At 44.9% G+C, this 124,503-nt stretch overlaps 3 protein-coding genes across 9 annotated transcripts; 2 read left to right on the forward strand and 1 right to left on the reverse strand.

Moving 5' to 3' along the window:
• Window positions 1-56,542: 56,542 nt before the first annotated feature.
• On the reverse strand, window positions 56,543-97,287 carry CMC2 (C-X9-C motif containing 2). 4 transcript variants are annotated; one of them, XM_062177743.1, is made up of 5 exons: window positions 97,140-97,229; window positions 83,322-85,428; window positions 78,207-78,323; window positions 61,158-61,229; window positions 56,543-57,160 (listed from the first exon to the last, which is right to left on the reverse strand). In XM_062177743.1, exons 2-5 carry the CDS (start codon window positions 83,346-83,348, stop codon window positions 57,074-57,076), a joined length of 303 nt encoding a protein of 100 aa, XP_062033727.1. In that variant the 5' UTR covers window positions 83,349-85,428; window positions 97,140-97,229; the 3' UTR covers window positions 56,543-57,073. The 4 variants fall into 4 exon arrangements, 3 of the variants coding, with proteins under 3 accessions (XP_062033727.1, XP_062033729.1, XP_062033728.1); XM_062177745.1 differs by lacking the exon at window positions 83,322-85,428 and having other exon boundaries at window positions 97,140-97,287; XM_062177744.1 differs by lacking the exons at window positions 83,322-85,428; window positions 97,140-97,229 and adding an exon at window positions 81,431-81,484.
• A 261-nt stretch (window positions 97,288-97,548) lies between these two features.
• On the forward strand, window positions 97,549-121,603 carry CENPN (centromere protein N). Of its 4 annotated transcripts, none has more exons than XM_062177747.1 (11): window positions 97,549-97,655; window positions 99,424-99,604; window positions 106,842-106,887; window positions 110,160-110,219; window positions 110,871-110,947; window positions 113,374-113,550; window positions 115,028-115,129; window positions 117,557-117,620; window positions 119,004-119,116; window positions 120,486-120,612; window positions 120,871-121,603. In XM_062177747.1, the coding sequence occupies exons 2-11, from the start codon at window positions 99,434-99,436 to the stop codon at window positions 120,951-120,953; spliced, it is 1,020 nt and encodes a 339-aa protein (XP_062033731.1). In that variant the 5' UTR covers window positions 97,549-97,655; window positions 99,424-99,433; the 3' UTR covers window positions 120,954-121,603. The 4 variants fall into 4 exon arrangements, with proteins under 4 accessions (XP_062033731.1, XP_062033734.1, XP_062033732.1 ...); XM_062177750.1 differs by lacking the exon at window positions 97,549-97,655 and adding an exon at window positions 98,052-98,333; XM_062177748.1 differs by lacking the exon at window positions 97,549-97,655 and adding an exon at window positions 99,229-99,312.
• LOC133747743 (uncharacterized) lies at window positions 97,938-99,157 on the forward strand. The gene is made up of 3 exons (XM_062176040.1): window positions 97,938-98,234; window positions 98,334-98,929; window positions 99,037-99,157. The coding sequence occupies exons 1-3, from the start codon at window positions 97,938-97,940 to the stop codon at window positions 99,155-99,157; spliced, it is 1,014 nt and encodes a 337-aa protein (XP_062032024.1).
• Window positions 121,604-124,503: the final 2,900 nt, after the last annotated feature.

A 124,503-nucleotide genomic window follows, 5' to 3' on the forward strand; every position in this document is an offset into this window, starting at 1 on the left:
TTTCCCTGCCCTAGGTTCAAGTCCAGAAAAAAAAAGTGGGGGGAAGAGGGAGAGAGAGGGAGAGACCGGGAGAGAGAGGGAGAGAGACCAGGAGAGAGAGACGGGGGGAGAGAGACGGGGGGAGAGAGGGAGAGGGAGAGGGAGAGGGAGAGAGAGAGAGAGAGAGAGAGAGAGAGAGACGGGGAGAGAGAGAGAGACGGGGAGAGAGAGAGACGGGGAGAGAGAGAGACGGGGAGAGAGAGAGAGAGAGAGAGAGAAAGATTCTCTCCTGGGAAAATCCTGGGTTCTACCCTTATCGGGAACCAGCTTGGGTCACATTGCTAACCTTCAGCCAATCAAGTGGCCGGAGGCTAGAGCTATGCTGACTGGCAGCAGGTCTAGACCTCACACCTGCCAGAGAGAGATGAGCCCTACTCAAACACCTGGCCTAGGGATGCAGGAAAGAGATGAAGCGGAACAATGCTTCACCCTCCTCTGTCCCATTGTGGCCGGAAGCTGCCCCATGGACTGCACCATTCCTCACAGAATCTATGTCCTGTGGCTGCATTCCTCCAGGACCACAGCTCCTCTCAGTCTACTCCAAAGCTCCAGCCTGCATGGGTGCCAGTACCCAGTTCCTGCTCCCACCCTACCAGACCCACCCATAGGAACAGCTTCCAGCTGGCACTAGTTCTGGGTGCCTCAACATCCCTGGCACAATCTCTTACCCCAACTGCAAATCTAAGAAGATTCCCTTTATTAAAATGCCCTAACCCATTTGAACTAGATTATTTCCCACTAGAGTCCTTATTTAAATCACCTTAAAAACACCACCCCCCAATTATTTTTTTGAAGATTTATTTGTTTGAAAGACAGAGTTAAAGAGAGAAGTAGAGACAGACAGAGAGGTCTTCCATCTGCTGGTTCACTCCACAGATGGCCACAATGGCCAGAGCTGCACCGATCCAAAGCCAGAAGCTTCTTCCAGGTCTCCCACATGGGTACAGGGGCCCATGAACTTGGGCCATCTTCTACTGCTTTCCCAGGCCATAGCAGAGAGCTGGATCGGAAGGAGCAGCTGGGACTAGAGCCGGCGCCCATATGGGATGCCAGCACTTCAGGCCAGGGCTTTAATCCACTGTGCCACAGCGCCCCTGCCCCAATTATTTTCTCTCTTCTACATCTATGATATCCCCCTCTCTTTCCCCACTATAAACCAGCTCAGTATTTTACAACCCTAGAGCAACCTCTTTCAACCCCCTCACAATGCCATGCAATTGCCTCTTCCCGTACCCTGAACAGTGATCTGTGTGCACAGCCAGATCACTGTGAATCTCTCTTTCAGACTGCATTCTTCTCTCTGAGAGCTTTTGAAGCTTCCCTTTGAAGAGCATTCAGGATTCCTGTCTCAGCCTCTGTGTCTCCATCTCTTCTTGTGATTTACCTTCTACCTCTTGAGTCCAAGATGTGTGATTTCACCTGCCTGTCTCCCTTGGTTCCTTACACAGTCAGGCCCCTGATGGGCTGACACCATTCAGCCTCTCACAGCATCTGTGAGTTCAAGACTCCCAAAGCTCCAGATTCCTGTTCCTGCCTGCCCATGCGCCATCTCTACCCGGACCATCTGCAAGCCACCTGACACCTCCCAGAGGGAGCTTGCATGAGGTAAGGTTTCCAGGAGGAACCAACCCAATAGGACATATAGAGAAACAGAAACAGAAATTCACTGTGGGAACTAGCTCAGATGATTATGGGGGCCAAGAAGTCCCCACAATCTGCCATCTGCCTCCAAAGGCCTGACAACCAGGGCAGCCAATGGTGTGACCGTCACCCTGGGGATGAAGGCCTGGGAACGGAGGGGGTCATGCAGGGGGTACCAGTGTAAGTCTCAGTGCCTGGGGGTTTGAGAACTGGGAGCTCTGGTATCTAAGAGCAGATGGACATCTCAGCTCAAGAAGAAGGAGTCGGGGATGGCGCTATGGCATAGTAGCCTGTCTCCACCTGTGGATCGGCATCCCATATGGGCACCGGTTCATGTCCCAGCTGCTGTCTTCCACTCTCTCCCTCTCTGCTATAGCCTAGGAAAACAGTAGAAGATGGCCCGCGTGGAAGACTTAGAAGAAGCTCCTGGCTCTCAGCTTCATTTGGGCTTAGCTCTGACCATTGTGGCCTACTGGGGAGTAAACCAGCAGATGGAAGACCTTTCTCTCTGTCTCTCCCTCTCTCTATCTGTAACTTTACCTCTCGAATAAATAAATAATCTTAAAAAAAAAATAGAGGAGAGAGGGATAGCAGTTATGGCACAGTGGGTTAAGCCACCACTTGGCAAGCCCTCATCCCACCTCAGAGTGCCTGGTTCAAGTCCAAACTCCACACTTCTGATTCAGCTTCCTCCGACTGCACATGGGAGGCAGCCTATGATGGCCCAAATAGTTGTCACTACCACACACATGTGAGATCCACATGGAGTTCCTGCTCCTGGCTTTGGCCTGGCCCAGCGCTGGCTGTTGGGGACATTCGGGGGAGGAAATTAGCAAATGACAGATTTCTCTCTCTAATTCTGACTTTCAGATATATCAAGCTTTTGAGAGAGAGAGAGAAAGAATTTGCCTTCCTCTGCCTGTCGGTTCTAGTCAAGCCACAGAAGGATTGCTTGACACCTCCCACCTTGGTGAGGATGGCTCCTCTTCTGTACCTGCCACTCATACACTAAGCCCTTCTGGGGATGCCCCCAGACACCCCCAGAACCACTGCACTGCATGCCGCAGCCCTGTTACCATCACAGAATCCCTCCCAACTACCTGCTTCCTTTCCCGTGCTGCTGGTCTCCATCTGGAACATCCCTACATCTTGCAGATACGGCCTCAGGGCTGGAGTCCAGGATGCTGTGGGCTCTCCTGATCCTCCTGCAGCACTGCTGTGCCACCTGGACACTGTTAACAATGTAAGCCTGTAGTTCCCAAACCCAGCAGGCACACAGAGCCCTGGGCCTCACCCAGGTGCCACTAAATTAGAATTTCCAGGGGTAAAAACCAGACATCTGGGGGCCAGTGCTGTGGCGTAGCGGGTAAAGCTGCCACCTGCAGTGCTGGCATCCTATATGGGTGCCAGTTTAAGTCCCCGGCTGCTCCACTTCCAATCCAGCTCTCTGCTATGGCCTAGGAAAGCAGTAGAAGATGGCCCAAGTCCTTGGGCCCCTGCACCCAAGTGGGAGACTCAGAAGAAGCTCCTGACTCCTGGCTGGCTTCAGAGTGGCCCAGCTCCAGCCACTGAGGCCATTTGGGGAATGAGCTAGTGGATGGAAGACCTCTCTCTCTCTCTCTCTCTCTCTCTCTCTTCTCTCTGCCTCTATGTAACTCTGCCTTTCAAATAAATAAATAAATCTTGTTAAAAAAAAAAAAAAAGCCAAACATCTGTATTTTTATTAAGCTCCCAGATGACTTGTACTCATATGAATCAATCAGGAAATCTTAGTTAACTATAGAGATAAGCTTTTTAAATGTTTATTTATTCATTTTTATTTATGAGAGAGAAAGAAATATCTTGCATCTCTGATACACTCCCCAAATGTCTACAACAGCCAGGGTAGGCCAGGCTGAAGCCAGTAGCTCCATCCGTGCCAGGTGACTGGAACCCAAGCACTTGAGCCATCATCGGCTACCTCCCAGGTGCACTTGTAGGAGGTCAGACCAGAAGACAGGGATGACTCAGTTCCAGTTATGGGATACAGATGTCCGAAGCAGCGGCTGAGCTCGCTGTGTCACAGGCCTGCTCTGACAGAGACAGTTCTAATTTACCTTTACACTCAGTTTTCTATTCTGCTAAATTATTTTATTCCATTAAATAATAAAAAGTAAACTTAATCTTTATTTATTTATTTACTTATTTGAAAGGCAGGCCACGGAGAGGCAGACGGAGAGAGAGAGAGAGAGACGGAGAGAGAGAGGTCTTCCAGCTACTAGGTTCACTCCCCAAATGGCCACAATGGCTGGCGCTGGGCCAATCTGAAGCCAGAAGCCAGGAACTTCTTCTGGGTCTCCCATGTGTGCGCAGGGGCCCAAGGAGTTGGGCCATCTTGCACTGCTTTCCCAGGCCACAGCAGAGAGCTGGGTTGGAAGTAGAGCAGCTGGGACAAAAACCTATGCCCACATGGGATGCTGGTGCCACAGGCCAGGGTCTTAACCCACTGAGCCATAGTGCCGGCCCCTAAAGCTAACCTTTTACAGCACAACCACCACCTTTATTTGGGGTGATATTTGCTTAGGAAAGCAAAGCCTCACACACTAAGTGGACACACATTCAAGAAAGCTGCTGTAGCCTTCTTTTTGTGAAATTTTTATTTATTTACTTGGAAGACGGAGAGACAGACAACAGAGAGTTCCCATCTGCAGAATCACTCCTCAGATGCCATAACGGTGAGTGTTAGGCCAGGCCAAAGCTTGGAGCTGGGAAATCAATCCAGGTTTCCCACATGAGTGGCAGCAGCCATCACTGCTGCCTCCCAAGATCTGCATTATTGGGAAGCTGGATTCAGGAGCCAGAGTCCAATACCGGTACTCCCATATGGAACAAGGGCATCTTAACCACTCGGCTAAACGCCCACCCTTCTGTGGCCTTCTTGCCACACCCATTTTGAAGTAATAGGCAGCTCACAGGTCACAGCAAATAGAGAAAGGGGTGTGTTGGAGTGAAAGGAAGAAGTGAAACAGAAAGGTACCAGTTAGATATAATACCAAGCTCTTCATTTTTTATCAAAACAAACCGAAGTCATCCTAAGATAAACGAGATTTCAAAACATGTGAAAAAGCATCACGTCTAATGCCATCAGCCACCTTTCTAACTAGCCCTACACGGCTCTCAACCTTTGAGGCTTGTTTTCGTTTCTGTTTTTCCCAGAGTTTTCTAGGTATGAGGTTCAGAACACTCTCGGATTGCACACAATGTGTTCATCTTGAAGATGACGTTCTCCCAACCATGTTCTTAAGCGTTCTAGCCAAATGGTTTTTCTATAAATAACCCAAGTGGACTGTGGTAATGGCTTTCAGCTTCTCTGAAAGAAATATTTCATTTTTTCCTTCTATTTCCCATGGTTATTATTCTCCCCAGGGTTTAGACTAAAGGGTGGGGCGATCCTAATGTAGCTGTGCTCACGTACATGCCCCCTATCCTGCAGACCACTCACCAGCTCCACACACCAGAAATGGGAGCTGGGCTTGTACTAGCCTGGTGAGCATGCATGCCAGTCCTTCTGCAGCCAGGCTCCGGACCACCAAGGTCATTGTCCACCATGATCCGAACCCACAGTGCAGCTGCATCTCTACATCAGAGCAGTCACATGAGCCCAGGGGTCTCAGATGCCAGCGTGGGCAAGTAAAGTTCAAGACACAGAGCTGCACAGGGCTCAGAGGCTGCCTCTCCCTGCTTGGGTGCAGATCAGACCAGAAAAGGATTCTAGGGAAGCTGCAACATCCACTTCCCCTGCGTGACCTCGGCCAATGGTCAGCGCTGGGCTTCCAGCCAGTTTCATGTCATCTCATTTGCTTTTGTATGCAATGGATAAAAGGTGCTGCTCTGAAGGATTAGGGCCCAGCTCCCTCTGTTGTGATGGGTAAGAAATGCCTCCAACTGAAAAGGGCCCAGTGCCCCACGTGGAAAGCCACACTCTACTCTCACGCTGGCTCCTCCCTTTCCAGTGGTTCCTCTGTGACACCACAAGAGAGAAGCTGAAGAATCCTAGAACACCAGCACCAGACACAGCCTTCAAACCATGCCCAGCAGTGGATGGAAGCCGGGCTGGGCTCCTGCTGTCAGGCCAATGCTCTGTGCAGGTAGGTGGCACTCGGGTTTCCCCAGAGAAAGATACAACACATAGAATTCATCTTGCCAGAGGGAAGTCTGCCCCCTTCCACCTGGGAATCAGAAGTCTCTTCATTCAAAGCAGCTTCAAGGAGGGGCTGGCATTGTGGCTCAGTGGGTTAAGCTGCCACCTGCAATGCCAGCATCCCATATGGGTGCCAATGTGAGTCTCAGCTGCTCTACTTCTAATTCAGCTCTCTGCTAACATGCCTGGGAAAGCACCAGAAGATGCTCCAAGTACTTGGGATCCTGCACCCACATGAGAGACAAGGATGAAGCTCCTGGCTCTTGGCTTCAGCCTGGCCCAGCCCAGACTGTGTGGCCATTTGGGGAGTGAACCAGTAGATGGAAGATCTCTGTCTCTCCTTCTCTCTCTGTAACTGCTTCAAAAAATAATAAAATTTAAAAAATAAAATAAAAAAGCTTCCTTAATGGGGCACAACAGAGTCCTCTTCAGTATCAACGGATGCTTATGAGGGCTGCTCAGACCACCACGATTACAGGAAGTGGACACATGCTCTTCCTGCCTGCCCACCCACCATTTCCTGGGGAAACAGTTCTGCCGCCCCCCCAAGAGGGGTTTATAGATTTGTCCATCATGGAATACCTGCCCAATGTCCCCACTTAGGGTACCACCAATTATACTTTCTACCTGTGGGAACAGAAGAATGGCCTCCCAGAGATACCTATGTCCTAGTCTCCAGGACCCGTCAGTATGTTCCCTTCCATGGCCAGGAGGAATGAAGGTTGCTGGTCAGAACCTTACCATCCTGTACTGTCCAGGTGGACTGTTTGTTAGGAGGTCTTCAAAATGCAAGAGGGGGGCAGCCAGTTAAGACTCAGATTCCACGTCAGAGTGCCTGGGTTTGAGTCCAGGCTCTGCTCTGATGCCAGCTTCCAGCTCATGCACACGCTGGGGAGCAGCAGCAGTAGCTCCAGTAATTGGGTCCCCGCTTCCCATGTGGGAGACTTGTGGTTCTACCTCCTGCTTTGGCCTGGCCCAGTCCTAGCCATTGTGGGGATTTGGAGAGTGAATCAGTAGATGAGAGTGTGTTCTCTCTCCCTCTTCCTCTCCTTCTCAAATAAATAAATATATTTTGTTTTAGATGGAAGAGAGAAGCAATCAGAGAAAGAGGCGTGGAGTCAGAGATGCTTTGTTGACAACAAAAGGAAGGAATATGGCAGCCTCCATGAGCCAGAAAAAGTAACAGCTTCTCCCCATGAGCTGCTGGGGCGGCAGCCCTGCCCTGTGGCTCACAGCCCACCAGAGGGCCCGGCTGATAGCTGGGATACTCCATGGGCTTTCCTTCTTCCTGGACAAGGTTCTGCTTTCAGACCCCAAGACAAGTGCCACAGCTTCTGTTCCAGCCCACACACTGTTTGTGTCCCTGGACTGCCATTTGCTAGATTCCTCAAACAAACAACTTGGGGTTAAAAACTTGTGACTTGGGACTAGAGCTGTGGCATGGTGGGTTAAGCCGCCACCTGCAATGCCTGTATCCCTTTTGAACACCAGTTGGAGTTCTGGATGCTCCAATTCTGGTCCAGCTCCCTGCTAATGCACCTGAGAAAGCAGTGAAAGATGGCCCGAGTACCTGGACCCCTGCTACCCACATAGGAGACCAGGATGGAGTTCCTGGCTCCTGCATTCAGCTTGGCCCAGCTCAGGCCACTGAGGCCATTTTGGGGAGTAAACTAGCAGATGGAGGATCTCTCTCTCTCTCTCTCTCTCACTCTCACTCTAACTCTAACTCTAACTCTAACTCTTCCTTTCATATAAATAAATAAATAAATCTTTAAGGAAAACCAAAAACTTACGACTTGGGGCCAGCATTGTGGTGCAGTGGTTTAAGCTTCTGCCTGTGATGCCAGCATCCCCTGCTGTGAGCGCCAGTTTGAGGCCTGGCTGATACACTTTCGATCCAGTTCCCTGCTAATGTGCCTGGGAAAGCAGCAGAAGATGGCTCAAGTGTTTGGAGCCCTGCCACCCATGTGGAAGAATTCAGATGGAGTTCCAGGCTCCCAGCTTCAGCCTGTCTTAGCCTGGGCTGTTACTAAATCTTGGGAAAAAGAAAACCTTGCGACCTGGTTTTCCCAGCACCGAAGTAACAGCAACCCCAACTTTCCTTCAAAAGGACATCTCCTTCTGAGTCTCCATCCAGAGGCTTAAGAGATGGCAACGCATAGCCCACTGCCCATGTCCACGTGGGAGCACGTGAGGTGAGCCTGACCAACCACTGCGCTTCCTGTCCCAAGCCTTGACGATCTAGTCAAGGGTGAGTGTGAGCCCAGTTCAGTCAACGGAAAGTCACCCCAGGACCTTCCTGGAAGCACTGGACAGGAGTCTCTTTCTGCTCTGCTTACTGATGGATAGTAGATGGCCATGCCGAGTCCTTGCCTCTCTCCTGCTTGTCACCTTGCAGTGCGCAAAAGTGGCAGGCAGCACTGATGTCACCTGGGGGTGACATGTTTGGGCCACTGGGGTGTGGTCAGCAGTGACACTGTGTCAATTCCAAGTGCAGTTTCCTGTCGGGCTCCCTCCACACGCCAGCAGATGATTGTGTGGGCAGATGCCGATCCAGAGACTATGGGAATGTGTGACACAGACTTGACTCCCCACCGAAGCCAAGAACCGAGTCCAGCCAAGCCCCGGCCCGGAGCAGAGCAGCCTCAGCCATCAGTGGCTGTGAGCTAGAAAACCGCATACCTCTTCTGTCACCGAGTTTGGAGGTGTTTTGTTCTGCAACATTTCTGGGCAAGCATTGATTAAGATTCTTATCAAGCTGGAAGACGTGAACCTAGAGCAGCTGGTAAGAGAAACCCAAAGTAAGAGAAGCCGGGGGGGAATAAAAGGAAAGACAGAAGACAAAAAATGAACAGTGTTTGAACTTAAACATAAATTATATAATTGGGAGCAATCATTTGGGCTAGCGGCTAAGATGTCAGTTGGGAGACCCACGTCCCACATCACAGAGCCTCGGTTCAATCCTAGCTCCAGCCCCCGACTCCAGCTTCCTGCTAATTCAGACCTGGGAGGTGGTGGGGAGGGAATCAGAGGATGAGATCTCTCCCCCCACCCCACCCCACCCCACCATGAACTCTGCCTTTCAAACAAAGAAAGAAAGGAATGTCATTTCTTCATGAAATGTGTCAGCTGGCAGCACGGTTACTCCCAGCTTTTGCCAGGCTGCCTCAGGTAAAAGGATCCCGAAACCCATGTCAGTTTCTTCTCGTTTGCAGCCTCTGGGAACAACACATCGGTGCCTCCCCAGAGTGACATGGGCACCTGCAGAGCAGTCCACACGCCGGTGAGCTCTCTGCCCAGACACCATTTTCCAATCTTAGAATAAGATTTCTGCTTCTCCCTGACCCTGCGTGTCCTCCCCCAGGCTGTGAAGTGGGGCTGGGTCCCTTTGGGGTGTTTGCCTCAGTAGGAAGAGAATGCAGGACAGAGGATCTCACTTGGATTCTACCTCAAACTCAGCCAGGAGGAGCTGCGCAACCCTGGCTAGGATGCTTGAGCTCTCTGAGCCTCGGTTTCTGTTCTATAAAACAGACAGGAAGAAATAGCTCAGCGGCTGCTGGTACCAATATTTTTTAGTGGAACTGTGCGTTCATTCAAGTAATAAGGATGTACTGAGTCCCCATCATCATCCAGGCACTATTGTAGGAGCTAGGAGTCCACAGTGAAGGGGGCACAAAATCCTTCCCTCCTAGGGTGTAGGGTCTGGTGGGAGAAGTCAGACAATTAGCAAAAAGCATATATATCGTATGACTATTACTACATGTTAAAGCAATCTAAGTTGTTAGGAGGGAGGACAGGCCTGCCATAGGAAGCTGCAATTTTAAGTAGATTCTTCAAAGACCAAAGGAGTTGAAGGGGTGCCTTGGGCGCAGGGGAAGAGTAAATGTAAAGGCCCTGGGGTAGGAACATTCTGCGGAGCTTTGAAAATCGGCCAAGAGGCCAAAGGGGCCAGAGCAGAGTGAGTGAAGGGGAGATAATTAGCAAGAAGATCAGGGCATAATTATATGGTTTTAATTAACAACAGTTATAAAACAAAGCCAAGTCACAGTTGCCCTCAGTCAGTCCACCTGCTGGCAGCTACCTGAAAGTCACATTAACATCTGAAGCATTCTCACCTGACAATGACAGGTCTTTGTAAGCACCTGTGTGTGGCGGGTTCTTTCCCTGCATTGCCGACTGCATTAACATGCGGTCTTCACTAACTCCAATAAAACCCAGGCTCCCCCAGGGTGGAAATGCCAGCAAATCGCAATGCATCCCCACATGGGGAAAGGCAGCCTGGTCTTCCTTTGGGATCTGTCCTGGCCACTGGCATGCTGGCTTCGAGGGGGCATCACTTCCCACTCCACACCCTCCTGGCCTCCTCTCCTTTCTAAGGCCCCTTAGCCCAGCTGGTTCTAGCTGGAACATGAAGTCCAGGTTTATGAACCCTCAAAGGGAGCAAAGGGAACTAAACACAGGGGCTCATTGGAAATGTCCTCAGATGGGGCTGGCGGTCAGCCCTGGGATCCACTCTCTTCCAGTCTCTCCGTGGGAGCTCCTTGGTGCACCTGTTGCACATAATATGCTTCTGTTGGGTTAATGGCATATGCCATGCACTGCACCAGTCAACGGGGTATGGTTTGAATAAAACGGGCATAGGTCTTACACTCAGTACATAATCCCAGAGTGTAGAGCATAATAAAGAGAATGAAGACAATGCGGTGATAGAAAATATCCAAGTTGATGTAGAGTGGGCAGGGAAGGCCCTTTAATTTCAGACTTCCAGAGGAGGAGCTGGCCTTGCAAAGATGGAGGAAGATGGCACCAGGCAAGGGGATCTTGTGTGAAGGCCTTGAGTGGAGGACCTGCGTGTGTGTTAGAGTCTTGGGGAGTAGGCCAGAGGGTAGGGGAGAGGGTTGCCCAGGCCACGTGACACAGAGCTGGGGTTTTATCCCGAGCGTGTAATGAAATGTCAGTACAGGCCTCTGAGCAGGGGAGTTCCTGAATGGCCACAATGCCTTCCAGCCCACATGCTGGACCCGCTTCTCCCACGGAGAGGAGGGCTCTCGTGGCCAGCCACCTGGATCATGGCAGTGCCTGCCATCAGTCTTCCCAGTGGAAGGGCTGCTCTGCAACTCCCAGGGACTCCCAGGGACTGGTCATCCAGAGGACACTGGTCCCTTCTGGGATGCTGGCTCTGGAGAAAACAGCCGCCACGAGGAAAGGAAGCCTGGATGAACTCACATGGAGAGGAGCTGAGCCCCCGCCTCTAAGCAACAGGAGACACCCACCACCAGACAACGGTCAAGAAGCCTGTGGATGACTCCAGCCCCTAAGCTGTGCAGCCCCACACACTGGGGGACAGGGACAAGCTGACCTGCTGTCTCCAGAACCATAAACATTAAAAAAAAAAAAAAAATGCGTGCAACACCACCAAGTTCAGGGAATGTGTTATGCAGCATTAGGGAACCAGAGCAAACGGCTGTGTAGAAAATGAATTTGCTACAGGAGGAAGCAGGGTGAAACCCATTTCCTGGAAGTCTCAACCCAAAAGAACAGGACCTAGAGATCAATCAGGTGCTCCTTCTGGCCTCCCTGAATCAGCACCCAGCCTGCTCTTCTCAAAAGCCCACCCCATGCCCAGAAAACTGACTTGGAGAAGAGCTCCACCTGCAGGCAGGAGGCCCCTTGTGCCTGGGCAGCGGCAGCCCACTGGAAAGGACCCTGCAGAACTAAGAGAACACAGCACACTCGCCCCACTGCCCAGCACAGCACACAAGGGGAGAGGCACATCCCAAATTCCAGTCTTGAGCATGTCTGGCTTACTCATCCAAGGACACGTCCACCTTAGTTTCATATCTGTAACAAGCATTTGTCAAAATTCATTCACTCTCCCATGAAGTGTAGCATTTAGTCCCTTCAGAGTGCTCCTGCTTCCTTTTAAATGTTGTTTGCCATTTTGCCTACTTTCAGCCCTCCAGAGACTTGTTTTTGGCCATTTCATTTCCATACATCTGTCTTAATTGGCTAAAAACGCCTGCAATGCTGGAACGCAGCAAAAGCAAAACAAGGCCAGGATGAAGGACTGCCACTGGCCTTCAGGAAACAGAACTGGGCTCAGCATCTCACCCTTGTGAGGCCAAATTCAAAATCCAGGATGCAAAATTCATTCTTTGTGGCAATAAAACAAACAAGCTGTTTTTCTCATATGGTTATAAAGTAAATAGACACTGATCGTAGAAATCTTAGGTAATGCACAAACCAAAAGCAGGAAGAGAGAAAGGTAAGAGCATAGAGGAGGAAATTAAAATGACTCACCGCATTATCCAGAAAGTAATAATTTCTCCTTACTACATCCTGGTAACCTATCAGATCTTTTTTTTTTTTTAAGATTCTTTTATTTATTTGAAAGGCAGTTACAGAGAGAGAGAGGGAGACACAGAGAGACACAAAGAGAGACACAGAGAGAATCTTCCATCTGCTGGTTCACTCCTCAAATGGCCATAATGGCCAGGGTCAGGCCAAGCCAACGCCAGAACCAGGAGCTTCATCCAGGTCTCCCATATGGGTGCAGGGGCCCAAGCACTTGGGGCATCTTCTGCTGCTTTCCCAGGCCATTAGCACGGAGCTGGATTGGAAGTGGAGGAGGCAGGACATGAACTGGCGCCCATATGGGATGCCAGCGCTGCAAGTGGAGGCTTAACGAACTGCACCACAGCACTGGCCCCTCCATCAGATCTTAATACACCTCTTTTGTGCCACGCCAATCTCTCTCTTGTTTTTGTTTATTCCTTCACTGTGCAAGCATTTACTAAGTACCTCCCATATGTGCCAGGCCCAGCACTCGACAATGAAGCTGCAACAATAAAGAGGCGATTCCAACACAAATGGACACCTGCCCTCTGACTCACCATGGGACATACGGGAAGTTCCCAGCCCAGCCAGCTTTGAGGACCTAAGAGTGATTCCTAACTAGACCTAACGGAAGGGTAGGGATTTGCCAAGTAATGAGAACAAGGGGCAGGGGACTGGTTTGGACGGGAAGTGCAGAGAGTGGCCCACACTTGGGAGGCACTGAAGGAGCCTAGATCGCTAAAAAGGGAAAGCCAAGAGATAGAGCTGGGCTAACACACAAAGGTGAGACGGTGCAGGGCTTGTATTGAAGAGACTGCAGAACATCCGTGGCCTGTGGTACGATGGGATTTGAGAAGCAGCCAACATGCAGGCAGGCAGACCAGTATGGAGAACTCTGGACTCACTGTGCCTGGCCTGAGACGCTGGAAGATAAGAGAGGAATGAGGGACAGAGCCCAGCGACACTAGGGAGGTAGAATCAGCAGATCTCGCTGACTCATCACATGTGTGAGGAAGAGGAAGTCGAAGGTGACTCATGATTTTCCAACACAAATAAGTGAGGTGTCAGCCACTAAGAAAGGGGACACCAGGGAATGTGGTGAGCTCATTCTTTGACACATGGAGGTCCTGGCTCCTAGGGGCTGTCCATCTGGACCTGAGCAGTAGGAGGTAAATGCAGACTGTGCTTCTGTCCTTTGTGGCTGGTTTCCAGGTTGCTTGCAAGGTTTTTGTCCCTATCAAACTACTCCACGTTACTAATTAGCTGTTTTTCTGCTTAGATAGAGGGTTTTGGATTCTGGGTCTTAATTCTGAAGCAAATGATTACAAAGCGAGAAAGTTAAACAATTAGCTGTCTTGTCTACATCATACCAACATCCAAAAACATTAAACTGAAGTTGTGGCTTCACACAGGTGTTGGGTTTCTGTATTCTCTGGCATCTGCCAACACAAGCACATTCCCACTGCTTTTATCCCAGGTACCCAGGTCCCAAGGTCCCTGAGGCTTCAATCCAGGGGGCTCAGAAAGCACTGCTCCAAGCCAATGTTGCTCAGGTTAGGATGAAACTAACCAACCACAAAAACAAGCCCCAAACTCCACAGCTGGCTATAGACCCATCTGCTGATGCCACCAGGCATGTGACAAGGAAACAAGAAAGGCCAAAGGTGTGACGAGCTGTCAGAGCTCACGAGGTACACCCAGCAGATTCGCCCGTGTGTCGCTCAGACAGCAGCCCGGTTAGTGACAGCTTCTTGTAGCAAGGACTTTTCTCACGTCTGTTTCCATGAATCTCTCCCGCCTCTCCCACCCACTCTGATCTTGGGAGAGGACCCCCAGTAGGGTGAACCCAGCTTTCCCAGCCTTGACTGGCTAAGGGAACCAAAGGCAGACCCTCCAGAATCTGCTAACTCCACACAGAGCACCTGGTCATTTCCGCAGCCACAGCTCAGGCCTGGGGTTACTTTTCATTCCGATCTTCGGCATCCTGAACACTGTAGCCAGAAGCTTTCAGGTGGCTCTGTTGCCCCAACTCACTACCTGCCTTCCTGAGAGGAACATGGTTGGCTTCCAGAATGTGTCTGTGTGATACACGCCTTACAGCATCGGAAAACTGACCACACATTTGTCAGTTCATTAGTTCATTACCCATCTACCATCCATGTACTCATCCTTCTTTCTGTCCATCTATCCTTCCATCCACTTGTCCATCTATGCATTCATCCATCCATGCATTTAATAAATATTTATTAGGGTACTATGTTAACAAAAACAGACATGGCTTCCACTCTCGTGGAAGTTATACTCACAGTCTAATGGTGACAACAGGAATTAATCAAAACACCATGCAAGCGAACACGTAACTATACACTGAGATAGGTGGCTGGAATAAAAGGACTTTGTTTTAGCAGGCCACAAACATAAAGATTATGACACGGACCAGGAGTTCACAGAAAGCTTCGCTTAAGAAATGTCTGATCGAAGGTTAAGAGCTGCCTTGGAGCCCAATGTTCCATGCAGGACCATCCTCTCCAGAGGAAATCTAAGGTGATGCATCACACTCAGAAGTTCTGTAGCCGGATGGAAACTAAACCAAGTAAAGCAGTCTCCAGTTTTCATAGGTTAGTGATGCAGTCACACATTTCTTAGCCCTCCCTAGGAAGTGCCCGGGTAAAGCCAGTTAACACCACCTTCCCCCACGGCCAGGAAAGAAACCTATGAAGGATTAAGAAAAAACCCAGAGGAATCTGCTTGCTCCCAAGGCCCTATGTTTTAATGATGTGGAGATCTGATAATGATAAGATGAATTTTTAATGTCTATTATTTGAAGTTGGCATTCGGTACAACAGTCAAAATGCCCCTTGGGATGTCCACATCTTGTATTGCAGTGCCCGGGTCTGAGTCCTGGCTCTGCTTTTGATTTCAGCTTCCTCCTAATATGCATCTTCAGATGTAGAAGAGAGGCTCAGTCCCTGGGTCTCTGCCTCCCATGCGGGAGACCTGGATTGAGCTCCTGCCTTGTGAGCTCCTTAAGCCTGGCCTAGCCCCAGCTGTTGTGGGCATCTGAGGAGTGAACCAGAGAATCAAAGACCGATCTTTCTCTCTCTGTCTCTCTCTCTGTGTCACTTTCTCCCTCCCTCTCTCCTCCCCCCTCTGCCTTTCAAACAAAATGGAAACAAGTATTATTCAGGCAGCACGGGCATGAACTCTGGTGAAGAAAACACAATCTATATTCTCCACCAGCTGTCTGTCCTAATCTCACGGAAGAGGACTGTGAACAGCCCTACATTTACATGAAGACGTCTTGACTACCAACAGCTAGTTGCTTCAGGATGTCTTTGCTCATCTTAGAGCCCACATCCCTCTCATTAGAATCCTAGTCGAACTGATATGGAGAAGGCAAGTGTTAGGAGTCATGTGGAAGTCGATACCTAGGGTTTGGGAAAAGATTGCAAATTGTATTCAGTTACTTACCCATTCAATATTCACAAGTGCCAACTAGGGGCTAGGCACTCTGCCAAGTACAATGGGTACAAGCAACAAGCAGATAGTAAGTGCAGGGGTTGCTGAGTGCTACAAAGAAAAACCAGTGAGGGTAAGGAGTAGAGGGAGTGACAGATCAAATAAGATCTCTGCTTGTTTTCTTCCTTGTCCCAGTTTAAACGTCACCTTCTGATCTGGAGGAAGTCTTCCTTGACCGTCTATCTACAGCAGCTGCCTAGAACTCCAGCATTTCAATCTTGCTTAAATTCTCTGAATACCTTTTGTTACTGGTATCTTAGTTGTTCGTTGTTGGGTGCTGCTGTGTCTCCACCACAAGACTACAAACTCTGAGAGCAAGGACCTTGGCTATCACTGCTGAAAGCACGGCGAGCACAACTGCTCCTCTTACAGAGATGATATTAAAGAAATTCTACTTGAATGAAGAATCAAAGACCGAGTCAAGGCCCCCATAGACACTGGAAACAGAATTCTCCACCTTGTGTCTTTCCTTAATGCACTGTCAAGGTGATGGAGATGGCAAGGGAAGGTACTGGGGGGAAGCCAGGGCAGCTGTTACAATATGGGGACTCAGAAAGCTTTGGTGGGTGGGCTCAGAGGCGTGCTGGATCCAACACATGCTCAGCTAGTGAACCGGAGCTGACTCCAACTCTGTGTTTAGTGATGCTGTGCTAGTAGCCTGAAATTGACCATGGTGAAAAAGCTACACCATGGAAAAGGCAAATGCTTCAAACCAAGGTGAATCACCAGGATCTGGAAACCCCTCCCCAGACTCTTTGTCACATGTTCCCTTCCTGGAGGGTAAAATCCCCATGCACATCGGGTCTCAGGAGCACTCTGGTTCTCCCAAAGGTCTCCAAGGACGCTATGCAAGCTCTGCTCTAATAGTGGACTGGGGTTGAAATTATTCTCTCAGCCACATTAAGAAGTTGCCAAGGGCACAGGTGTTTGGCTCACTGGTTAAGAGGCTGCATGAGACACATTCTACACGGCAGTGCCTGGGTTCAAGGCCTAGTTCTGTTTCTGAGCCCAGCTTCCTGCTAATGTACACCCTGGGAATCAGCAGGTGATGGTTCAAGTAGTTAGATCCCTGCCACCCACGTGGGAGACCTGTACTGAGCTCTCGGCTCCTGGCTCTGGCCTGGCCCAGCCCCAGTTATTGCAGGCATTTGAGGAGTTGACAGAAGATCACTGTCTGTTTCTCTTTTTTCTCTCTGCCTTTCAAATAAATAAGAATACTTTTTTTATTTGAAAGATAGAGATACAGAGGGAGGGAGGCAGAGACAGAGAGAAAAATCTCCTATCTGCTGGTTCACTCCTCAAATTGCTGCAACAGTCGGAGCTGGGCAAGGCCAAAGCCAGGAACCATTAGCTTCATCCAGGTCTCCCATGTGAGTGCAGGGGCCCAAGCACTTGGGCCACCTTCTGCTGCTTTCCCAGGCACATCAGCAAGGTGCTGGATCAGAAGTGGAGCAGCCGGGACACAAACCAGAGCTCACATGGGATATCAGCATCAAAGGTGGTGGCTTAACCTGCTACACCTCAACACTAATCCCCAAAATACTTTTTTTTTTAAAGAAGTTGCCAAGGAGAATGTCTGAACAATGGAGCATTCATTAATGTGAGTGTCAAGACAAACTACTTACTTGAATGTAAGGCACTGTTTACTGCAGCCTCCCAGCCCCCCTGAGATGCCACCTTGCTGCTTCCCCTCTCAGCAGCCCTGCACCCCTGCCGTACCTGGCATTCATCTTTGCCTCTGGGACAACACATTTATTTTCAGCATCTTCATTTCTGCCACTACCAATTAAAGTTCCATTAAGATCAGAGCTCACAGCAAGGGAGCCCTCAAGATCTTGCCACTTTACAGAGGGTGTCCAGAAGGTGGCCCACAGGGGCAGGGGATGAGGTGTTCGCAAACTGCAGGCATCTGTGACGGACAACAGACAAACGTGTGGAATGGGCTTCTGGGAACTCTCCGATTTGCAACAGGAATTGCCTATGTAAAATATTCTCAGAAGTGACTGCAAAGGAAAATATTGGCTGGCAAACATACATATTTAAAATTTAAAAAGTAGAAATGGAGATATCACAACACCAAAAATAGAAAGGTTGAGGCAGAGAAGGGGATAAATGCTGTGTGTTGTGGCCACGCAATGAACGACAACTCAGCAACAAGAAATAACCAGGCAGACGGGACAGAGCACACAGCCAGCGTAGGGAAAGCAGCGGGCCTCAAAGGACACTCGGGGAGAGGGAAGACCATGAGGCAGAAAAACAGGCCAGTGGCCCTAGGGTGTGGGGCTCAGGGATGAAGGGAAGGAGGGAACTGGGGGACACGCAGTAGTCCTGACTGTATGCATTTGTCAAAACCCCTCAAAGGGAGAATTTTTGTTATATGCTAATTGTACTTCCATCTTTAAAAGCCTTAAGTGTGAAAGAGACAGAAGGAAGCATTTAGATTAAATATTTCAAATCTTGAGGTATTTTAGATTTATAGGGACATTTCAAGACTCAATCAATACATAGGGAAGGATATAAACAGACAATTTATACGGGTCAATAAAAATGACAAAAGAAAAAAGGAATAGGGAAAAGTCCCTGCTATTGAATTTTAATGCAGGCTAAAGCAACCTTGACAGATCATTTCAAACTTGCCCAATTTGGCAAAATTTCCCCAAATAAACAATAGCTAATGTGGGCCAAGCTGGAGTAAAATAAGGATCTCAGATACCATTATAAATTAAGATGACCTCCTTGGAAAGCAATATTAAAAAACATTTCCAGTAATGTCACTCCTGGAAACATATCCTAAGGAAATGATTCCAGTATGTAAGAAGTAGGCCATGGCATTGTCAGCTATTACAGAAAAATAACAACCAGAAACTAAACGTTCAACATGAGGAGTATTGCATTATAAATCATGACATATCCATGAAAAATAATATCTGAAAGACTGAGATTGTTGTTAAAAATGCTATTGACATATTACTCAGTAAAAACAATTCTAAGTACAATTTCTATCATGATCAAGAGCTAAACTTGATTCTCTGTAAATAAAATATCTCCTGGATTTCAAGATAGCAGAAGCTTCTACCATTTGGCAAACAAGTCAAGGGGTTGTATAGAATTCCTTGGGGCTGGAAGCTGGGGGCAAACACCCAAGGACAATATAAGGTAAGCACAGCCAGATGATCTGGTCCTGCCAAGGCAACCGCAGGCGGGACTCTGAAGTCCAGGACAGCTATAGCATGTGAATTTTAAGCTGATAATTTTGTGAGACTCATGAATAATGTTATAAATATCCAAAAGGCCCTTGACAGAAAAATGGTTCCCTACTCCTATAAAAGTCACACGCTCTAAGCCTAGTTTCTTCATTTGTAAACTGAGGTAAATAAGGGGAAAAAAAGAAATACCTCTTATTTATTATATTATCTATTACTTATTCATTTGAAAGACAGAGCAACAGATTGGGGGGAGGGGGACAGAGAGAAAGAGAATCTCCTATCTGTTGTTTTACTCCCCAGTGGCCACAACAGCCGGGTCTGGGCCATGCAGAAGCCAGGAGCCAGGAACCCCACCCTGGTCTCCTACATGGGTATCAGGGGCCCAAGCACTTAAGCCATCATCTGCTGCTTTCCCAGGAGCAGTAGCAAGAAAGCTGGATCAGAAGCGGAGCAGTCGGAACTCGGACCTGCACTCTGGTAGGGGATGCTGGCATCACAGGTGGCAGTCTAACCCTCTGCACCAGATGCTGCCCCAGGGAGACACCTTCTAAACCATAAGGTGCCAAACAAGCAAAAGGTTGCCGTTACCATGAAGTAGCAAACACTTACAGGAAGAACTCAAAAGGAAGCTTGAATGCTAGTAGCAGGGCTGATGACAAAGTTTTAAACAACTTCTGGGGTTTTCCAGAATGGGGGGGGGGGGGAGGGAAACAGAGAGAGAGAGAGAGAGAAAGAGACAGAGAGAGAGAGAGAGAGAGACAAAGAGAGACAGAGACAAAGAGAGACAGAGAGACAGAGACAGAGAGACAGAGAGAGAGAGAGATTAATTGGTTCTAAAGTAACCTTGATAGAAGACTTTTTAATTGAAAGAATATATTTGCAATTTAATTTATTTCCTGGGCTACCTTTTAACAACTTAAACTTTTTTCTTAATTTATCTGGTTTTTTTGGTAGTTCCTACATGATGTGACAGTATTCTCAATTCCACTTAACAATTTAATATGGGGATACACAGTCTATGCAATTTGGAAGCAAATGATCACAGGGTCTTTAATATGAATGTTGAATGAATGAATGAATAAATGATGCATGATAATTATGAACAAGGGTCAGAAGGATTTTTTAAACCAAAGTGTGGGCCTTAGGCAATGGGGGCTTCATGGAAAGTGGGTAACTTCAGAAATACCAGGTTAAGAGGTTAAGATGGTGAGTGAAATCACATCCCAAGATTTCCCAGCCTCAACACCTAACACAAAAAGAGAAACAGTTAAATCAGCAAAACAAAAGTTGTCAGTAGTGATAAAAAAAAAAAAAAAAACAAAGGTGTAAACTAATGGAAAAGCCACCGAGGAAAGAGGGAGGCAGGGACTCTGGAGGAAAGTGGGAAGTACAACACAGCCTGGCTCCCAGCCTACCCTCTGCCCCGAGAAGTCCTACCCACAAACCAACAGAAGGCAGAGCGGTCTCCTATCTCCTCAATTACTGTCCTTTCCTCTAGAGGAAACTGCTGATGGGAAGGCGGGAGAAGGCAGGACACGATAGATAAAGATGAACAGACATAAACGAAGGCTCTAAACCTAGATGCCAATGGAAAGCAAAACAGGAAGCTACCGCCCCCATATACCCAGTAGGTGTCTATCCCACCCACCCCCAGCTGAGTAGTGTGCACCTTGCCCTAAGACAGCACTATAGATCACTCTCCCTTCACCCACTGTTCCCCCAGGCTGCAGACAACAGGATGGAATACAACAGACCTACTCACAACACAGCTTGTGGAGGAAACGATGTGGTTTTAGACAGAGTGGGAAGAGTCAAGAAGTCATCACACCATGTAATTACAAAGAGAATGTCTGGTCAGAGTCCGCCAAAGCATAAGCAAGAGGATGAGAAATGGAAAATCCACAGGACCAGCGCTGTGGCATTGTAAGCTAAGCCTCTGCCTACGGTGCTGGCATCCCGTGTGGGCGCTGCTTTGTGTCTCAGCTGCTCCTCTTCTGATCCAGCTCTCTGCTATGGCCTGGGAAAGATGGCCCCCGCTTGGGCCCCCGCACCCTCATGGGAGACACATAAGAAGATCCTGGCTCCTGGTTTCAAACCCACCCAGCTTCAGCCTTTGCAGCCATTTGGGGAGAACCAGCTGATGCAAGATCTTTCTCTCTGTCTCTTCCTCTCTTTCGGTATGTAATTCTGCCTCTCAAATACAGCCTTGGCCATGGTGGCCACTTGGGGGGTGAGCCAGTGGCTGCAAGATCTCTGTCTCTCTTACTCTGGATCTCCCCCTCTCTGTTGAACTCTGCCTACCAAACAAATAAATATTTTTTAAAAAGTAAGTGACAGATATTAAAAACTATTAGAAGAAGTTAATAGAGATATTAGACAAAAGGGGGCCGGTGCTGTGGCTTAGTGGGTAAAAGCTGCTGCCTACAGTGCCAGCATCCCATACAGGCACCAGTTCAAGAGCCAGCTGCTTCACTTCCAGTCCAGCTCTCTGCTATGGCCTGGGAAAGCAGCAGAAGATGGCCCAAGTCCCACGTGGGAGACCCAGAAGAAGCTCCTGGCTCCTGATTTCAGATCAGCGCAGCTCTGGCCTTTGCGGCCAGTTGGGGAGTGAACCAGCAGATGGATATACTCTCTCTTTCTCTCTCTCTCTCTCTCTCTCTGTAACTCTGACTTTCAAGTAAAATAAATGAAACTTTAAAAAAAAAGACAAAAGTTTCCGATGTATAGATATTTGATTTCTTAAATAGATAATCCAACAAAGGAACAGAAGGTATACTTACAGGCATACTACAAATAATTTTCCAGAAACAGAGAAAGAAATGACAATAGACTAATGTCCACCACCACTATTAGACAATAGACTAATGTCCACTATATTAAAGAAAGTGTATCTTGAGGTGATTATATGGAATCCATGATGCTGTCCAAGGAATACAGAGCTCCCAATTCATTCATTCATTTATTCATTTGAAAGGTAGAGTAGCAGAGAGAAAGAATCCGCTGGTTCACTCCCCAAATGTCCACATCAGCCAGGGCTGGGCCATGCCAAAACCAGGAGACAGGAACTCCATCCAGGTCTCCCACGTGGGTGGCAGGAACCCAAGTAGCCGAGTCCTCACCTGCTGTGTCCTGGGATGCAGCAGCAGAGAGCTGGATCAGGAGCGGAGGAGCAGCCTGGACTCAACGCAGCAGCTTAACCCACTGTGACCCAACCACGGCCCCTCCTCAGCTGTTCCTGAAACAGTGACTTCAAAATGAAATCCAGACAATTGAGATGACCCAGTCTAAACAGCTCAGGAATGCGAAAGACTTGCAGAAAGGAGTGGTGATGAGCACTGAGTCTAAGTACAGAGCCACCAGTGAAGAACCATGGGAGCTGGGTTTCTATAACTGATGAATATGGATGTGGTAAACCTGAAAAACTAAGACCATCGTAGTACCACCTTTAAAAATCAGAAAACAAAAGGAGAAGTGATGGGGGAAATGTGCAAGTGTTAATGCTCTCACTTTTCATAGTAGGAATTAATTAGACTGGTGCACTTCAGCTCTCCCTCTCCCTCTCCTCTCCCTCTGTCCTCTCTCCCTCACCCCCCTTCTTCCCTCCTTTCTTAAAGAAATCTTTTATTAAATCTCTTGTAGTAAAAACACCTTTAAAATTCAATAATTCTTTCCATTTCACTATAGTTTCTTTTATTGATTTCAAATAAAATCAGATTATGAAAATGAACACTTTTAAGTTAAAAAAAAAAAAGCCTTCTATTTTAAAGCCTCATTTTTCTGAAAGGCTTGCCTCTACCTCACTGCATCTGCACCTGAAAACGTATCTGAACATCTGAGCAGTGTTTGTCCAGCGCTAAATCTGAAGGGCGGGATTTTTTTTTTTTTTTTTTTTTTTTGGTCTTTTCACATGGGAACTTTTCCGCCTGTTTTGACTTCTTTAAAACAAGCACTTACCTCTTTAAAAAGCCAACAGATGGGCTGTACTATTAGCTTCCGAGAGGAGGACTGTGCCAGGACGTTAACAGAGAGGGGTCGAGCGAGGAAGGTGGAGTGGAGGGGGCGAGGCGCCGGGCAGCAGAGGCTGCGCCGGGCAGGGAGACCCCGAGGCGGCCGGGAGCAGCAGGAAGCGCCGCCTCGCGGGAGCCTGACCTACTTTTTGCAGGGCCCTCTGGTTTGCGCCGGAGCCGCGGCGCGGCCAAGCCTCGGGACGCCAGCCGGGCTCCCTGCCACCCTGGCCCAGGGCGCGCCCGGAGCCGCCAGCTTCCTCCGTGAAAGGAAAGGGGCCAACCCTCCGCAGACGCTGGGCTGGACCGACCTGCGAGTTGTGCGGCACAGCAGCGGAGCCGGCGGCCCTACCTCCGGCATCCCCCTCCTTCCCGGGGTGCCGGGGGCGGATCCGGGAGAGGCGCCCTTGCAGAGGCGCAGGGACCGACCGGCGGCCGCGGGGTGCTGCAGTGCCTGGTGCGCGCTCGGGCTCCCTGTCCTCCCGGACACGTGGCAAGGCGGAAAGAGGCCCCAGCCAGCCGTGTAGACAGGGCCTGCCTCGTGCCACGCCGTGCCCTTGGGTGAGAGCCCCGTTTTTCTCATTTTTAAGATGGAGAAAATGCCATCTACGCCCCAGCGTTGTACATAAATCCACGCCTGTGAGAGGGCCGGGCCCGGCAGGTAGCACACCGGTGTGCTCAGTGAGAAGCGTGGAGTATCCACGTGAGTGCACAGCGTTGAAGGGGCAGCAAGGATGGCTCCGCACAGCAGCCAACCCCCTGTATCCAACCCCCAGCCCCGACATCAGCAATTTATGGCATCGTGGTCGCTGACGCCCAGGAGACCTCTGTGGGGAAAAGCCACCTTTCTGGCATATTTCCTACGAAATAGCTTGGCCCTCTGCCCACTGCCTGAAGAACCGTGCTGTGGATTGTTGGTATAAATAAAAATAATAGGTACTTAAAAAAGCAATTGCCATGATGCGGGTGGAGCTTTATGCACAGGCAGGTCAGGAATTGCTAATGTAGCGGCTAAGTGTCTCAGGCATCCTAGCTGAGAAATCCTGTTTAAAGCCACCAGTTACACTCCAGGACACCAGCCCCCGACGGCCTGGGCTATCACGGTGAGCTACTGATGGGGGCACCTGGATGCACGTGAGAGCTGTATTGGTCTTTGCAAAGCAATCAGGGAAGGGGAGGAACATAGGACATCCAGGCATCCCCACGCTTGGCAGTACTCGGGGAACAGTAACAAGTATCGGTCAGGCATCAGGTCTGGGTGCTTCCGTGTGATCTCATCATCATAACCAAACTGTGAGGGAGAAATAGCTGTCTCCATTTTTATGTCAGGAAATCAAGGTTCAGTAACGCGAAGACGTCTCAGGGTCACACAGCTGCCTCCTTCTAAGACCTTGTGTTTGTCATGCTGTCCCCAAGTACCTTAAACCCTATCTAAGCTACCTGCCGGCCTTCGTTGTCACTTTGGGTATTGTGCTGCTGTCCTGGTCCCCCCCCCCCCCAACATGTCTCCAGCATCCCACTGTATCTGTATCCCTGGCTGCTGAGGATAGCTGCCTGGGCTGTCCCCCTGGATGGAGAGACTGATTTAGGAATGGAAATTTGACCCTAGTCGGGCCAGCAGAGCTCTTCCCTGGATTGCTTTAATGCAGGCAGTGTGGAAGGCCCTCTGCCTCGACTTCACTTACACGACAGAGGAACAGAGTAAGTCAGAACACCAGAGATGACACGTGGGCAGCAGGAGCCCCAGTGCCTCTGGACCCCCAGTTCCGGTTCCAGAGGGTCTTCCTTCCATTTTGCAAATGTCCCTCATCACCTCCCGGACAGGGAGGGTCGTGAGCAGGTGGGAGCAGAATAAATGTCATAGCAACTTTGGATTGCATTTACTCCTCACACGAACACCCTGAGATGAAATCCATCCTTCTTACCAGAATGAAGGAAACAGAGAACAAAACAGTAAGGTACACTGCCCAAGTCACACAGACGTGAGTGGCAGAGAACAGGAGGCAGGGCTCCACCTCAGCCGCCACGGTGTGTGCATGACGTTCTGTCAACATGACGAAAGCCTGTGTCAGTATGTGGACCCTGTCGGTGCAAGTGGTTAGCTTATGTCTCAGTTTAGGGAGGGAAGCAGTTCAGATACCCGAGAGAGGGATGCATTTGCCCAAAAGATACAGGGACTCCTCCTAGTTTACCTAGAGAACCGAGGTATCAGCCAGTATATTGTTTTTTAAAATTTTTTTTAAATTTTTTTTTAATTTGACAAATAGATTTAGACAGTGAGAGAGACAGAGAGAAAGCTCTTCCTTCCGTTGGTTCACCACCGAAATGGCCACCACGGCTGGCGCTGAACCAATCCAAAGCCAGGAGCCAAGTACTTTCTCCTGGTCTCCCTTACAGGTGCAGGGCCCAAGCACTTGGGCCATCCTCCACTGCCTTCCCAGGCCACAGCAGAGAGCTGGACTGGAAGAGGAGCAACCGGGACTAGAACCCGGCGCCCATATGGGATGCCCGCGCCACAGGCGGAGGATTAACCAAGTGAGCCATGGCACCGGCCCCAGTCAGTATATTGTAACAAACAACCCTCAAACCTCTGTGCTTGACAACAACAAAGGTTTCCGAGGGTTTCTTGCACCTGGGTTTGCATCTGTGCTCAGTTCTGCTCCACGTGTCTTCTTACTCCAGGACTGGGGCTGAAAGAACAGCCACCATCTGGGACAAGTGGCTCTCACGGCACGAGGCAGGACGGCAAGGGGCCAGGCAAACTGTGCAAGCTCATTGAACACGTCTGCTCAGGGGAGCATAAATCAAGTCCACTCACACTCCATTGGCCACAGTGAGTCACATGGCCACGGCTGCCAATACATTCCACCTACTGGAATAACTCCTGGAAGAAATAGATCTCGCTTGCTGGAATCACTCCTGGAAGTCACATGGCAAAGGGCGTGGATGTACAAAGCCCTCAGAGGGAGGGAGAAGACAGTTGCAAACAATAACACATCAGTCATACAGGAAACAAACAAGCGCTGGGACAAGGGCACATAGGACAAGTCCGCCTTTCATCCCAGGAAGCCCTCCAGCAGGGCTGATGTGAGGAGGACAGAAAGCTCCCAGACTTTTGAACTGGACAAAGACGGGCCAGGTTCCAGTGGCAGAAACAGTCCCAAGAACTAGAGCTTTCAATGTCTAGATCCCAGAGACCTAACCAAAGATCAGAATACAATGACCCCATCAGATACACCTGACGAGCATATGGTAAGAACTGTTGCTGTCTCAGGGCACGGCGTTATGAGTAATTTCCCCTTCTGCTTCCTATTATGTTACTGTGCCACTTTCATCATTATGAAAATAAGCATTTCTTAAAAAGACTTGTGCCCTTCCTGAAACCCGAGACAGCAGCAGAGGCAACAGCTTCTCAGTGCCAGACCTCCTCCTGTGTGCATGTTTGATGACGCGCCCAAGTGTCTGATCTCAATCCTGTAGAGCAAATGGTCCTGCCGTCTACAGCAACAATGGACAGATAAGAATGCAATAATTGGGACAATCATTTCCTTGGTTGATTTTATTTTCTGGCTTTTTTTTTTTTTTTTTTTTTTTGGTAGGAAAATTAGACTTCACTTCTCCAAGACCCAGGCAGTTTTGGAATCTTCCAGTTGTAGATTGTGTCTGAAATTGGAGAAGAGGAAAGGCCACCATGAGCTCAGGATTCAGAAGATCCTGGCTTTCTTTCTGGCCCAAGAGGGAAGATGAGGCAACATGGGCTTTGACGTGTCTCAGCTAGCATTGAGTCTTTAAGAAGTCAGGCCTGTGGAGCTGTAAGAGGTGAACATGAGTTGGAGCCAGTTTGAGGCCAATCTGATGCAGTCTGCTTAGGGAGCGAAGCTGCCCGGCTTTGGAGTTGCATGGGTCTCTGAGCCTGGGCCCTGAATTTGACGACACTGTGGTGTAGCAGGTAAAGCCGCAGCCTGCAGTGCCGGCATCCTATATGGGCACCGATTGGAGACCTGGCTGCTCCACTTCCCATCCAGCTCTCTACTATGGCGTGGGAAAGCAATAGAAGATGGCCCAAGTCCTTGTGCCCCTGTACCTACATGAGAGACCTAGAGGAAGCTCCTGGCTTTGGATCGACACAGCTCTGGACCTTGCGGCCAACTGGGGAGTGAACCAGCAGATGGAAGATCTCTCTCTCTGCCTCTCCTTCTCTCTCATGTGTAACTCTGACTTTCAAATAAATAAATCTTAAAAAAAGAAAGAAAGCTCTACAACTGTGGGCAAGTAATTTAATTTCTCAATGCTTCAATTTTTTTCTTGAAAATGAGATAATAATAACATCTACCTCATTGGGATGAGACACATCCAAAGGTTGAGTGCAAGGTTTGGTATATAGTGAGCCAATAATAGCAATGTAAGTTATAAAGCATTAAGGCAACAGAGTGAAAAAAGGATGGATACACATGTGTTGTGGCTTTTCCCTCTTCTCTGTGGTCTTTCTTGGTCTGCATCTCGTCCTCCTGCCCCTTCTCCCACACTGTCTTCCACTTTTGGGTCTTATTAGAGGAAATACAGCTGACCAGTGTGGGAAGAACCAGAGAAACAGGAATGGAGATTTGCAATGGAACATACTGAACAGACAAAAAACAAGAACAAATAAAAAAATAATGAAGTAAAGAGAGAGAGAGGCAGAAAGGGGGGAGGCAGGGGTATTTGTAAATTCGTATAAACAGCGGAGAATAAACAACAGGCTGAGAGATTTTTGGAGCTGTTGAGAGAGGTGGTGACTAAAACAAATTAGGGAAGGAGATTGAATGAACTGTGCATAAACCATGACTCCCCCCCTCTCCGAATTTTGTAGCTTAAAACCTCACACATTTATGACCTCACTGTTCCAGTGGAGACCTTGCTGGTGCTACAGTCAGAGCATCCCCTCACCCCAAATTCACCTGTCAAAATTTCATCGCTGCTGTGAGATAATAAGAGGGGGGTTTACAAGTAGGGCCTATGTGAGATGATTAGGGTTAGATAGGGCCACAGAGGGGCCCTGAATCGCTCATGACTGAATACGAGCAGCTTTAGAAAAGACAGAAACCACAGCACACCACCACACACGCTCCCTGCGTCTTCCGTATGATGCTCTGAGCCACTTTGGGACTCTGCCATCAAGCAAGCTACCACCAATGCAGGCTCTTGTACCTCCAGAACAGTGAGCTAACTAAACCTGTCTTCTTTACAAATCTGCTGAGCCTCAGGAACGTTGTGATCATGATGCAGAGCCGACTGACACAGCTGGATTATTCTGGCTCAAGTTCTCTCGTGAGGCTCCAGGTGAGATGCCAGCCAGGACCGAAGTCCTCTGGAACCGGATGGGCTGGAAGGTCTCTCAAGATGGCTCACGCACATGGCTCCCAGCAGGAGGCCTCCCTTCCTCCCCGTCAGCACTCTCCGTGGGGCCAAGTAGGTAACTTCAATGGCAGGATGGGCAGCTTCCTCAGAGCAAATGAGCAAGAGAGCTAGGGGGATGCTGAAGGCCATCAGTGACCGAGCCTTGGAAACCATGCACGGTCACTCCCGCTGTGCTCTGCTCATTAGAGGGGGAAGGGAAACAGTGTGCCCCCTTGGAGGTGGAGTGTGTGGACATATTTTTAAACCACCACAGGGATTTCAAGGAGTGGCAGCTATGGGTTGTGAATTTCATTTTCTTTATCATTATTAGAGGACTATATATATGAGGCTTGGAATTATTTTTGCTTCTAGCTACACAATTGTGTTTTGCTGTTGCTGTTGCTGCTGTAATATGACACGGTCTGTATTATGCCCTTGGATTTACCTGAGTAATGTTAACAGTAAATCTATGTATTAGTATAGACTGATGTACAGGAGGAAAGATTTCAGGTTATTAATTCAGCATCTCGTGATAACCACTAGAAACTTGGAATGAAGGAAACATGGCTGGCTCTTCTCTCTTGTTAGCAAAGGCCGCCAAGATTTTCTGGTCGAACGCATCTGAGAATACAGCAGGACAAACAATGGAGAAAAGATTTCCCTAATGGAGCTGAGAACGGGGCCTGTGACCTTCATCCTGCTCATCCCTTCCCAGGCTCAGGGTTTCCTGTTCCTCAAAAACACCAGCCTCACCTTTGCCACACGTACTTGCCTCTCCCTAGAATCCTTTCCAATGTGATGACTTCTTATCACTCAGACCTCTGCACCACCACACTTCCTCCCAGAGGCTTTCCCTAGATAAACACCCACTCCCTCACAGGTGCACCACTGACTTCACCACCGGAAACGACTTCACTGGCTCACCAGGTCCCTTACTGTTGGCCGCCTCCTCTCCAGAGTTAAATCCTGTAGAGGAAGGGTCTACTTGCCTTGCTCAATGCTACACTTGCCTGGGAAGGGTGACTGGCATTTCACAGGCTCATTAAGTACTTAATGAATGAGAAAGCTCTGCATTCCCAATGTCCTGGAATTCACCTTTCCTATAGGCAAATGTCTTTTTGGTCCCCTTGTCATTCATTTGGACAGTCTGCTCAGTCTGGGCAGTTTCCTCGGCTCTGCAAAACTCTTGCCTGTGATTCTGTGACAAATTCCTCCCCTCTTTTTTCTCTATTTTTTTTTCTGTTTAACTCTCATGTGAGTGAGATGATGCACCCTGTGTATTACTTCTCTATATCGCTTGTGTTTTTTCTCATGATATCCATTTGTTGATCTTTATATTATTCTTTCTCATAGATGACCTACAGTTTACCTTCCAATATTCTGAATTTCTAATTTCAGCTATCACAGGCACAATTTCCAAGAGCTCTTTGTTCTCTGATCGTCCCTTTTCATAGCTGCTTCCGGTTTCACAGGTCAGAATCTTCATTAATCGCCTTTGGCACAATACTTAAGGTGGTTTTTTAAACATCCTCCTGTTTCTTATTTTGCTTTTCACTAGGAATAAAGGGCCTCTGCCTATTTAATTTTTGTCTTTTTCATTTAAAATTCTTTTTGTTATCAACCTATCCATGTTTTAAAATTTTTATTTAGTTATTTAAAAGGCAGAAAGATAAAGCTAGAGAGTGAGAGATGGATAGATAGAGCTCTCATGTGTGGCTCACCCCACAATGCCTGAAACAGCAGGGCTGGGTTGGGACTAAAGCTGGGAGCCAGGAACTCAATCCAATTCTCCTAAATGGGAGGCAAGAACTTGATTATTTATTCTGTCAGTGCTGCCTCCCAGGTCCACATTAGCAGGAAACTGCAGTGAGGAGCCGGAGTGGGGTATAGAACCCACGCGCTCTGATATGGGATGCATTCATCTCAACTAGCATCTCCACTATTGGCTAAATGCTCACTCCATGTCAATATTTTTTAAAAGATTTTTATTTATTTATTTCAAAGGCAAGTTAAAGAGAGGAAGAGGCAGAGAGAGAGAGAGAGAGAGAGAGAGAGAGAGAGAGTTCTTCCATCTACTAGTTCACTCCGCAAATGGCTGCAAAGGCAGGAGTTGTGCTGATCTAAATCCAGAAGCCAGGAGCTTCTTCCAGGTCTTCCACATAGATGCAGGAGCCATCTTCTACTACTTTCCCAGGCCATAGCAGAGAGCTGGATCAGAAGTGGAGCAGCTGGAATTCAAACCAGCACCCAGATGGAATGCTGGCACTGCAGGTGGCTGCTTTACCCACTATGCCACAGCACTGGCCCTCCATGTCAATATTTAAAATGCGCCTTTTGTACATGTAGTTGGGTCCTAAAATAGTCTCTTATTTTTAAATTAGGATATTTAATCCATTTATATTTATTATAATTACTGATATGAATGAGTTGAAGCATATCAACTCGATACCTGTTTACCCTTTTGTTCTTCTGTTTTCTTTCCTCTGTTGCTCCATGCCTGACTTCTTTTATGTTAATTGAATGTTTTTAAGTATTGCATTTTATTGTCTCTATTAGCTTCTTACCTATACCTCTCTGGGGCCTGCTCATTTGTTTTTTATCATTTAGTGATTGATCCAGAGCTTGCAAAATGAACTTAAACTTATCAAATACTAATCATAATTACTGCTGTACATTTTGCACTTCAAACATATACAACAATATACTCCAGTTTATTTGCTCTCCTTCATCCTTTGTACAATTGCTGAAATATCACTTCTACACAGAGAATAAACCTCATCTTGTACTGTTTTTTAAAAAAACTCTTTTAGAAAAAAATGAGAACAATGTTTTATATATATTAATAACAAAAAGAATGAGCACAAAGTATCTTACAATTATCCACCTATTAAGCATTTCAGCTGCTCTTCATTTCTTCCTGAAGATCTAAATGACCAGCAAGTATCATTTTCCTATGTCTTTAGCATTTCTTAGAATTCAGGTCTACTGATTATGAATTCTCTAAGCCTCCTTTTCAGAGGATGTTTTCACAGGATATAAAATTCTCAGTTGATTCCATCAAATTACTACAGAATATTGCAGAATCTCTGTAAGACATTGGCATAGGCAAAGACTTCTTGGAAAAGACCCCAGAAACACAGACAATCAAAGCCAAAATTGACAAATGGGATTACATCAAACTGAGAAGCTTTTGCACTGCAGAAGAAACACTCAGCAAAGTGAAGAGGCAACAAACAGAATGAAAGAAAATATTTGCAAACTATGCAACTGATAAAGGGTAACATCCAGAATCTATGAAGAGTTCAAGATATTCAACAACAACGAAACAAACAATCCAGGTAAGAAATGGGCAAAGGACTTGAACAGGCATTTTTCAAGAGAGAAAATTGAAATGGCCAACAGACACTTTAAAAAATGCTCAGGCTCATTAGCTATCAAGGAAATGTAAATCAAAATCACAATGAAGTTTTACCTCACACCAGTTAGAATGCTCTCATACAGAAATCACCAAACAACAAATGCTGGCAAGGATGTGGGGGAAAAGGTACCGTAAAGAACTCTGGTGGGAATGTAAACCAGTCCAGCCACTGTGGAAGATAGTATGGAGATACCAAATCTGAATACAGACCCCTATATGATCCAGCTATCCCAATCCTGGAAATTTACCCAAACCAAAAGAAATCAGCATCTGAGAAAGTTGTCTGGACCCCCATGTTCATTGCAGCACAATTCACAATAGCTGAGATATGGAATCAACCCAGATGTCCATCAACTGTTGACTAGATAAAGAAATCATGGTATACATAATCTATGGAGTACTAATCAGCTGTAAAAAAGAAAAAAATACTCTTTTGCAACAAGATGGATGCAACTGGAAACCATTATACTTAGTGAAATAAGCCAGTCCCAAAAAGACAGATACCATATGTTTTCCCTGATCCCACATATCTAATAGAGTACTTAAAATGTATTGGAGTGAAATGGACATTTTGAGATTTGATGATTGTTTTCAGCCTTTGTCTCTTCTGTTGAGGAACAGTGTTTTTTTTTTTTCCATACTATTTGTTGAACTATTTTACTTGGTGTAGAGTTAACTATATGATCATTAAGTAAACTGAAAAGAGGTTTTTGCAAAAATTAATAGTGGAAATGTGAGAGGGAAGGGAAGAAAAGTTGGAGCATGGATGGGCAGGAAGGAGGGTAGGGAGGAAATTATCGCTACGTTCTTAAATATATATATATATATATGTATATATATATATATATGAAATACATGAAACTTGTATAACAAATAAAATTTTTAAAAGCTTAAAAATTCTTAGTTGAGAATTACTTTCCTTAAGTAATCTAAAGATGTTATGAGGGTACTTCATGTTCACAGGAAATGGAATTGAAAAGTAAGTTTATTTGGGTACAAAATTTTTGAAATCCATGCATATTTTTTTCACAACATGAGTTCTTCATGAAGTTTTTGAAGACTTCTCATATGCATGGATTTAAAAACTTTTGGACAAAAGTAAACTCATCTTTTATTCCAGTTTTTCCATGAACTTTTTGAAGTACCTATGTAATCAGTTGTCTTCTGATCTAATGGTTTCTGATGAAAAGTCAGCTGTCATTCAATCCTTGTTCCTCAGTATATAATGCATCTTTTTTGTTGTAGCAGGTTTAAGGTCTTTCTCTTTATTTCTTTATTTTATTTATTTTCAGTTGTTTGACTAGGATGACCTAAATGCAGTTCTCCTTACATTTATCCTCCTTGGGTTCAACTACTTCTTATACCTGTAAATTGATATTTTTCATCAAATTGGGAGGTTTTAGGCTAATATTTATTCAAATATCTTATATGCACCATCTCATTTATTTTTCCTTCTGGGAGTCTACACACACACACACACACACACAAACTATTTGATACTTTCCCAAATGTCCTTAGGCTATGTTCATTTTTCTAGATCTTTTCTCTATGTTCTTCAGATTAGGTAATTTTACTGATGTGCCTGTGGGTTCCCTGGCCCTGTCTCCTGCCATCTCAAATCAACTATTAAATATCTCCAGCTATTTATTTTTATTTTTACTTTTCACTTCTAGAATTTGCATTTGATTTTTTTTTAGTTTCTATTTCTTTGTCAAGACAACCTCTTTGTTTATTCCTTTAATTCACTGATGGATTATAATAGCTGCCTTAAGGTTTAAATTTTGTAAGTCCAATTTCTAGAACATCTTGGGTTTAGTTTCCACTGTCTGTTATTTTCTCAACTAAAGAGTATACTTTTCTGTTTCCTTGTTATGTCTAGTGTTTCTTGATAGAAAACTTGGCTTTGTGTGGTTCATGTCCTGGCTGCTCCACTTCCAGTCCAGCTCCTTGCAAGTGACCTGGGAAAAGCAGTGGAAGATGCTCCAAGCATTTGGGCCCCTGTACCCATGAGAGAGACATGGGAGAAGCTCCTGGCTACTGGTATTGGACTGGCCCAGTGCTGGGCTTGTGGCCATCTGGGGAGTAAGTCAGGGGATGGAAGAAGATATTTCTCTGTGTGTGTGTGTGCCTTTGTCTCTCCCTCTAACTCTGACTTTCAAAATAAATAAATAAATCTTTAAAAAGGAAAAAGAAAATTTTGTTTTGTGATGAGTACATGGTAGGGTACAACAGTACAATTATAGTATACGTGTCTGGATTTTGTTGTTTTTCTCCTGAAAGGTACTGATTCTCTGTAGTTACTGGCGAATCATTCTGAACTTGTGTAGGTGTAGTCCCATGATTTGTTAGTAAGGGTTTCTGGGAGGCCCAGTATGTTTCCCAAGCCCTTCTAATTTGTGAAGACGTAGCTTCTGAATTCTGCCCTCATGCACACCTTTTCATGCCTTTACGTGGGGCTTGTTTGCCAAGGTACAAAGTAAGCCTTGGCAGTGGTTGTCATCCGAGGCAATTCTGCCCACAGGGCACATCTGGCAATGTCTGGAGTCCAGTGCATGCAAGCCAGAATCGCTCCTGAATTTCAAAGTGCACAGGACACCCTCATGCAACCAAGAACTCTCTTCTCCAAATCCCAGTAGTACCAAGGCTGAGAAGCCCTGCTTGAGGGCACGGTTCTTAGTCCCAAGATGTGGACTTTCTGGCTTCTCAGTTGCACACCAGGAATATTAACAAACCAATCATGAGCTCTCTCTCCTCTCACAGGGCTGAAAATCCAGTGTGCCCAGCACTGCCCACCCTCAGGAACCTAAGTGCACCCTGCTCTCAACCCTAGAGCAGCAACTCCCTGGTCAGCCTCAGGTTATCCTGTGGGCACAAGCATCTCTCAATCACACTTGGAGGGGTCCTCCGCACACAGCTCTGTACATGGCCCCCCTCTCCTGCCCCACAGAGCCTAGCTTCTTCAGTTGTTCCGACCTCTCATCTCTGCCTTTTCTGTCAGTGGAACCACCATCCTCTCCTCAGATTACAGCTCTGGCTGCAGCTAGAACATTGTACCTTGGCGGGCGCTGTGGCTTAACAGGCTAATCCGCCGCCTTGCAGCACTGGCACACCAGGTTCTAGTCCCGGTTGGGGTGCCAGATTCTGTCCCAGTTGCCCCTCTTCCAGGCCAGCTCTCTGCTGTGGCCCGAGAAGGCAGTGAAGGATGGCCCAAGTCCTTGGGCCCTGCACTGCATGGGAGACCAGGAGAAGCACCTGGCTCCTGCCTTCGGATCAGCATGATGCGCAGGCCGCAGCGGCCATTGGAGGGTGAACCAACGGCAAAAGGAAAACCTTTCTCTCTGTCTCTCTCTCTATCTACTCTGCCTATCCAAAAAAAAAAAAAAAAAAAAATTGTACCTGGCCCAGGAGAACAACTAGGGGCATCACCTCCTGCCTGCACTTAGCTTTCCCCAGGGAACATAGCCCTGCAATATCTGTTTTCAACTGTCTTTAAAAAGGGTCACCCTCAGCCAGCATTGCCGTGACACCGGCATCCCATGTGGATATTGGTTTGAGCCCCAGCTGCTCCACGTTCAATCCAGCTCCCTGCTAAAGTGCCTAGAAAAGCAGTCGAAGATGGACCAATCCTCAGACCCTACACCCATGTGAAAGACCTGGAAGAAGCTCCTAGCTCCTGGCTGCAGTTTGGCCCAGTCCCAGCCATTGTAGCCATTTGGGGAGTGAACCAGTGGATGAGGTCTCTCTCTCTCTCTCTCTCTCTCTCTCACTGTTCCTTTCAAATAAAATAAATAAGTCTTTAAAAACAAAACAGTTTGTCCATGTTTCTAGTTATTTGCATTGGGAGACATGATCCACGTTGGTTATTCTACGGTTGGAAAATAATCCCATTTGGGCCAGTGCTGTGGCGTAGGAGGTTCGGCCACCACCTGCAGTGCCAGAATCCCATATGGGTGCTGGTTCAAGTCCTGGTTGCTCCACTTCCAATACAGCTCCCTGCTATTGCACCTCGGAAAGCAGCAGAGGATGGCCCGAGTCCTTGAGCTCCTGCTACCACATGGGAGACCCAGAAGAAGCTCCTGGCTCTTAGCTTTGAATCAGCCCACTTTGTCCATTGCAGCCATTTCAGGAATGAACCAGCGGATGCAAGATTTCTCTCTGACTCTTTATCCATAACTCTGCCTTTCAAATAAATTAATTTTTTTAAAAAAATCCAGTTTACATATCTTGATCTTTCTATTTCAAGTTGGAGCCATAGAGAGACGGATGACTGAAAGAACTGTGGTAACACAGCCTAACTGTAGGTTTTTCAATCTGTCAGTCCCTGAAGATGTTTCTAGTTCATACTCTCACTCCACAGAAATTCTCTGAGCCCCAACCTGGAAAAGCCCAATGTGTTTGCCAAGTCCCTGTAACTTGGCAGGACTCAACTTCCAAACTCTACCCCTACTGCACACCTTGTTACAACTTTCTTTTGGGCTTGTTGGGTAAGGTACAAATCTGGATGCACTCGGCTGATAAGGTACGCTGACAAAAAAATAAATCAATTCATCCCTGGAGCAATCCTGAGAGATATGTATCATCACCCCCATTTTTATGAGCTAACCCTGTGTCAGGATGTACAGATTTCCTATCATGTAGAGGAAATTCAAGGAGAGCAACATTATATCCCCCAAGATCACAGGGAAATACGTCAGAAGCATCAACTGGGTTACCTGATTCCAAGTCCAGTGTCCTTTCTCTCTCAGTGTCCACAGCTCCAAAACCTTTCTCCCACTTCTCAGGAAATTAAGTGACCTCACCTCTCACACTCATCTGCTCTGTGCTAACTGTATGCTTATGTTTTCTTTTCTGGCACCCACGCAGCTCATGCAGGGCCTTTGTCAACCTTCATTCTGGGACACCCCTGAGGCTGAACACTGCCTCTCTCCCAGGGACCTAGGAACTTCCATCGTCGAGGGCATGCCGCCCAACAGTCACGTCATGCACTCCATTTCCTCTCTGAAAATCTTTTTTTAAAAAATGTCCTCTCAAGTGTTAACTAAGCAGTTACCCAAACTGGGTAAGAGAAGGCCTAATGCTTTCTGCAGGGCCCTGGTAAACACTGATGTACTTACTCCTATTTTTTTATTGCCAGGGGACCACTTCTTAGTTTTAAAATAGAACCATGTTATCTGTTTGCGCTGTAAAATCATAACAAATGGGCGTGAACAGGCATTTTTCAAAGGATGAAATATAAATGGCCAACAGACACATGAAAAATTGCTCGGGATCACTAGCCATCAGTGAAATGCAATGAAATTTCACCTCACCCCAGTTAGAATGGCTACCACCTAAAAATCAAAAAAATAATAAATCCTGGCAAGGATATATGGAAAAGAGTACCCTAACATATTGCTGGTGGGAATGTCAAGTAGTGCAGCCATTATGGAAGACAGTATGGAGATCCCTCCAAAACCTGAAAACAGATCTACCCTATGACCCAGCCATCCCACGCCTGGAAACTTACCCAAATGAAATGAAATCGGCATGGTTATTAGCACCCCCATGTTTATTGCAGCTCAATTCACAACAGACATAGAATGAACCCAGATGACCATCAACTGATGACTGGGTAAAGAAAATGTGATTATACACACACACACACACACACATACATACTATGGAATATTACTTGGCCATAAAAAGGAATGAAATCCTGTCTTTTGCAGCAAAGTGATTCAACTGGAAACTATTGTGCTTAGTGAAATAAGCCAGTCCCCAAAAGATAAATATCATATACTTCCTCCAATATCTGGTAGTTAATATAGCACACAAAAAAATGTATAGGAATGAAAACAGACATCTTGTGATTTGGTTGTTGTTTTTAGCCTCTGTTTATACTCCTGTAGAACTATGGTCTTTTTACTATTTGCTTGTTGAAATTATGATTAGTGGTGCATTAAGCCTGTGACTATAGAGTTGAGTGAAGTTACATTTTTGCAAAAATTAAAGGAAAAGAAGGAAGGAAGGACAGATGGATGGAGGGAGGGAGGGGAGGAGGGAGGAATGTATTCTCATCTTCTTAGAATTGTACCAATGAAATACATGAAGTCTATACTGTTTATATTAACGAAAAAAAAGAAAAAAATCACAACAAAGAGTAACTGTGGTGGTGTGAGACCTGAGCCTGGATCAAGGTGTAACTATTTTAAATTAGGCCTCCATCTTGTTACTTGGGCCTGACCAGGCCCTGAACCCTAAGCCAGAAGCTCCTAAAAGTAAATAAATGAACTCCCCTTGTGATAAACTCTCCTAGCAACAGCCGATTAGCAGATAACAGACAAATACCTAGAGTTCCTGGTGTCTTCTCAGGGCAGATAAGGTCATTAATAGCTACCCGAGACCTGCAGTTCGGCACATACACCCCAGCAGCTCGGACCCTATGCTTCGGCCAATCAATTCAAAAGGCATCAACCCCAAAGCCATCCAACCACCTTTAGTAGGTCCGTTCCCACCACTGGGTGCACTAATCAATTCTAAGAGATGTCCTTTGAATTTCCCGTGGGATGAGATGATTTGCTAAATGGTACCATGATGTATAGAATGTCTCTGAAAACCCTACAAAAACCCTGTTAACTGAAGGGTCGGGGCTCTCAATTCAGACCCGCTGCGTCGGTGTTGATTAAGAGTCCAGGCCTGGACCTGGAATAAAACTCTGGTGTGCTTTACAGCGGCATTGGCTCCTTGGTGGTCTTTGGGGACAACTGAACTGGGCATAACAGTGGTTGACTGGATGGTGACTGCTGTGTTAGATTTTCGCCACTGTAGTGAATACTTGAGAGGAGCTATCTATGAAGCAAGCAGATTTATTTCAACTGATAGTTTTGGAGGGTCGCAATCCAAGGTCTGGCAGCCCCATCAGTTGAGTGTCTCAAAGTCCAAGAAAGGAGAGCTTCACCAGAAACGCTGGGTTCTGGGAGGCCAGACTTGTCCACACAGGTTCCCCTGACAGTAGTGCTGGCCCTGGCACACTGGGAGCGAATACTTACTGAGCTTGGCAAATACTTGTTGACTGGTCTCTGCACCAGTTCATAGAACTCAAGTGGAAGCCACAAGCACATTTTGAAAACAAAGTGTCAACTCATCAGTCAAAAGCAAAACAGGATTCCAATGGAAAAACATCCCCTGTGAGAAAGCCAGGGAGATCTTTCTCTAGATGTGGGGCACCTTATTTGGTCTCTTCCTGGAAAGCTATCGAACCCTGCCTCATCTCCCATTCAGAAAAATGAGGGGGTTGCAGGAGACAGAATCACAGTTTAAAAATTACATTAAAGCTCAGATGCTGCAAACCAGCCAAAGCCTAATGCAAAATTCACCAGAGCAGTTAGTGACACGGGCTTTCAAGAAAGAAGAGGACAGTGCGCTCAGCCTTATTCAGAGGGGAGGGCCAATGACCAAGGGCTGGGCTCTGGGGCCAAACCTCAGTCCTGACATCTACAGCTAAGAGACTCTGGGCAAGCGGTGAAACTTCTCCAAACCTCAGCTTGCCCATCTACCAAATGGGGATAATGGTACTTAACCCTAGAAGGTAACATCAGGATTAACAGATAATGAAGTAAAGCACAGGTACAGTGCCTGGCACTTAGTGCACTCGTATTTTTATCATTATTAATTCTTTGAGAAGTAACCCCAGACAAACGGCCTGAAATAAAGCCACTGGCCACCTTGGGGAACAGACCAGATGTTCAGCCTTTCAAGCAAGGACAGGCGCAGATGGAAAGAACATCATGTTCTTAAGAGACACAAATGAAGTCATTGTATTCTGCCTCTAAGTCATCCGGTCCCCTGGTTGAGTAAGACAATATTGTGACTCACACTGTAAATTACAATCGTGTTTCTCTCTGTCTGATGATAAACGTCTCATTTTTAGACCTCTTCTGCAAAAATGAAGGTCTTCCAGGTAACACACCCCTCATTCAAATCAAATTCAAAAGTGGGGGATGCTTTCCCCCGCTGCTCTCTCGCCAGCCCCACAACATTGCAATAACTTGAACATCGATATTGATGAAAACACTTGGCATCCGTTTTCTGCTGCAATGTGGAAGCTTCTAGCAACGTTTACCACACCTGCTGCCCCACCGCTGCTCTCAGGCATGGCGAGGCAACAGCACCACATGACACACAGTCAGTCACAGCTGCTCCTGGGCTGCATCAGGCCCAAGCCTCTCTATTTTCAAATTTCTGAGTGCCCAACTGGAGAAACCTCACTCACCCAGCTGATCAAAGGAATGCTTCCTCCTCTCACTCAGCTATAATAGAGTTGGGGTTCTGCTGACTTCAATCGCACGTGCAACACACATGGAAACACATGTTGGAGACTGGGGAAAGGTGGGGAATACTTCAGGTCTGGTAGACAAGGTTTTGGGGCACATTCTCAAGTTAATCTACCTTTTAGTGAAGATGAATGGACGTAAACAAATCAAAGTAATTCTTGTTGGAATAGGGAAGGGAGTGGTCTCCCCAACACCCAAACTCAGGTCCCATTTAGAACACAGAGGAAATTCTTCCTGGGAAAGCCTGGTGGGCAGACAGCAACTCCCACACACCTAATGACATAGCCACAGCATTTGAACTAAAGCAATTCCACTATAAATAAATCCTCTGTGATGTAGCAGGTTGAATCATGAACTCAAAGACATCAGGTCTTAACTCTAGGATTTTCTCATATTGCCATATATGGGAAAAAGATCTTGCAGGTGTCAATAAATCAAAAGTTCTGAGATGGGCAGATTATCATGGATTATCCAGAGGGGCTCCAAATGCCATCACAAGTGTCCTTATGAGAGAGAGGCAGAGAGAGATCAAACAAAGACAAGCCCACATGGCCACAGAGGCAGACAGGTGAGGGATGGGGCCACAAGCCAAGGCACCCGGAAGCCCCCAGAAGCTGGGATAGGTGAAGAACAGATTCTTCCCTAGAGGATCCACAGGGCGCACTGCCTGGCTGACACCATGATTTCAGCCCAAGAAAACAGTTTCACATTTCTGACTCTCAAAACTGAAAGACACATTTTTTTGGGGGGTTTGTTTTCCACCAACCACATTTGTGGTACTCTGTTACAGTAGTCACAGGAAACTAATAATCTCTCAAATAAAAAGCAAATCACAATAGAGTCAAGAATTTAGTAGTGAAAAGAATTTAATGCAAGCCTCCCTTTGTTCCCGTGTTACAGGTCAATCAAGAAATTAAACAGAGGGGAGGTCAAGTGTTGTAGTGAGTGCACAGAGGGGCAGGCACGTTGGTCTAGCGATTAAGGTGCCCGTGTGCCACATCAGAGTACTTAGGTTCGATACTCAGCCTCAGCTCCTGACTCCAGCTTCCTGCTAATGTGGACCCTGGGAGGCAGCAGTGATGGCTCAAGTTAACTGTGGTCCTGCCAACCCTGTGGAAGACCTGGGCTGAGTTCCCAGCTCCATTCCTGGTTGTCATGAGCATCTGAGAAATGAACCAGAGGTGGGAGCTCTTTATCTCTCTCTCTGTCTCTAATGAGAAAAAAAAAAAAATTAAAGGGGCCAGTGCTGTGGCATTGTAGGCTAAGCTTCCACCTGTGGCGTCAGCATCCCATATGGGTGCTGGTTAGGGTCCCAGATGTTCCTTTTCAGCATCTCATATGGGTGCTGGTTAGGGTCCCAGATGTTCCTTTTCCAACCCAGCTCTCTGCTGTGGCCTGGGAAAGCAGCAGAGGATGGCCCAAGTGCTTGGGTCCCTGCACCCATGTAGGAGTCCAGGAAGAAGCTCCTGGCTCCGGATCTGCCCAGCTCTCGCCGTTGTGGCCATCTGGAGAGTGAACCAGCAGATGGAAGACCTTTTTCTCTCTGCCTGTAACTCTACCTCTCAAATAAATAAATAAATCTATAAAAAAATTCAAAGTCCACACACAGTGAGAGACAGAGCTGGGACAGATCTTCAGAGCCTCAGAGCTCTTTCTCAAGGAGAAGGTCAAGCCTCTGGCCTGCTAGGTGACCCTCTGACCTTCTCAGAATGTTTCCAGCACTGTCCAATACCATCCAATATGGTGGCTACCAGTTGCATATAGCTATTTACACTTAATTAAAATTAAATAAAATTAAAAATGCAGTCCCTCACCTGGCATCGGGACGATGCAAAGGGAGCCCTTACTCAGCAGTATGCATGGCTGCTAAGCACTGCACGGGCCAGGCACGCAAACACCGCCATGGCCGATGAGGTTCCAGAGACCTTGGCTGGACCCAACACAGGCAATGCCTAGGGGACTTCCTCCCTGCTTACCAACTCCATGACTGGTTTGTTCATAACATATCCAAATGCCAGGAACACTGGCTGGCATGACTTGGGATCCCAGTAAGGACTTTTATGAAGGCGCCAGGGCCATGACCCTCTCGGCTTCTCCGTGCTGACTAGGGCTTTCCTGCCTTCCTTGAGGGATACTGCAGTGTGGACCTGTGACACTTGGTTGGCTGGGCCCAGGAGTAGCACAGAGAGGGTAAGAACAAGACATAGTGGTGAGGGACCAATGTTGTGGCATGGCAGGTTAAGTACTCCCTGTGATGCTGGCATCCTGGATCTGCACCACTTAGAGTCCCAACTATTCCACTTCTGATCCAGCTCCCTGATAATGTGCCTGGAAATGCAGCAGAAGGTGGCTCTGAGGACTTGGGCCCCTGCACCCACATGGGAGACCCAAGTGGAGTTCCAGACTCCCAGCTTCAGTCTTGCCCAGCCCTGGCTGTTGCAGCCATTTGGGGAATGAACCATCAGATAGAAGATATCTTCCCCCCGACTCTGCCTTTCAAATTAATTAATTAATTAAAAGGAAAACAAAGGTACAGGGGCAAGTGCCTCCTAGACCCAGCTCATGCCTCAGGAGAGCCTACAGAGCTCCCAAAGCCACTCAGCATCCAGAGCCCATCAGGGGCCACTCCCAGCTTGTTCTGACAGGAGGGCTTCTTGGGATGCCTACAGGAGTCTGACGCACTCTCTCCAGAAAACATCAGCCAAGACTTGTGTGCCCTTCCATAGCTCAAACACAACACCATGGTCTCCTCTGACCCACACAACTGGGAAAGCAGAGATTTCCACATCACAGATGAGAACACTGAGGATCCACGAAGTGAGGTGACTTTCCAAAGACATGTGCGAAGCCAACCTCCAGTGAAAGGGTCTGACCCAGAAGTGTGCCTTCTACACCTCCACCTCCTCTTTTTTTTTTTTAACACCTCCTTGCTTATGGCACACTAAGGTACATTCAGGCTCCCTCTCAAGCACACGGCAGAAACCTACTCACCTGTGTGGCCCAGATGGCATCTGGAGTGCCTTCCCCACTCAGTGAAAAGACCTGTAGCCTGGTTTCCACATCTCACTGTCTTCCCTTGGTGGGAGGATGAGCAGAGCAATGAAGTCCGAAGGGAAAAGAGACAAATATTTGGAACTGCACCTCTGGGCAGGCACCTGCAGGAAACAGGAATGTTGTACAAATTCACTGCAGGGGAATGAGCCCTCAAACAGAAGGCTGCGTATCACTGTGGAGTGGAGTGTTCAAGGCAGACAAGAGGCACCGTCTTCATGTGGCACTGTGCGTGGGTTTCTGGATTTCCCATGCACTCACCACCTAGGATGTAATGGACACTCAGTCTGCCAAGTAAACGACCACTTAAACCTGGCCACATGCAAAACGGGGTCACTTCCTCCTCCCACAACTCATCAAGTGGGTAATTAACTATGCCCTTTACACAGCTGAAGAAATCAAGGTTCCAAAAGTTTAAGTAAATTTCCCCCCATCACTGCAGCTTATGGGTGACAGGTCTGTCCAATTCCGAACCACTAACCATGGCAGGATTTTGCCTTTGAAAGAAGTGTAAAGTACACAGTGAACATTCGTGAGAATTTGTCACAGAAATGGAAGCCTGGGGAGAAAAAACCTTACAGCACACATCTGTAGGTGGGCATGCATGCTTCATCTTTTGATTGCGTTCCAGCTCCACTCCTGGTGTTTCCATGTGGGCACACGTGTTTCATGTTCTGATCCTATTCCTGCTCCACTCCTGGCAGTTCCATGTGGGCACACATGTTTCATGTTCTGATCCTATTCCTGCTCCACTCCTGGCAGTTCCATGTGGGCACACGTGTTTCATGTTCTGATCCCATTCCTGCTCCACTCCTGGCAGTTCCATGTGGGCACACATGTTTCATGTTCTGATCCTATTCCTGCTCCACTCCTGGCAGTTCCATGTGGGCACACATGTTTCATGTTCTGATCCTATTCCTGCTCCACTCCTGGCGTTTCCCTGTGGGCACACGTGTTTCATGTTCTGATCCCATTCCTGCTCCACTCCTGGCAGTTCCATGTGGGCACACATGTTTCATGTTCTGATCCTATTCTCACTCCACTCCTGGCATTTCCATGTGGGCACACATGTTTCATGTTCTGATCCTATTCCTGCTCCACTCCTGGCAGTTCCATGTGGGCACACATGTTTCATGTTCTGATCCTATTCCTGCTCCACTCCTGGCAGTTCCATGTGGGCACACATGTTTCATGTTCTGATCCTATTCCTGCTCCACTCCTGGCAGTTCCATGTGGGCACACGTGTTTCATGTTCTGATCCTATTCCTGCTCCACTCCTGGCAGTTCCATGTGGGCACACATGTTTCATGTTCTGATCCTATTCTCACTCCACTCCTGGCAGTTCCATGTGGGCACACATGTTTCATGTTCTGATCCTATTCCTGCTCCACTCCTGGCAGTTCCATGTGGGCACACGTGTTTCATGTTCTGATCCTATTCCTGCTCCACTCCTGGCAGTTCCATGTGGGCACACACGTTTCATTTCTGATCCTATTCCTGCTCCATTCCTGGCAGTTCCATGTGGGCACACATGTTTCATGTTCTGATCCTATTCCTGCTCCACTCCTGGCAGTTCCATGTGGGCACACATGTTTCATGTTCTGATCCTATTCCTGCTCCACTCCTGGCAGTTCCATGTGGGCACACATGTTTCATTTCTGATCCTATTCCTGCTCCACTCCTGGCATTTCTATGTGGGCACACATGTTTCATGTTCTGATCCTATTCTCACTCTACTCCTGGCAGTTCCATGTGGGCACACATGTTTCATGTTCTGATCCCATTCCTGCTCCACTCCTGGCAGTTCCATGTGGGCACACGTTTCATGTTCTGATCCTATTCCTGCTCCACTCCTGGCAGTTCCATGTGGGCACACATGTTTCATTTCTGATCCTATTCTTGCTTCATTCCTGGCATTTCTATTGCCAACACTTGCCTTCTTTTCAAAGTCTTCCCTTTGTCTTTAGTAGAAAATTCTAGAACTCATCAATCAACAAGCCCACCATACATCTTCCACACTTGAGAAAAGAAGAATCATCAGTCCGAGTCTTTTTCTGGCAAAGTACACATTTCTGACAAATTGTATCTCTGAGAAATTTCTTTGTGACTCTAAGGACCTAAGACTCTTTTTAAAAAAATTGGAAAATTTCAAGCATTCACTAAAGAGGAGATGAACCTAACAACCAGTTTCAACAGCTGTCAACTTGTGGCCAATCTTATTTCATTGAATTCTCCCTACACCCAATTTGTTTGCTGGTACTTTAAAGTGAATCCCACACAGCTATCATCTCCCCTGTAAATACTTCAGTGCGTCTTTAACTGATAAGAATGTTCTTGGAAACATAATCATAATGCCATTATCCCACTTAACAAAATTACAGTCATTTCTTAACATCATCTGAAACTCAATCATCCTCAAATTTCTCCAACTGTCTCAACTACGTCTTTTCTTTAGTCTGTTTGTTCTGATCAGAATCCACGGAAGATTCATACACTGCATTTGGTGAAGTTTCTCATGTCTTTTAACCTAAAGCAGTTCCCCTCCCTCTTTTCTGTGTCCTTTCTTTGCTAAGGCCATTGGGTCATTTGTCCTATAGACGGTCACATGTTTGGATTTCCGTGGTGGCTGTGTAACCTGTTCCTCTGACTCTTGGGTTCCTGTCAACTGGAAGTTAACTCGAGGTTTGATTAGATTCTGGAAAATATAAAAGTCTTTCATAGGATTTTTTTTTTAGAGGGCCCATAGTACACAGTAGTCTCACTTTCAATGATTTAAGAATTTCAAGATGGATCAGTGGGCTCAAGGTTCAATGGTCTGATTCATCCACTTTATAGCTTCCCCATCAACATTCTCTCCCACCTAATGCTTTCAAACACCCACTGGTAATTGTAAACATCACCGATCTATTGTTGTGTTAGGGGCTGCAAAATGCTGCTTTACTGACTCTACCTGTTTTCTTGCATTTGTTAGCTCAGCTCCTTCAAGGAAGAATTTTCCCTATTATTCAGCAATAAATGGGAGTGAAGTGCTGATTCATGCTGCAATGCAAATGAACCTCACACACATTACACTCAGCCAGAGAGTTAAACATAAAACATCACCTAGTTTTGTTATAAACATTGTCCATAGGTTTTTTTTGTTTTTTTTTTTTTGGGGGGGGTGGGTGTTATCTAGTTTCTCTGTGTTTATGTGGGGATTAGTAAAGGCCCCAAAACTGTGCTTCCACGGTCACACTCTTCTTTCCCACCACTTTCTGACATACACACTTGACTAAGGGCACATCGTGTGTTTCCATGCACACACAATGTCCACAACAGGCAAATCCATACAGGCAGAATATAAATCAGTGGTTGTGAGGGCTGAATAGGTGGAGGAGAATGGGGAGTGACTTGTAATCATGATAAAATATCCTACACCCAGGCTATGGCGATCAGACTACAGAGTGCTTAAGCCAGAGAGACCCACAAAGTAACCACAGAAAGGGCAGGTTGCCTTCAAATAATTAGAGGCAGTAGTTAGACTGACAACAGACTTTCCGAAACACCAGAAGACAGTAAGAATTTCTTGCAAATGATGAGAGAAAATGGCAGTCTATACTTTCATACAGACAGCTAAAATAACACACCAGGGGAGGACAGAATTAAACATTTTCAGACAAATCCTGAAAGTTTACAACTATTCGACCTTGACTAAAATAACTGCTAAATTGTTTTTGTTTTTTCCAGAAACAGAGTAATTAAACCTAGAAGAGACCCTAAAAATACTGAATTTACGGACAAAACAATCACCATGTTGAGAGATTAAAAAGGAGATGTCTCTGAAACAGGAAATAGCAAGGATTGGAAAGGAAGTCAAAGTACTCGGCGGGCCGGCACTGTGGCCCAGTGGCTTAAAGTCCTGGCCCGTAGCACCAGTTCAAGTCCTGGCTGCTCCACTTCCATTTCCAGCTCTCTGCTACGGCCCGGGAAAGCAGTAGAAAATGGCCCAGGTCCTTGGGCACCTGCACCCACTTGGGAGACCCGGAAGAAGCTCCTGGCTTCGCATCAGCTCAGCTCTGGCCATTGCAGTCATTTGGGGAGTGAACCAGCAGATGCAAGACCTTTCTGTCTCCGGCTCCACTTTTCTCTGTAACTCTTTCAAATAAATAAAAATAAATCTTTAAAAAATAAATAAATAAAGTATTCAGGAGGAGCAAGGAGAGACATGCACCCCAACCTTTAACTCAAGGGTATATGTCAAAGTTAATGGTGGGAAATTCTAAAAAGATGAGTGTGGCTGTGGAAGCATAGGCTTTGGGTATTTCCGAAGCCCCACAATAAAAACAGAGGGAAAAAACACAAAAACAAATAAAGAGAGAAACTGGATAGCAAAACCAAAAACGCCACTGACTTGTAACAAAACCAGGTGAGATCCACAAATCCCAAAACACAAGTATGTGAGGAGAAGCCAAGAGCCATGAGACATGCAAGGTATCAGCCTCCCTGTGGAAAGCAGCTCAGGGAAGCACCAGGCACCTGACACCCCCAGTGCCTGGCGCACCCCACACAGCCCACAGACACTCACTGCAGAGCCTGGTGCACGTCTGAGAAGAGCAGTGCAGACTGGAAAGAGATAGCCCACGTCAACAGCAGGTGAGTAACGGGGGCCCCCGCAGGAAGGTCTGAAGGGACTGGAGCCCCAGGAGCTCTCAAAACCCATGCTTTAGGGTTCCCGTAGAGGACAAGCCCCCACACTGAGGAACTGTAAGGAGCAGGATAGGGACAGCACCGGCGGAGAAAAATGAAGGTGGGAAGGAAAAATAAATCCACAACTATCTCAGAAAGGACCAAAGCCACAGAATGGAGGGACCTCTGAGGGGTGGGAGTGTCCCCATCGAGACTCCTCCTCCAAGTGCAAAAACTGCACGGCACAAACTGTTACCAACATGCAAATCCCAGGGCATATTGTCCCCGGTACCTTCCGGAGTTACCTGCTGGAGAACAGCAGCCACAGCAGCCAGAGAAGGACCAACAGCAGACCCCTGCGAAGTAGTAAGCAGGTGCTTACTGGTTGTGTAAATAATGAAGGTGGAAGGGGGAGCGGAGTGGGCAGGGGCAGAACGCTACTTCCTGCAGCATTAAATCATTTACCCTAACTACCACGAGGGGTGAGGAAACTTGAGGAATGATTCCCAAAGCCACGCGGCAATTGGGAAGCTCCCTGCAGGACACGTGGAAACTGCAGCTGCCCGGGCTGGCCCTATAGCTGCCCGGTCTCCACCATGATCGCACCAGCAGAGTGGATGTTTCCCGGCCTGCCTCTCCCTCAACTTAGGTCAGCTCCTAACTCAAACCTCCCTGTCTAGTGGACACCAACTTGTGTCTGTGAAGGGAGCTGAGAAACACGGGGTTTAGCTGTCCAGCTGCTGCTCACTCGGAGGAAGTAGAACTGAGGTTTACCTACAAGGTCGACCAGGGAAAGGAGCGTCCTCAACCAGGCACAGGTGTCTTCCAAAAACCTACTGCACCCTCGCTCCTTATCAGTGAAATGTTAGGACTTCATGTCCATAACAAGAGAAATCTGAGGCTTCTCTTAAACACTGTGCTGGTGTCCTAATCAGACACAATTTTAGATCAGGAAGCATAAGCATTGGAAAGGAAGAGTAATCCAATACTGTTCCTACACAGTAGTGGCATGACTGCCTACACAGGAAAAAAACCTAAGATAATATAGACCATCAGAATTAACAAGAAAGTTCAGCAAGCTTCCTGGATAGCACATCAATACACAGAGATTATGTTTCTATATAACTGTAATAAGAAATTAGAACATGTAATTTTAAAAACAGCACTTATGAATGAATCTAGCAAAAGAGGTATAAGATCATTATTTTAAGATCATGAAATTTTATTTAAAAACATGAAAGACCTGAATAAGCTGGAAGATAAATTATGTTTACAGACAGAAAAGCTTAACATCATTAAGAAGTATTAATAATCTAAATCATGAGGTGTGACTTTGCAACTTCCAGTAAGCTTGAGATGCATACCTTACAATCCATAATTAAAACGCTAGGCTAAGCTGGTGTCGCGGCTCACTAGGCTATTGCTCCACCTGCGGCACCTGCACCCCAGGTTCTAGTCCCGGTTGGGGCGCCGGATTCTCTCCAGGTTGCTCCTTTTCCAGTCCAGCTCTCTGCTGTGGCCTGGGAGTGCAGTGGAGGATGGCCTAAGTCCTTGGGCCCTGCACCCACATGGGAGACCAAGAGGAAGCAAATGGCTCCTGGCTTCGGATCGGCGCGGCCTGCCGGCCATGGCAGCCATTTGGGGGGTGAACCAATGGAAAAAGGAAGACCTTTCTCTCTGTCTCTCTCTCACTGTCCACTCTGCCTGTCCCAATTTGCACAAGATGTGCAAAAACACTCACCGAAGCAGTTTACAACAGCAGAAACTACATATCCAGGGCCAGTATTGTGGCACAGTGGGTTAAGCCACCACTTACGATGCCGACATCCCAGAGCAGAGCAACAGTTCAAGTCCTGGCTGCTCCACTTCTGATCCAGCTTCTTGCTAATGTGTCTGGAGGGCAGCAGATGATGGCTCAAGACCTTGGGCCCCTACCACCTTTGTGCGAGACCGGATGGAGTTCCTGGCTCCTGACTTTAGCTTGACTCAGACGTGCTTGTTGCAGCCATTTGGGGAGTGAACGGCGGATAGAAGCTATCTCTACCTCTCTATCTCCCTCCCTCTCTCTCTCTCTCCTCTCTCTACCCACCCTGCCTCGTGGCTCTGCCTCTCAAATAAATACATAAATCTTTTTTAAAATACTAGATTTCTAAGTGATCACCAATAGGAAAATGCATAAAGAAACCGTGGTACTGTCATGCAATGGAATACTATACCGCAGTCGAAACGAATAAACAAATGTTTCCTTCATCAACTTAATTTTTATGGAAAAAAGTAAGCTACAGGTGTGTGTAACATATGATGCCTCTCAGAAAGATGTTTAGACACGTAAAATAACACACAGCTCATGGACACTGACGTACAAATGAGAAGCATGAAATCGCACTTGAGAACGAAATGCATCCCAGTCAGCGTCATAGTTAGCTATGTAAAAGCAGAAAAGAAAATGGGCTAGGGCGAGAGACAGGAGGTCTCACCTACATTTGTAGCGTGTTCGTTCCTAACAGGCTTGAGACAAGCGTGACAATGTTAATGAAGCCGGACAGCAGGTATGCAGGTGTTCACATTCGTCTGTACACCTGTCTACAAAACCTGAAACAGGGTGGTGATTTTAGCACAAAAGTAGTTCCCTCCCAGGGCGCTGTCTCCGAGGTGTACACATGGAGCCAGCTTCTACCCCATCGGTGGGAGCCACTCAGTCCCCTTGCTCCCTGCTCTCCCCTCCCTGTTGTCAACCTTATTGTCAGTCTCCTGTCTTCTGCTGGGAGATCAGACTTGAGCTCAGAGGAAGGGATGCCCTGCAGGCCCGCAGCCGGGCCACCTGCTCCATCGCTGATGGCATTGAGGCAGGAAGCCACTCCCATACAGCGCCCTTTATCTCCCTTGCTACTCTTCGCGGTGTACGGACCTCCTCAATCGATCTCCTTAAGATCACGGATTACTGTAGGATGTGCGCACACCACGACCCCGTGATGTACTACCATCTAAAGGTCGCCAGCTTCGATTTCAGGATGTGGTAGACAGAGCAACTCCCTGGGTACTGTGGGTCGTGTGGTTTTGCTAAGCAGAGTGATCTCTGCTGTGTCCATTAGGCAAGTCGGTGGCATGATTTCTTATTTGGTTCAACCCAAGCTCTTTCTCAGGAAAACTGACTCGCTGCTTTGGGCTTAAAACTCCATGGAGATTAACCTGTTTTTAAACTCCATTTATGAAAGGTCAGAAATAGCTCAACTTTCTATCCTCACTCTTAAATAAAATCATGTAGTGCTTCTTGCAATAAAGCATTAATGAATTTTCTGTGACCAGAGCATCAGGGCTGACAGCGTTTTACAAAATTAGATTTCCCAGAAAAGCCTTGGCCAGAGCTCTTCAACTTCCAAAAGACGGTCCCTTATGATCCAAAGGGACAGCAGTGGACAAGTGAAGTAAATCTAGTCCCTACCCTGCATCCTGCCGGATGCCTTCAGAGGCGAGCTCAACTCTCTACGGGCCTCAGGCCTTCCTTCTCTCACCTGCACCACATCCATCCCTCTCACCACTATCACCAGCACCCAGCATGGCACCAGGTGCTTGATAAAGGCCACGAGGCAGCCAGTTTCCCTCCAGCCTCTGAGGCTTCTGCAAGCTGGAACCCCTCAGGAAGAAACTGTGCTTGCTCTAGAGAGGAGAAACACTGGTCCACAGCAGAGCAGGCAAAGTCGGTGAGACGAGATGCGATACAAGCCAGAGGTGTTCTAACAAGAGAAGCAGCTACAGCCACCCCCAGGACAGACTTCCTTTATGGAAAGGCAGGCTGTTCAGGGAGCCAGGGAAGGGGATGAGGTTGGAATGAGTTCCAGGGGCCACAGCAGCCTGGCCTTTCCTTCAGCCTCATACCAAGCCCCTCATCCCCTGCCACTCCCCTCTCAGCTGGGATCCTGTCTGAAAGGGACCATCCCCAAGTGACCCAGGGCATTCTACCAAAGGGCAGGGGAATGCTTTTAACAGTCCACTTTGGGTAGAATAAAAATGTGGACAGGCCCTTCCTTTGTGTCAGATAACTTGCTGTTCCATACAACTCAACAAATCCTCACTGTAACCCTATGTGACAGGTACTGTCACTGGGTTCAATCAGTTTAACCATAACCATTCTTCACCCAGGAACCAGAGAGATCTTTATACAACATAAATGAGATCATAACCAATCCCTTAAAACTTAATGGCTTTCTACTACTTGCTACAGGTCCCACCTGTCTCTCCTTATCTCACTCCTCTCTCACCTTTGCTCTCTGTGGCCAGCTCCACAACTTTTTCTCTTTCTCACACTCCCTTCCTAGAGGGAATGGGAATGTGTATGTTATCTCGTAAGGATCAGGAACAGCTGAAGACTCAGCTAAGATCTTACATTAAAGGCAGCATGGGGCCAGCGCGTGGCTCACTTGGCTAATCCTCTGCCTGTGGCGCCGGCATCCCATAGGGGCGCTGGATTCTAGTCCCGGCTGCTCCTCTTTCAGGCCAGCTCTCTGCTGTGGCCCGGGAGGGCAGTGGAGGATGGCCCAAGTGCTTGGGCGCCTGCACCCGCATGGGAGACCAGGAGGAAGCACCTGGCTCCTGGCTTCGGATAGGCGTAGCTCTGGCCATAGCGGCCATTTGGGGGTGAACCAACTGAAGGAAGACCTTTCTCTCTCTCTCTCTCTCTCTAACTCTAGCTGTCAAAAAAAAAATATATATATATAAAATGTTAAAAAAAAAAAAAAAGGCAGCATGTTGGGAGGTGGGGCAGGGCTTCCTGGCAGCTGAGCGTTATTTGGGGCGGGTTCTCAGACTACAGCGAGAAGAGCAGTTGCTGCTCTTGGACCCTTGATTGAACCTCAACACTCCTGATACTCAATAGTCAATTTAATATATTCTTGTTAGTGAAGCTGGCTCCTTACAACCGGGACTAGGAGATCTGAGGACAGGAAGCTATGACCCAAATGGGATGGAAAACAACACAAAACAAAAACCCCAAGCCAAACTGCTCTCATAGTCACAGAATTTTATACAGCAAAGCACTGGCTCCCACTAATTTAGTGCTCAAGCCTGATGTCTTATGGACACAAGGGTAAGCAAGTAATTGAACCCAACCTCCTCATATTAGAAGTAAAGAGCTCAAGTCTAGAGAGGCTGAGCACCATGGCAGAAGTCACACAGCTAGATAACAACTTACAGACAACCCACGCCTGTCTTTGCAATTTCAAACAGTCCCTGGACTAACAAGGTAAGGTGACTGCAGAGCACAGTGCTGGGGACAAGAAGCATCTGAACTCCCATGCCCTGCTCCAGGCTTCAAATCCAACCATCACGTCAGAGGCTTCATTTGCTTCCTACACCCTCACGGCGGCACAGTTATTCACTCTTGGACAAAGTGAACTGCCCAGGAGCCTGTTAGAATTCCAGTGGCCGGGACCCGAGCTGCTGTCACAGAAGTCTCACTGTAGCATGACTGCAGGTCCCAGGTACTTTCTTTTCTTTTTTTTAATTTTTTTTTTTATTTTGGCAGGCAGAGTGGATAGTGAGAGAGAGAGAGAGAAAGGTCTTCCTTTTTTGCCGTTGGTTCACCCTCCAATGGCCGGCCCATAAGGCTGATCCGAAGCCAGGAGCCAGGTGCTTCTCCTGGTCTCCCATGCGGGTGCAGGGCCCAAGCACTTGGGCCATCCTCCACTGCCTTCCCGGGCCATAGCAGAGAGCTGGCCTGGAAGGGGGGCAACCAGGATAGAATCCGGCGCCCCAACCGGGACTAGAACCCGGTGTGCCGGCGCCGCAAGGCAGAGGATTAGCCCCCAGGTACTTTCAACTGACAAAGGGCTGCAGCTGGGAAAGGTGGCTCAGTGCGAAACCCACTGATACAAAGTTCCTCCCAGCCCGGTGCACACATCTCTTCCCAAGTCCACCCGCAGTGACGTCTGTCACCCTGAGAGTGTTTACAACACGGAAGATGGCAAACACTATAAATTAGTGCCTTCTTGGTGTGTGTGTGTTCTGAGAGCCAATCCAGTTATTAGATCCACCAAAGTATCTCTGGCCGTAGGTGACCAGATTAGTGTGTCTGATAGTTTGGTCCCCAGAAAGCAAGAAACAGACACGGTGCTGTCGCTCCGTTGTGGAACAAACAGCATTGCATCCTGCACAAGCATTTGCTGCTCTCTGAAAAGAAGACTACATCTTCCATGGTGCTTCAAATCTTCAATTTCTGATTTGCTGAGTAAAATAAATCACAGTCAGCATGGGCAGTGGATCTCATCACCTTGTGCATCTTTAGCTATAAATTAACCCCTCTCTCTTTTCTGGCACTTCTTTGGATACACACCCATTCCCACATATCACCAACATTTCTGACTTCTGACTTAGCAAGAAGACCCTCCTCACTTACACTGCCCTTCCCTACAGAGACAAGCTTTCCAAATGAGCCAACACCCTCCAGCTCCACTTCAGCTTCCCTTCCCACATCACCCAGACGACAGATGACAGAGGAACCGAATCAACTTGCACCTCGGGCTTTACTTTGATCCATGACACCACTGCCTCTGTGACATTTGTGGCACAATGCTCTGTAACGGTTCCCCTTCTACTTCTTGGCCTGCTCCTTCCCCCCTATATAACCAGGTGCCTTCTCCTACCCCTAAATATTTCATGTAACTACATAGAAGACCCACGTAACTACCAGTTGTAGATACTTCTGAAGGGTCAAGTGGTACAACGATTGAAGGATGATACTTATCTTTTGTTCTGTAAAACCTGTAAATCATTTGAGTGTCCCATAAGAGAGGTACTCACATATGACTTATATAATTCTTAGAAAATGAAGTGATTGGGACCAGCACTGTGGCATAGCAGGTAAAGCTACCATCTGCAGAGCCAGCATCCCATATGGGCACCAGTTCAAGTCCCAGCTGCTCCAATTCTGAGCCAGCTCTCTGCTAACATGCTTGGGAAAAGCACTGGAAGATGCCCCAAGTTCTTGGACCCTACACCCACATGGGAGACCCAGATGAAGGGCCTGGCACAGCCCCGGCTGTTGCGGCCATTTGGTGAGTAAACCAGCAGATGGAAGATACCTCTCTCTCTCTCTGCCTCTCCTTCCCTGTAACTGAGTTTCAAATAAATAATCTTTTTTTTTTTTTAAGATTTATTTTATTTATTTGAAAGAGTTATGGAGGTAGAGACAGAGAAAGGTCTTCTGCCCACTGCTTCACTCCTCAGATGGCCGCAATGGCTGGAGTTGAGCCAATCTGAAGTCAGGAGCCAGGAGCTTCTTCCAGGTCTCCCACGTGGGTGCAAGGGCCCAAGGACTTGGGTCGTCCTCTGCTGCTTTCCCAGGTGCATTTAGCAGGGAGCTGGATCAGAAGTGGAGCAGCCAGGACTCAAACTGGCATACATATGGCATGCCAGCACTGAAGGCAGGGCTTTAACCCACTACACCACAGCGCTGGCCACATAAGTAAATCTTTAAGTAAAAGAAAATGAAGTGTTCCCCAAAGTCTTTGCTATATAAAACAACTCCCATGTGGGCTGTCAACCTTGGCCTGCCGTCTGCATGCTGACACCTCCAATTTCATTCCAGCCTATGCAACTCTCATGAGTTCCAGATCACAGCAGCCTGTAACTGACATCCACCTGAATCTTGTGCACACAAGTCACCTCGCCAGTACTCCTTGCCCCTCGTGGGCACATCAAATGTCTGAGACACCCTAGATTCCTCCCGAAACCCTACTCTGTCATGTTGATTCTACCTTCGAATTGCCTCCAAATTTAGTCAGTCCTTTTGACCCCCAAAGCTACTTCTTTAACTCAGGCCCTCATTTGTCGCCTAAGTTAGGACAAAAATCTAAAAACCTAAAATCGGTCTCCCTGGGGTGTAATCTTCCTTCCCCTCCAATTTGTCCCTCAACCTACAGCCAGAAAAATCTTACTAAAATACGAATTGAAATATCATCACCCTTCCAACTCAGCCCTTACCCTAAGTCCCTAATTGTCACTTTAAAATCTACAACAGCTTACCCCAGCATCTGAGATACACTTCTAATGGAATTCAAAGCTGTTTCCTTCCATCAGCTCCCATATTCCAGCCACACTAAATGAACTGAAGGTTCCAGAATGCATCCCATTTCACTTGTTTGTCCAAGGTCACCTTTGCTAACTAAGCTGCTTCCTTGGAAGGGCTCCTTCTTTCGAAGGGCTGGGCATGGATGACCTGTTTCCCATGACCTCTTCCTAATCCTGCCACTTCCGTGATTATGGTTGTCTATGTAACACTCAACTTGTCAGTCTGCAACAAGATTCTAAACCTAAAATGTCTCATTTGTGTACCTACACAGTGTGACCCTCAAGGAGACTGAGTAAATACTCCACAACCTATCTCATAGCAACCTCTCAAATAGATAGGGTTCTCCCTATCCCTCCGTGTCTGGTCTTGTCTGTTGTAACTGACATGCTAAGCAAATGTCCAGCTTCTGTGTTCAACGAGGAGATCCCTTGTGAAACACCAACACCAACGAGGCCTCAGGCTGGACATTACATACAGAAGAAGCCCACCATTCAGCCTGACCTTTGACACCTTGACACCTTATGTGACAAGACCAAGTTCTGAACTGCTGGTCACAGGTCTTGGAAGCATCTGACAGAAAGAATCCTGGAAAGATGACTGCTGGAGCTGCTAACGGGAGGAGGAGCCTTTGCAGGCCTTCGCTTGATGCCCAGGAATTAACTGGCACCCAGGGTGGGCGCACTCAACCCAACAGGGAAGCAAAATCGTCCAAGACTTAAATTCTAACCAGATGCAGTTTTATTAATGTTAATCATAAACATTCGATATTTTAGAAAACAGCTCTTTAAAAACAGTAACATGGAGCATTTTCATATAGTCAGTGTGGCAAGGATTACCACCAAAATTCTTGTTGCTCCAGCTTGTGTCTTCAATGTTTATGCTTCGTAATTGCCACATTGTGAAAATGGGAAGGCAAACAGCTCCATTTTGCCCTAATTCCAGGAGAGTCCAAGACAAAGGAGAAACAATGATTCAAAGAAAATATTTTATTGAAGGAGATAAGTTACTCAAATATTAACTGGCTGTAGACAAAGGAAAGAAACATGGTGGAAGCTGGGTTTGTCAACAGAAGCGAGATGGTACTGAAGACTCTGCCCGACAGATATTCAGAATCCAGGTTTTCGTGTTTCTCCATGGTTCTGTTTCTCACAGGGCACTTTCCAGTCAGAGGATTCTTGAGACCAAATGAGAGAGGACTGTTTTGGCTCTCAAACTGGAGTCTCAGGTCTTCTCTCTGCCAGGCATTCAGTGAAAACATGATTTATTTTTCAGATTCCTCTGGAGCATTAGAAAGTCTCTTTCTCATCGCATTGCCATGCTCCCTGCTCTTCATCCTCTTCTGCATATACTGGAAGGAAGAAGGGGGAGAGAAGAGTCAGCAGATTACATCACCATTACATCAGTTAAGTTAAATAATAAACGTTTTCATGGACAAAATTCTTGTCTTGTATTTCACTGAACCTAAGGTAGCCAACAGTGACCTTAGCGGACAGATACCTAGTACCACTTCATTCATTCAGCATAATACAGCATCTACATCCTCATAGGCAGATAAATATTTGTCAAATCAATTTCCTCCCAAAACACGAATTCAATCACTGTCTAAAACGGATGAGCTGCCCCCCAGCCTCTGCTGAGCACTTCTAGTGACAAGGGCCCACTACCATGACAGATGGCCTGTTCTTGTTCCAACATTTACATGTAAATCTCCTATTGTCTTCTACAAGTGTGTCTTCTTGCCTGCTTGGATCTTAAACTATCTTACTATAGAGAATCCACTCACTCTCTGTTTTTCAGGCTGAACACTGCTGGTTTCTATGACTGTTCCACAGAGCACAGCTTTTGTCTTCTGACAGTTTATCTATAAAAAGACTTTTATTTTAGAAAGCACTTTGATGTTCCGTATAAAAAATCACAAACAGCATCAAACACAGTGCTCTAAATGTAGTCTAATAGACATGGATTACAGTGGGCTAGTTCTCATGACCTGGCCACATCATATTTCTGTATTTATGAGAGTAAAAGGCTCTTAGCAACCATATAATCCTCAGCTCTTATGGAAATTTACAGTCAGTTGAACCAGGATTGTTTCATCAAGAACAGACCTCACACCTGGTTCTGCCTCAACTCTTAGGTTTCTATATCCACTGGCTCTAAATGCAGGTTAGCACAGAGTCTAGCACTTAAAAAAAGCACTCGGATTTCCTCAAACTGCTACTAATCTATGTCTGAAACAGAGAAATTTGAATGTGTTTATACATGCACACATTTATATGCTGACAGTATGCACACCAATACAAATTTTAAGGTGGATGAGTTTTCCCCTGGATAGAAGAGGAAAAGATGAAGAGTAGATTCTAACAGAGGGGCAAGCAGGGTAAAGCCGCTGCCTACAAAACCGGCATCGCAAAACTGGGCACCGGTTTGAGTTCTGGCTGCTCCACTTCCAATTCAGCTCCCTGCTAATGTGCCTGGGAAAGCAGCAGAGGATGGCCCAAGTTCTTGGATCCCTGCACCCATGTAGGAGATCTGGAAAAACTTCCTGGCTCCTGGCTTCAGCCTTGGCTGGCCAGCCCTAACCTTTGTGGCCAGTTGGGGACTGAGCCAACAAATGGAAGATCTCTCTGTCTCTGTAACTATGCCTTTCAAGTAAATAAATAAATCTTCAAAAAAAATTCAACTAGAAGAAGCCAAGAGTATGTGAACATTTGACCATCAGTGTCTTTTAGGAGCTGGAAAAACAGAAGCCACAGAGAAGAAAGATTAGTGGCAGGAACTTGACTGGAGTATCTTCCCCTACTCCTGAGGCTGACCTGTGTGGAGATTCGAGACTGAGTTTTCTTTACTCTTCTGGGCCAGTAACTTCATATGAAGACGGGCTGGTTAATCTTTAAGAAGTTTTTCTAGGTCAAAAGTTGAGGATGCTACAGATCTTTAGGAATGATAGTTATCAAACTTTTTTTTTCTCATCAAAAAGCTACTTTCAATTACAGATGAGTCATCAGGTCCCTTCAACTCAAATCATTCTTAGTATCTGTCATACATTAAATTTCCTAAGACTGTTGGCATGAATAGACACAAAACACTACCCTAGAACACGGAAAGACACATGAGACCATCAGGGCTCTATCTTTAATCACGTATCCTGATGGCTCCCAGCACTCAGGCTGGGAGGAGGATCATAAAGGTAAGTTTTCTGAAGATAATACCTTGCAGCAGGCCAACAAAATATATGTGAAGCCATCTCCAAAGGAATTCAAGAAGGTCCCTGAATTTTAAAAGAAAAAAAAAAAAAAAGGCTGAACATAAAGTTACTAACAAAACGCCACCCAACAATACAGATGGAATGGAAAGTCAACTAACCAAAAACAAACCAACTAAGAGGACAAAAACAAGGATGCTGCAGAAGTAATACTAATGATTATTTCAATATGAAGAACAAAAGAAGGGATATGGCTCACAGAGAGGCTTGGAAAAAAGGGGACAAACCCTCATGGAATGAAGGATTCTGATGAGAAAGGAAGGAAGGAACAGGAGGAAATTTTCTGAACCAAGTATTTAGGTGTGGAAGGGAAATAAATGAGCACAGGCTCAGAGGATTTAGAGTGAAAGAACAGAAAGAAAAACATTTATGGAGTCCGGAGCCGTGGTGCTGTAGGTTAATCCCCTGCCTGCGGTGCCGGCATCCCATAAGGACACTGGTTCGAGTCCCGGCTGCTCCTCTTCCAATCCAGCTCTCTGCTATGGCCTGGGAAAGCAGCAGAAGACAGTCCAAGTCCTTGGGCCCCTGCACCCACGTAGAGACCTGGAAAAAGCTCCTGGCTTCTGGCTTCAGTTCAGCTCAGCTCTGGCCATTGTGGCCATTTAGGGAGTGAACCAGTGGATGGAAAACGTTTCCCTCTGTCTCCCCCTCTCACTGTCTGTAAATCTACCTCTCCCAAATAATAGAAAAGAAAAAAAATTTATGAAAGAGATAATGAAGCAATAAAAAAACTACAAAGAGGACCTAGAAAATAAGTCATGGAGAAAACAAGCAAATCTGTATGAAAACAAAAACAAACTCAGACAAAATTAAAATATCTACAACATTGTACCAAATAGTCACTAACGGAGCTTGGGACCAGCTAGAGAGAAAATCTCCTATGAAAATCTAATCACCAAAGCAATAGCAAAATTACTGAACTACATGAGGGGAAAAATGTCAATACAGGAGAAAAGCTATCTTACACAACCAAAGCATGTGGCAAACCAATAAACAAACAGCTATATCAAATAAAACAGTATGGGTTTTATTTTGTCATAAGCTTACTTTCCTTACTAACAGGAATACGGCCCTGGGTTTAGTTTCTAGTCTTCTTATGTGAAGAAAAACTGTTTTTCAAAAATCATACTAATGCAGGCACACATTTCACAGAACTCCAGAGTCCTTCAAACAGTAAAGATAAGCATCACACTAGAAAGGGATTCCAGAGAGAAAAAGAAAGCCCCACAGTGGAAAACACACAAAATACAGGAAGATTCTGGACAACGTCAAATTCCATACTTAAGCCTTTCAATCCAAGACTAACAAAAAAAAAAAATCCAAAATGCAGAAGAAGAAAAACTGAATTCAGCCTTTTAGACATGATATATTTTAAGTGCTTTTCTCTCTTCTTGGTCTTCACATATTTTTAAAAGGCTCTGGACACAGAGTAAACTGATGCAAAGAAACAGAAATGAAATTACATTTCCATTCAAAAGTTTAATATGCGTTCTGCTTGGTTAGCAGTACCTGGTAAAAAAGAACCAGGCACCTGGCCATTTGCCAAAGTCCAAGCCATAGCCTACAGCCACATTCAGGAGCTGACAGTCTTCCCAAACAAATCAAACCCTACCAAGTGCACACAGCAAATTTAAACTATTAAACCACAACCACATTCACACCATGAAAGCTGGGAAGAGCCTAAGTCTAGCCTCCCTATTTTACACAAGGAAACTGAGGCCCAGAGAGATTGTCACCTGCTAATGAGCTTGCAACTCATTCACATAGGTCTGCTGACCAGAGATTCAATTTTCCAAAGCTTAAAGTTCATCAGGATGAGTTACCATGACTATAACAAGGAAGTTTTCATCATTTGTGTACACAGCAAAAGAACAGTGATGTTCTCAAACTGGCCCCAGAAAAGGCTTTCATTCCTCTTCATTTTAGAGGGAGATTAGATGGAGATGGAGATAGATGAGAGGGGAGGCGTCAATTCTCTGTTATACTAAAATTGGGGGGAGTAGATTTTTAATAATGGCTACAATATATATAACATTCAAAAATGTTCTGTTCAGCCATTTCCATCCTTCAACATTTTTCTTACCTCATTCTTCAAACATTTTCTCATTTCCCGATCAAGATCGTTGCAATGGCCAAAAAATTTCAGAATGTTGTGCTAGAAGGAAGAAAAAGGGTAAAATATTTCATCCCAAAATATGTCAAGGCCCCTGGCACACAGAATTTAAGTACCTATTCCTATGAGAATGAGTTCACTGTGGCACTTTGTTAGTAAGTAAATAACAATTAAATCATAACATAAAAATAAAATCAAAACATAAAAATAAACAGCCTTATCCTGGTCCTTCCTATAAATGAGGATTAAATGGTCTATAGGTAGAAACAGAAAACAAGACCTTTTCCTGGATAAAAAGAGAGGCTTACTAAACCATTAACACGTCACAGAGACACAGCAGAAAGAAGCATGTTAAAAGCACAGTACATCTGCAATTATGGCTAGCTGTAGCAATCTGCAACGTGGCCCCATTGACATGTAGAAAGACAAATTCACATCACTAGCAAAAATTTGATCCTGTAAACAAGGCTGTTTAATAAGATGCTTGGTACCACAGTTATTTTCTCATTTGCGCCCACTCAAAGCATCAGCAGACACACAGCACTACCAACAGACGGTCTGTCCGGGTCATAGATGTAAGCCACTAGCTCACAATACAGAAAATCTGTTTCCGAAGTTAAAGTCAGCTTTGTGGAAAAAACAAAAGTAAGTCTCCCAGTGATTCCAAGTGCAATGACTATCTTACCACCACAGCAAAAAGAATGAGGGCTTTAAAGCAGGTTAAGATGAAGCCAGAAGCTAGAACCTGAATTTTAGTAGGAACATAATTAGTGCATTTGCCCTTCATGATTTTTAAGGGCAAGCAGGAGAGCATGGTGATCTGTTATAATGACATGCCACAAATGCTGAAGTCATAGTTCTAATAGACATATTTTCCTTTCCTTCCTAATTATGGATTTCATGGAAACCACAAAACACATAACCAGTAACCTATGCCTCGTGCTATTTCTTTTTTTTGCACTTCACTGCTACCTTAGAAAAGCATTTTTCAGGTTCACATTAAATAAATGGTTAGAGTCTTCCTGACATGCATTTAAGATAAAGATCTATTTCTTACCTAGTGGTCGTTTCAAGAATAAATGTTTTTTATGTATTTTTCCTAAACTACTTCTTTTAAAACAAACAGGGACAATGCATTTTTGACTCCTAGTCAAGCAGAGATAACAGAAGAATCAGATTTTTAGGATGCAGGACAGTATCTCACATATAATCCCACATCCATATATCTAAAATAAATTATATTTCCTTTACCCTCAACATTAATGGATCTCAAATGAGAATTACACTTTTGTGGGGCCTGCCCTGTGGTGTAGTAGGTTATACATCTGTGGTGCTGGCATCCCATATGGGCGCCAGTTCGAGTCCCGGCTGCTCCACTTTTGATCCAGCTCCCTGCTGATGGCCTGGGAAAGAAGTAGTAGATAGTGCTTGGGTCCCTGCACTCATATGGGAGACCCAGAGTAAGATCTGGCTCCTGGCTCTGGATTGGCTCAGCTCCAGCTGTTGTGTCCACTTGTGGAGTGAACCAGTAAATGGAAGACTGCTCTTCTCTGCCTCTCCCTTTCTCTCCCTGTAACTATGCCTCTTAGGTAAATAAATAAATCTTTAAAAAAAAAAGATTTATGCATTTGTGCCATTATGTAAGATATGTTTAACCCAAAGTACCCCAGTGAAACAAACTGGAACAAGAAATGCCTGTGGGTTGCAATTCTCTTATGCACACTAGGCAGAAATTTCTACTGCCTGCTGCCTGGGGAACCAAACCAACTGAGCATCTGATCACTGGATACCAGCATCTGAGCCCTTCCCATGGAGAACAATGTCCCAGCTGCTAGGAACACAACGTGAGCAAGGTGGACCTGGACCTTCTCTCACAGCACAGTCAGGGAAACATTAGTGAAACAATTGCCATAAAGCAGTGGCATAGATCAAAGACCCTTACAGGTTCCTAAGACCTTTTCAGGGATGCACACAGTGAAAACTATTTTCCCGCTAAGTCAGAGGCCTTATTTGTTGAGCTTCATTTCTTCTTCTCAGATGAGTCCAGCAGACTTTTCCAGAGGCTACCTGAAGTGTAATATCACAACAGATTGAAAGGAGAGGCAGCTATGAGATCACAGCTGTCTTCTATTTATTTGGACATATGAGACAATTGCCAAGATGCAAAAGCTAGGCCATTCTTTTCACTGTTTTTCCATTTTGAGAAATAAAATATTTATGAAAAATGTCAACATTAATTAAAAGATTCACTTTTAAAATTTCTCAGCTTTCATTTATATTCACCCAGTATTAGTAGCTATCACCCACATAAACAAAAGCTCTTTGGGGTCCTTAACAATGCTTAAGAGGGTAAAGGAGTCCCAAGACCAAAAAGAGTGAGAATAGCTGCCATGCAGTAGGAAATGTATCAGGCATGGCGCTGTGAAGGACGGAGCGATTGTGCCAAAAGAAGCCAGGCCAGGAAAGAGAGACGAAATGGCCAATCAGGCTGAGGAAGACCAAAGGAAAAGGTACGGCCTGGTTTAGCAAATCTAAGTGGAGACAGTGAGAAATGTTCTAGGTTCTGCAAAGGAAAAAGCAAGTACAGTGGGAGAAACGACGTTCTCCAGGGTGGCTGCAGGAAAAGCACACAGGAATGACAGGGAGGGAGTAGTGGGAGAGTGGCGAAGCCTAAGGAGCTCTGAGGGGACCAGTTTTGTGAAGACTTTGAAACACAAAGCAAGGAATTTAAATTTCTGTCTGGGGTGGGTGTTGTGGCGAAGCATGTTAAGCTACCATTTGGAATACCCACGTCCCTTATAGGAGTGCCTGGGATGCAGTCCAGCCTCTGCTTCCAATCCAGCTTCCTGCTCATGCATCTGGGAGGCAGTAGATAAAGGTCCAAGTACTTGGGTTCCTGCCATATTGGTAGAAGACCTAGATCGAGTTTCTTTTTTTCTTTTATTTTGATAGAGTTATAGACAGTGAGAGAGAGACAGAGATAAAGGTCTTCCTTCCACTGGTTCACCCCCAAAATGGCCGCTATGGCCAGCGCGCTGTGCTGATCCAAAGCCAGGAGCCACATGCTTCCTCCTGGTCTCCCATGCGGGTACAGGGGCCGAGCACTTGGGCCATCCTCCACTGCCTTCCCAGGCCTCAGCAGAGAGCTGGACTGGAAGAGGAGCAACCAGAACTAGAACCCGGTGCCCACATGGGATGCCGGCACCGCAGGTGGAGGATTAACCAAGTGAGCCACGGCACCAGCCCCTAGATGGAGTTTCTGACTCCTGCTTTCTGCCCAGCTCAGTCCAGCTGTTGCAGGGGCCTGGGAAGTGAACCAGTAGATAGAAGATATATCTCTTTGTCACTCTGCCTTTCAAACAAATAAGTCTTTAGATTTTTTTTTCCTATGGGCCCAAGAAGGCCATTTAAGAGGAGCAATGATTGATTAAACTTACTTTTCAAAGATCACTCTAGACGCAGTGTGGAGAGCAGATCTGGACAAAGAGGACAAAATGCTCAGGAAACCAGATGGAAGTCATTTACAGGTGGCCTGAGATGGATACCCTTGGCTTGGACTACATTAGAGGCACTGGCAATGGAGTGAAGAACAGAGCAAGGAGGGCCCTTGGTGAGTGCTCACACATGACAGGAATTAAAGATGACCCTGGTCTCTGGCTCACACAAGTACATTTCATCCACTAAAATAGAAAGACGAGGTTTTTTAAAAAGACATAACGGATGGGAATTTGCCCTATCAGTTAGGATGCCTGCATTCCACGTTGTAGCCTCTGGGTTGGATGCCAGCGCCTGACTCCAGATTCCTACTTTGTAGACCCTAGGGTAGCTGTGATGGCTCAAGTAGCTGGGTTCCTGCTTAAGGCCTGGATTGAGCAGAAACCCAGGAATAAGTTCTTGTTCCAGGATTCAGCCTGGTTTGCAGGCATTTGGGAAGTAAGCCAGATGAGACCTTACACAAACACACACACACACACACACTCACTCACTCTCACTCTCTCTCTCTCTCAAACAGAAAGATATGATAGACAGAAGTTGTGCCAGAACATGTTGAGTTTATTTGTAGAACTATGTAATTGAGATAAACAGACTTGGAACTCAGAAATCTGAGCCAGAGATAAGGAGATCTGAATTACGGAAACCACCATAGGAACAAACGAATTTTTCCAGGAAGGTGTAGCCTGAAAAACAGGCTTAGAAAGGATCCTTCCAAGGAAGCTGAAGAGTGGCCAAAGGAACACAGAGAAAACCAGGGAAAAGAAGGCTACAGGAGAAGATTGTGGAAGCCTGTCTTGAGAAGGAATCAAACACTGTCTGGGAGAAAAGTGAGCTAACAACTGAAAATGCCCACTCATTTGAGCAACAATACCGTCAGACTGATGTCATCTGTTAGTTATCTGAGACTGAAAGGCAGGGAGGAAGGGAGGGAGACACACACATAGGGAGCTCCCATCTGCTGGTTCACTCTCCAAATATCTGCAACAACTAGAGCTGAACCAGGCCAAAGCCAGGACCCGGAAACCCAATTCTGGGGCAGCAGGGACACCTGCTGCTTTGCAGGATGAGCATTAGCTGGAAGCTGGAATCAGGAACAGAGCTGGGACTCGAACCCACACACTCCAATATGCAATGGCGGCATCTCAAGTGGCATCTAAACTGCTATGCCAATTGGCCATTTTAGGAACCCAGTAAAGGTAGAAGCCAAACTTGAAAAGAGGAGGAAAACAAGTACTCTTTCAATAGTTTTTTCTGAAAGGGAAGCAAACAATTTTAGAAGGCTGGGAACATGGGAAGGGATTTATGTATTAATTTTCTCAGGGCAGAAAAGATGTGGGCATTTTAAAATGCTACTAATAGGAAGAAGACAAAGGAAAAAGTGAAGATATGGGGTTGGCGCCGCAGTGCAGCAGGTTAACACCCTGGCCTGAAGCGCTGGCATCCCATATGGACGCCAGTTCAACACCCAGCTGCTCCACTTCCGATCCGGCTCTCTGCTATGGCCTAGGAAAGCAGAAGATGTCCCAAGTCCTTGGGTCCCAGCACGCACGTCAGAGACCCAGAAGAAGCTCCTGGCCCCTGGCTTCGGATTGGCGCAGCTCCAGCCATTGTGGCCAATTGGGGAGTGAACCGTCAGATGGAAGACCTCTCTCTCTCTCTCTCTGCCTCTCCTCTCTCTGTGTAACTCTTTCAAATAAAATAAGAATTAAAATAATAATAATAATAATAATCTTAAAAAATTAACAAAAAAGTGAAGATATAAAAAAAATGCTGGAGGGTGCTGGTGCTGTGGCACAGGTTAAAGCCCCCACCTGTTAACACCAGCATCCCATATGGGTGCTGGTTTGAGTCCCGGCTACTCCTTTTCTGATCCAGCTCTCTGCTATGGCCTGGAAAAGCAGTGGAAGATAGCCCAAATGCTTGGATCCCTGCACCTATATGGGAGACGTGGAAGAAGCTTCTGGCTCCTGGCTCCTGAACGGCTCAGCTCCAGCCACTGCGGCCTCTGGGTGAATCAACCAGCAGATGGAAGACCTCTCTTTCTTTCTCTCCCTATCTCTACCTCTCAAAATAAGTAAGGGGCCGCCACCTGCACTGCCAGCATCCCATGTAGGCACCGGTTGAGTCCTGGTTGCTTCTCTCCTATCCAGTCTCTGCTTTGGCCTGGGAAAGCAGTGGAAGATGGTCCAAGTCCTTGGGCCCCTGCACCAATGTGGGAGACCCGGAAGAAGCTCCTGGCTCCTGGCTTTGGATCGGCTCAGCTCTGGCCGTTGCAGCCATTTGGGGAGTGAAGCAGCGGATAGAAGACTCTTTCTCTGTGTCCCTGCCTCTCTGTAACTCTTTCAAATAAGGTAACATAAATCTTAAAAATATTTTTTTAAAAAATGCTGGATAAACTCAACTGATCTCTGGGAGACAGAATAAAAGGTATTTTTTATTTGTATTACACTTGCCCAGGTTTTTATACTATCTACAATGATATATATTACTTTATAAATCTGAAAAAAATACATAAGAAGTTTCAATAGCTTTGAAAAAAAACAGCTGTTCTAAATTCTGTATTCTAACTTAAATAATCTGAGGTTTTCTGACAAATGTAGGCAAAACAGGCCAGTAGATCAGAAGAAGCACATGGATAGTGATGGCCACAGAGCTGGCCTCTTGGCTACAAAGGCCACAGAAGAACAATCAAAGCACAGCCAGCTGGAGCTATGTGGAGGTAAAGTGGTCATGTACTTCAAGAAGACCAGAGAGCAGGGCAGCATTCCAGCAAAGAGGGGCATTCACAGTGAAAGCCCAATCAACAAAAAAGATTAAAAGCAGAATCACACAAAAATTCAGACTAAGGTAATTTAATCCATTCATTTTACCCATTAAACAAGTGAGGTCTTAAGTTTGTGTTATTTACCATGCTCAGAGAATTCAAGAAAATAGGTTGAAAGTCTGAACTTTTATCAAAAATTTTTACAGACATGTGCATATGCTACATTTCCATTTGTGTCAAAGACAAAATCAGGTGAAACTAAACCCTCGGGGCCGGAATTCTGGTGCAGCATGTTAAGCTGCCACCAGTGTCCTGAAACAGGGCGCCAGTTCAAGTCCTGGCTGCTCTGCTTCTCATCCAGCTGCCTGCTAGAGCATCTGGGAAGACAACAGAAGATGGTCCAAGTACTTGGGCACCTGCCACCCACTTAGCATACCAGGATGGAATTCTGGCTCCTGGCTTCGGTCTGGTCCAGCCCTGGCTTTTGTGGCCACCTGGGGAGGGAACCAGTGAATTGAAAATCTCTCCCCCTTCCACCCTCACCCCCTATCCCGTTTCTCTGCCTTTCAAGAAAACAAACAAATGAACCCACAGTGCTGTGGCGCCATGGATTAACGCCCTGGCCTGAAGCACTGGCATCCCATATGGGTGCCGGACTCGGCTGCTCCACTTCTGATCCAGCTCTCTGCTGTGGCCTGGGAGAGCAGCGGAGGATGCCCAAGTCCTTGGGACCCTACACCCGCATGGGAGACCCAGAAGAAGCTCCTGGCTCCTGGCTTCGGATCAACATAGTTCCGGCCGTTGGGGCCAATTGGGAAGTGAACCATCGGATGGAAGACCTCTCTCTCTCTCTGCCTCTCCTATCTGTGTAACTCTTTCAAATGAATAAATAAGTCTTAAAAAAATAAAAAGGCCTTAAACTCTACTGCTAAGAGTTATAATATCCATTGGCTGTCCTTAGAGGGCAGTGATTGGCAAAGAACACAAGGTGATGATGTTGCATAGCCAAGGTGCTGGGAAAATGGGTATGTAAATTTGTGAGAATTCATTATGCCAGGTATTTAGAATGTGTGCACTTTTCTTTTCTGTGTGGTTCACTATAATGTTTAAAAACAAAATCAGTCCGGTGCCGCAGCTCACTAGGCTAATCCTCTGCCTGCGGCACCGGCACTCTGGGTTCTAGTCCCGGTTGGGGCGCCAGTTCTGTACCAGTTGCTCCTCTACCAGTCCAGCTCTCTGCTGTGGCCCGGGAGTGCAGTGGAGGATGGCCCAAGTGCTTGGGCCCTACACCCCATGGGAGACCAGGAGGAAGCACCTGGCTCCTGGCTTCGCATAGGCGCATGTCAGCTGTGGCGGCCATTTAGGGGGTGAACCAACAGAAGGAAGACCTTTCTGTCTCTAACTCTATCAAAAAAAAAAAAAAAAATCAAAGGCCGTGCCCTCCTCATAAAATTAATGCTTTAAAGGCACAAATATTTGGAAATATCACTTAGGTAAAACATCTCTTGATGACACAGGATAAATAAGATGTCATTGAACTATTTTCTGGGATGATAAAGCAGAAGCATATTTTTAAATTTTCTTAGTCAATCCCAAACTTACAGAGTGGTGTAGAAGCAGTATGAAGAATTCCCAAATGTTACCACTTGACCACATTTGTCTGGTTCTCTTACATACATACCCAAGTGTTTCTTCTGAACCTACCAATTAAGATGCAGATTTACATTCCTTTGAATGTAAACATCTTTCCTACAAAAGCCAGGATAAATCTCCAATATAGCGATTGAAATCAGAAAATTAACATTAATATAAAAATAACATCTAATCTAATAGACCTTATTCAGATTTCATCAGTTGGCCTAATAATATCTTTATGCAAGAGAAAAACAGTTTTTTTCCTGGTCCATGGTCCTATCCAGAATCATCACTGTACTGAGCTATCTTTGGTCTTGGTCTGAAAAAGACCATCTCTTTTTCATTACCTTGACATATTAAGAGTACAGGTCAGTCATTTTGCAGAATTTTCCTCACATGGGTTTGCATGGTTTCTTCACATAATTCAGGCAATTTGATTTTAATATCACAGACGTAATCTCAAGTGTATCACAGCAAGAGGCACATGATAACTTGTCCCGTTACTGGTGCTAACTACGACTGCCTGGGTAAGGAGCAACTGCCAAGATTCTCCACTGTACAGTTATTAGTTTTCTCTCAGTAATTATTAATACAGAGAGACGATTTGAGAGCATAGAATTATCCTATTATTCCTTGAACTTTTCATCCATGAGTATCAGGATGTATTAATGATTCTTGATTGAATTATTACCACAACAGTTATGAAATAATGAATGGCTTTCTAATTTCAGCATTCCTTTTTTAATTTATTAGCTGGCTTTCTAAAGAAAAATTTCCCTTTTTGTCCACTTACGTATTTTTATGAGTTTGAACGCACAGATTTTGATTCAATTTATGTTATTTTCATTACTTTAATGTTCTGACCCATTTCTGGCCAGCAGGAGTCCCTTCAAGCTAGCCCCCATCTTTTTGAGACTCCCTATCATTCTTTAATGTCTTACCTCTGCTACAAGATGTTTTAGTTTCTTATTCTTTCCCAACTCCAGCTCTAGAATCTACTCTTTCTCCAAGGATCCCTGTTTCTCTTTACCAGAGAATAGTTTGGTATTTAGAAATCAAAGTCTGGGTATAGGTATGTTTATCACTACTGGAGAAAACAGACATACACACATACATACACACATATTCAAAAAGTTTGTGAAAAATTAAATGGAATTAAAAGGGTTTTCTGTGTAAAAATTTTGTGCACATGCCAATTTTTCAATACATATTTTCCATGAACTTTTTGAACACATACACGCTTACACATATACTCTATATCTTATATTAAAAACCATGAGTTCACAAAGACACCTCAAATTCTAATAAATTCGCCTTTCTTCTTTCATATTTACAACAGTGAGAAACCTATCACCTACAATACAAATTTCTTGTTTGTTCAACCCTGTAATACACAGAAGCCAGCTTCAAAATCGCTTATCCATGCCATTATAAACACAAAATCTAATAGCTCTTTTTCTCTTTGACCTATGTTCAAATTACTTGAATTAGTTCATTTTCTCTTTTAATATGATTAGATAACTCACTGGAAATAGAGTTAGGTTCATTTGGTTTTGTTTACAGCCCATTTTTGAGTTTTTTTCCCATCTTTTTTTTTTAACATGTGAAAACACCAACAAAATTCAAACAGTAAACACTACACAAATATAATGAGGAAAGTGTCACTCCCTTCTTCCTCTTCCCCCTGCTCCTACCCATTGCTTAGAAGGTAATGTGGCTCATTTATTGTTTAACTTGTTTCCTTTTGCACAAATGAGGAAATACAAGTAGGTTTTGCTTATCCTTTCCTGTTTTTTAAAACACAGATGCTAGAGTATTATAAACACTCTTGCATTTTCATTCTTTTCACAAACTGTATCCTGAAAGTCATTCCCTGTCAGACCACAGGAACTTTTTTAAAGAGCTGTACACAGGAGCCAACCAAGACTCCCAATGGTCAAACTGGAACAATTTAAGCAACAAAACAAAGTGTAGGATTATAATCCAAAGTACAAAACAAACATACATGAGAATATACTGATATAAGTAAGCAAACGAGAAAGAGTCAAGTCTCCACAGAATTCATGGGTAACTTTAAAACAGGGAAACCTGACAAATACAGACACCCCCCAACCCAGCCAGGTGACCAAGGTCAGTACCAACAGTGATAAACCATGTTGATAGTACTTAGCCTTGATACGAGGAACTGAATGTGGTATTTTACTTCTGTGGTCTCTCTCCCCAAAACACACTATGCTAGGCAAATAAAGAGAAAACATAAGACATTCAAACAGCAGGGTATTCTACAAATACCTGACCCACAGGGTTCAACAGTATCCAGGTCTGCAAAAATCAAAGAAAGAAGCTGAGCCCCGTGTTCAGTTAGATTTCTACCGAAGCAACTTACAAATCACACAGCAGGGAAAGGGATCTCAAGAAGAGAACAGAGTAAGTATCCAAGTGGACCCTGCACAGCTAAGTGTATTGTGGTATCCTGAATGGAATCCTGTTAACAGAGGATGGACATTAAAGGAACACCTAAGCTGAATAAACCATTCATTTTAACTAATGACAATGTATTAATATTGGCTCATTAGATGAAATAAATGCTCTTTACTAATGTAAGATGTTAATGATAGGTGACTCTAGGGGTGGGGTATATGGGAAGGGTGCACCACCTTCACAATTTGTCTATAAATCTAAAACTGTTTTTAAAAATCAACTGCCCAGAACTGTATTGTGTGGATGTACCATAGGTTATTTAACATTTTGTGCTGGGAAAGGTTGTTTTCAACATTAAACATTTGAAAACAAAGCTACAATTAGTAGCTTTGCATTGGTAGTGTGCATATGTATTTTCATACTGTTTGGGAGTTATACTAAGACAAATTCCAAGAAGTGAGACTTACAGATCAACAGGCAAATAAATACACTGCAGTTTTGCTAGACACTGCCAAACTCTCCCTCTGTGAAAGCTGTGCCAATATGCAGTCTCATTGAGAACGTCTGAGTCAGGGTTCCCTCTCCCACAGCTTTGCTAATAGAATATATATTCAGGGGCCAGTGCAACCGGGACTAGAACTGGTGCAGTAGGTTAATCCTTGCCTGCGGCACTGGCATCCCATGTGGGCGCCAGTTCTAGTCCCAGCTCCTCCTCTTCAGATCCAGGTCTCTGCTATGGTCTAGGAAAGCAGTTGAAGATGGCTCAGGTGCTTGGGCCCCTGCACCCATGTGGAAGACCCAGAAGAGGCTCCCAGCTTCAGATCAGCTCAGCTCTTGCCGTTGTGGCCATTTGGGGAGTGAACTAGCAGATGGAAGACTGATCTCTTTCTGCCTCTTTGTAACTTTGCCTTTCAAATTAATAAATAAATCTAGAAAAAAAATGGAATACAAATTCACCCTGTTTTGTCAATCTGAGGATAAGGGATAATATTTCAGTGTATTTACTTTGCTTTTCTTTATTGAATGCAGTAGAACATTTTTTCATATGCTTAAAGACCACCTTTTCTTTGTAAATTGTTACTTTTGCTCATTCTCTTATTTTTGACCTCTTCTACCACTCAACTTTTAAAGGGCCTAGCTTTATTATCCATAGGGTGATCATCTCATTACACTGTGTTATATATTAGACACAGTCTATCAGTTTAACAAAATGCCTTTGTATTTCTAATGCAATTAAATTGATCACTTTTGGGGCTGGCACTGTGGTGTAGCCTCTGCCTGTGAGCCAGCATCCCATATGGGTGCCAGTTCAAGTCCCAGCTGCTCCACTTCCAATCCAGCTCCCTGCTAATATACCTGGGAATGCAGGAGAAGATGGTCCAAGTGCTTGGGCCCATGCACCCATATGGGAGACCTGGAAGAAGCTCCTGACTCTTAGCTTCAGATCAGCCCAACTAGATTGTCTCTCCCTCTCCCTCTGTAACTCCGCCTTTCAAATACAAAAATACTTTTTTAAAAAGATTTATTTATGTATTTGAAAGTAAGAGTTACACAGAGAGAGAAGGAGAGGCAGAGAGAGAGAGACAGAGAGAGACAGAAAGAAAGAGAGGTGTCTTCCATCCACTGGTTTACTCCCCAACTGGCCACAACAGCCAGAGATGAGCCAATCCAAAGCCAGGAGCCAGGAGCTTCTTCCGAGTCTCCCATGTGGGTACAGGGGCCTAAAGACTTGGGCCATCTTCTACTGCTTTCCCAGATCATAGCAGAGAGCTGAATCGGAAGTAGAGCAGTCGGGATATGAACCAATGCCCATATGGGATGCCGGCACTGTAGGCAATGGCTTTACCCTTAGGCCACAGCGCCAGCCCCTAAAAAAATAAAACCTTTATTCCAAAAAGTATGTGATTCTTTAAAAAACAAAACAAACTGGGGCTGCCACTGTGGCATAGGGGGTAAAACCACTACCTGCAGTGCCAGCATCCCATATTGGCACTGGTTCGAGTCCCAGCTGCTCCTTTTTTTTTTTTTTTGACAGGCATTGTGGACAGTAGAGGGAGACAGAGAGAAAGGTCTTCCTTTTTGCCGTTGGTTCACCCTCCAATGGCCGCCGCGGTAGGCGCGCTGCGGCCAGCGCACCGCGCTGATCCGATGGCAGGAGCCAGGTGCTTCTCCTGGTCTCCCATGGTGTGCAGGGCCCAGCACTTGGGCCATCCTCCACTGCACTCCCTAGCCACAGCAGAGAGCTGGCCTGGAAGAGGGGCAACCGGGACAGCATCGGTGCCCCGACCGGGACTAGAACCTGGTGTGCCAGCGCCGCAAGGCGGAGGATTAGCCTAGTGAGCCACGGCACCGGCCTGATACTCCACTTTCGACCTACTTCTCTGCTACAGCCTGGGAAGGCAGGAGAAGATGGTCCAACAAAACAAACTGATCACTTTTTTTCTCACTAGATAGCCTTTCTCTACACGTGGGTTATACAGGAATTTACTAATGTTTTCTTAAGTTATTTGCATGGCTTCATTTTTGACACTTAGATGTCTGATCCACTTGAAGTTAATTAAGTTAATTCACATGTATGGTATAAGGTATAGGCATCATTTTAACTTTTTCCAGATAGCTATTTAATTATCCTAGTGCCATTAATCTAAAAATCCATCTTTGAATCTTCTGCCTCTGGCCATGTAGGAATAACTAAATAACCAGCCCTGCCTGCCCCTGCCCACCAACAACTAGAAAACAGGACAAATACATGGAGGAACTATTTTTAGACACAGGACAACAGACTGTGCAGGCCTATGATACCTAAGTGAAGGAAACAAAACAAGGTGAGCCCTAAGTTCACAAACAGCTTTCTATCGAGGCATTTACAAACCACAGGAAACCTGCAAGGAAAGAGAACTCAAGAAAGGAACAGTGATCTTCACTGAGCTGAAGCAGCAGACATTAGGGTTAAGGCAGGTGTGTGGGTAGAGATACACAGCAAAAGAAATCGGGGACAATACTGTAGCACAGCAGGTTAAGCTGCCACCTGTAGCACTAGCATCTCATATGAGTGCCAGTTTGAATCTCAGCTGCTCTACTTCCAGTTACAGCTCCATGATAAGGCACCCTGGAAAGCAGTGGATGATGGCCAAGTGCTTGGGCTCCTGCCACCCATGTGGGAGACTCAAATAAATTTCCAGGCTCCTGGATTCAGCCTGGCCTAGCCCCAGTCAGACATTTGGGGAGTAAAGCAGCATATGGAAGATCTGTCTCTCCCTCTCTCTCTCTAACTCTGCCTTCCAACTAAATAAATCCTTTAAAAAAGGGGGGGGAGGGGCATGAAAAATTATTATGGGGTTGCCTTGAGTCACTGACCACGCTAGCATTAATCTACATAGATTTTGGATCAAACTTCACAAAGCCAATGTAACTCACAAGAACAACTTTAGTAACTATCAGCTGACAAAGAGAGCTCACAAGGGCTGGAGGTGAAAAGAGTTCCTCTGAGACAGAGTAGAGATCTCACAAAATACTCAAGTCAATAAGTAGAGAATCCAGAAGAATCATGCTTTAGTTGTTGGGCTACACTAACTCTACAAAGTCTTATTAAAAAGTGACAGTAATCAAGACAAGAGCAGTACTGTTAAGAACAAACATACAAATTGATGGAACAGAACTGAGGTAAGATGGTGGGGAAAGTATAGTCTCTTGAACAAATGGTATTGAAGCAACTGTCTACCCACAAAGAACACAAATCTCAACTCACACCTCACACATTTACAAAAATTAATTTGAAATCAACCACAGACCTAAATATAAAAGCTAAAACATGTGACTCTAGTAGAAAACATCGACCAGGCAATACACAAAGATCCTTGGAAAAGGAAGGATAAACCAAAAAGGAAAAATATAAGGACCTCACCAAACTTATAAGCTGCTCTTTGAAAATGAAAAAGAATCGCACAGACCAAGAGAAAATACTCACAACATAGTTATCAGACACAGATGTATACACCAAACAATAAAAATACTTCATAAGACAAACAACCCCATTTGTAAATGCAGACTAAAGATTGTATATGTATAGCCTGTAAGCACATAAAAATATGTCCAAAATCATTAGCAACTGGGGAAATATAATTTAAAACCAAAAATGAATTACTATTATGAGTACATACCCATAGAATGGATAATGTTTAAAAGATTTATGACAGCAAGTACTACTGAGGGTGGAGAGAGGGTGGGAAAGCACAACAGTACTGAATGGAAACCAGTTTGGCAGTCTCTTAGGAAGTTAAACTTCTACTTACCCCATGACCTAAACATTTCATTCCTAGAGAAATAAAAAGATGTCCACACAAATACTTGTACATAAATGTCCTTAGCAGCTTTATTCAAAACAGCACAACGACAAAGAACCGCAGCGTCCATTGACAGCCAAAGAAACGGTGCTATATCCATACAATGGTATACTTCTCAGAAATAAAAATGAACTAATAACATGTATGGACCTCAAAAAATATGTATAGCAAAATACAAGAATATACAATGTAGAGTTCACATACAACAAACTCTGGAACAGCAAAACTTATCTGCATCTGTATTAACAAAAAGTTTTTCAGTGGTCACCAAGGCTAAGAAGTAAGGGTTAGGGACACAAAGAACTTTTTGAAGAGCAATGTTTTAAATCTCAGATGTGATGGTGAGTGTTTACAACTGTCAAAAACTCACCAAAGGATACACTTAATATAAATACATTTTATTAAATGTAAGTATACTTTAATAACATTAAATTTTTTAGAAGTCTATCTTTAAGTTCCAGTGATTTGAGAAGTCTCTTTATTATAAGAAATGCTTTTGAAAGGGAAAAAACACATAATGCGTCACTGATTCCAATTTAAAAAGTCTTGGCCCAAAAGGCAACATACAAATACATACAGTTAACAAACTTTACTTCAAAACAAAGATTGAGAAATGCTTACCTTTCAATTAATTTAATAGGAAATAAATATGAAAATATCCTTATTTATGTCTAGCATTATGAAAAACAAAATACACTTTAAAGGATATTGGCAAAATCCTCAACTACAAGACTGAAAAATGATTCTACAAAATTTCTTTCTCTCCATTGTGCCTCTTTCTGTCAGATCCTCACTCCTTTTCTGTCTGTACCTATAACTGACCCACATATAGAACTGAAAAATTTTGCATTGTCAGTACAATTATTCAGCTGCTGCTCTTTGAAAAGTAAACATTTTACTTAAAAAAAAAATTAAGTTGTGTTTTACTTACACAGTCTGGCTCATTTTTCAGTTCGGTCAGTAAGTTGGAGGCATGTAAGAACAGTTCCCAATTCTTTTTTTTTTTTTTTTTAAGATTTATTTATTTATTTGTAAGCCAGAGTTACAGAGAGGCAGAGGCAAAAGCAGAGGTAAAGCAGATCTTCTATCCCCTGGTTCACTCCCCAAATGGCCACAACAGCTGGGCTGCACCAGGCTGCAGCCAGGAGCCAGGAGCTTCACCCAGGTCTCCCACACAGGTGCAGCAGCCAAAAGACTTAGGCTGTCTTCCTGTACTTTCCCAAGCACATTAGCAGGGAGCTGGATCAGAAGCAGAGCAGCCAGGACCCAATCCACATCCCACCGGGTTGCCAGCATTAGAGGCCGTGGCTTTTCCGGATACACCACAGTGCCAGGCCTCCCTAATTCTTAATCTAAATGTATGGTAAAGTAGTTTGTCTGAAGTAGATGAGGGGACTTCAGAAAATCTGTGGAAAATGGAACTAAAAGATAAGTTTATTTTGGTGCAAAGAAAATTTGAAACCCATGCATAGATTTCATAAGCTGTGTATTTTCAAGAATATTTTGAAGACACATCACATAAATGGATTTTACATTTTTACATCAAAATAAATTCAGCTTATAATTCCATTTTCCAAATTCCTTACCATACCCTCATACGTCATTGAAAACCTTCTTGAACCATTAAAAATATATGACTTTACAGGTTGTTAAGTATTATTTACTCCCTTAATGTCTTTAAATTTTACCCATTTAAGTGACACTTATTATAGTTTGATATCTTTATAGTTCATGAATATCATGAGGAAAATAATGTACCATGCCATGTTAAAAGAAGACAACAATGCTGCTTACAACAACTTGCCATGCACCAAATATATGAAAAAAAGGATAAATATTCAACTTCTATAAAAAATATCAGCTTGATTTAATGCATTCCAACTATGGTCTGCTTTTCTATTTTAATCACGGAATTTTATTTCCATTACATTAACAAATCCATCAGATTAGGCCAATTGTAAATTAAATCTAGTTAACATTTAATTATATGTTTCAATTACCATTAAACAAAGAATGGTAGCAAGGAACAAATAATCTTAGAATCATTCATTATGATCAGAAGAGTCACAGCTGAACATAATTGTTCTTAGCACCCTATAATTAGGAAAGGAAACCATCTTATTGTAAGAACATGGATTCCAATAACTACATACCATTTCTGAAATCCCCTAACTGAACCTTGATTTTTAATAATCATAAAGGTTGGCTTCTGAAAAGTCACACACACATCAGTTGCTAACCTTCACTAATCTTAGACCCATTACTGATGCACCATCATTCCCTTACTGGAGAAAACATTTTACATTAGTGTGCTGTCCCTAAGTTTCATTTTGCTTTATGATCATTGTTCTGAACTCTTACATTTTTGTGACATTCTTTAAGCAAGTTAATCAAGATGTTGCATTCCTCAGTGTGCAAGTGTGGAGATAAATCAGGATGCATCTTCAGGAGAAAGGAGATGGATGACAGCCGTGCAACCTGCAAAAAGAGGCAGTGCAACCTGTAAATACAAGAGTGTCCTGAATGTGCATATTAATGTTACCTAGAAGTATTTTTTAAAAGATTTATTTATTTATTTGAAAGTCAGAGCTACACAGAGAGAGGAGAGGCAGAGAGAGACAGAGGTCTTCCAAATGCTAGTTCACTCCCCAACTGGCCTCAAATGGCTGGAGCTGCGGCAATCAGAAGCCAGGAGCCAGGAGCTTCTTCCGGGTCTCTCACGCAGGTGCAGAGGCCCAAGGACTTGGGCCACCTTCTACTGCTTTCCCAGGCCATAGCAGAAAGCAGGATTGGAAGTGGAGCAGCTGGGTCTTGAACCGGCGCCCATATGGGATTGCTGGCACTTCAGGCCAGGGCATTAACTCACTGTGCCACAGCGCCAGCCCCACCTAAAAGTATTTCTGTAAGAACTCGCAATGAGCTTTATCAGAAGAGAATATTAACCATTAACCAGTTGTGTGACTTCAGTCAAATTATTAACTTGAATCTCAGCTTCCATATTCAAGGACTAAACATATTTAGCAAATTATCAGTAGTGTTTAGAAAGCCTGGAGTTTCAGGGGCTGGTGCTGTGGCGCAGCGGGTTAAAGCCCTGGCCTGAGGCACCAGCATCCCATATGGGTGCTGGTTCTAGTCCCAGCTGCTCCTCTTCCGATCCAGCTCTCTGCTGTGGCCTGGGATAGCAGAAGATGACCCACGTCCTTGGGCCCCTGCACCCGTGTGGGAGACCTGGAAGAATCTCCCGGCTCCTGGCTTCAGATGGGTGCAGCTCCGGCCATTGCAGCCATCTGGGGAGTGGACCAGCGGATGGAAGACCTCTCTCTCTGTCTCTACCTCTCTCTGTAACTCTGACTTTCAAATAAATAAAATAAAATCTTTAAAAAAAAAGAAAAGAAAAAAAAAAAAAAAGCAAGCCTGCAGCTTCAGAAGTAAAAAAGCAAGCACTCTCAAAGAGAGCCAATCCTGGAAATAAACGCTCAAGCAGAAACAGATTGCCTATTAATAAACCCAACGTCAAAATTTTCCCACATTCCTGAAACTGAGTACAACTCATGTTGTTCAGATAAAATTTTATTAGATAAAAGATCTGGTTTACTAATTCTTTTAAAATGTATGAGGGAAGTTCAAAAAGTTCATGGAAACATGGAATTAAAAGTATAAGTTTATTTTGGTGCAAAAAGTTTGTTTTCATTAATACATTGGAAATGTATGTTATGACAAAGCTATGCATGGATTTCAAAAAAAATTTCACATTAAAATAAACTCGCACTTTTTAATTTCATGTATTTGCAAACTTTCTGAAATACTCTCATGTCTCTGACAGTATTGAAGGGCCACTAGTCAGTCTCCCATTTGTATAAATTAGTGTGCTTTCTGAAGATCTGGCTAAGAAAACCTAACTAAACAGGGAAATAAGAAAATGCAAAAAACTTTTTCCAAATTTAGCACATACATCCATAAAACAAATTATGACACTGAAAACAGGAGGCTGAAATCCTGAAAATTAAACTGAATAGATTCATTAACAAAGAAAATGAATAGCCAAGATTAAAAAGAAAACATAATTTGAAGGTATCTTTTATTTATGTAGTGCTTATCACATATTTTTTTAACCTATTCTTTCTAACTCCAACAAGATTACTGGAAGAACCAATTAACTGTTTCTCTTTAAAAAAAAAAAAAAAAGATTTTATTTATTTATTTGAGTGGTATAGCTACAGAGAGAGAGAGAGAAAGAGAGAAAGGGATTCCATCCACTGATTCACTCCCCAAATGGCCAAAACAGCTGGAGCTGGGCCAGACCAAAGCCAGATCAGGAGCTTCTCTTGGGTCTCCCATATGAGTACAGGGACCCAAGCACCTGGGCCACCCTCTGCTGCTTTCCCAGGCCATTAGCAGAGAGCTGGACTGAAAAAGGAGAAACTGGGAAGCGAACCACCGCCCATATGGGGTACCAGCACCGCAGGCAGAGACTTAGCCTACTACACCAAACCGCAAGCACGTTTTACTCTTTTAAAAATTCAAAGAGAACACAGGAACCACCTCACATACATTAGGATGGCTACTATCCCAAAATAGAAAACAAGTGCTAGAGAGGATGCAGAAAAATTAGAACCCTGTGCACTCTTGTGGGGCTATAAAATGGCATATTTGCTATGGAAAATGGTATAGCAGTTTATTAAAAAATTAAAAACAGAAGGGCAGACATCTGGAACAACATTAGCTTGAGACATTCACATCTCATATCAGAGGGCTCTACTCCTGATTTTAATTTCCAGCTAATGGGTACCCTAGGAGGGCACGGGTGATGGCTCAACCAGTTGAGTTCTTGAGAGATCTAGATTGAATTCCGAGCTCCTGTCTTTGGACTGACCCAGGCCTGGCCATTGCAGACATTTCGTTTGAGCCAGCAGATGGGAGCCTGCTTACTCTCTCTGCCTTTCATGTTTTAAAAAAATTAAAATGGAGCCGGCGCCGTGGCTTAACAGGCTAATCCTCCGCCTTGCGGCACCAGCACACCGGGTTCTAGTTCCGGTTGGGGCACCAGATTCTATCCCGGTTGCCCCTCTTCCAGGCCAGCTCTCTACTATGGCCCGGGAGGGCAGTGGAGGATGGCCCAAGTCCTTGGGCCCTGCACCCCATGGGAGACCAGGAGAAGCACCTGGCTCCTGGCTTCGGATCAGCGCGATGTGCAGGCTGCAGCAGCCATTGGAGGGTGAACCAACGGCAAAAGGAAGACCTTTCTGTCTCTCTCTCACTATCCACTCTGCCTGTCCAAAAAAAAAAAAAAAAAAATTAAAATGGAATTACCACACAATCTAGCAATTCTGCTTCTGGGAATATACCCAAAAGATTTAAAAGCAAGGTCTACACCTATATTTGTAGCACACTATTCATAACAACTAAAACAATCAACTCAAGTGTCCCTCAACAGATAAATAAGTATGCATACAAGTACAGTGGAGTATTATTCAGAGTTTAAAAAGGAAATTCTAACATCTACAACACAGATGAACTTTGAGGACATTACACTTAATGAAATAAGCCAGGAACAAAGAGATAAATACTGCATGATTATCACTTACATGAGGTACTTCGAGTAGTTAAAAGTTAAAGAAAGCTGATGATGGTTGTCAGGGCTGTAGGGAGGAGCAGAATGAGGAGTTACTGTTTAATGGGTAAAGAGTTTCAGTTTTACAAGGTGAAAAAAGTTCTGAAGATGGATGGTGCTGATGGGTATATATTATGAATATAAACCATGAACTAAGCATATGCTTAGTTAAGATGCGGGGGGCAGGGGGATAAAGGCACTGTGGCTTAGCGGGTAAAGCCGCTGCCTGCAATGCTGGCATCCCATATGGGCACCGGTTCCACTTCCAATCCAGCTCTGCTATGGCCTGGCAAAGCAGTAGAAGATGGCCCAAGTCCTTGGACCCCTGTACCCACGTGGGAGACCCAGAAGCAGCTCCTGGCTTCAGATCGGTGGAGCTCTAGCTGTTGTGGTCAATTGGGGAGTGAACCAGAGGATGGAAGACCTCTCTCTCTCTCTCTCTCTCTCTGCCTCTCCTTCTCTCTCTGTGTAACTCTGACTTTCAAATAAATAAATAAAGATCAGGGCCAGCATTGTAGCACAGCAGGTTAAAGCCCTGGTCTGTAGCACCGGCACCAGCATCCCATATGGGTGCCAGTTGGAGTCCTGGCTGCTCCACTTCCAGTCCAGCTCTCTGCTATGGCCTGGGAAAGCAGTAGAGTGTGGCCCAAGTCCTTGGGCCCCTACACTCGTGTGGGAGACCCAGAGAAAGCTCCTAGCTTCAGAGTGGCATAGCTCCAGCTGTTGCGACAATCTGGGGAGTGAACCAGCGGATGAAAGACCTCTCTCTCTGCCTCTGCTTCTATAACTCTGCCTTTCAAATAAATAAATAAATCTTAAAAAAAAAAAATTGTTAAGATAGTAAATTTTATGTGTGTTTTTCCATGACTGAAAAAACAAAGAAAACAGATGAAAATCATGACCTCAGGTTGGGCAAAGCATTGTTTTTATTTTTTTTAACAAAGACATAATAAAAATTGTACATATTAAAGGGGTACTATGTAATATTTCATTACATAAATGTATTGTGTCAGGAATTATTTATTAGATATATCAAAAGCACAACATACACAAAAATTTTACCTCACCAAAATTAAACTACCATGCACCTCAAAAAACACCACAAAGCAAATGAAGACAAGTCACATTCTGGGTGATAATGATGTAGCAATGTTACCAACTAAAATGAATATACTACTTTGACTCAGTTATGCAAGGCAAGTTGCAGGAAGTATATGAAATCTGTGTATTTTCTGCTCAATTTTGCCACAAACCTAAAACTGCTCTAAAAAATAAAATACATTTTAAAAAGATAGACTAGAAGATATCTGCAAGTAGCATGTGATGAAGAATTTGTGGGACTATATTTAGAATACAAGAGGGGCTGGCGCTGTGGCGCAACAGGTTAATGCCCTGGCCTGAAGCGCCGGCATCCCATATGGGAGCCAGTTCTAGTCCCGGCTGCTCCTCTTCCAATCCAGCTCTCTGCTATGGCCTGGGATAGAAGTAGAGGATGACCGAAGTCCTTGGGCCCCTGTACCCACATGGGAAACCCCGAGGGGGCTCCTGGCTCTAGATCGGTGCAGCTATGGCTGTTGCAGCCATTTGGGGAGTGAACCAGCGGATGGAAGACCTCTCTCTGTCTCTGCCTCTCTCTGTAACTGTCTTTCAAATAAATAAAATGAATCTTTAAAAACACTCACCTAACCCACCAAACATCATAGCTTATCCTAGCCTACCTTAAACACACTCAGAACAGATGTATCAGCCAACAGTTCGGTAAATCATCTGACACAAAGCCTATTTTCTCAAGTGCTGAATATCTCATGTGATTTACTGAATATTGAAATGAAAGTGAAAAACAGAATGGTTGAATGTGTACTCACCATGAAGGTACACAGCTGAAAGTACATTGGGCCTGAAGAACGTTTGACACACTGAATTAAAATTAATTGCTGGATGATGTGGACGCTACTGCAACAGGGTCATCAATTTTTCTCTTTTCTGATGAGGTTAGAGTGTCGCTTGTAGAAGACACTGGAGCTTGGACACCTGTTGATGGTTTAGCAGACACAATGTTTTTCAAGATATCATGGTTTGACTGTATACTTTGTCTCTTCTTCTCATTATATATTTCTCTATAGCAAGCAAGAGCATCCTGTATCTGCCTGTGTGCTCTTGCAAATCTCTCGTAACTGACGTCCATTTCTTCTAACATCCGTAAGCCACTGTTGATAGTAGCAAATGCCTCGGCCAGTTTCTTTGTTGTGAACTCTTTTGGCGCCTCAGGTACCACTCCTTTCTCTGCTTCAGCTTCTTCCCTTCTTTCTTCCTCCAGTTCAATCAGCTCCTCATCAGAAATCTCTTCAGTCTCAATGCCAACAAGTTCACGTATATCCTCTTCATCCATGTCCAATTCTAGCTGTTTCCCAAGCACTAATATCTTATTACTCACTATGTCATCAACAGCAGGATCTTTGTTAAAGCCTTTAAATGTGTTCACATATGTCTTCAACACTTTCTTCCAAACGCCATTCATGCACTGCTGCGTGACTTCTTCCCATGCTGCAGCAATGTTCTGAACAGCATTTAGAATGTTAAAACCTTTCCAAAACTCTCGGAGTGTTTGTCCAGATTCAGTTGCTTCAACAGCCTGCATAAAAGTCTGGCGTAAATAATATGCTTTGAATGCAGCGATTGCTCCTTGATCCATTGGTTGAATGAGTGTGGTTGTGTTCAGCGGCAAATACACCACTTTTACAGCAGGATGCATGTCACCAATGTGTTGTGGATGTCCTGGAACATTGTCTAAAATCAGAAGAATCTTGAATGCGATGTTGTTTTGCCTAAAATATTCTCTTGCCTGTGGAATGAAACAGTTCAAAAACCAGTCTTCAAACAATGCTGGTGTCATCCACGCTTTCTTGTTATGTCGATAATGAACAGGAAGCATGTGCTTGCTCACATTCTTGAATGCTCTGGGATTCTCTGAGTGGTAGATTAGAAAAGGCTTTAATTTAAATCCTGCAACATTTCCACCCAAAAGCAGAGTTACACGGTCTCTGAATCCTGGTACTGTCTTGGACTCTTGATGAATGTATGTGCACTCCAGCATACGTTTCCAGAACAGGCTTGTCTCATCAACATTAAATATTTGTTCTGGTAAATATTTTTCAGCCATAATTATCCTATGCAGTTCCTCCTTAAAAGCCTCAGCACATTCGATATCAGCATTTGCTGCTTCATTACTGACCTTCACTGTATGAAAATTATGACGCTTTTTAAAGCGTTGGAACCACCCATGACTTGCTGTAAACATCTGTGTATAGGTAGGGTCATCAGCACGCTCTTTCAGCATATTGAAAAGACTTCTTGCCTTAGCCTGGATTGTCAGCAGGCTAAGTGGTATGCGCTTCTGTGTCTGCTCTTCCATCCATGCAACAAGTAATTTTTCCATATCATCAATTGGCCCAGCTCTTTTCTTCGTGATGACAGTGGATTTAATTGATGCTGATGACTTCACTGCATCACTGATTCGCTTCTTATCCTTTAAAATGGTTGAGACCGTGGATTGTGAAAGTCCTGACTCACGTGCAATGACCATCACTGGCTTGCCACCTTCGTGCTGGGCAATTATCTTGAGTTTCATCTCAAGAGTAATTGCCTTCCTCTTCTTCTTTCCACCAGAAGCAGAAGATAAAGACAGGTGTTTTGAAGACATGATGGGATGTGCAAACACAGAACACGATATCCAAAGATGCTGGCAACACAATACACTGTAGAGTATCAGTTGCTTACCCTCGTGATTGTGTGGCTGACAAGGAACTATGGCTCACTGCCATTGCCCAGCATCGACACAGAATTGTACCACACATCACTAGCCCCAGGGAAAGATCCCAATTCGATGCAGGGTTTCTACTGAACGCATATCACTTTCGCACCATTGTAAAGTTGAGAAATCTTTATGATGAACCATTGTAAGTCGGGGACAGTCTGTAATCAAAAAGTCAGACAATATCAAGCATTGGTTAGGATGTGAAGAAACTGGATTTCATGCAATGCTACTGGGAATGTATAATAGTAAAGACACTAAGGAAAACAATTTAGCAATTGCTTAAAGTGAAAATAAAGAAAACAGGAAGTGAAATAAAAACTTCCTACAAGACTTTTTGCATGCTTGGGAATCTATCCAAGAGAAACAAAATCATTAATCCATATACAAAGGCATATACGTAAATGCTCATAGCACTACTATTCACAACAGCCAATACTGGAAACAATCCAAACATCCATTAACTGGGTAAATGAATACACAAAATATGGTATAGCTACCTAAAGAAATACTATTAAGCAATTAAAGGGAATGAATTACTGATGCATGCTATAACACTAATAAATATCCAAAGCCCAAAGCTAAATCAAAGAAGCCAAATGCAAAATGCTACATATTGTTTTATTCAATTTATATGTAATATCTAGAAAAGGCAAATTTATAAAAACAAAAAGCAGATCACTGACTGCCTAGGACTAAAGGTAAGAATGGAGATTAATCTGTGACTGGAAACAAAAGTTTTTCAGATGACAAAAATGTTCTACAACTGAACTGTATAACTGCACAATTATACAAATATATCGGCATCACTGAATTCACTTACAACGGTGCATTTTATGGTATGTAAACTACCTCAAATAAAGCAGTGTGAAAGTCCCAAGGAACTCAAAACTGTCCATCACATTCCAATAAATAAAAATTTTAATAAATCTGAATAAATAATTGCAGAGGTCAAAGCATAGCAGCTATTTTAGACTGCAACTATAACCAGATCACTGTTACATTAAGTAACTACTAAAACTATACCAAAGCTGAAAATTACAAATCAGGCTGTATTTATTTGAATTGGAAAAAGGAAATGCAGCCAAGTTCAAGTTTCATTTGCCTGTCACCGACTACAAGGTTTTTTTCAATGACACAACTTTTTAGCCTCCAAAAAATGAAATTTCATATATTTCAGCCACTTGCCATCTAACATTATGCATCTACCAATATTATACACCTACATTTATGTATACAAGCCATCTGTTTCTGAAAGATGTACACCGATTTAGCCACCTAGAAAATGTCATTGACATTTTATTTTGTAAATGTATTTGACAAAATATTTTGACATGTTTCTTATCAACCAGCCCTAAAATTTGTGCATTTGTAGTTCAGAAGCAAGCTCATGTTATATAGAAATGACCTCTTTAATTGGCAAAATAAATACACATGATCCCTGAGCAGGATGGTTTTACTCAAAGTACTTCACGTTCACAGTGGTGCAAAAGCGATATACATTCAATCGTAGCTATACTTCAAATTCTGACCTTTTCCTGGCCTAGCACTATGACGTAAAGAGTCTCTTGATGCGGGGCAGCAAATATGAGTGGCAGGTCCTCCTCAGCCACTGAACCACGAGAGGAAACAACGGTGTGCTGTGTGCCGCAGTGGCCTGCACTGCCAGTATTTTTTGGATACCTTGTGTTTTTGCATATCATCATATCTACAAAGTGCCCATCTCCGTGTGTTTGTGAGATATTCAATTATTATAAAATGGGCTTTGTGTTAGAGGATTTTGCTGAACTGTAGGTTAATATAATTGTTCTGAGCATGTTTAAGGTAGACTAATTTACGATGTTTGGTAAGTCAAGTTTATTAAATGCATTTTTGATTTATGATATTTTCAACTTATGATGGGTTTACCTAGACATACCCTCATCAAAAGTCAAGGAACATTTAACTTGAGAAGATATTTGGCTGATAGAGAATACATGCATGCACATTATAAACAAACAAATACATACAATGACTTCTACTTTCGTCCTCCACAACAAAAATTTACTTCAAATATGTATTCTACTTTAGAAGAATAAGTCTTCCCTTCTACTTTATTTTAAATTGACAAACAACAATAATTGCACACATTTTGGGGTTCTTCTAATTCCTTACCCTAAGTAACTAGTTCACAGAATAAACTGGTTTAGTTTCTCATTCCTATTTTTCTTGGTAAAAAGCTATTACTTAACCTAAACTCTGACCACAGATTCCTTTTTTTAGCAATCATTCCTTTCTTTCATCCACTGTATTTTTTTTTCTTTTTTATTTTTTGACAGGCAGAGTTAGACAGTGAGAGAGTGAGAGAGAGAGAGAGAGAGAGAGAGAGAGAGAAGTCTTCCTTTTTCCATTGGTTCACCCCACCAAAGTGGCCGCTACGGCCAGTGCATTGTGGCCGGCATGCTGCGCCGATCCGAAGCCAGCAGCCAGGTGCTTCTTCCGGTCTCCCATGCCGGTGCAGGGCCCAAGGACCTGGGGCATCCTCCACTGCACTCCCAGGCCACAGCAGAGCGCTGGACTGGAAGAGGAGCAACTGGGACAGAATCTGGCGCCCTGACCAGGACTAGAACCCAGTGTGCCGGCGCCGTAGGCGGAGGATTAGCCTAGTGAGCCACGGCGACAGCTGTATTTTTAACTAGATATTCTCTTCCTTCCATTTCCCTCTATTAGGCCTTCACCTATGCTCTCTTCCAGCTACCCTGTGTCATTTAGTTTTGCCTAAATGTTGGTGCATACACAGATGTACTGTTGTCCTCTTGGGTGCAATATACAAAGTATGGAGACAGTGCTGTGGCATACTAAGCCTCAGCCTGCAGTGCCAGTGTCCCATATGGGTGCCAGTTTGTGTCCCAGCTGCTCCTCTTCTGATCCAGCGCTCTGCTTATGGTCTGGGAAAGCAGTGGAAGATGGCCCAAGTATTTGGGCCTGCACCCATGTGGGAGAACCGGAAGAAGCTCCTGGCACCTGGCTTCAGATCAGCTCAGCTCTAGTCACTGCGGCCATTTGGGGAGTAAACCAGTGGGTGGAAGACCTTTCTGTCTCTCCCTCTCTCTTTCTGAACTTTACCTCTCAAATAAATAAATAAAATCTTAAAATATATATAAAACATTATTTTAAAACAATGGCATTTAGGCTGGCACCGTGGCTTAACAGGCTAATCCTCCGCCTTGCGGTGCCGGCACACCGGGTTCTAGTCCCGGTCGGGGCGCCGGATTCTGTCCCGATTGCCCCTCTTCCAGGCCAGCTCTCTGCTATGGCCCGGGAAGGCAGGGGAGGATGGCCCAAGTCCTTGGGCCCTGCACCCCATGGGAGACCAGGAGAAGCACCTGGCTCCTGCCTTCGCATCAGCGAGATGCGCTGGCCGTGGCGGCCATTGGAGGGTGAACCAACGGCAAAAAGGAAGACCTTTCTCTCTGTCTCTCTCTCTCACTATCCACTCTGCCTGTCAAAAAAAAAAAAAAAAAAAAAGGCATTGAAATCCTTGCTGATTTCTTCCAGTAGTTATCTTCCTATTCCAGTGATATAATAATTCTAATAATAATTATTATAATATATAATTATATATTTATATATAATACATATGTTATATATTATATATAATTCTAATTACAATAATGTATTCCAATTATAATATTTTTTACAGACCAAAGAAAAGTTAAATATATATTCACCATTCTTGTTTTTAAAATTTCTTCAAAGTCATAAAAAGATGTCAACATTATTAGTTTAGAAAATTATTAAACAACCCAAATTGGGCACAAGTCTTATAACTCAACAACCCTATGAAGTGGGTATACTTTTTAGTTTTGTGAATATACTTTTAAATTCACTTGAACCATTAAAACTTCCCTTTGGAAGGTCAAAATATGCATTTCCACATTTTCATACAGAAAGCAAGCACCAGGTCACACAGAAGGTGACAGAGTTACTATTCAACATAATCTCTCACCACAACAGATCTTTCCCCATGTTTAAAATAGGAAGACCTGCATTTCCATCAGTTTGTGAATGAAATAAATTCAGAGAAGAAACTATTTCTCAAAGAACCTCTGGTTGGCCACAGTTACAACAGGCACTAATTCTAGATCCAAGTCCCCAAGTAGTCCAGGTGGTATTATTCTGTATTATTAGAAATACACAGGTTCTGACTATAGCAATAAAAAGAACAATATTGTACTCTACACTGGTAAACACATCCAGAATACTAAAAACTTGAATATTCCCAGAGGGAGTATTTAGGAATGGAAACAAGTCTGATACTAAATTTACACAAAAAAACACTGGTGAAACTGGAAATATTACTAAGTCAGAGAAGCACACAACAGAGGAGATACAACAAAGAAACACACTGGTTAAGACAAACACTGTATTTGAAAAGAAAAGTTGTTGCTTGGAAGGGAAAAAGTTGTGGACTTGGCTATTCGCAGGTTCTATTACTTTGGTTACTAATCTGAAACCTAAGAATATTCTTCCAAATGGAATTAGCTCTTGACCTCTATCTCATGGGTTTAAAATAAAATATGTGGAAGTATCTACAACAGTAAACAATAAGGGTGACATTATGTAAAGCAGTATTTGTATGGCTGAAATTCTCTGTTGCACAAAGGGAAGGACAGAATTGAATTTACTGTGCTGTGTCTGAGAACAGAACTGAAACCAAAGGGTGGAAGTCGCAAAGACAGATGTCATCTTCACGGAGCCGTCCGACACAACACAGGCCGCTGAGTGAAGTTCTAAGTTAACTGCTGCCGCCTGCCCAGAGACTGGCAGCATCAATTAAAGATGACATATATTCTTGCCACACACTCTTAAGTATTTTTTCAACTTTATGTTCTCAATTAAATTATTTTAAGCCATTCTCCCAAAACGAAATGCAGACCCAAAGGATAAACACTTGCTACCAAAAACAGAGAAAACAATTTCAAAATGTAGTACCAATGTAATTATGAACATCAGCAGCACAGCTGAAGCAATTTGTTTGCTAGGGAGTGGAGAAGAGACCAAAAAACTCCATTCAAATCATCATTAAACACAAAACTTCAGTCCCACCAGTAGTCATCTTTAAAAGGCTATTCCTACAACACTATTACAAACTCAAAATATTTTTTACAAGCTGAAGAAAATCCTGTGTAAATACAAAGTTCCAGTCCCACCTCTACACTGGCATTTAGAAAGCACCAGAAAGGTAAACTGGTTGGAGCTATACCTCCCTCCCCATGCCAGCCCCATCCACTTCCTCAAGTATGCATACAATGGTACCAGAACAGTCTACTGACACTCTTAGAAACATTTTCGGTTATGAAAATACGAGGTTGTTATCTGGCTAACATGCCTCTAACAAAGCAATTTCAACTTTTCTGTGAGGATAGGCTGGGAAGACAGAAGCAGCAGGGTACACTCACTGAAGATATAAAAGTTATAGTATTATTTTATTCATACCTTCACCTTGATCTACCACCTCCACAGAGGTAGATTTTTCCTGAGGTATTATGACAGCAGAGTTCCACCAGCAGGTGGCACAACTTTAGAAAATAAATGTATCTGGAACAAATGGCTTACTAACTCTAGCAAAAGGAACAAGCATTCTAAAAATGCAGTTCAACAAATTTATACTCACAGAGGGAAACTCTATTTTAATGCCACTTAGCTTATCATTTTTTTTTTTTAATTTGAAAGACAGACAGAAACACATATAAAGAGATCTTTCATCCACTGGTTCACTTCCCAAATGCCCCAAATGTCCTCCAATAGGAAGGGCTGAGCCTAGAACTCCATCTTGATTTCTATGGGACAAAGGGATCCAACTACTACAGCATCACCTTTCACCTCCCAGGGTGCAGGTCAGCAGGAAGCAGGATGGAGAGCAGAGGACAGACTGGAATCCAGACACTCTGCTCACAGGGACACAGGCATCTCAAGCAGGGCACCAACCACTATGACAAACATCTACTCTGCAAACACTTTTTTTAAGTCTTCATTTCAGGAAGCCTTAGTATTACTTAAACTAGTATTTTCCAAATATTTCAAACTACAAGCCACACTGCAGCTGAGGTGGCAGACAAGCAGGGGACTGCATACCCTATCCACTTATCACAGTGGTAAACTGACCAAATGTATACAAGCTGGTAAGTGACTTGCACTCCCAGAACAGAGGCTGTTATGCCACATTGCTACCCAGGACAACTATGGAGCTACCTGGGAAAAAGGGCTTAATTACTCTAACTTCCTCTGAATAGTTTCTCAAGGAATGGGCCCAACTAGCTTTCTCTAAAAACATTTACAATACTTACTACATGGTGAGTACTCTACCAAATCACGCAAATTCCAGAGAAAATATTAGTCCACACATCTCTAAGAATGAAAGGCTGAGGAGAAATTCTTATAAATGCACATAGTGAGTATCCAATAATGCTTGCTGAATACTGAATTTATAATTAGAGACAAAATTAGTCGACACTAACACAGGAAAAAAGGGAGGGAAGGCAGCTCATTTTAAATCAACTAAGTAAAAGCCTGCCTGTATAGCAAAGGAGATACAAAGGATATCATTTAGGTTTAAGATGTTGGTCTCAAGAAGGTGAGGAGACCACCAGTCAAAGCAAAGACTCATTTTAGGAGATCAGCACAGCAGAGTCTGAGGTAGCACTTCAGGCCTCCTGGGCAGCAGGCAAGGTCCTCCTTTTCAGCTACCTCCTGGGCAGGGGTGCCAGTTTGGTAACTACTGACCTCCATTAGGGGAAACTGTCTGTGCAGCTGCTCAGTGACACTGTACTCTTCTGGCAGTCTGGAATGTCCCAGGTGGGAAGCCTGTGAAGGCTGCCGCTGATTTGCACCCAACTGGCCTAACAGATCCTGACAAATATGGCATCTTAATACATATAAACAGAGAGAAAACTTTTGCTTTTATGTAGAAAGGTTCTTGGGGAGGGGAAAACAGGAAATGGGGACAAGGGCAGTCTGAGAGGGGGCGTGGTTAAGGGAAAGTTCCTCTCTGTCCCAGTACTGGAACTAAGTACTTCAGTGGATGATACTGGACATCCCTCAGCAGGAAAATGTCGACCTGGGTTTGAGTGAGGTTTTGGATTAAGTGAACAAGTCGATTTAGCAACCAGAGGCATGGCCCTAGAGATAAAAGAATAACTGCTATGAGAAGCAATAAAGGGCACAAGCCAAGGTAGCCAGGATTTTTTAAACTAGCTGCTCCAAGGGTCAGACACCTGCTACCAAATTCTGGATGCCCCATCCAGCAGCTCGAACAGCGTCACTAACGAGACCAGACTGGATGCCACAGAAACAACACTCTTCCTTCAGAAATAAACAGAAACCCACCTTTCTCCACTGTTAACAGGTACAAGCCCCACTGTTATGTGAGGTGACTGCTGCCAAGGAGTCCACTTAGTCTTAAACCCTGAAAAGGTTCAGCGATATTTCATCTAAACTTTCTTGTATATCTTGGTAATAGGAAATGAGTGTAGCAAACACACCTACGCCAGTGCCCACTCTGGCAGCAATTTCTAGGCTGATCAAAAGCAGTATTAAGAGGACAGCTCCTTCATAGTAAATACTTGCGGTTAGAGAAACCAGCAGAGATCTGTTATTGAGGAACACTACACTGGGGGACAGGAAAACAAGAGAGCAAGTTTCAGTCCAGTTGTTGGAGAGGCAGAGATAAGTGTTGGTCCCACAAAGGAAAAAGATGCCCTGTTCATGTCAACAAGTTGTCACGTGGGTGGAAAACATGTTTAAATGCATAAGTGCCTGATTTGTTCCTGGTTCATTTTCCCAGGCATTGAGAGTGGTTGCCAACGTGGCACTTGAGTGGTTGTTGAGGGGGAAGGGGTTGATAGGGTAACCTGGGTAACGCCTAACAATTTATGTTCATAAAAAAATAAGATGTTGGTGGATGGAAGATCTCTCTCTCTCTGCCTCTCCTTCTCTCTGTGTAACACTGACTTTCAAATAAATAAATAAATCTTTAAAAAAAATAAGATGGCCGGCGCCGTGGCTCAACAGGCTAATCCTCCGCCTTGCGGCGCCGGCACACCGGGTTCTAGTCCCGGTTGGGGCACCGATCCTGTCCCGGTCGCCCCTCTTCCAGGCCAGCTCTCTGCTGTGGCCAGGGAGTGCAGTGGAGGATGGCCCAAGTGTTTGGGCTCTGCACCCCATGGGAGACCAGGATAAGCACCTGGCTCCTGCCATCGAAACAGCGCGGTGCGCCAGCCGCAGCGCGCTACCGCGGCGGCCATTAGAGGGTGAACCAACGGCAAAGGAAGACCTTTCTCTCTGTCTCTCTCTCTCTCACTGTCCACTCTGCCTGTCACAAATAAAAAAAAAATTAAAAAAAAAAAATAAGATGTTTGTGGATATCTATGAAGAACCAATCAGTAGAATTTTTATGAACATTTGGAAGAAGGCAGATCATCTATATACTGGAGAGGGTGCTGGGGTATAAAGACAGTAAGACCCCCATAACAAAGATGAAGGGACTAAAGGCTGTATGTGCTTCCAAGACTGCGTAAGCTGCTCCTGTATTCAAGAATCAAGAGATCAGCTTAGCTGCTACCTTGACACAAATCTAGGAACATTCATGATGGTGATCATGATGGTCATGCTGATGGTGAAGATGAAGGTGGGCGCCTTCCAACCTGGGCCTTCTCAGTCCTCAGCAGGTAGTCCAAGAAGGTCAGAAAGGAGTAATCCTAGGCTCAAGTTGGTGGTTGGAAGGAATGACCCAGCTTCCAGAATCCCCTGATCCCACATACCAGGCATGACTTTGGGAGCTCGGAGATTGGGGCAGAGTTTCACCCAAAGTCCTTCCTTGCCACATGTGAAGCAAAGACCGGGAGGTCGTGAAGGGTTTCAGCCAGGGGTTCTTTTTTGGCCCCCGTGAAGTGCAGAGGCAAGCAGGTGATATTGAGCCTGATCTTGTTTTAGTTTCTGAGCTCCTATTATTAAAGACCCTGAAGGCAGTTTTTATGAGCTCCTTTTCAGGTACCTGGGGCCATCTTTCAATTTTTGGAGCTTTTTTCAGATAACCTGTGGATGCCTATGAAATAAGATGACTGGAGTTAAGAGTCTTCCTGCCTCTGTCTCTGGATTGAAGTTGGTGTATTTGAAGAGGACTTCTGTGAGTCAGCTCACAAAAACTCCAGGACTTTCATCAGTTTTTTGGCTGACTTCATGAATTTTATCATAATTTACAGTCTTAAGGCCAGCATTTTCATTCTCAGGTTAAGAAATGAGCCACATGTTCTCAATAGAATCAGACTGTTAATTCCATCTGGGGTCATGGGAAGAAAGGCATCTGTTCTAGCAGGGTGTCACTGTGTGTGTAAGGGGTTGACAAAGGTTGTGGTAGCAACCCAGATACACGTCTTTTCTTCAGGTGTCGTGGAAAAGGAAATAATGACATAAACATCCTGGTAGCTGAGGTCATAAGTGGGTAAGCTACAGGAATTCCTTGGTGTATTGGGTAAGATCCATGGTACAGCAACTCAGATGGTTTTCAATTTCGGCCAGATTAGAAAGAAAGGAACATGGATATGGGCAATACCTTCAGCACCAGCCACCTCTTGGAGGGACAGGATGGGGATGGGTAGTGGGGTATGAGCAGCTTGGGGCAGTTGTTGGAGTATGAACAGATAGTAAAAGAAGAGAAGGGGACTGAGAAGGTAGTTGGGGGAAAGTAAGATTCCTCAGAGGGTACTGAGGGTATTTTTTTTTTTTTTTTGACAGGCAGAGATAGTGAGAGAGACAGAGAGAAAGGTATTCCTTCCGTTGGTTCATCCCCCAAATGGCTGGCGTACTGCGCCAATCCGAAGCCAGGAGCCAGGTGCTTCCTCCTGGTCTCCCGTGCAGGTACAGACCCCAAGCACTTGGGCATCCTCCACTGCACTCCTGGGCCACAGCAGAGAGATGGACTGGAAGAGGAGCAACCAGGACAGAATCCGGTGCCCCAACCGGGACTAGAACATGGGGTGCCTGCGCCGCAGGCAGAGATTAGCCTAGTGAGCCGTGGTGCCGGCCAGGTACTGAGGGTATTAAGGAGGAGATGGAGGGCAAAGGGGTATTAAGGAGGAGGTGGCAAGGTCAAAGTCAGGCTCAGATTTCAGAAGCTCAGAGATTAGGTCTGATTTTTTCCATAAGCAGGAGAATCTGATAGGAAACCCAAGACTAAGAGAGAAGATGTCCAACTGTAGGGAATCTCAAACCACACCCATTACAATTGATGACTTTCAAGTCACAGTGAATATTGGGTCGAAGGACCCATTTTTGGGCCACTGATTATCATTATCTAATCTATATTGTAGCTAAACTGAATTGCAGTGAAAGGTCAGTCTCTGGCTTAATTTCTTTCCCTGCATATAGGGTCTTAAGGTTATGGAGAAGCCACCTAAGCGGTGAACCCTCAGGGGTCTTGAGGGTGTGTTCCCCATGTGGAAACAGAATGGAGGCAATTCCAGAGAGCAGAAAACGGGTGACCGGCAAGTGTCCCTGGATCCCTCACTCCACCTTGAAACAGTAAGATCATCTCTTTTTAACTCCAGGGGCATCAGAGAGGGCTGGCCAGAGAGGAATTGTACCCAAGGCTAGAGGAAGGACCCTAACCTACTGCTGGGATTTCTGAGGCAGGATGAGCATGATACAAGGTCCTCCAGAGAAGACTCAAGAGCACTCACCTAATGTCCCAGAAATGACAGGTGTGGAGTGTCAAACGAGCAATGGAGAGGTGATTTCCCATCAATCACCTCTAAATCACCTTTCTGAGTTTTGGCACTAAAAGGTTAGGTTGAAGTTTTTGGTTGGAAGAAGGCAAAGGCACAGAGACAACTGATCAAGGAAGAAAAGCCTTTGATTTTAGGAGGCCGGCATAACAGGGTCTCAAGTAAGACTGCAGCCCACCAGAGCGGCCCTTTCAAGCTATTGGCAGGAGAGGGGTTGTTTGTAACCATAGAAAGAAAGTTCGAAAGCCCAATTTGGTGACTGCCGACCCATCGGCTCACTTAGAAGATGTGTTCTGGAGGTTTGGAACGTCCCAGGTGGGGAGCTGGAAAAGGTGACTGCTGGGGCAGCAAGAATTCCACCAGGTTTGGCATTAACAATTTATGCCCAACGGCCTAACAGATCCTGACAATCACAACAGAACTCCTTTACCAACCCAAATTCCCATGCATGTAGCTTAAATGAAGGTTTCCGAAATTTGGATTGTACTTAAGGCTACCAAATAAATAAATAAATAAATAACCTCCTTGAGGTGAAAATACAAGAACGAAGATCTTTAGACCCAATATTAAAAAAAAAAATCTAAATCTCTACATGCTTCGCAAAGCGTACGAACGGGATCTTTGGTCGATTCGCACAAGTGAATTAAAACCCGCCGGTGCGCGGAGATGCGCTCCAACAGGGCCGCTCCGTCCTACGCGCTAAGTCCTAGGAAATCAGCGTGACCTACAGCGCGCTCGCCGTGCCCACACTGGTCCGGGCTTCGCTTCTCCGTCGCAACCGCGAGGAAGCCAAAGCCCAGGCGAGGCAGAGCCCGCCCCCGGGCGCAGGCAGTGCGTGGCCGGCAAATGCCAACAGTGCGGGACGCCCGGAGCCCGCTGCCGGCCAACTGCTTGGCCCCACCGAGAGGCCTCAGGACACCCCTCCAGCCCCCCAGAACCCCCCCCCCCCGTCCTGTCCAGCGCGCCGGCTCGGCTGCTGGGCCCGGCAGAAGTCCTGTCAGGACATGGCGCCGCGGACAAGTGCAGCACGGGGACGAGGGTGCCCCGCGGCCTGCGGGGAGCCCAAGAAGACTCGGTTCCCCAGAACGCCCCGGACCCCTGAGACTCACCCGACTCGCGGCCGCACCCGCAGAACTGAAACGGGAGTCACGAACGAAAACCCCGACCCAAAGGCTGACCGGACGGGAGCCGAGAGCGCGCTGGCTCCCGGAGACAACTGAGGCGCCGGAGCCCTCCACAGCCGACCGCGCTCGTGCCGCCCCGCCCGGCGCCCCTGGGGCGCATGCGCAGCCCCGCCCAGACCAGCCCACTTTCGAGCGCTGGGGGGGGGGAGAGCGAGCGGAGCCAGTGAGACATGCACCGCCTTAATGGCAAAATGAACCAACAAAGTAGTCTCGGCGACCAACCGAGCACACGTTTACTCAAATGGTCTCCTGTATGAAAAAGAGTAGCGCGGGGACTCGGCGTTTCGCCGTCACACGCACTCCCCCGTACTCGGAGCACAATGCAAAGTGCGAGCTCCAGGGGGCGGGGCTTGGAAGCGGCGCGCACTGCAATTGGAAGCTTTGAAGGCACCTCGGGCGGGAACAGCCGCGGCGGAGAGAGGCGGCTGGAGATGTGGGCCGGTAAGGGAGCCCCTGGCGGCAAGGGATCGGGGCCCGGAGGGCGGTGAGAGCCGGGAGGAAGCCTGAAGGGCGACTTTCTCGCGAATCCCGCGGGTCTCCAGTCGCAGAATCGGCGCTCGGTTCCCTGCTCGGGGGAGGGGGACTGAGGCTGAGGGGCTGGGGCCGGGGACGCCTGGTCGTGACGTCATCTCCGCCGGCCGGGGGCGTGGCCTTACGTCAGGGACCCGTCCGTCCCGCGCGGTCACGTGACGGGCGGCTGCGTCTTCAGGGCGCTCTGCCCGGATGGGGTTTTGTTTTGGCCGTGGTTCGCCTCAGCTGCCGTCAGTGCAGTCTCTTCGGCAGCGTCTGCAGGGACGTTACTTGAAACGGATTTTTCTTTTTCTTTTTGGTCACGAGTTTATTCAACAAAACCTGTCTAGAGCACCTGCTTCGCCTCCGGACTCGCGAATCCCACTGTGTGTTCAGCGTGTCCACTTCAGGCTTACAGATCCGGAATGGAATTCGGGGGTTTCCGGGGTTTCCTCTGGATCTCCCATCGCGGCTGACAGGCGCAGCCAGAAAACCTTGATGTTGTCTTCGGTTCCTCTCTACCTTACACCCCACATTTCATCAGGAAGTCCCGTGGGCCACCCCCACCGCCTTGGCGCCTCGTCTCCCTGAGATTCACTTATCTGAAAGGCAAGGGGCCGGGCTCTCCGGCCCTGGTTCACTCCCCCACATGGCCACAAGCGGGTTGGGCAGAGCGGAAGCCCGGAGCAGGAGCTGCATTCGGCCCCCCAGGGGGCCGGGGTCCAAGCACCCCCAGGCTCCTTAGCAGGGAGGACTGCGCTCGGGCTCCCGTGGGCTGCGGGTGCCCCAGGCGGGCTGCTGCACCTGCTGTGCCGTGGGCTGTGGGTGCCCCAGGCGGGCTGCTGCACCTGCTGTGCCGCGACACCTGCCCCGTCGTCGCCTCTCAGCTCTGTTGCGGCGGTGTCTGCCCGGGCCTGCGCTGCCCCTGCCTCCTGGGCACAGGAGACAGGAGAATCGGGTGGAAGCCGAAGCGCGAGGCGTCAGCGTCACCTCCGAGTAGAAGCAGTTCTCTGGTCTGCTGCTCCCCTTCCTCTCTGTCTTCCCCCACCGAGGTACCCCTCCCTGACCCCAGGCCGCTTCGTGTCCTGTCCGTGGTCCGAGGCCCTAGTGGACTCTGCCCTCAGGGCTGGCGCTTGCTGTTCCCTCTGCCTGCGTAGCTCTTCCACCAGGGGACTTGCTCCCTGGATTACCTCAGATGCCCTTCGGTGAGGCCTGCTTCTCTGCCCCTCCACATTCGGCCTGCCTGTGTCATTTCCTGTCCAGCACTAACCACTTTTAACGTATGTTCCTGTTGTCTGTCTTTTCCTAGTAGAACGAGTGCTCCATCCTGTCAGGGATTTTTGTCTTTTGCGTTAAAGATCGAACTATCCCAAGTGCCTAGAAAATTGCCTAGCACGCATGGGTGCTTTGTAAGGAGTTGCATGAATCAGTGAATAGATGGATGATTGACGTACTAGCCAAGAAAGAAATAGCATTGATTTTAAAAATAAGTAAGTGAAACAATTCTAAAACACGCCTTAATATACAGCTTAAGGAGAAAACTAAATCCTTATGCCAACGCACTGTTTGCACAGTGGAGGGAAAAAAGGTAAACATTTCCACGTTTGGCCTTTGAAGCTGAAAATGGGATTTTGAAAAATTCATAGTTGCATTAAACTTTTGCGTTTTGTCAATTCCTTGTTGTGCTGTTTTGTTAAAGTGCCCCAGGGATGGATGAAACTGTTGCTGAGTTTATCAGGAGGACCGTCTTGAAAATCCCCATGTCTGAAGTGATGACAGTCCTCAAAGCCTGGAATTTTTTGTCTGAAAGTCAACTGCAGACGTTAAACTTGCGGCAGAGAAAGGACTCTCTGGCTCAAAGTGTGGTTCTGCTATGTGAGGTATGGTGAACCTTGAACAACATGCTAGCCCTTTGGCTTTGTCTTTCTCCCTTTCCTTAGTCCCAAAGGATTTAAGGCAGCTGCTGAACTGAGTGATGAGGGCTAGGTACTCAGCTTACAAAGAATGGTTACAAGTCAATGAGAAAAAAGTGAATACTATGGGAGGAGAGAAAGGGTCAAAACAAGTTAAAATAAAGAGCAGTATTTTTTGCAATTTTGTTAACCTGTTGTCAAAAATAAAAGATAGTAACACTGATACATGTTGACAAAATTGTGAGGGAAAAAGTACACTTTTTGCATGTGTGTATTTATTTACTTTTTTATTGTAAAATTATTTTGGACTCAGAAAAGTTGCTGGTACCAAAAATTCCCATATTCTGGTATACTGTTTCCTCATTCACTTTCATATTGGTATATTTTTTGAACTAGCAGTTCCACTTCTGGTAATTTATACTAAAAATATTTTAAGGGAGATATATATAAGTCATATTATACATTATAAATATTTACATAAGTACTTATATAAAGATATGAACTAGCTTTGTTTTAAAAGCAAAAAATGGAAGCAACCATATGTAGGCCACTGGATAAACAGTGATCTCTCCAGTAACAAAATATTCTTCAGCAGTTAAAAAGGACAAAGTGGGTCGTTGTATACAATGTTGACAGAACCTGTATCACATGCATATGTGTCAGTATTTACATGTAAAGCAGTGAGTTTCCTGCAGGATGATTTTGTCGCCTGAAGGACATATAGCATTTGGTCAGAACTAGAGGATTGGGGTATTATGGGCTGCTATTGGGTAGAGGCTAGGGATGCCTTTTTTTTTTTTTTTTTTTTTTTTAATCTTTAAGCAAAGCACTATGTTTGCAGCAAAACTGATACACAGAGGCATTTCTTTCTAGGGATGTTAATGTCGTAGGGTAACCCTCCAGATTGAAGAATTATTTGACCCCGAGTGTCAGTACTGCCAAGGTTAAAAGCCCTACTGTGGTAGAAATCCAGAAGGATTCGAACCAGGTTGTTAGCTGTGGTTGGCCTAAGAGCATGATGGTGGGGAAGAATCCCACTCTGCATGCTGCTGCACACGCTCCATGTGAAAAATACCATTTTTATATACCTACAAAATCCTAACAGAAGCCTGAACGTCCAGATTTGTGTATTCTCCCAAACTGAACACACCCGTGTTCCAGAAGCACGATCCTCACTCCCAAGGACACCAACTGTGCTGCTTTCTAACAGCATAGATTAGTTTTGCTTTTCTACGTTGTACAAGTTGAAGCATACTATATATTCTTTTATGTCTTGCTTCTTTCACTTAGGCTGATGGAGGTGATATTCAGCCACATTGTTGCTTGTAGTAGGTTGTTCACTGTCGTTGTTAATCCCATTGTGTAAATATGTAATTCATTTATCCACCCTACCTTTGATGGGCACTTTGGTAGTTTCAAGTGTTTGGCTATTATGATATGAACATCATGCTGCTTATGTTTTAGTGAACAGATATACTCATTTTTGTTTGATATAAACCTAAGAGTGAAATTACTACTTTGTAGGACATGCATATATCTTGCTTTGGTATATAACACCAAAGAGTTCTCCACTTTATACTCACCAGCAGTTTGAGTGCAGTCATTGGGTCATGAGTGTGAGTATATCAGGCTTTGGTACAAAACACCAAGCCATTTTCACAAGGAGTTGCACAAAATTGCACTCTCATCAGCAGTCTGTGAAAATTCAGAACCACATCCTTGTCATAGTTGGTACTTTGTATTCTCATTGTGGCCTTCTGCCAGGTTTGTAGAGATTTTTACTGTAGTTTTGATTTGTATTTCCCTGACGCCTAATGAAGTGAAGAACTGTGTTTATTAGTCATTTGGATATGCTTTTTTTTTTTTTTAAGATTTATTTATTTATTCGAAAGGCAGAGTTATAGAGAGGCAGAGAGAAAGAGCAAGAGAGAGATCTTCCATCCACTGGTTCACTCCCTAAATGGCCGCAACGGCCAGAGCTGAGCTGATCCAAAGCCAGGAGCCATGAGCTTCTTCCAGGTCTCCCATGTGGGCACAGGAGTCCAAGTGCTTGGGCCATCTTCTGCTTTCCCAGGCAATAGCAGAGAGCTACAGTAGAAGTGGAGCAGCCAGGACTCAAAGCGGCACCCATATGGGATGCCATCACTGCAGGATGTAGCCTTACCTGCCACGCCACAACCCTGGCCCCTGGATTTGCTTTTTTGTTTTGATTTGTTTGATCATTTGTCCATTTTTCTCTTGGATTATCTTTTTCTTACTGAGTTATAGTTCTTCATGTGGTCTGAATAAGTCCTTTGTCAGATAAATAAATTCTTTCTCCCAGTGTATGTTTGCCTTATCACTCTTTGAATGATTATTTTTTGATATCTGAATTTTTTACATTATATTTGTAACCATGGTTCAACATTTTCCTATAAAATACGGCAGATTAAATAGGCATCTTTTGCTACATTGTGCCAAAACCCAGTACCCTAACAATAAGGGGGTACTTTGGAAGCATAAATCTAAGGCCAGAGAGAAAGAGACCACAGTATTTAAGAGATAATCAACAAAATTTATGATGCTGGAACAGAACAAGGGATAACTGAATCAAAGAAAGTAAAAAAATCGAACAACTCTGTTCTAACCAATCTTGTAGAAAAGTGAAAAGAAGGGAATATTTTTTTAAGATTTATTCACTTATTTGAAAGGCAGAGTTACAGTGAGGCAGAGGCAGAGAGAAAGAGACAGAGAGAGGTCTTCCATCCCATCTGGTTTACTCCCTAGGTGGCCATAATGGCCAGAGCTGCGCCAATCTGATGCCAGGAGCCAGGAGCTTCCTCCCATGTAGGTGCAGGGGCCAAAGACTTGGGCCATCTTCCACTGCTTTCCCAGACCATGGCAGAGAGCTGGATCGGAAGTGGAGCAGCCAGGACTCGAACTGGTACCCATATGGGATGCTGGCACTGCAGGTGGTGGCTTTACCTGCTACGTCACAGTGCCGGCCCCAGAAATACTTCTAAACTCATTCTACAGGACCAGTATTCCCACTGACACCAAGACCAAGGTAGACATTAAAGAAAACTACTGGTCAATATTTCTTAGGAACATTGATGTAATTATTCTCAACAAAATTCTACCAAATTAAATCCATTATGTTCAAAAAGTAATACATTATTACCAACCGGAGTTCATCTTAGAAATGTGAGATTGGCTTAACATTTGAAAGTTGATTATTTTAAATCATCCTATTAACAAATTTAAAATACATATGATCATCACTTACAAATAAAGAATTTGATGAAATCCAGCATCCATTCCTTATGAAAATTTATCAGCGGCCCATGTTGTAGCACAGCAGGTTAAGCTGCCACTTGCAATGCCAAATTCAAGTTCCAACTGTCCCACTTCCAGTCCAGCTCCCTACTATTGCATCTGGGAAAGCAGCAGAAGATGACCCAAGTCCTTATTCCAACTCCTTATAGGCTCTTGTACCTAGTTGGGAGACCCAGATGGAGTTTCAGGCTCCAAGCTTTGTCCTGGCCTAGCTGACTTTGGCCATGCCCAACCCCAGCCTTTGCAGCCATTTGGGGAGTAATCCAGTGACTTGAAGATCTCTTTCTCTGTCTCTCCCTCTTTCTGTAACTCTGCCTTTCAAATAAATAAATAGATCTTTAAAAATAAAAGAAAGTGTGTAAAACTAGGAATAGAAGGGAACTCTCTCAAAATGATTAAAGTTATTTACAAAAAACCTAAAACTAGCATCATACCTGCTGTGCAGCATTGAATGCCATCCTTAAGATCATAAGGGAGGGCAGCCAGGATGTCCACTCTCACCCAGCAGGGGTTGTACTGGGAGTTCTTGCCAGCGCAGTCAGGCCAAAGAAGGCTGACAAAAAGTCTAATGGAATTTATACTCCCCCCAAAAAGGTGCTAGGCTTAATAAGTTTAGTGAAATTGTAAGATACCATACCAGTATATAAAAGTACTGAATATCTCTATGCCAACAACAGTTAGAAATTGGAATTGTACGCCGGCACCGCGGCTCAGTAGACTAATCCTCCGCCTTGCGGCGCCAGCACACAGGGTTCTAGTCCTGGTCGGGGCGCCAGATTCTGTCCCAGTTGCTCCTCTTCCAGGCCAGCTCTCTGCTGTGGCCCGGGAGTGCAGTGGAGGATGGCCCAAGTGCTTGGGCCCTGCACCCGCATGGGAGACCAGGAGGAAGCACCTGGCTCCTGGCTTCGGATCAGTGCGGTGTGCTGGCTGCAGCACACCAGCCGCGGCAGCCACTGGAGGGTGAACCAGCGGCAAAGGAAGACCTTTCTCTCTCTCTCTCTCTCTCTGTCCACTCTGCCTGTCAAAAAAAAAAAAAAAAAGAAAGAAAGAAATTGGAATTTTATACGTGTGTGTGTGTGTGTGTGTCACTTATGATAGCATTAGAAAGTATGAAATACATACAGATCCATCTAACAAAAAATGTGTAGGACCTATAAACTGAACCCACAAACACTGCTGAGAGAAATTAAAGATCTAAATAGAGAGATCAACACTGCTGGAAGTCCAGAAGGCCTGACATTGTTAAGATGTCAGTCTTTCCCTGGTTGACTTGTGACTGCAGTGCAACCTCCACTCAGACTATAGCAGATTGTTTTATAGAACCTCAGAAGCTGATTTTGAAATTCATATGTGTATGGCCAGCGCCGTGGCTCAACAGGCTAATCCTCCACCTTGCGGCGCCGGCACACCGGGTTCTAGTCCCTGTCGGGGTGCCGGATTCTGTCCCGGTTGCCCCTCTTCCAGGCCAGCTCTCTGCTGTGGCCCGGGAAGGCAGTGGAGGATGGCCCAAGTGCTTGGGCCCTGCACCCCATGGGAGACCAGGAGAAGCACCTGGCTCCTGCCATCGGATCAGCGCGGTGCACCGGCCACAGCATGCCGGCTGCGGCGGCCATTGGAGGGTGAACCAACGGCAAAGGAAGACCTTTCTCTCTGCCTCTCTCTCTCTCTATCACTCTGCCTGTCATAAAAAAAAGAAAGAAAGAAAAAGAAAGAAAAGAAATTCATATGTGTAAATGCAAAAGACCCAGCATAGCTAAAACGACTTTTGGGAAACATGAAAGTTAGACAACTCAGACTTCCTGTATTCAAGGTGACTTACACAGTTAGAGTCACCAACACAGGGGAATGTTGGCATCAGATAGAGTGAAGCAATAATTACAGTGTAAATACAGACTCACATATATGTGGTTTACTGATTTTTGACAAAGCTACCAAGGGCAGTTCTGTGAAGAAAAGATAATCTTTTCAACAAGTGATGCTGCAATAATTGGATGCCCAAATATACTACCAAAAAATAATTTTGAACCATCCTCTATACTATAGGGAAGGAAAAAATTAACTCAAAGTAGATTCAAAATCCAAACATAATATCTAAAACTATAAAACATGTAGAAAGAACAGAACATCTTTGTGGCCTTGAACTAGGCAAAAGTTTCTTGGGCCGAACACTAAAAGCATTCATAGAAGAAAAAATGATTAACAAATTTTACTTTAGCAAAATTAGTACTTTTATTTGAAAGATACTGTTAAGAAAATGAAAAGAAGAACCAAACTGGTAGAACCTATTTTCAAATCATTATCTGATAAAGAACTTGTACCTGGTGTATATATATATATATATATATATGTATATATATATATGTGTGTGTGTGTGTATCTGTGATTTTTTTTTTAATTTTTAGGAGTTAATAATATAAGAAAATAACCCAGTTTTTTAAATAGGCAAAAAAAGATGTGATAGAATACACATTCCCCACAAAAAAAGATTTATGATGACAAATAAGAGTGTGAAAAGATGCTCAAAACCCTTAGGCATTAAAAAAATGAAGGGGTCCACATTGTGCTGCTGTGGGTTAAGCCACCACTTGCAACACTGGCATCCCGTATGATTGCCAGTTCAAGTCCCAGCTGGTTTGCTTCTTATCCAGCTCCCTGCTAATGTGCCTTGGGAAAGCAGCAGCGAATGGCTTGGGTCCCTGCCACCCATGTGAAAGGCTCAGATGGAGTTCTAGTCTACTGGCTTCAGCCTGGCCCAACCCTAGCCATTGAAGTCATATGGGGAGTGGATGGAAGCGCATGCTTGGCGCTCTTTCACGCGCGCTCTCTCTCTCTCTCTCTCTGTCTCTCTCTGCCTTTTCCTATCTCTGTAACTCTGCCTTTCAAAAGACATCTTTAAAAACAGAAAAAGAAAAATGCAAATTAAAACCACAGTAAGAGATCCTAATACACTTATTTAATACACTTATTAGGCTGACCATATCTAGTGGTAGCCAGGATGTGGAAAAACTGGAACTCTCATATTGTGTTGGTGGGAATGTAAAATTGGACAGCCACTTTGGAAATCAGTCTGGCAGTTTCTTAAACAGTTAAAATGTATGCTTACCATAGATTCAGCCAAGAGCAATTAAAACATATCCACACAAAGACACAAACACTGATGTTAATGCCGCATTATTCATACCAGCCCAAACTGGAGATAAGCAAAATGTCCATCAGTGGATAGAAAGACAAACAACTTGTGATGTAGCCATGCAGTGGAAGATTACCCAGCAGTAATAAGTAACAATTCACAGATGGGAAAAGGGGGATTGATATCAAAATAATTAAGCTCAGTGGGAGAAGCCAGACCCAATCCCAGTGAAAGAATGTAGGCTTATATTAAATCATGTAAAACCATGAAATGTGCAAACAGATCTGTACTGACACAAAGCAAACCAGCAGTTGCTTGGGACCAGGGATGGGGATGCAATGAAATGGGGACCAAGAAGGGTGGAAAGGGAGGATAACGAAGAGACACGAGAAGAATGGGGGGGGGCTGAGGTGCAGAGAAGACTGGTGGGTGTATTCCTGAGTCAACACTTAGCAAATTGTCCATCTGAAATGTCTGCAGTTTAATGTACGTTAACTACCCCCACTAAGATTCATTTTTGAAAAACAAAGTAAAAAGTGATAAATGAATAAATTATGAGAGAATAGTTGTGAGTGCCTAGACCGAGACATGAATCAGCAGGTCTGTTGGCTACAAGGAGAATGTAGATTGAGAGAGTTTGTCAGGAAGCACTCAGAGCATTTAATAGTCTGTTCTGACCTTACCTAAAACGTGCCTTAAGTAGGACAGACAGCACATGTGGTATACCACGTATACTAAACAGGTTATCCTCTCTTTCAGGAGAAGTGTGCCAGTCTCAGCGATGCGGCCCTTTTAGACATCGTTTGTAAGTTTTGGTGACTTTCATTCACACTTAGCTAATCCCTTTCCTCAGAGGTTTTTTTTTGTCTGTGAGGCTTGGATTCTAGGGTTTGAAGACCTGGTATCTGTCGCTTACCAATCTTGCATCCTTTGCCAAGTTGCATCTTCTTTCTAAGCCTCTAACTTCCCCTAAGAAAATTGAGATGATAATAATAGTATGAGCTTAACATGCATGACAGCTGAGGTGAGTGCACTTGGAACTAGAGGGAGGGGAGAGCCCCTGCTGTAACGGGGACACTTGGGAAGCATGCTTGTCACAAAGATCATGGACTAGTCCAGGACGTGTCCTTGGGCCGGTGCCGTAGCACACTTGGTTAATCCTCCGCCTGTGGCGCCAGCATCCCATATGGGCGCCAGGTTCTAGTCCTGGTTGCTCCTCTTCCAGTCCAGCTCTCTGCTGTGGCCCAGGAAGGCAGTGAAGGATGGCCCAAGTGCTTGGGCCCTGCACCTGCACTGGAGACCAGGAGGAAGCACCTGGCTTCTGGGTTCGGATCAGCGCAGTGCCCCGGCTGTGGCAGCCATTTAGGGGGGTGAACCAACGGAAGGAAGACCTTTCTCTCTGTCCCTCTCTCTCACTGTCCAACTCTGCCTGTCAAAAAAAAAAAGATCCTGGACTAGTCCAGGATGTGTGCTATGTAAGGTAACAAATGTCTTTATTTGTATGTAAACCCTTGTCAATTACTTCATAAACTTTTTTTTATTTTATTAAGATTTATTTATTTAATTGAAAGGCAGAGTTACAGAAACAGAGAAAGTTTTTCTATTGGCTAGTTCACTCTCCAGATGACCACAAAATCCAGGGCTGGGCCAGGCCAAAGCCAGGAGCTTGTAACTTGGCAGGGCCCAAGTACTCAGGCCATCTTCTGCTGCTTTCCCAGGCACATTAGCAGGGAGCAGGATTGGAAATGGAGCAGCTAGGACTCAAAACTGGTGCTCATATGGGATATCATTGTTACAGGCAGCAGCTTAACCTGCTGTGCCACAATGCTGGTCCCTTATGAACTTCTTGTTAAAGATTTATTTATTTATTTATTTATTTATTATTTATGTTATGAAAGTTACAGAGGGGAAGGGAGAGCCAGAGAAAGAGATCTTCCACCTCTTGATTCACTCCCTAGGTGGCCACAACAGCCATCACTGGGCTAGGCCGAAGCCAGGAGCGTCATCATTAACAATAAAAAAATTTAATTTCTGTTTTTGGCGCAGAAACCAATTAACCAAAAGAGAAAATACCGGAGGGAAAACAAAACAAAACCTCTGGAGGCTGTCTCTTGAGCGGGCATCATGCTGTGCCTGCTTACACGTGCTTTAGACAAAACCAGATAATCAGTGAAGAATTGTCAGGCTTGTTGCCATAAGTGGAGGGGCGAGGGTGCCAGAGACACCTGAGCACCAAAGAAGGAAAAGTGCTGAACCTCAGGAGGCACAAGAAAACCCAGAAGTGCCACAGTGTGACAAGTTGAGGCCAACTTGAAGTGACTCTTTGTGAGATGTAGAAAACCTGGCCTGAGATCCAAAGGTCAGTGTAGGATCAGTTTTAAGCTAGAAGGATGATGGAGTAAGGTTCTAATTTTTTTTTTTTTTTAATTTAAATGAAAGATGGAGTTACAGAGAGAGTTACAGAGAGGGAGAGACAGATCTTCCATCCACGGTTCACTTCCCGGATGGCTGCAATGGCTGGAGCTAGGCCAGGCTAAAACCAGCAACCTGGAACTCAGTCCAGGTCTCCCACATGGGTTACAGAGGCCCAAGTACTTGGACCATCTCCTGCTGCTTTCCCAAGTTCATTAGCAGGGAGCTGGATTGGATTGGGAGTGGGGTAGCCAGGATCTCAATCTGCTGCATTATGCCACCAGCCCTGAACTTGCTAACTTCAGGGTTCGTTTCTATTCCAGAATATTGTGGAGTTTGTTACTCTGTGGCGTACATGTATTCATTCCTTCATCAGACACCACACACAGAGTACTAACTTCATGCCAGGCAGTGCTCAGACCTGGACTACAGCAGTGAGCAGGTCCTTGGTTCCCATGAGAATCTAGTTAAATGAACACCTAAGTAGGCAAATGCGATGAATATTCTGAAAGGAGCTAAGACAGGGCCGTCTGGGGAGAGTGGTCAGGGTGGACCACTGAGTAGAGAGCAGGGAAAGGGGCAGAGTGTAAGGGGCTGGGAGAAGCGGCTGCAGGCACAGGAACAGCCTGTGTGAACACCAGTCACTGGGAACTCATCACTCCCTGTCAGGCCAGGGGAGCGCACCAGTCTGAAGGGTAGACTTGTTTGGAAATAGAACCAGTGCTCTAGCTAAAATAAGAACAGATGGGGCCAGCGCTGTGGTGTAGTAGGTTAAGCATCTGCCAGCATCCCCTATGGGCCCCCTTTCGAGTCCCAGCTGGTCCAGTTCTGATCCCACTTCCTGCGATGGCCAAGGAAAGCAGTCCTTGGGCCCCTGGACCCGTGTGGGAGACCCAGAAGAAGCTCCTAGTTCATGGCTTCAGATTGTTCAGTTCCAACCGTTGTGGCCATTTGGGGAGTGAACCAGTGGATGCAAGACCTTTCTCTCTGTCCCACTGTCTTTCTATAACTCTGCCTCTCAGGTAAATAAATACATCTTAAAAAAAGTTAAGAACAGATGTTAAAATGGAACTATATATTTTGCAGGGTGGGTGAATGGACTGATCATAATTTTATTTGAGTAAATGTAATACATATCAAGTTTATATTCTGAATAAAAATCTGTATAACCTAATTTATGCAAATACTGTTATTTTTGCCAGTTAGTTTACATTATTAGAAGTACATATTTATGGCCGGCGCCACGGCTCAATAGGCTAATCCTCCACCTTGCGGCGCCGGCACACTGGGTTCTAGTCCCGGTCGGGGCACCGGATTCTGTCCCGGTTGCGCCTCTTCCTGGCCAGCTCTCTGCTGTGGCCTGGGAGTGCAGTGGAGGATAGCCCAAGTGCTTGGGCCCTGCACCCCATGGGAGACCAGGAGAAGCACCTGGCTCCTGCCTTCGGATCAGCGCGGTGCGCCGGCTGCAGCACGCTGGCTGCGGCGGCCATTGGAGGGTGAACCAACGGCAAAGGAAGACCTTTCTCTCTGTCTCTCTCTCTCTCACTGTCCACTCTGCCTGTCAAAAATAAATAAATAAATAAATAAAAGCACATATGTATAAGCATATTACTTCAAAGTTCAATGACATGATACTAAGGAGTAAGCCCTTCTTCCCTCTCTCAGGTACTCAAGTTCATCGGCACCAGAAAATCTGGGATGTTTATCAGATGAGTAAAGGACCAGGTAATATTTTCCATTTTAGGTGAATATTTTAATTGGATGTTTCCATTTTAATTCAGTATTCATATTTGCTATTTTGAGCTTTTAAAAATGAATAGCAGTTGTGGCCGGCACCGTGGCTTAACAGGCTAATCCTCCGCCTTGCGGCGCCGGCACACCGGGTTCTAGTCCCGGTCGGGGCACCGGATTCTGTCCTGGTTGCCCCTCTTCCAGGCCAGCTCTCTGCTGTGGCCCGGGAGTGCAGTGGAGAATGGCCCAAGTGCTTGGGCCCTGCACCCGCATGGGAGACCAGGAGAAGCACCTGGCTCCTGGCTTCGGATCAGCGCGATGTGCCGGCCGCAGCGGCCGTTGGAGGGTGAACCAATAGCAAAAAGGAAGACCTTTCTCTCTCTCTCTCTCTCTCTCACTATCCACTCTGCCTGTCAAAAAAAAAAAAAAAAAAAAAATGAATAGCAGTATGTTCTTTAGTCGGTTGTCTTTCAAAGAAAATGGTTATTTCTGATTCATCTGTGGAAAATTTCAGAGGTCCTTGTAGCGTTTAAATGAGTCTATCATTATTGCTGTGGGTTTACACAAAATACCTGGCCCCAGGGTTCCTGGCAAATGTGTTTATTGAAGACATAGTTTCCGTAATTTTTCTTTTCATCTTGACAGGTGAAGACCTTGACCTGTTTGATATAGAACAGTTCAAAAGTTCATTTAAGAAAATTCTGGAGAGAGCACTAAAAAATGTAAGAATAAAATTTATCTTAATTTAATTACATCTTTGCACTTAAAATCTGCTACGCTTGGGTTTTTTATTTTTTATTTTTTTGTAACAATTTCAATCAGTAATATTCCATACTATTCTACTCCATGTCAAAGGCAAACTCTGAACATTTTAGAAACTTCCCTGTCCTTTCAGGGCCTGAGAGGCTTCTTTCCTAGGAGCAACAGCACCTAGGAGCGCTCTGTGCAGGGACAGGAGTGTTCTGGGTCAGCCTTGTCCGGAAGCCCAGCTGCTGAGCACTGCAGATGTGGCTAGTGTGGTGCAGCAGCGGCATCACTAATCCTGTTGAGCTTCAGTGAGCTGAAGTGAGATGCTCCTCTGCAGCTGGCGGTGCTGGTGACGATCAGTGCAGCTCTTGAGCAGCCTTGATCTTCCAGGTGCTTCTGTGTTTGTAGAAGCTCTCCAGAATAAGGCCTCCTTCCATTCAAGCTCTTTGGCACCTCATGTGGGCCAAGCTCTGTGCTGCTTGAGAAAGACAGCTCCGCACCTCTATACCCTACACTGGGAGGATTCCTTGTCTGTAGCACCCAGGGCATTTGAAAAAGTAGTGGGTGGAGCCAAGAACCTGCTTTTCCTGGAATGAGATCTGTGAGGGAGGAAATAAAGAGATGTTGGCAAGCCTAGTGCACCTGTCTTAAGTTCTTCCTTTCCACCGTTAGAGCTCCAAGAGGAAGCTCCATGGAAGGTGAGCTGAAAATCTAGGTGCAGGCTGCTAAATGACACACTAGCTGTCAAACATTTGCAGATGTACAAAGGCCTATATTATGAAATGCTTGAAGTTTGTATTCCTTAAATAAAAGGTTTCGGGGGGGGGGGGGGACTAAAATAAAAAGTAAAAAAACAACAAAAAAATTAAGGCCTATATTTTGTCCTTGAAGTGAAAGCGAAGTATAACTTCCTAGATTCTCACCAAATAACATTCCTTTAGCTTCTGAGCACAGTGCACAGAAGGGTTAGGATTAGTACATTTGTGAGCCCATTATTGAAGCTTTACGGTTCATGCTAGGTCTATGCTACTTGCTAGGAAGGCTTCATTAGAAAACAGATACTAGGGGTGGATGCTGTGGTGTAGTGGAGAAAGCCAGTGCCTGCAGGGCTGGTATCTCACATGGGCACCAGTTTGAGTCCTGGCTGTTCCATTTCCAATCCAGCTCTGTTATGGCCTGGGAAAGGAGTAGAACATGGCCCGAGTCCTTGGGCCCCTATACCCACGTGGGAGACCTAGAAGAAGCTCCAGCCTCCTGGTTCCAGATCTGCCCAGCTCTGGCTGTTGTGGCCATCTGGGGAGTGAACCAGTAGAAGGAAGATCTCTCTCTCTCTCTCTCTCTTTCTCCAGTACAAGGAAGACCTCTCTCTCTCTCTCTGCCTCTGTAACTCTGCCTTTCAAATAAATAAATGTATTTTAAAAATGAAAAGATATTAGGTAAGGCTGCTTTCCTTCATAAACTTTACATGTAGAGACACATGGTTTTCTGGACAAGCCCAAGAAATTACTGAAAGTGTTGATTTCATAACTTGATTGTAGCTTTTTAAAAAAATTTCCTGACATCTGTGTTGTGGTGCAGCAGGTTAAACCAGTGCTTACAGTGCCAGCATCCCTTATTGGAGTGCGTGTTCAAGTCCCATCTGCTCTACTTCTAATCCAACTCCCTGTTTATGCTCCTTGGAAGGCAGCAGTCGATGGTCCAGTTGATGGTCCACGTGGAAGACTGGAATGGAGTTCCTGACTCCCGGCTTTGGTCTGGCCCAGTCCCAGCCATGGTGGCCATTAGGAGAGTGAACCAGCAGATAGGAGATCTCTCCTTGTGTGTCTGTGGCTTTCCTCTCTCTATTACTCTGCCTTTCAAATTAATAAAGTTTTTTTAAATAATTCCTTCGGGATAGGGATAGCATTGTGGCCCAATTGGACTGTCACTTGGGATGTTTGTGTTGAGCTCCAGTTCTGATCCATCTCTCTGCTGATGTGTCTGAGAAGGCAACAGAGGATGGCCGGAGTACCTGAGTTCTTGGCCACCTATATGGAGACCTGGATGGAGTTCCAGGCTTCTGACTACAGCCTGGCCCAGTCCCAGCTGTTGCAGGCATTTAGGGAGTGAGTCAGTGGAAGGAAGATCTTTCTCTGTCACTCTGCCTTTCAAATAAATAAGTAAATTTATTTTTCAAAAAATATTTCTTTATAAAAGACTGTGCACGGCATGTACCTTTCTCTGTAAAAATCAGTTATTTTCCCAAAGAGACCCAAAACCCTGTCATGAAAAGCAGGAGAAAAGACTACTGGATTGCAGTCTGCCCGCGAGATTCTGGTGACATCGTTTGCCTGTAAAAGCAGCTGCAGCTGGCGGCACAATGAGATTTTTGTGAGAAAGCTCAAATCTTCTTTTCAATAAGGTGACGGTCAGCTTCAGAGATGCCGAGGAGAATGCAGTCTGGATTCGAGTCGCCTGGGGAACGCAGTACACTAAGCCAAACCAGTACAAGCCTACTTACGTGGTGTACTACTCCCACACTCCCTATGCCTTCACTTCTTCCTCCACGCTCAGGAGCAATATCCCCCTGCTGGGTCAGGTATGGAACAAATTACTATCGGTTGTAATATTTTATTATCCTAGTCTTAAACGTGTTTGTAGTTTACTCAATAAGCATTTGATGTAGAGACCAATTTAATTCTTCATCTGAAAGAAAAAGAGCAGAATGGTCTTACCCACAAGTGGAGTGTGGTCTAAGATACTAGTTTGGAGCTATTTTTTATTGTCTTTTAATCTAGGAGTAATAAGTGCTTAATGTGAAAAGTGCAGTGAATACTTAAGTCTCTAAGAATAAAAAGTTAGTCTTTAAAACTTTTAATCTTTTTCCCTATCCCATCCACCCAAAAAACTGCCATTTGCTTTCAGGAGTTGTTTGATTACAAAAACTGGGCTGGTGCGTCTGTTTCTGTAATTTGCTTTTTTAACTTAACAGAACGTCTCCATATGGTTCCATATAATATTGTTTATGACTGTGTAATTTTCCTATAATGACTGTTATTTTCATTTGTAACTGTTTTCCCTGTGTACTGTAACAAGAAGACTGCTTTAACATAAGATACAGCTTCTGCTTCTCCTTATGGTTCTGCCTTGGGTGTTACAGGCTTCCTAGCATCTTTCCCAAAATAAGCCAGCCCTCAAGTGGCCTGGTGACTGTTGCTTCCCCTCGTAGCATTCACAGCTACAGTGGCACCTGCGGTTGATACCACTTCAGATGGTTGTAGGTGAGCAGATGTACCCTGGCTGTGCCCACCTGTGTCTGGTAGAACTGGGTGAAGCATCTTGCACTCCTGAGTGGTGGACTAAGCAAGCCAGCGTCCCACTGGGTGTACCTGCTTGTCATTTAAGTTGTTTTTCTCAAATGGCAGAAAGACTGCTCTTTTCTCTTTCCCTTTAACACTTCTGTACATTTGGGGTCACTTCCTCTGTGGTGCATAGTGGTCATTCATCCAGGCACACTGTCACAGGTGGTTAAACCTTATCTCAGAGGCTAATGTTCACTTCTCACTTCGGTTGGATATTCTAAGGCAAACACACCTCTTCCCTTTAGTTCCAAGTAAATACCTTGTTCTACTGTTCTGTTCCAGTCTTCTAACTTGTTTTCCAAATGACAGGAAGCTTTTATAAATTGCATTTAATTCATACTGTTTTCTCTGTTGCCCTGAAGCATCCATATTTTCATTGTTGTGTGGCAGCGTCATTGTAGTATTAGATGACTGGTATTCTACAATGCTAACTTGAGTATTGTTTATTTCTAGTCTGAGCTTGATTTTGTTATACTCCTAACTTTAAACAGAATCCCTTTTCTAAAAATGGTACAAACAAAAGACTATGAGACTTAATGACATTAATGGGTATTTTAACTTTTAAACTAACACGCCAGGAAATTAAATTTTTTGGATTTCTTTGCACTCTTAAGTGGGAGCTAGTCATCAGTTGCAGCTCCTACATTTTATTTTGACAACTGTTAGAAACTCAGGGACAGTAATCCTAATAGTCTCACTTACTTTTACTTGAAGGCCCTGACAGTCGCTAGCAAACACCATCAGATTGTGAAAATGGACCTGAGAAGCAGATACCTAGACTCTCTGAAGGCTATTGTTTTCAAGCAGTATAATCAGGTAAGCCTGCGACTGTGAAGATGAGCCTGTGGCTTCTCTTCTGCACAGGAGTTAGAAGCCGCTGGACAAGCAGGTAGGAAAGTCCACCCCAACAAGAGGAGATGAATTTAGATGTTACTGAAATGGAGAAAGCTTCCATTAGTTAACATGAAAGGAAACAAAATAATTTCTCATCGTCATCTTTTTATAATTTTATAAAATAGCTTTATACTGCTCATGGGTCTTTAGAGTCTGGGTCATATAGATCCGAGTTTCTAAATCAGAAGTTTTAGTTGGAATTTGTTTGCTGTTTAGAGTAACTTGATATCATCCTTTGAACTTAAATACATATAAGACAGGGGCCAGTGCCATGGCTCACTTGGTTAATCCTCTGCCTGTGGCACCAGCATCCCATATGGGTGCCGGGTTCTAGTCCTGGTTGCTCCTCTTCCAGTCCAGCTCTCTGCTGTGGCCCAGGAGGGCAGTGGAGGATGGCCCGAGTGCTTGGGCCCCTGCACCCACATGGGAGACAAGGAAGAAGCACCTGGCTCCTGGCTTTGGATCGGTGCAGCACCAGCCGTAGCGGCCATTTGGGGGGGTGAACCAAAGGAAGGAAGACTTTTCTCTCTGTCTCTCTCACTGTCTATAACTCTACCTGTCAAATAATATATATATATACATATATATATATATATATATATATATATATATATAAAACAGAAGTATGGTTCATTTTTTGTCCCATTAGTCAAGCATCAAGCAGTTGATATAGAAATTAGAATTAAAAGGAGAAAGCATTGGTCTAATAAGTCCCACAATTTAGGCCGGCGGTGCGGTTCAATAGGCTAATCCTCCGCCTAGTGGCACCGGCACACCGGGTTCTAGTCCTGGTCGGGGCGCCGGATTCTCTTCCAGGCCAGCTCTCTGCTGTGGCCCGGGAGTGCATTGGAGGATGGCCCAAGTGCTTGGGCCCTGCACCCCATGGGAGACCAGGAGAAGCACCTGGCTCCTGCCTTCGGATCAGCGTGGTGTGCCGGCTGCAGCGCGCCGACCACGGTGGCCATTGGAGGGTGAACCAACGGCAAAAGGAAGACCTTTCTCTCTCTCACTTATTAAAAATAAGTCCCACGATTTATTTGTAATACTTAATTTTTTGTTCCCCATTAATGATAAAATGAATCTATCTTTAATAGGCTGAGGGTCTTTTTCCTATGCATGACGAATGTCTGTTCTTGCTCTGTGTATATCTTTGAGTCCTCAGAGATATTATACTTAAGTTTTTTGTTTGTTGTAAGTGGAAGGAAGTGATAGCTCTGTACAAGTTACTCTAAAGAAAAAAATCTAACATTAAGAAGTTAGAGGGGCCGGCACTGTGGCACAGCGGGTTAACGCCCTGGCCTGAAGTGCTGACATCCCATATGGGCTCCAGTTCGAGTCCTGGCTGCTCCACTTCTGATCCAGCTCTCTGCTATGGCCTGGGAAAGCAGTAGAAGATGGCCCAAGTCCTTGGGCCCCTGCACCCGTGTGGGAGACCTTGGGGAAGCTCCTGGCTCCTGGCTTCGGATCGGCGCAGCTGTGGCTGTTGCAGGCAATTGGGGATTGGACCAGTGGATGGAAGACCTCTCTCTCTCTGCCTCTCCCCTTCTCTCTGTGTGTGACTCTGACTTTCAAATAAAATAAATAAATATTTTTTAAAAAAGTTTGAGAATGGTTTTCTCCTCCCCACACCTTCTCACCAAATAGAAACCATTCTGCTACAATATAAGGGTTGTGTCCATTGTCAAGCAGCTAATTATAAAAACCAGTGGCTTAGTAGGGCACAGAAGAGGTTTGAGAGACTCCCATTTAGAGTCAGAGAACTTTTCCACAAGGAATCTTGGTGAGTATTTTAGGTTATGAGCTGGAGCTGTAGAGCTGAGACACCACATTGCAGAAATTGCCTTTGATTACTCTAGGTTTTGTGCTCACCACCTATACTTCTTACAGATCTGCCTTCATTTTTAAAAATAAAAAGATTCATTTTATTTGAAAGGCAGAGTTACAGAGTTCCATCCACTGGTTCACTCTTGAAATGGCCACAACGGCTGGGACTGGGCTAGGCCAAAGCCAGGAATGAGGACCTTCTTCCGGGTCTCCCATCTGGGTAGCAGGGGACCAAGTACTTGGGAAGTACTTGCGCCATCTTCCCCTGCTTTCCCAGGCCATCAGGAGGGAGCTTCAGAACTGTCTTTATAACTAAGGTCAGAGTTGTTCAAATAGAGGACATTCACTTGTCAACCTGGTTCTTGGGAAAGGCTCATTTCAGCCAGGATGTGACCCTAAATATCCTTTTGTTGGAAAAAAGAAAGATTTGGCATATACTTTAATGTACTAAAATCAATTAGTATCTGCATATCAAGGTGTTAAAATTAGTAAAACATTCAGTTGTTGTTTTTTTTTTTTCCCTAGAACTTTGAAATCCACAACCCTACAACACCTCTACAGGAAAGGAGCCTCGGGCTGGACATAAACAGTATGTGTGTCTTTAGACAAAACTGAAGTTGGGAAGTGCATCATTCTTTTAGAGTTCTGTCACTCAGTAGAATACATACACAGTAGAATTCTGATTCAAAACTATTGACTGCTTTCAGAAAAAAAAAGTTAAATATCTGATGAAGGGGGAAGTTAGGCAACTATAAATCTACTTCAGAATTTTCTAGAATAGCATGTAATAACAGTAACAACAAAGCTAGCTAATAGATGTTGAGCATTTTTTTAGTGCTGAGCACCACAATAATTGTTGGTTTTTTTTTTTTTTTTAAAGATTTATCTATTTAATTGAAAGAGTTAAACAGAGAGAGGAGAGAGAGGGAGAGAGAGAGGTCTTCCATCGATGGTTCATTCCCCAATTGGCTGCAGTGGCAGAGCTATTCCGATCTGAAGCCAGGAGCTTCCTCCGGATCTCCCACGCAGGTGCAGGGGCCTATGGACTTGGGCCATCTTCCACTGCTATCCCAGGCCATAGCAGAGAGCTGGATGGGAAGTGGAGCAGCCAGGTCTCGAACCGGCACCCATATGGGATGCCAGCACTGTAGGCCAGGGCGTTAACCCACTGCGCCACAGCACCAGCCCACTAATTGGTTTTTATGTATTATTTCCATAATCTTCACAGCAGTTCCATGAATTAGCACTGTTCAGCAGAAAAGTTCAGCAGAGAGGTTTGGCAACTCTACACAAAGTACTCGGCTAGGAAGTGGCATAGCCAGAATTAAAATCTGGGCACTCTCTTAATGCATTGAATCAATTACTCTCTAGAATCATCAGAATTATAACCATGTTACTACTCAAAGGTGACTTGATGTTCTCCCTGGAAAACCCAAAATAATAGACTGTTAGACTACTATAATGGATCCGAAAAGTGGTAGGGTGTAATATAAATTTATAAAAAATGAAAACTTCGCTGTCTCTTAATGGAGATTTGGCAATAAAAGGAAATGGCACAGCTGTTACAAGCCAAACATTTTTATAACTTTCCAATGGCATAAGAACAGCTGTTAATTTCATGTTAAAAAGGCAGGATACAAAATTGTGTATTTTGTAATTCCAGTTTAAAAAATACATAAAAGCATATGTATGCATCATTATTCACTGTAGTAAGAACCAGATGGAAACACATTAAAACGTTAACAGTGCTTATTGCTGTGTGGTAGAATTATGGTTCCCTTCTATTTTCTCTGTATCAGCCTGTTCTTTATAACTTTTCTATAATAAGAAATCACTGCAATCAAAAGAAGAAACATTAGATGTTATTTTTTAATTAAACAAAAAAATGAGAAAAGTTAGAAAGAAAAAGAGGATACTTTAAGGATGAAATATATTCCCAATGGCTGCTTCATGTGAAGTCTTCCACCTGTAGCAGATTCAAGGATCATTCATGAAAATGCAGTAGAAAAAGACAAAGTACAGAGAATAACTCAAGAAACTTTTGGAGACTACCCTCAACCACGACTAGAATTTGCACAATATAAGGTAGGATGTTGACTAAATTTCACCTACAAGTTATTGTTGTTTTACGAAAGGAACAAAAACCTTAAGTGGAAAACAGATCTAAGAGACTATTCTCTTCATTTATCACTTCAGTTTTGGAAGGCAGCTCTGCTCACCACTACACCACAAACGCCTACCCAATCACTTCAATTTTGTATAATCAATTTGTGAGTTAAATAGATCTCTTGATTATACTGATAAGTTCCCCTGTTGGCAAAGAAGACCTGTTGAAATTTTGAGTTTGCCTTTTCATTTCATCTCACATATCAGCTCAGTTGTATATAATTGGCTGTGATCTGTTCTGGTATTTGAGGGGGTAAAACTGTACATTCTACCTCTCTAGTTCATCTATACCTAGAACAGTAGTTTGCACATAGTAGGTGCTCATAAACCCTTGTTTAGTAAAAAAAAGTCATCATGTAACCTGGTTGGCATCATATAGAAAAAAACCAGTAGTCCCAACAATACTCCAACCTTAGCTGGTTTTTGAAGTGTGCCACTAGCCTCCAGGAAGTCCAAATAACAGGCTTCAGGTATATAATGCACGCCATTGTTACTCACCGAAGAACTTGAAGTTTGTGCCATGATCAGCCTAATCCGAGTCCATGCTCACACTCGTAACCTGCTCTTGCCTCCTAACCCTCCAATAAAATTCATGTTGGTTGGTCTTCCTGAAGCTACAGCACTGATCTGCTTTCTTAGACCCAAGCCTGTTTGGTTTGATTTCTTTGTAGTGGGAGAAGTTGAGTGACACCACTAAAGCTGCAGTCCCTTAATGGCAGGTTTTAACTCAGTCCTTTTAAACAGCTCATAATCCAGGACAGTGGTTCTTAAAGCGTGGTCCTTGGACTAGCAATATCAACTTTGCTTGGAAATGGGTAAGAAACACTGGTTCTTGGCTGCCCTGATACCCTGATCTGTTTTCACAAGCCCTCTAGTGGTGCACACCAAAGCTGGATAGACACTGACCTAGGCTGCAGGAGATTTGATTCACAAAACTTCCCTTTCTACACATCTTAGAGTGGCCCCATTCTGTAAGCTAAAGTATACATTCATTCATCCTGGTATTAATTTTTCCCTACCTTTTCTATTTTGAAGAGTGTCAAACTTGGAGAAAACTTGCGAAAGTATTACAGTGAACATCCCCCAAAAAAAAAAAAACAAACAAACAAACCAATTTTTTTCTAATGTATGGTAATGCTACCGGGGTTCAGTTTTGAAGAGAGTCCTTTTGAGTCTCTTAGGTACATACTGAAACGTGTACAGAAAGAATGCTGTGTGTAGAATCTGACTTCACCATCCTTTACCAGTCTGATATATTTAATAGTAATTTGTCAATCTTTGTTGACAGCTCGAAACAAAGTTCAAAAGTGACTTAAATGGGGGCATCCTGGCTGACAGGGAAGAACCACTGAGGTGCCTGATAAAGTTCTCCAGCCCACATCTGTTGGAAGCTTTGAAATCCTTAGCACCAGCTGGTGAGTGGTCAGCTTATTTTACAAACTAGAAAAATCAGCAACTGCCTCTGAGCTTTCCTGTCACTCCAGCATGCCACCCCATTGTACCTTTTTTTGCATATTCATGCACTTTTTGCACATTCTGCTTCTCTTCTTTGATGGGAGGCAAAACCATGATCCACCCTCTAATCTTGGCCATTTTTAATTAGCTCAAATCTTTGCCCTGTGATTGTTTTAATTTTTTCTTTTTCTTTTTTTTTTTTTTTTTTTAAATTTCAGGAATTGCAGATGCACCGCTCTCTCCATTGCTCACTTGCATACCCAGCAGGGGAATGAATTATTTTAAAATTAGAGACAAATAAGATCCATGTGGCTTTGTAAGTGCAGCAGCTCCCTGACTACACATAGTACTACGTATTTGTTAATGGCTATTTGGAGAGCTTCTTTCCATGAATTTGTACAGCTTCTTTCTATGAGTTTGTGTTTTATAAATTAATTATTGGTATTGAAAGTTTAGAAACCTTCATATAATTGTTGGGACTGTTTCCTCACCGCCATGTTCTGCCAGGGATAGCAGCCTTGGGCATTTGAGATTCCACAGGATATTGATGGTTCCAGACCTGACCCCGAGTACCAGCCTGCTCTGAGTCAGGCAGGAGGCACGGTGGTGGAGCCTGCTGGCATTGTGTCCAGTGTCCTCTCTCCCACTCCGGCCTCTTCTCTATCATGGGCATATCTGGTTTCAGTGTGTCCAGATTTTCTTGTAAACCTTGAATCACATAAATAAACACCAAGAAACTACACCTGACTCTAAATTTCTGGGAAAATCATAGTTAGTCTGTTCAGAGGGAAGAGTTGGGCCCATGAAGTTGTTATTGCAAGAGGCTGTTTATCTGATAATTGAGTTATATAAAATCATTGTTTTGTTGTAAATATAACTTTTCATAATTTTTTATCATATGTAATGTTCAAACTGACCATTATTATACTCATTTGTGAATAAAGACATTGAAAGCTTATTATATCTGTTTCTGTTGGTGAAAATCCTTCGTTGACCATCACTAAATAGCATATCCTTTTATCATGACATTTAAAAATCGGTTCCCTCTGCTACACCAGAGAGGATTTGGGGTTGTGGTGCAACAGGTTAAGCTATTGCCTGCAATGTCGGCATCCCATATGAATGCAGGTTCAAGACCTGGCTGCTCTTCTTCTGGTTTAGCTCCCTGCTGATGTGTCTGGGAAAGCAGGAAAAGATGGTCCAAGTGCTTGGGCCCCTGTCACCCATGTGGGAGACCTGGAAGAAGCTCCTGGCTCCTGGTTTTGGATTGGCCCAGCTCTGGCTGTTGCAGCCATTTGGGGAGTAAACCAGCAGATGGAAGACCTCTCTCTGCCTCTCAAATTAATCTTTAAAAAAAGATAGGTTGCAGTTAAAACATTAAAAAGTAAAGAAAGAATCTGTACTGATGGGAAATCAAAAAAAAGAAATAGAAAAACCAAATGAAGCTAGGAATAAGATTACTGGGTAATGTGCCAGGAGAGCGGGCTTGGCCTAGCAGTTGTTAGACTAGACAGTTGCGTTCCTTCTGGAATTGCCTGGATCCAGTGTTTGACAGCTGACCCCAGCTTCTTGCTAAGGCAGACACGAGAGACAGCAGTGATGGCTAAGTTCCTTCACTCCCATGTGGACAACCTGGACTGAGCTTCTGCTCCTGACTTCTGTCTCCAACTGTGGTGGGCATTTGGGAAGTGAACCAGCAAATGGAAGCTATTTCTGCTTCTCTAACAAAATAAAGTAAAATTTTTATTTATTTATTTATTTATTTTTTTTTTTACAGAGTGGCTAGTGAGAGAGAGAGAAAGGTCTTCCTTTTTGCTGTTGGTTCACCCTCCAATGGCCGCTGCGGCCGGTGCATCACACTGATCCGAAGCCAGGAGCCAGGTGCTTCTCCTGGTCTCCCATGGGGTACAGGGCCCAAGAACTTGGGCCATCCTCCACTGCCTTCCCGGGCCATAGCAGAGAGCTGGCCTGGAAGGGGGGCAACCGGGATAGAATCCGGCACCCCAACCGGGACTAGAACCTGGTGTGCTGGTGCCGCAAAGCAGAGGATTAGCCTGTTAAGCCACGGTGCCGGCCTATAAAGTAAAATTTTAAAAACGTACAAGTGCCTCTCTAGTTGATAGAAGATGAAAAAATGTTACATGGCATTTTCGTGGCCAAAGCAGAGAAAGCAATTTGTGAATTAAAGATATTTAAAAACTGGCCAGCGCTGCAGCTCAATAGGCTAATCCTCCACCTTGCGGCGCTGGCACACCGGGTTCTATCCCGGTGGCCCCTCTTCCAGTCCAGCTCTCTGCTGTGGCCTGGGAGTGTAGAGGAGGATGGCCCAGGTCCTTGTGCCCTGCACCTGCATGGGAGACCAGGAGAGGCACCTGGCTCCTGGCTTCAGCGCTTCAGTGCGCCGGCCGCAGCTGCCATTGGAGGGTGAACCAACGGAAAAGGAAGACCTTTCTCTCTGTCTCACTGTCCACTCTGCCTGTCAAAAAAAAGAAAGAAAGAAAGATATTTAAAAATGTATATCAGTTACTTTTGATGAAAATCAAAAAGCTTTAACATACAGAATATCTAAGTACAGTCTAAAAAAAAGAGGGCGAAACAATGTTTTATAATGCGATCATTATTGTCTACAAATTGTAGGTGATCGTAGGTGAAATGTTGAATGTTTTTAGATGTAGTTTAATTTACAAATATCACAGGTGTGTCAGTTATCCCAGAGTGAGTGAGGCACTGACGCGTTAATGGCTTAATGATGCTAATTTCCTTTTGACCACACAGTCACAGTTTAGGGCATCTTTCCCACGTGTACACACTTAGAAAGTATTCTGCTCAGAACGTGAATACCTGCTTTGGGTCTGCAGAGAGGCCCTGCAGGTTCCTGTTGCTTGGAAGGAATGTGCAACTGGAGCCGGAAAAAAGAAAGACACTGGTCTTATTATCCAGCCTATGATGGTACCACTTGTGGCGCCTCCAGTGGCCCCCGAGACAAAGGCTCCTGCTTAAAGAGATTGAGAGAATAGTTGAGGGCTCACAGAACACTTTTTACTGACTTGATGGTCACATTCAAGTGCAGCTTGGGAACAGAAGCAGCAATAAAAGCAGAGTTAAGGACCTTACAGTCAAAGCATTGTGCATTAAATGACCGTTTATGATGCCCCTATCCCATACTGGAGTATGTGGGTCAAGATCTGGTCCTTTGCTTCTAGTCCAGCTTCCTGCTAGCGTGCATCCTGGGAGGCAGCAGGTGATGGCTCAAGTACTTGGGTCCCTGCCACCCATGAAGAAGACCCAGGTGGAATTCCAGGCTCCTACCTTCGCCCTGGCCCAGCCCTGACTGCTGTAGGCATTTGGGTAGTAAGCCAGTGAGTGGAAGATCTCTTTGTCTCTGCCTTTCAAATATAAATAAATAAAGACATGCATTAAAAAAAAAGAATTTACTATGTGGCTGGTACCATGCTAGATATTTCATCTGCATTTTCTTGTTTTTCTAACAATGTTATTAGCATTACTTGGGTGTGTGTGTTGTTCTGCTTTGTTTTGTTTTACTGAATACCAAGGCTTAGGCTAGTAAGTGGCTAAGCCAAATTAATCCCAGGCAGACCCGTGGGTGTCATCCCCCCATAGGTATATTTTATGTGGCCCACAGTACATTTTAAATCAGCATTGGCTCCTGTGGTAGGCACAGTAACTCCCACCCCCCACAAATATATCCACATCATAACCCATGGGATTTGTAACCCAAGGATCCTCAAGAATGGAGAGGAGAGAAGGCAGAGGGAGGTGTGACTGCTGGAGAAATCAGTGATGCGATGAGACAGTCTCAGCTCGCTGTTACTGATCCTGGAGATGAAGGC

Source organism: Lepus europaeus, chromosome 19, assembly GCF_033115175.1.
Source record: "Lepus europaeus isolate LE1 chromosome 19, mLepTim1.pri, whole genome shotgun sequence".
Lineage (NCBI taxonomy): Eukaryota > Metazoa > Chordata > Mammalia > Lagomorpha > Leporidae > Lepus > Lepus europaeus.

Coding starts and splice junctions, on each gene's coding strand:
- LOC133747743 (XM_062176040.1), top strand. CDS start 97,938: ATGGGGTTTTGTTTTGGCCGTGGTTCGCCTCAGCTGCCGTCAGTGCAG. Junction 98,235..98,333: donor AAACCTTGATGTTGTCTTCG/GTTCCTCTCTAC, acceptor CTTATCTGAAAG/GCAAGGGGCCGGGCTCTCCG. Junction 98,930..99,036: donor ATTACCTCAGATGCCCTTCG/GTGAGGCCTGCT, acceptor TTTTCCTAGTAG/AACGAGTGCTCCATCCTGTC.
- CENPN (XM_062177747.1), top strand. CDS start 99,434: ATGGATGAAACTGTTGCTGAGTTTATCAGGAGGACCGTCTTGAAAATC. Junction 99,605..106,841: donor GTGTGGTTCTGCTATGTGAG/GTATGGTGAACC, acceptor CCTCTCTTTCAG/GAGAAGTGTGCCAGTCTCAG. Junction 106,888..110,159: donor GGCCCTTTTAGACATCGTTT/GTAAGTTTTGGT, acceptor TCCCTCTCTCAG/GTACTCAAGTTCATCGGCAC.
- CMC2 (XM_062177743.1), bottom strand. CDS start 83,348: ATGTACTTTCAGCTGTGTACCTTCATG. Junction 78,324..83,321: donor TTCAGCTGTGTACCTTCATG/GTGAGTACACAT, acceptor CTCTTTTTGCAG/GTTGCACGGCTGTCATCCAT. Junction 57,161..61,157: donor GAAAATGTTTGAAGAATGAG/GTAAGAAAAATG, acceptor TCTTCCTTCCAG/TATATGCAGAAGAGGATGAA.